General features: G+C 39.5%; 3 pseudogenes; all 3 read right to left on the reverse strand.

Annotated features, from left to right (window-relative positions):
• Positions 1-65,508: 65,508 nt before the first annotated feature.
• LOC144380911 (B-cell CLL/lymphoma 9 protein pseudogene) lies at positions 65,509-66,262 on the reverse strand (annotated as a pseudogene).
• Positions 66,263-66,273: 11 nt separating this feature from the next.
• Positions 66,274-67,379, reverse strand: LOC144378808 (B-cell CLL/lymphoma 9 protein-like; annotated as a pseudogene).
• A 50-nt stretch (positions 67,380-67,429) lies between these two features.
• LOC118544829 (B-cell CLL/lymphoma 9 protein pseudogene) lies at positions 67,430-99,877 on the reverse strand (annotated as a pseudogene).
• Between the last annotated feature and the right edge of the window lie 44,302 nt (positions 99,878-144,179).

Below are 144,179 nucleotides of genomic sequence, written 5' to 3' on the forward strand. Positions count from 1 at the left end.
AATGTACAATGGCATCCTGTTATCTTTGACATTAACTTATAAATTCTTCTGTTTGGACTTTCAGACTATTCATCGTCTGATAGCACCTTTATTTCCCAGGGCTCCCCAAAAGAATTCCTTAATAGCTCACTTACTTTCATGTATTCTATTTGTATTTCCAACTCTTTGTCTTTGCCTGTGCTGTTTTTCATCATTTGTAAGAACTTCTCTACTCACCTCTGTTTACCCAGCAAGTTTTGTCTTCTACATAAAGCTTTCTTCAACTACTCTAGACAATACAGATGTTTCTCCTAATTTCTCATTGCCAATATAATCCACACCATACAGTTTAACACTTAAAAGTTCTATATATTTGTCTTTTGTTTCCCTGGCTGGATTCTAAACTCCTTCAGGAATGTGGACTTATGTTTCCAAATTTATAATACCATATGCAAATGAAATATATCATGGTTATTATTAGAACCAGAAGAGTTTCTGTGGTTCATTGACCTATGTATTCAAGTCCCTGGAATTAATTCAGCACACAGAACTATCTCAAGTTATATGCAGCAGGCCACTGCTCTAAAAGATGAATCTTAGTGTTGATGGGAGCCATTGGGTCTACTCCAGTGAATTCCAAACTGAGTTATTTATCATCTCTGTACTTGAAAGTCTAACAGGTACATGCATTTCTTTTCTAGGAAATTATTTAAATGAATCCTTCTGATCAATGCATCCAAGAGCAGCACAGTGTCTTTCAAAACAATGACAACATACAAAATAAAAGAACACACAATGAAGCCAAACCAAGAAGAAATTTCTCAGCTTGTCAATGAGATGAAACAGCTTTACAGGCAGATTCCCCAAACAGCAAGCCTCCAAAACTCTTGCAGATAAAAACTAAGATGTTTGAGAAGTCACATAGCAAGAAAGAAGACTAATTCAGTCATTTTCCAAACTGAGTTTCAATCCCTCCTCTAAGTAGTTCACAATACATATTCAATTATTTTCATATAAATAATGCTGCCTTTTAAAAAGAGGCAACATCTCCAGTAACCTCATAAATATGCTGACAGTGCATAGTTCTGTTAGTTCTATACCATATCTACCCCCCTATGTTCCCACTTGCACTTTTGCTAAGTCTTGCTTATTGCTCAAAGATACTAAAGCCTACTGAGCAGAATAATCAAAAGGAGAAAGGCCACTGGCTCACTCAATACCTTCTTTTAATTCAGCTATGTAATTAACAGGTAACTTATATAACATATCTATGAGAAAGACTCCTAATGGTGTTCAAACTTTTGAATAAACATGAGTTAAATACAATGTTAGGATTTTTAGGAAAAATATGAACTTCTATAGATTTCAGTAAGACAATAAAATCCTAGGGTTAGAAAGAAGAAGTGACTTCTTCTTGGCTGAAACTTCACTTTTGCCTTTGCTGGCAGAGGCTAAGGGGCCAAGATTATTTGCAACAAATATGCTTATGCACATGATTCTGAATGCCTGCATGGAAGCATTGTTTTCTCTGAAATCTGGAGGAAGAGCTGTGGTCTCCCAGTCACTGTAGAAAAAGGAGCCATGTGTTATGTTGCAGATGGTCAACTTCCTCTGGTCACATTCACTCTTTGTACATTGGGAAGGCAAAAAGAAGTGTGAAATGATATGACAGAACAATGCTCTTTATACAGGCATAGTGGATTATTTATTTTTAAAAGGTCAGTTAGGAAAGGGTGTCATGCATTGTAGAATAATACATTTGAAAATTAAAGTCATGAACCCCTGCAGGGGGGCTCAGTATTGAAAAGTCTCCCAAAGTCCGACAGTAAATGCTCTGTTAGCTGGTGTGGTTACAGAATGAGATTCTCTGGTTAAAAATATGTTGCAGTTAAGTCTTCATTATGATTTCTATATAATGCCTAGATTTTAAATATCCAAGCATTAGGGTAATGTAAAGCAGTGAAGAAACACAAAGCCTCCGAATTCAGACAAGCTGACTCTAAATCCTGGCTACAACTCTTACCAGATTTGTGATATTAAGTTATCTACTCTCTCTGAGCCTTAATTTTTATATCTGTAAAATGGTGCTAAACTTTGATTAAATACTATGCTAGGACTTCCATTTTTCCACTTCAAAATTTCCTTTAAACAAGGTTTTCCCTCTGGCCTCACACAAATAAAAAAGCAGACAACATATATGAAGAAGCATTGGTTTCCAAGACCGAGTATATTAGATAACCAAAGACAGGAATCCCAGGATATGAGAAACAAAGGAAGTGAGACTTCTGGTTGCTCCAGCTTACTACCTTGAGAAAGTTTCCTGATCACAGAGCAGAGAGGAAAAACCAGGGATGGTCCAGCAGAATCCCTGAGTTGAAGAGACAGAGTTGAATGTCTAGGGACACCAGCATAGCTGGAATTCGTAAGACAGACTAGGGAGAAGAAAGAGTCACATAGAAAGTGAACTCCAGAGAACAGCACAGTGTCCACCTTCAAGTTCAGCAGAGCACACATGTGATAAAAGTAATGGAGACTGGGGGAAGAATCACCCACGAGGATTAGAGGGAATGGTACCCATGGCTCACATAGAGTCAGGAAGTGCCTATTCTCAACAGCTAGAGGGGAAATCTTTGTAAGCCCCATGGAACTGGGAAAGTAGTAACAAGGGTCTTCCCTTAGTAGAGAGAATAATTAGCTCTAAACTAAACATGGCTTGCTACTATATGACAAATCTTAACAGACCTGAAAAGATCAAAAGGTTTTCAAATAGCTTACTGTATCCCAGAATAAAACACAAGAATATTTATAAAAATACAAAAATATCCAACACCTACACAGAGGTAAAGGTAAAACTCACAATCCTTAACATCCAATAAGAAATTACCAGGTATGAAAAAAGGAAGGAAAATATGAGAAGAAAGCTCAATCAAAACTGACCCATAGCTGACACAAATGTTAGAATTAGCAGACAAGGACTTTCAAACACTTATTGGAACTGTATTCCACATGTTCAAAAAATTAGGTTGGGAATGGAAATATAAAAAAGACCCAGGTCAAATTTTTGAAGATGAAAACTAAAATGTCCAAAATGAAAAAATAAACTGGATGGTATAAACTTCAGATTAGACATGGCAGAAGAAAAGAAGAGTGGACTCGAAAACATAGCAATGGATACTGTTCAAAATTAAATACAAAGATAAAATAATCCAAAAAAGTGAAAAGAATACCAGTGACCTGTGGAACAACTCCAAATGGCCTAATTCATGTATAACTAAAATTCCAAAAGAGGGGATGACAGAAAAATATTTAAAGATATAATGGTAGAATTCCCCCCCAAATTTGATAAAAACTATAAACCCATAGATCCAAGAAGCTACATAAACCCCAGCACACACACACACAAAACGGAAGAACAACAACAACAAAAAACTACACTAGGGCACACCGTAATAAAATTGCTCAAAGACAGTGATAAAGAAAAAAATCTTAAAAGTAATCAGAGAAAACGGATGTGCTACATATAGAGGAATAAAGACAAGGACCATGGCAGATTTTTTTTTTTTTTAAATAAGAAACAATGCAAAAAGATAGTGGCCAACGTGTCAAAGAAAAAAGCGTTAAGCTAAAACTTTATGCTCCAGGAAAATATCTTTCAAACAAACATAAAGGCAGAAAAAAGTTTTTTCAACCATAAAGAGCTGAAAGACTTCATCCCCAGCAAAAATACACGACAAGAAATATGAAAGGAAGTTCTGTAGGCAGAAGGAAAATGGCAACACCTGGAAATATGGATCTACACAAAGGAATGAAGAGTGCCAGAGTGGGAGCAACATGTGTAAGTATATAAAATTATTTATTTGTGATTTAAATAACTTTAATAGTTAACTGACTGTTGAGACAAAAAATAGTACTGTAGTATTGGGTTTATAACAGATAAATGATACTCAAACACACCAATACTACCCAGGCTAAGTAGGGGGAATTTGAAGTATAGTATTGTAGCCTTCTTAAAATATGTACGAAGTGGCATAATATCATTTAAAGGTAGACCATGATAAGTTAACAATATACGCTATAAACCCAAAATCCACCACTAAATTAACAAAATGAAGAGGTAGAGCTAATAAACCAACAAAGCAGATAAAATGGAATCATAAAAAATACTCAGTTGAACCAAAAAAAGGCAGGGATGAGAAAAGAGGAAAAGGAAAACAAAGAATGAATGGAATAAATACAAAACAAATAACATGGTGACAGAATTATACCTAATTACATCAGTAATCGCATTTAATGGAGATGCGCTTAACATCCTAATTATAAGGCAGTTATTGTCAGATTGGACAAAAAAGTAAGACCCAAATATTTTCAGGCTTTCTTTTTTTCCTAGAAATTGGCTAGCTGGTTTTAAAATTCAAATGGAAGTATAAAGGACCTAATAAAATAGTCAAAACAATTCTAAAAAAGAAGAATGAAGTTGGAGAATAACACTACCCGATTCTCAGATTTATCATAAAACTTCATTAATCAAGTGGCACCTGGGTGGCTTAGTCCGTTGAGGGACTGACTCTCGGTTTTGGCTTAGGTCATGACCTCAGGATCATGGGATCGAGACTCATATCAGGCTCTGTGCTCAGCAGGGAGTCTGCTGGAGATTCTCTCTCCCTTTCCCACTCCCTCTACCCCTCTCCCCTCTCATGCTCTCTCTCTCTCTCTCTCTCAAATAAATCTTCTTTTAAAAGAGACAAACTTCATTAATCAAGACATGGTGGCACAGACAAAGAAAGACAAATATATCAATGTAACAGCATAGAATCCAGAAATAGACCCACACATACATGGATAACTACTTGTCTTTTTACTTAGAGAGAGAGTGCACAAGGTTTGGGGAGCTCAGAGAGAGGGAGAGAATCCCAAGCAGGCTCCATGCCCAGCACAGAGCTGGGTGCAGGGCTCAATCCCAGAACCCTGAGATCATGACCTGAACCCAAATCAAGAGTCTATCCAACTGAGCCACCCAGGTGCCCCATGGATAACTACTTTTCATCAAAGGTACAAAGGTAATTCAATGGAGAAAGGATATTTTTTCAACAAGCGGTGATGGAAAAATTGCATATCCATATGCAATGAATAAAATTTGAATCATATCTTGTTTCATATAAAAAAATTAACTCAAAATCAATCATAGGCTAAATGTAAAACCAAATAATAAAAAAGACCTCATATAGAAGAAAACACAGGAGGAAATCTTTGTGACCTTCAGTTGGTCAAAGATTGCTTAGCTGTGACACAAAAAGTGTGATCCATCATATTGATAAATTAGACTTTAGGAAATGCACAAATTTGAGCCTTTTGATAGATACTCTCATGAAAATAAAAATAAGAGATAGATTGAAAGAAAATATTTCAAATAATGTATTTGATAAGGGATCTATATCTAGGTTATATAAAGAATTCTCACAACTCAATAATAAGAGAACAAATTATCTAGTTTTGTAAAAATTGACCAAAAAGGGGCATCTGGGTGGCTCAGTCATTAAGCGTCTGCCTTCGGCTCAGGTCATGGTCCCAGGGTCCTGGGATCGAGCCCCACATCGGGCTCCCTGCTCAGCGGGAAGCCTGCTTCTCCCTCTCCCACTCCCCCTGCTTCTCCCTCTCCCCCTGCTTCTCCCTCTCCCACTCCCCCTGCTTGTGTTCCCTCTCTCGCTGTCTCTCTGTCAAATAAACAAATAAAATCTTTTAAAAAAAATTAACTAAAAATTTGAACAGATACTTCTATTTCTAGAGAAGATATATACATGGCAAATAAGCACACAAGAACATGTTCAGCATCATTAGTCGTAAGAAAAATGCAAATTTGAACCACACTGAGATACTACTACACACCCATTAGGATGGCTAAAACACCAGACCAAGTGTTGGTGAGAAATAGGAGAAGCTGGGAGCTCTCATGCAGTGCTGTTGGGAATGTAAAATGTGCAACCAGTTGGGAATATAGTTTGAACATTTCTTAAAAAGTTAAATATGTATCATTCCACTCCTAAGTAGTTAGAAGATAAATGAAAGCATATGTCATACAAAGACTTACACAGAAGTATTCATAGCCCCAAACTGGAAACAAATCAAATATGCATCAAAATAAATGGTGACATATTGATAGGGTGGGACGCGACATCCAAGTCCTGGAAAGAGGTAGTGTTGGTTGGGAGGAGGAGCTAGGTCTGAGAATCAGGAGTCTTGAGCTGTAACTCAGATAAACAACTTCACTTCTCTGGACCTCAATTTCTTTATTTATTCAATAAAGCAAAAGCATTTATTTTTACTCTAAAGAGTTTCTTATTCCCTCACTCAAAAAAAAAAAAAAAAGATGAAAGAAAATGAGGCAGAGATGTTATAAAAAGGATAATGGAGTCTGTTCAATTTCTGTTACTATTCCATTGGCTATTCTGGAGAATCTGCGCGCTACGAAATAAAAGTGATCAGATATGACTGGAAAAGGACTTTTACTCCACAAGGAATAAGGACCCAACAGCCTATTCCTGACGTCTGAACTACAGAACTCAAGGTGTAAGCCCAGAGTATAATTCTCTAGGTTTTTTTGTTTTTGTTTTTTTGGGTTTTTTTTGGCAACTCCAGTAGAGATCTGTAGCCAAAAGTTTTGTGGATATTTTTTCTCCTCCACGCTACCCCTCCCCCAAGTTTCAAGATTATTTCTATATCTTACAGCGTTAAGAAACAAAATTATATAAGTAAACAAAAGTTCTGTGGTCTGTCTAATCCCAAAACACTTGTATGGGCAAAATCTACAGAAGAATACAAATACGCAAGGTCATAGGAAGCCAGCTGTACAGTCAAGATTTCTTAATTCCACAACTTGGCTAGAATCAAATCAACCTTGACATGGTTTTGTGAGCAGAAATGGCCATCCAGAAAGTTAGAATAGAATAATTTAGAGGGTAGCTAAAATTTGGAGCAGTGTCCAAGTCTTTAGAATACACAAAGAAGTATCTTAATCCAGGAGAATTTGTTTTCTAATGCAAGGGTTAGCATGAGTAATTTCAGCTACATCTAAGAGAGTGGGTTACATTTGGAAACTTCATTTAAGTGAGTGTATATATACTTATCTATGTATCAACACACATGTGGTAGTGGGAATAAGCACGATTCTGATTTAGTTCATGCCTTTTCCCTCTGAAATCTTCTGTGGTCTTACGAGAAATGTCTTCACACTGAAGAAATTCCCTGTGTTCCTTTTGCTATCAAAAATAAAGTCCTTTAACATGGACATAATCCCCTGCAAACATTCAGATTTACAATCACACCCACGCACACCCGGGTCATTTCTGACAGCTTGCAAATATCCTTGTTCTCCTTTGCATGCAGTCTTCCCAATTACAAAGCTGAAATTTCTTTGGCCTTTCCTCTCCTGTTTATATAGCTCAGCTTTTCAAAGGGTTTTTAAAAATTCTTTAGGCACACCTAAGAAAAATATGCATTTCTTTTCATTACCTGGCCAAAGGCCAAGGTTTTTTAATCCCCATTTACCAAGAAAACAGTGCTCTCAAGTGTGCTTTGTATCAGCAAATTGAAGGTGCTCTTGATAGAGATTCATTTTTCTACCTCAAAAAGGCCCCTATCATCTTCCCATTTTCTTCTGCCTGTGTTGCACACAGTCATTTATTAACCACAGAAAGAGCTATTCCCATATCCTTATTCTACTGGTGTATCTCTGGCTCCTATCTGGTGTCTCATAGAACACAAACAATGTATACCTTACCCCCATACCTTTAGTCTTTATAAGCCGTGGAGGGGCATATTAAATGAATAAAGATTACCTACTTTGCAGGGACAGTTTGTTCCTAAAAACACTTTAGGTAATATCTTAGGTTGGATTCCCCAGAGGCAGACCCTGAGTGGAGGATTTATGTGCAGGTGATTTATTAAAGATATGCAAGAGAAACTTGTAAGGAAATGCAGGAAGCAGAGTAGGGAAGGGGAAGGAGCCCAGCAGGGGTGTGACTCCAGGCAAAGTCTCCTGGTTGCTTCAAGTTCATCCTGTAAAGGTGCACTTGAGAGTATGACTTAAACCTCCAAGTTTTTCTCTTACGGGGTCAGGGGGCTGAGCCATTGGTTAAAGATGGTTTAGGCAGATATAAAACTCCAGGCACTTCCAGATCTCTGAAAATCCCAACGAAGAGACTCCAGATGTCCCAGGGGAGTCCCTCAAAAAAAGTCAAGAAGCTGGTATTAGAAACAAAAACACACAGAAGCCAGGGGAGGGACACACGAAACTCTGAAAGGCTCCTAGTGATCCAGCCCCTGCTCTGTCCTGGGTACTGTCCTCAGGTAGGAACAACATGGAAAGTGGACCTGTCGCCCATTCCAGCTAAGCTTAAAATGGCGTTGAAAAAGAAAAGATGATTCTTTAGCCAATAATCAAACAAATGAATATAACATAATAAACTGTGAAGTGCTTTGAGAAAAGTTAGAACATTTATTGGAGGCTCTTGACTTAGTCTTGGGTTTAACAGATGCTTTTTTAAGGAAACAACTCAAAATGTAGCAATATGGATTCCTGGCTATATGAAGAATGTCTATAGACACTGTCGTTATTAGTGCTTTAGTGGTTTTGCTAGGCAAAGACAATTTGTACACTTTCAGGTGCCCTGAAGTAATTCATTCTCAAAGTCCAGATAAACCCTCTGAAAAGCCTTTAAATAGTGAATTGGCGGAAAAAAGATAATATGAGGGTGTTTAGGTTGAGTGATCTGGAGAATATTCTACAGTCCAAGTTTATAAAGGCATCACAAAATAACACAAAGAGCCTGAATAAGAAAGTCACACACACACACATACACACACACACACACAATCACTGGATCACTGGGCCGCTTTTGACAGCAAGGATGATTTTCTGACTAGGAATAATGATAGAAATTTCCACATGGTGAAACAATATGACCTGCCAGGCACCAGGCGAGGTGCTCTATATTCATTATCTGGTTCTGTCCTAACAAATGGCCCATGAGTTAGGTAGTATCTTTATCCCCACTTTGCAGAAAGGAAATGAAGATGAGAGAGGTTAAGATATGTGCCCAGGACGCACAGATGCAAAGCAGTTAAATGTGAGGGATTGCAGGGTAAGTCTGTCTGACTTCAGAGCTGAGCCATAAGCAATTTGTTAACTAGCTGGAAAAGCAGCACCTGCTTGTATGGAAACACACTGGAAAGAGAAGTAGAAACCATGGCAGCTTAAATGCAGCAGGGTACTAGCTAATTATCCACTTGAACCAGAAGACTCCCAAGCTAGCTAATAAGCCCCTTTTCCCAAACAATGTGGTGTGCACACAGCAGTTAGCTGGAGCCCCCCGTTATATCGACATGCTCCCTGTTGCCTTGTAGTCAAGCATAATGTGAAACTCTCTGTAGCCTCAATCACATCATAACTTAGACTTGATTAGTATCAACATTTGCATCAGGGAATGTACAGAATCAAAGCCTACAAATAGGCTTCAGAGGGTCACCAGACCTTGGCAACTAGAGTCACCACCAGCAAGAGAATGTCTTTTCCCATAGTACAAGGCATGGCTTATGAGATTTTACATCAAATGTCTATCACCCATACATTACACTGGGATGATAAATTGATTCTATCCTTTCTCATATGGTGACTCTGAGAGATTGATAGTGACTGCCTGGAACACTGTTGCAAAGAAACCAGGGGTTGTATGCAGGCTCAGCAGGAAGGAGCTCCAAGATTAACTGGTACATTTCCTGCTGATGGCTGATGCTAGATGGGAGGCTGGAGCGGGGGGTGGGGGGGTGGGGGGTGGGGGTGGGCGGGTACAACATTGTGGCCACACTGGAGGAAGCAGTGTTTCCCAACCCTACCCAATACAAGAATCATAGAGGACTCGTTAAAAACCCAGAACCCAGATTACCAGGTCTGGGGCAAAACCTCAGCATCTGCAGGATAGGCACCTTGGAAATGGCATTTTTAACAATTGCCCCAGATGAGTCTTATGATTAGGTAAGTTTGGGAAACACTGGGATCACCCTTCTCTATTCCATCTATACTTCCAGGATTTGTGAATTCAATTTTAAAAATTCTCAAAGTTAAACTTCATCTGAATTGGCCAGCCCTTTCTACAGCCATATGTACTTGCCCACGTGGGTGCAGGTGCACGTGTACGTGACAAAGATGGGTTTTTCCACTATTCAGTTAACTCAAAAAGTAGTGATGGGATCTTACCTTCTGTATTACCACCCCTCCTCCAGGGTTCCAGAACTCACTCCTTCTTTTGAGTGTGGCAGGAAATTAAAAGCATCCTGAGCAGTTCACAGAGGCTCCACAAATTCTCAAGTAAGAGGCAGACATCCTTCAGTTGAATGAAGGACGCACACTAGAACCTGCCAATGGAATGCCCTTTGGTCACCATGATGAGAACAGCCACCTCCCCTGCAGAACCAACAGGCGTTCCCAGCCCAAAGGCCAGAGGTGTATAAACAACTGGCTCAGCTTCCATGTGGTCCCTGCTTCTGACCACTGCTAGTTACTGGCATTCTTTCTTGTTAAGTTTCCTGTCTACTTGACTCCCCCCCGCCCCCCACCAATTCCCTGACTAACCTCTTCCAAGGTACAACCTCATGACCTCTCCTTGTCTTTTCAGCACAGATACATCACACCCCTCATCTATATTCTGTTTTTCTCCTTCTCTCTGACTCTGTGTGTGTGTGTGTGTGTGTGTGTGTGTTGTACATGTCATAAGCTCCTATATCCACTCTCCTCAAGGCCTTTCTTCTGATTTTCCTGGCTTGCAAGGAATGAAAAAGAAAACAACAATAAATATTTACCGTTTATTTTCTTCTTCTCTTCCTGCACTAATAATTATAGCTTTTCTGTAGACAACACGAATGTACCTGGCTCTACCTGACGTTGTCATCAGGAGATGCAGGAAAAGCAGAAATAGACAATTTATTTGGTCAATTAAATATTTCACAGTCTTATCTTGCTATATCTTCACCAGAGTGTAAGCTCCTTGAGAACAGAAACTGCTTGTTTTCTTGTGGTGATAATTTCAATGCTTGGTGTATGGGAGACATGTGTTAATACATCTTTGTGGAATTACTGAATCTGACTTCTCAGGTGCCATTTTGATATTCAGAACTTCCCTAATTTTTCAAGGGACAGCTCAAGTCTCCCCCTCCTCCAAGAAGACTTTCCTGAGTACCCCTGCTTTGCTCTCTCCCCTGTGGCATTTTCATCTGTATCTCACAACATCTCCTTGTTTGTTATTTCGATGATTGGTAGCTCATTTGTTTAAAACAAATGATGTTTTCAACAACTTTACAACTAATACTGTAGTGAACGTCTTTCGAGTTGTTTCTTAGAAATCCTTCAAAGCAGACTGATGGTAACACTCCAGAGTCTAATTCAAGAAAAGTAAGGTGGGTCAAAACAATGCTCTCGGGGTACACAATTCTTTGACTCTTTGACTTGTCATTATTCTCTTATTTTTAATGTGTGTCATTATTTCCTCCTCGCTTCCTTCATGAACAAAGGATTTTGTGTTTTCCTCTACAGAGATGAGCGTGGCTCAAGGCATGTAGTAAATTCCCACTGATTACTTGATTGATTTTAAAGACACTAGGGTTATTTCAGAGACTCTAATTTTCTTTCCATGGACAACTCTGTGGCAAATGTGTCCTTCCTAATTCACAGGAGGGCCCTCCTGGTCTTGGGTTGTGTTTTCAATATTCTGTGGACAATAAAAGAAAATGTATAGGACTGTAAATACATGCGCTCTCCCATCCTCCATCAGGATAGAAATGATAATTGAAGTCCATGAAAATGATTAATTAAACCTTAAGGGGGTGTGTTTACTTCTTCTGAAATGTTACTTTTGACTAAGAGAGAATTAATGTTCTTTTCCTTTTCCAAGCTTTGTCTCCATTCAGAGCTGCCCTTGTAAATTTTTGCCAGCAAGGGAAGGAAAGAGGGTATTTTTTTGCCACAGCATTTGTCTCCATTTCAGCAACGAAGACATGAACGTTCTAAAGGCCCTGGCAGCACAGCTCCAACCTGAGGAGGTGATTTTTCTCACATAACCAGTCTTTCATCCTGGAAAGAGGAAGCACTGTTGGGATCTTATACTAAACTCCAGTAAGCTGTAGCACCTTTGAGTGAGAAGAAGCAAAAGATAATGTGAGAAAAATACAAGAGAGCATCCTTAAACAGTGAAGCCTGTACTCATGACAGAACAAGGCCTCGATTCTTTACTCTGAGGTCCAGTGATGCTGGCCAGGAATGAAACGATGAGAATTAGTACGGCACGAAGCCCGAGCGCGCTTCCCTTCACCACAATTCCCTCACCTCAGCATTTTATATTCTCGAACGCTCATGTTCTTCCTTGGAAAAGCAAACACATGTACGTTTGTAAGTGGTTTCTCTACAATTATAAAGCAATTTGAGTCGCGGAGCAGTATTCTAACTGAGGATGTTTAGATGTCCTTCGGCAAAGATTAAAAAAGGACTCATGGACATTTTAAAGGCAGTAGCTTTTAAAGTATGAGTATTTTCACAATTTTCTGAGAGTTTCTTTTAAAATTTTTTACAAGAATAATATAGTTCTTGGCTTAAAAATAGTTTACAGGGAAGGATCATTTTGTAAGAATGTTCTAGGCTGGAAAACTTCATACATTTGGTGAATGTGTTACCTCAAGCGAGATGAATTTTACAAGTATTTTAATTCTCCTGAGATTTGTACAATTTCTGGATCACTACACACTGGAGGAGAGTGCATGAGACTAGAAAGAAAGCACCGTTCATGACAATATGCTCTTCACATTGGGGCTGACCTTTTGATTCTTTTGCCTATTGGAGACTTCAGCCAGATTTTAATTGGAGAGTATTTTTCATACCCTCCACTCATCAGCCAACTAATAGAAATAACCCAGGGCCACTAGAAACAAAACAAAACAAAACAAAAACAAAAACAAAACATCATTATCTTTTGGTCAATCTGGATAAAGTGAAAAATGAGAGACAGGAGCCAATGACAGACTAGAGGCTTTGCACACTGTAGTTAAAGAAACCCTTATTCAGACTCAGGATCACACAGAAAATTACAGATAACATGCTGCAGAAAGGATTCCTTGTTTCCCCCCCACACCCCCCACTCTCCCGCCAAGGGAAAGAAATCACTGTAATGATTTTTCTGATTAATAGTAAAAAATACATCTGAAGGGAAGAAAGAGAAAAATTACCATTATACTGATTTAAAACAAAGTCATAATATCCAGTTTCTTGGGAAAAAAAAGAGATTCTAATTCCTTCATTTTACCATAGACTGAGAAAAAAAAAGGTAAGGTAGACTGGAAAAAAGAAAAACACTTAAAAGGTTTCCAATGTCCTTGATCGTTAAGACAGAAGTAATTATACTAGCAATGAAAATAATCACTGAACAGGGACAGGCTACAGGGTCAAGATGCTGAGACCATCAGTGTGAAATGACAATAAATAAGAAATAGGTCTAGGGGCACCTTGGTGGCTCAGTTGGTTAAGCATCCAACTCTTGATTTCAGCTCAGGTCGTGATCTTAATTAGGGTTGTGAGGAGCCCTGCGTCTGGCTCCAGCTGGGCATGGATCTTGCTTAAGATTCTCTCTCCCTCTGCCCCTTCCCCACCTTCTTTAAAAAAAAAAAAGGTCTAATGGGTACTGACTCTAGAAGATATTTTGGAATGGTGTCTTGTTCCTTATCTCTGTTTTTGTTTGATACTCACCTTCATATATTTCTTTCACCAGCAGATGTGATGTCATAGCAGAGAAGTGTGGGCAGTTTGGATGGTGTATGAGTTAGCTAACCAGCTTAGCTTCTGTAACAGGATCCAAAAATACCAATGGCTTACACAGGACAGAGTGAATTTCCCTTTCATAAAACAGTCTCTATAGCGGTGATGGTGTCCGGACCGTACTCCCGATTTTTTGCTCTGCCAATCTCAACCTCCAGCTTCCATTGTGTCCTAAGAAAAGCTACTCCACTTCCTGCCTTCATCCAAGAAAGGTCCTGTTCTTTTGTTTAAGGGCAGGTTTCAAAATCTTTACATATCATTTTGGTTCACAGTCATGTAGCTGGAGCTCAGTCACGTGACCACAGCCAGCTAATCCAGGCTGAAAGTGAGGTTTTTGAACTGGAAGCAATGTTTGCCTGGTAGAACTTCATGGGTCTCTCATTTTTCATGACCAATTCACTTATGGTCCTTCAGCATTTCACCGGCTTCCAGGACTCTTACTATTTTAGGGACAAAATGTACTTCCAGGCATTACTTTATATACCTTCATAAGAGTTGAGGGTGCTTCCCATCTATTTATCAATCATCACCAGAAAGCACTTTCTACTTATGGTATTATTTGCTCATGCCTGTCAGTTGCTCCCTGATGGATGGATACCTGGGACATTAAGCTAAAATTTTATTTCATTTTTCCTTGCTATCACAATTATAATAATATTCAAGTTCTATTAAATTTGGAGTCTAAATTGCCCTTTAGAGTCTTCAGTTGTTGGATTTGCTATTTGAGCATATGTGTGTGAAAGAAGTTTTATTTTATTCAGGGATGGGGGAATGGGCTTGACAGGGGTGGGGTACGCTTGGTAATTTGAAGGAAGAACTAGAAAAGTTGGACAAAAGTTTTTAAATATTTGAAGACATCATAGAGAAAACAACCAGTGAAAATGCTGGGGCTGTGTTTTAAGAGATGAAGAAAGCTGAGAGGTAAAGCATTTTGGTTTCTGAAGGCATCTGTATATTCTGAAAAGAACCTGAGCTGAGCATTCTTCAGACTCGCAAGTGTGTTTCCTTTGCGATAATTCATCAAGCTATGAGGTTAGAATTATTGTAGTTTTAGTACGTGTGTTATACTTGAATTTTTAAAAAATTACATATATTTGAAATAAAACAAATGAAAGAAATTATGTATAAAATAATATAACCAACACCTATGAACCCACGATTAAAAGGATTCTATCACTTAAAAATTATTATGTATTTCTCTTTCCATGTTTATAAGAAATAAAATGTTTTAGATATAGCCAGAGCTCTATCCCCTCTGTGTTCCTCCCATCCTTAGAGAAAACACCATACTGAAGTTGGTGCACCATTCTTACCCATGGATTTGTACTTTCACAAATTTCACAAAGAATCTGGTCTAAGATTTTGGGTTTTAAATTCATATAGAATTCCACTATGTATCTTTTGCAATTTCCATTTATCACTCCATATTGTTTTTGAGACTTATCCATGTTGAAATGTATAGATCAAATTTATTCATTTAGATTCCTATATATAACTTCAGTGGGCAAATAAGCCACTTATAATCCATTCCTTTATTGAAGGGCAGGTAGATGGACTCCACACATTTGCTATTAAAAACAGTGCTGCAGTAAACATCACTGTACATATATCTTTGTTCTCATGTTTAAGAGCACTCCTATAGTAGACATCTAGAAAGGAAAAGACAGGGCACTGGGACATACACATCTTTGACCTGACTCAAACTACTCTCCAGATGGTTGTCATAATTGGACTCCCAGAAGCAATACGGAAGAGTCCTTGTTTTCCCACCTTCTTGCCAGTACTTGATACTATCAGGGTAGTGATTATTTTATATTTTGGGAGAGTTTGAAATGGTACCTTGATGTTGTTTTAATTTATATTTTCCTGACTACTGGTGAGGTTGAACACATTTTCCATATCTTTGCTGGCCATTATTTTTTTCTCTGTGAATTTGCCATGATAAAACTGACCATTTTTTTTCTTTTTGGTTGATTGCATTTTTCTTACCGATCTTTAGGCGATTTAAAAATATTGAGCATCTGACTCTTGGTTTTGGCTTGGGTCATGATCTCGGGGTCGTGAGACTGAGCCCTGCGTCTGGCTCTGCGCTCAGTGGGGAGTCTGCTTGGGGATTCTCTCTCTCCCTCTCCTTTTGCCTCTCCCCCCACTCTAGGGCTGTCTGTCTCTAAAATAAATAAATAAATCTTTTTAAAAAAATGTATTCTAGAACTTTACTCTTTGATACATGAGTTGTAGGTATCTTCCCCCAATGTGAGAAGTTTTTTGTCATGAAAAGATTTTATTATCATTAAAATAAGTTTTTATTTATTATTGAGGACAATGTAGTCACATTTGTTATTGTTTACATTATTGTTTGTGTTTTTCTCTATCTTAATTAAAAAATAACTCCTGGGGTGCCTGGGTGGCTCAGTCCTTAAGCATCTGCCTTCGGCTCAGGTCATGATCCCACGCTCGTGGGATCGAGCCCCACATCGGGCTCCCTGCTCAGCGGGAAGCCTGCTTCTCTCTCTCCCATTCCTCCTGCTTGTGTTCCCTCTCTTGCTGTGTCTCTCTCTGTCAAATAAATAAATAAAATCTTTAAAAAATAAATAAATAAATAAAAAATAACTCCTTATTCCAATGACATTACTTTTTCTTCCCAAACTTTTAAAGTTTTGCTCTTCAAATTTGAGTCTTCAGTTCATCTGGAGTTATGTTTGTATATGACAGGAAGTATTTCTGCAATATACATAACACCACACCAACAGTACATTTCATCCTTCCCCCAGGTAACTAAAATGTCATCTCTGCTTCATGCCTAGCTCAAGCATACACATTTGTCTTTTTAGAATGTACACTGTGTTAATTCCTAGATGAAGGTCGACTTTCTAGCTGGCATCATTTCTCACCAGCTTTAAGCTTTCTTTAATGTTTCAGGTGGTGAAGCTGTGTTGTTCTCTCAGCTGTTGCTTATAAGAAAATGTCTTTGTTTTTATTTTCGAAAGATATTTCCACTAGATATAGAATTCTAGGTTGACAGGGGATTTGCTTTGTTTGTTTTTTTTCCCTTTTAGCACTTTGAAGTGTTCTTCTGTCACCTTCTGGCTACATGGTTTCTAATAAGATACTAGCGGGTTTTTAAAGGGCATTTTCCCCTTAATGTTTTTCTCTGGCTGCCTTTCAGGTTTTTCTATCTATCTTCAGCCATTTGATTATGACGTGCCTGGGTGTGGCTGTCTCTGTGTTTATTCTGCTAGCAGTTTTTGAAACTTTTTTTTTTTTAAAGATTTTATTTATTTATTTGACAGAGAGAGACACAGCGAGAAAGGGAACACAAGCAGGAGAGGGAGAAGCAGGCTTTCCGCTGAGCAGAGAGCAACACGCGGGGCTCGATCCCAGAACCCTGGGATCACGACCTGAGCCAAAGCCAGACGCTTAATGACTGAGCCACCCAGGCGCCCCGAACCCTTTTTTTTTTAAGAGTTTTTTTTTTTTCAATTTTATTTTTTTGAAAGACAGAGAGAGTAGGGGGGAGGGGAAAAGGAGAGGGAAAAGCAGGCTCCCCGCTGAGCAGGGAGCCCCATGCGGGGCTTGATCCCAGAACCCTGGAATCATGACCTGAGCCGATGGAAGATGCTTAATCGACTGAGTCACCCAGATGCCCTGGGTTTTGAAAACCTTTTAAAAATACAGGTTATGATTACCATCAAATTTGGAAAATTTTTAGTCATTATTTCTTCAAATGTTTTTTTTCTGCCCCAGTCTCTCTCTCCTTTCCTTCTGGGTTTCCAATGATACATATATATGCTTCCTGTACCACAGGTCACTAAGACTCTATTTGTTACTTTCACTTTTTTTTCTCTATGTACTTAAATTTGTATAGTTTCTATTGACCTATTATCAGATTCACTAATATTTTCTTCTACAGTTCCTAACCTACTTTTTAAAATTTAAATTAAATTAGCTAACATATAGAACATCATTAGTTTCAGATGTAGAGTTCAGTAATTCATCAGTTGCATATAACACCCAGTGCTCATCACATCACATGCCCTCCTGAGTAATATTCCATTGTGTACATGAATGAATATATATATATGAATGAATATGAATATATATATATATGTATATACAGATGAATGGATAAAGAAGATGTTATATATTCTACATCTTTATCCACCTGTCAATGGACATCTGGGCTCTTTCCATAGTTTGGCTATTATGGACATTGCTGCTATAAATATTGGGGTGCAGGTGCCCCTTCAGATCACTACATTTGTATCTTTGGGGTAAATACCCAGTAGTGCAATTGTTTGGGTCATAGGGTAGCTCTATTTTTAGCTTCTTGAGGATCCTCCATACTGTTTTCCAGAGTGGTTGTACCAGCTTGCATTCCCTTGATCCCAAAACCAAACAAAGACCCCACCAAAAAGGAGAATTACAGACTAATATCCCTGATGAACATGGATGCAAAAATTCTCACCAAGATACTAGCCAATAGGATCCAACAGTACATTAAAAGGATTATTCACCGCGACCTGGTGGGATTTATTCCTGGGCTGCAAGGTTGGTTCAACATCCGCAAATCAATCAACATGAGACATCACATTAACAAAAGAAAGGACAAGAACCACAGGATCTCAATTGATGCCAAAAAAGCATTTGACAAAATATGCATCCTTTCTTGATTAAAACTCTCCACAATGTAGGGACAGAGGGAACATACCATAATATCATAAAAGCCATATACGAAAAACCCACAGTGAATATCATTCTCAATGAGGAAAAACTGAGAGTTTCTCCCATAAGGTCAGAAACATGACAGGGACCACTGTTGTACAACATAGTACTAGAAGTCCTAGCCTCAGCAATCAAACAACAAAAAGAAATAAAAGGCCTCCGAATTGGCAAAGAAGTCAAACTCTCACTCTTCACAGATGACACAATACTTTATGAGGAAAACCCAAAAGACTCCACCCCAAAATTGCTAGAACTCATACAGGAATTCAGCAGTGTAGCAGGATATAAAATCAACTCACAGAAATCAGTTGCATTTCTATACACTAACAATGAGACAGAAGAAAGAGAAATTAAGGAATTGATCCACTTACAATTGCACCCAAAACCATAAGATACCTAGGAATAAATCTAACCAAAGAGGTACAGGATTTGTACTCTAAAAACCCAATCTACTTTTAAGCCCATGTAGAGATTTTTAAAATTTTTCGATATTGTATTATTTTAGTTTTAGAACTAGTGTGTGGCTCTTTTTATGTAGTTTCTGTTTTTCTGCTGAGTTTGCTCACCCATGTTCTCATTCTGGCCAGCTTTTCCTTTAAGCCCTTGAATATACTTTTGTTTTTCACTGTTTCAACATCTTTCCATGCTAATTCCAACATCTGTCTCATCTCTGTTTTTATTGACTGTTTCCTCTCCTATTTTGGGTCATGCTTTCCTGCTTCTTTATATCTCTAGTAGTTTTTATTGTATGCACAACTTTATGGATACTACATTGTTGAGAGTTTGGCTTATATTGTCTTCATTTAAGGAGGGTGGAATACTATGGTAGATCAGCTTTATCCTGTAGAAGCTTGATTTTAGACATATCTGGATGAGTCTAGAATAATCCTCACTATAGAGGCAGAGTAGCTCTGTTCCTCAGACATGGTATTTCTGGGGTTTCTTTCATTTGAGTGGCTGAGTTGTTCCTGAGGTCTCTCCACTTCTCCTTGCCAAAACTCCGTTGTTTCCCAGTACCATGTCATTCTTGGAGTCCCTGTTTTGTTGACTGTCATCCAAGAGTCTTGCTTTGTGCATGCACAGCTGAATGATTGCTGAACAGTCCAGCTAACACTTCTGAAGATTTCTGGGGTTCTTTCTCTGCACAACTCTCTCCTCCTGGGACCATGTTTACACAAATCCCAACTGCCTCTATATGCCCAAATTCCAACATCTGAATTCTCCTTGCAGGCCTACCTACCATTGCTCTCTGTTAGGTCTCTGCTCCCGGATACCACAGTTTGGAAAGGGTCCCCAGGCAGAGAACTGGGCAAATGTGAAGCTCACCTTGTCTCCTCATGTTCTTCCCTTCATCTGAGGATCAGAGCCCTGTGTTGCCTGTTGCCCAAGAGAAGAGCTTCTTTATATACTTTGTTTGATAGCTATTTACAGTGGGAAGGTGAGTGTGATGCTCATTGCTCCATTATATCCAGAATTAAGGGTGTCTACCTATGAATTTTTTAGTTTCTCTTATATTTGAATTCCTGCCCCTTCTTTTATTTCCATCATTGAAATTTGTGCCATCTTACCTTTTTCGTTGGGCAGTATAATCAGGACTGACACTCACTTCAGCTGCCATCAGTTAGGGGTATGCTGGGGATGCAGATTGTTTTTAAACAAAAAAATTTTTTTTTAAGATTTTATTTATTTGAGAGAGAGAGAGATAGTGAGAGAGAGCATGAATGGGGCGGGGGGGGGGGGGTTGCAGAGGGAGAGGGAGAAGCAGACTCCCTGCTAAGCCGGGAGCCCGATGCAGGACTTGATTCCAGGACTCCGGGATCATGACCTGAACTGAAGTCAGATGCTTTTATTTTATTTTATTTATTTATTTATTTATTTATTTTTTTAAAGATTTTATTTATTTATTTGAGAGAGAGAGAGCACATGAGAGGGGGGAGGGTCAGAGGGAGAAGCAGACTCCCTGCTGAGCAGGGAGCCCGATGCGGGACTCGATCCTGGGTCTCCAGGATCATGACCTGAGCCGAAGGCAGTCGCTTAACCAACTGAGCCACCCAGGCGCCCTGAAGTCAGATGCTTTTAACCAACAAAGCCACCCAGGTGCCCCTTCCTTAGACACTATTATTTCATTGTGCTCCAAGTAACTTTCGATTGCCATTAGCTGCTTTGAGCCAGAGAGCTATTCTGAAACCACAGAAGGCTGTTCTGTCCACATACAGGCAGGTTGGCAGTGCTGGGAAATTACAGGAACAACCACTGGCCGATGACTGATAGAGTTTGTACCTAAACATCCCAGTGCCCTCACCTTTTGGATAGAATAATTTTGAGACATGCTTACATCATTCACCACAGTTGCTCTATGGGATTAATCTCCAACTGTCCACTCTGGTCCTTCCTCACCCCCTTGCTAGTGTTCATGGCCTAAAGAAAAATAAACCATCTCCAATCATTTCTGGTCTTAAAGTATGCTACTGGGGAACTTGAACTAAACCCATTGTATTGTGGTTAGAATAGGTATGCTATATAATACCAATTTTTCAATAGTTGTGGACAATTGTTTTATGTCCTAGCACACAAGAAAATTTTATAAATGTTGTGAGCATAAAATATTTATTCTCTAATTATGGTCCAGATATCTCTAAGTTTTTATTGGATAAAGATTTATCTTGTGGTTGAGATACAGAATTTTATTTGAATGTGAGATCAATTCTTCAGTGAGATACATTTTAATCCAAATATAATGGAGATTTGCAAGTTTTTTCTTATAATTCTGTAAGTTTTATCTTTACATATCTGAAGGCTGTGTTATTATGTACATATAGATTTGGAATAGTCATATATTCCTTAGCAATTGACAAATTCTCTCTATTTTTCTCTCCCATTAACTACTCAAAGGTACAAGTTGTCCCTTACACCATTCTAGAGGAAACCCATGTTCTAAGTGAACAAGGCAACTTAATTTGCTATCTCCCTGACTTTGCTATAAAGAGGTGGCCAGTGCAGTAACACACTGCTTTGCTTTCCTTTCTATTATTTTTTGCCACGCTCTTTAAAAAAAAAAAAAATAAACATTTTGTGTTAGAATGATTTAGATTTATGGAAAATTTATATAGTACAGAAAGTTCCCATATACCCCATGCCAGTTGCCTTTATTGTTAATACTTTACATTACACCATGGTAAATTTGTTACAATTAATGAACCAATACCAAGACACTATTACTGACTGAAGTTCATATTTCATTCCGATTTCTAATACCATTTTCTGTTCCAGGATCAGCATCATTGATCATTTTACTTTTTGCTTTTGCCTATTTCAGAATGTGATATAATTGGAATTATATAGTAGTAGCCTTTTCACACTGGTTTCTTTCCCTTGGCAATATGCTTTTAAGGCTCCTCTTTGCATGTCTTTTCATGGCTTCATTTCTTTTTATTGCTGAATAATATCCCATTATATGGATATACCACAGTTATCTATTCACCAATTAAAGGACATCTTTGTTACTTCTAGTTTTGGGGGTTTTGAATAAAGTTACTATAAACTTTTATGTGAAGGTTTTGTGTGGACTTAAGTTTCAAATCAGTTGGATAAACACCAAGGAGCACAAGAGCTGGAATGTACGGTAAAACTATTTTTAGCTTCGTAAGAATCTGCCAGCCTGTCTTCCAAAGTGGCTGTCCATTTTGCATTTCTACTAGCAATGAATGAGAGTTCTTGTTGTTCTGTATCCTCTCTAGCAATTAGTATTGCCAGTGTTTTTTTTTTTTAAAGTATTATTTTAGTTATTCTTATAGGTGTGCTTTAGATCTATTATCGTTTTAATTTGCAATTCCTTACTGACAGGTAATAACGAGTCTCTTTACGTATGCATATCTGTGTACCTCTTTTAATGAGGTATCTGTTCAGATCTTTAATTGGAGATTTAGATTTTTAATTTGGACAATTTTCTTATTGTTGAGCTTTAAGAATTCCTTGTAATACAGTTTTGGACACAAGTCTCTAATAGTTAATTTTATGTCACTTTGATTGGGCTATGGGATGTCAAGATATTTGGCCAAACATTTATCTGAGTGCATCTGTGAGAGCGTTTTTGGATGAGGTTAACATTTGAACTGGTAGATCTAGTAAAGCAGATTGCTCACCCTAATGTGGGTGGGCCCCATCCGTTCAACTGAAAGCTGGTCTAAAACAAAAGGCCATCCCACCAGGAGAGGGAGATTCTTTACCTGACTGTCTTCCAGGTAGGACATCAGTCTTCTACCTTCAGATTCAAACTTGGACTAGAACTTACATCACTGGCTCTCCTGTTCCTCCGGCCTTCAGACTCAGACTGGAAGCAAACCATCAGCGATCCTGGGTCTCCAGCTTGCTGACTGAAGATCCTGGGACTTCTCTCAACTTCTCAGGCTTTATCATCCTATCATCCTATATCTCCATATATACCTCCTATTGGTTCTATTTTATAATTGGTTCTATTTTACATTGTTCCTAATATATATTATTATTAAAAGATTTAATATTATATATAATAGAATAAAAATAAATATCTTATATATATATTAATAGCATCTATAAATATAAACATATGTATATCCTATTGGTTCTGTTTTTCTGGAGAACCCAGACTAATACAAATCCTTCATCAGATATGTGTCTTGCAAATACTTCCAGTCTATGATTTGTCTTTGCATTCTTTCAACAGTGTCTTTCACATAGCAGCTTTTAAATTACAGTAAAGTTCTACTTAATCAATTTTTGTTTTCTTTCCTGGGTCATGTTTCTAGTATTGTACCTAAAAGCTCATCTCCAAACCCAAGTTCACAGATTATTCTCTCATGTTGTCTTCTACAGTCTTTATAGTTTTTCACGTTACATTGAGCTCCATGACCCATTTTGAATTAACTTTTGGGGAAGGTGTAAAGTCTGTATCTAGGTTCTTTCTCATGCAAATGGACATCCAGTTGTTGACATCCAGCATCATTGCTGAGAAGACCATCCTTTCTCCACTAGATTGCCTTTTCTCCTGGGTCAAAGATCAGTTGGTTGTATTTGTGTGTGCCTTTAGTCTGTGTTACCCATCTGTTTCTCCGTTCTTTCACCAATACCACGTTGCCTTTATTACTGTAACTTTATAGCAAATTTTGAAATCAAGTATCATGAGTTCTCTAACTTTGTTGTTTTTCATCAATATTTTACTTCCTTTTTTCCCTCTCATTCTCCTGCTCCTTGTTGGTACTCACCAAATAAAAGGTTAGCACTGGAGTTTTTGCCTTGTGTTTTGCTTTCTGAAAGACCAGTGTTATAAAAATGAATGTTTATGCTCCATGCCCCTAAATTCATATGTTGAAGCCCTAACCCCCAGTACAGCTATATTTGGAGACAAGGCCTCTAAGGAAGTAACTAAGGTTAAGTGAAGTCACAGGAGTGGGACCCTGATCTGGTAGGATTAGTGTTCTTACAAGAAGAGACAACAAAGAGCTCTGTCTCTCTGTTTCTAACTCTTCCTCTTTCTCTCTCTCTATCTGTGTGTGCATGCTCTGAGGAAAAGCCATGTGAGGACACAGTAGGAAGGCAAACATCTACAAGCCAGGATAGGAGGTCTCACCAAAACCCGACCCTAACAGCTTCTTAATCTTGGACTTCTAGCCTCCAGAACTATGAGAAAATAAATTTCTGTTGTTTAAGCCACCCAGCCTGGTATCTTGTTATGGCAGCCCAAATAGACTAAGGTACACAGAGTAAGACAATGAGGAAATTTTGTAAAGATCAAATAGCTAGATTCTGTTTTCTTAATCCAAACTGGTAATCCTTGTCTTTCAATGATGAGATAGTTCATTTAGTCTATTCCTGACCATTTTCATTTTTATCACTTTATGATTTCTCTCTCACATATTTTTCTTTGTTTTTTTTTTTCTCCTCCCAAAACAAGCATTGGAATGATTAGTTTCCATAATTCTTTCTTTCTTTTCATTAGTTAGGAAATTATACATTTAATCTTTATGGTTTTATGGTTTATCCATTTATTTAAAAAATGCATGCCAGTCTGAACAAAGTCCAAAGTGAATAAAAATTTTACATTTCCAAATGTTACCAGTTTAGAAACTGGTAAAGTTTAGAAACTTAACTATGATTAGTAGTTCCTTTCTTAAATGTCATTTTTCTCAAAATTTTAGTCCAACTTGATTTTTATGAACACATTCTTCATAGTTATTTTCATTTTTTGTACTGTTAACATGTGTTTAGGTTTACCCTATGTTTGCCAATTGTTTTGCCCACTATTGCTTTTGGAAACCCTCTTCTTCCTTCTGGGTTCGATTTCCTTCTTTCTGAGGTAAATCCTTGAATAACTGCTTTAGTGAGAATATGTAGGCCGTAGTGCCTCTGTGTCTTCTTGTGTCTCTAAAATTGTCCTTATACTTCCACCCTTGATTGATAGTTTGTTTAGTTTATAATTCTTGGTTGACAGTTAGTTTTTTCTTGGCAACATGAAGATATTATTCAACTGCACCCTGGCCTCTACTGTTGCCATGACAAGTCTATTGTCAGTAGTTTTTTTATTTATCTTACTTGAAACATTTTATTGTTGGACCTAAAGATCCATGTTTTTCATCATTTATAAAATTCTCAGCCATCATCTTGTTACTATTTGACTCTTCATCATTCTTTTTCTTTTTCTTCTTAAACTTTCCACAGACATATATTAGACCTTCTCATTAACTCCCTCATGACACTGAATCTTTCTTTTGTGTTTTTAATTTTTTTACCTTTCTCACTTACATTTTACTTAATTTCCTCAGATCTATGTTCTGGTTTAATAACTTCAGCAGTTTCTAATATGGTCCACAAGCTGTTTGTTTACTGCTTAACTTTAAAAGTTCTATTTCATTTGTTTTAATCTTTTTTGTTGTTGTTTATTGTGTATTTTTATAGTTGATTCTTTTTATTAACTTAATTATTTGAACACAATGACTTTATATTCTCTGTTAAAATATGCTATCATATGAAACGATTGGTCTTCTAATGTAACCTGTTTTGTCTTTAGTTCTTCCCCCATTCTTGATTATTTACCTGTGAAAGCTCAGTGTGAGAGGCACTTCATCCACGGGAGCATGGACACATATGCCATGGGGTGGTGGTGTCTTCAGTGTAATAAGCTCCCTAGAATTATCATTGGCACAGGAGCACAATGATGTTAGTTTCTCAGTTTGGGGACTCCTAAACCTTGAAGACTTCAAGGTAGTATAAATTTAAACCCCACCATTGTGCATGGAAGACCCAAAGTATAACTCTCCAGGGATTTAGGTAGAAATAGATAAACTTGCCTATTGCCTTCCTGTGTCACTGGTCACAGCTTTTTCAGTCCTGTATTTTACGGAGGCATAGACCTTCAAGGTTTCCAGCTCTGCCCTCATGGGCTTGCAGGCTTTATTCTGTTCCTCTGAGCATCTTAAAATTAAAGCTCTTAGGTACTTAACCAGAAACACACTAATCCTGATCTCGCACACACACTCCCACCCAGGATTAACCAACAAGTGGAACCTCACTTGGGTCTCCTGGGATTATGCCCTGCTTTCCAGATTACCTGACATGTGGGTGCATTTTTCTTACTATTCCTGGTATCTCAACCATGTAGTTTGAACAATGTTATATTTTATGTGCTTGGGGAAGGGCTTCAGGTAATTGAAGTCACATTATTTATGGAACAGGAAGCACTGAAACTCAAGTTTTCATGAATATAGAGAAACCACACCCCAATCTGGGGGCTCAAATTAAGATGTGGAATACATTAATTATATTTCATGTTCACTAGCTATATCATAGACTAATTGGAACTCCTTGCTTTTTGCCCTGAGAATGTGGGATGGGATGGAGTTTCACAGTTGTTCAAGCCTCCTTTAAAGCAGCAGAAGTGTATTAATGAGACATGAAGGAAGATACCAGCAAGAAAAGACTCATCTTGAGTTGATAACACATGGGTGAAATATCTGTCTCTTCATTAGTTTATAAGTATCTTTAAGGGAGGCAAAGTGATGTATTTGTCTCATAATCTGTGCAGTAGAGCATTAAACTTGCTGCATGGCAGGTGCTGAATAACTGTGGAAAGAATAAAGGAAGGAGAGGGTGAGGATGGGAGAAAGAAAGGAAAAAAAAGAGAAAGAAGGAAGGGAGGCAGGGAGGGAAGGAGGAGGCAGCTCCTACCCATCACTATAACACCTATAGCAAAAAAGAAAAGCTAACCCACTTCCAGAAATTGGGTATTTGGAGCATAAATATCGGTGTCCTTAAGAATGACTCCACATTCTTAAAGGCCAAGTCTTGCAGAGACCATCAATAATGATTAAAGATTTTAGCTGCTTACAGCAGCAATGACATAAGACTCTCCGAAGCTACATGTCTGAACTAGAGGAATTTGTGTTTTCAGTAGAGTACGATGCTTCAAAGTTTCCATGGTGTTGAGGAGCAAGCCGCCATGTCAGCAAATCTGAATACGTGGATGAGTCAAAGATTTCTGAGCTGCACCCATGTTTGGAGAGTTCTGTGTCTTCCTTTCTTAATGACCTAAACTTCCTTTTCATCCCGATACATTTCTTACAAATGCCCATGTCCTTTCTTTTGGCAAAAACTAAATTTCAGAAACAGGTAAGATGGTAGAAAGCTCTCATTTTTTTCCTGTTGTTGCAGAGACCATCAACTGCATAAATGTTTCTCTTCAAAGGGGAGGAGGTTTTATGACTGAATTTTACATTCAATAAACCTCTTTCCAGCTGAGGGGGAAAATGTTCTTCACTTGGACGGGGCAATTTAGCCACATCCACATACAATAATGAGCGTGAAAGCACTCTGAGAGACAAATAGCCTGTCAAGTCATTACTGTATTAATGTGGTGAGCATTATACTCTGTGCTAGGAAATGGGATGATGATGGCCAGACACGGAGAGGAGCACAGGCAGAAATTTGTGTAGTATATAAAGGTAGTAACCTACTCCACTCAAACTGCTCGCTCTTTGTCTTAGCCCAGGCTGGGATAACAAAATACCATAGACTGCATGGTTTATCAACAACAGAAATTTATTTCTCACAGTTTTGGATGCTGGGAAGTCTAAACTCAAGGCTCCAGCAGATTTGATATTGGTGAGAGTCCATTTCCTGGTTCCACACCATTTTCATGCCCTGTCCTCTAATGGCAAAAGGAGGCAGGAAGCTTTCTGGAACCTCTTTTTTTTTTAAGATTTTATTTATTTGACAGAGAGAGACACAGCGAGAGAGGGAATACAAGTAGGGGGAGTGGGAGAGAGAGAAGCAGGCTTCCCGCAGAGCAGGGAGCCCGATGCAGGGCTCGATCCCAGGACCCTGAGATCATGACCTGAGCCGAAGGCAGACGCTTAACAACTGAGCCACTCAGGGGCCCCCTGGAACCTCTTTTATAAGGGCACTATGCCCCTTCATGAGAACTTCACTATCATGACCTAATCACTTCTCAAAGGCTCCACCTACAAACACCATCATACTGAGGATTGGGTTTCAACATATACATTTTGGGAGGAGGCAGACATTCAGGCTCTAACACTGCCAAACATGCAAACCACTGCCCCAGAGTTTCAATGTGGGCAACTAGCAACAGTAGAAAGAACAAAGAATGCTCTGTGCTCTGAGAGGACCGGCAACAAGGAAAGATTGGCGCCACTAACCTGAGAGCACTTGATTCTCAATCACTTCCATTCCTTTGCGGGATGAGGGTGGGAAGAGTAGGGCCACCTGGTCCTAGGATTTTGGTTGCTCTTGATGTCACTTCCTGCCTTGGCGTATTTGACTGGAAGAATGAGTTTGCATAAAAGAACATGCTCTCTATTTCCCTCGTCCCACTATTCCTTCATTTCCTCATCTGCCCTACTCATCTGTCCTTGAAATGTTTTTAACATAATTTTTAAAACAGCTTTATTGGCTCCGCATCAAGGTAGCACTGTTTCTTGAAGTATGATCCATAAACCTCTAGTGATTCCACGGAATACAGAGTCAGTTCCATAGTTTAGAAGCTAAACCATTGATAATAATATACTAGTAATGCCATACCACAGAATGTGTGGTATGCTTCTATAGTTGCTAGCATACATTTTGCTTCACATTTGGCTAAGATCACTGATGCATAGAATTGAATCATTTCTCAGCATATATGGAAAATATATGAAGGAAAAGTGATCAACATACTATTATGCCAATATTGAAAAGGCATGCTATCAGAAGAGGACATTTTAAAAGAGTTAACAAATAGTTGAAAATGATTCATGAGGGGCTATAGCAACATTTTTCTATACATGTCTCCAGAGGCAAGGGAAACAAAGTCAAAAATAAACTGTTGTGACCATAACAAAATAAAAGTCTTCTGCACAGCGAAGGAAACAATCAACAAAACTAAATGGCAACCTACAGAATGGGAGAAGATACATGCAAATGACATATCTGATAAAGGGTTAGTATCCAAAATACATAAAGAACTGATACAACTCAACACCTAAAAAATGAAAAATACAATTTAAAAATGGGCAGAAGACATGAACAGATATTTCCCCAGAGAAGACATACAGATGGCCAAGAGACACATGAAAAGATGCTCAACATCACCGATCATCAGAGAAATGCAAATCAAAACTCAAGACATCACCTCACACCTGTCAGAATGGCTAAAATCAACAACACAAGAAACAACAGGTGTTGGCGAGCTTGTAGGGAAAAAGCAACCCTTGTGCCCTGTTGGTGGGAATGCAAACTGGTGCAGCCACTGTGGAAAACAGTATGGAGGTTCCTCCAAAGAGTTAAAAACAGAGCTACCCTATGATCCAGCAATTGCACTACTGGGTATTCACCCAAAAATTACAGAAACACTAATTCAAAGATATACATGCATCCTGATGTTTACAGCAGCATTATCTACAACTGCCAAATTATGGAAACAGCCCAAATGTCCATCAACTAATGAATGGGTAAGAAAGATGTGGTACATATATACGGTGGGATATTATTCGGCAATAAAAAAGAATGAAATCTCACCATATGCAACAATGTGGATGGAGCTAGAGAGTATAATGTTACGAGAAATACATGAGAGAAAGACAAATACCATATGATTTCACTCATATGTAGGATTTAAGAAAAAATAAATGAGCAAAGAAAAAAGAGAGAGAGAGACAAATCAAGAAACAGACTCTTAATTATAGAGAACTTACAGGTACAAGAGGGGAGGCGGGTGGGGGGTGATGAGTGAAATAGGGCTGAGAATTAAGGTGGCACTTGTCATTATGAGCACTGAGTGATGTATGGAATTGTTGAATCACTGTATTGTATACCTGAAACTAATATAACACTGTATGTTAGCTAACTGGAATTAGAATAAACACTTAATTAAAAAATAAAATACAATATAAAAAAATAAAAATAAATAAACATGTACGTCTTAAAAAAAATGATTCACAAGGTAGGTGTATTGGGATCAGGGTCAGAAGGGACCACTTACCCATGCTGCTGTGGACTCTAAAGGAGATTGCTAGAACTCCACTGTCTGTAAAGTGAATGGGTGGCAGAATATTTTCTCTTCTTTTCTTTTTTTAAAGGTTTTACTTATTTGAGAGAGAGAGAGAGAAGGAGCATGAGCAGGGGGGATGGCCAGAGGGAGGGAGAGAAGCAGACTCTCGGCTGAGCAGGGATGCCGATGTGGGACTCGATCCCAGGACCCTGGTATCATGACCTGAGCCGAAGGCAGACGCTTAACGACTGAGCCACCAGGTGCCCCGAGAAGAGTCTCTCATCATGATCTAATATCGAAGGAAATGAGGAAACCTGATTTTATTACATTCTGGCCTATGAGCATACATCTTTTTTGTCCAATGAACAGAAAAAAATAGGCAGCAAGTATTAAAACCTTTCTTTTTTCCATTAAAATATGGGACACTTACTACGACATTTATTACAACTATTCCAACTCAGTCTCCTTGACGGTATTCTTCAGGGTCGAGAAGATAGCTTATGAGCACTGAGTTTTAAACCTTTAACTTACTGTACTACATGAATCCACACACCGTGAAAGGTCTCTCGGCTCAATTTAACAGATCCCTTGTGACGGAACCGGGTCAGACCCCAGTGAAGGCTGTGCTCCTCTAATGAAGCACAGAGCCTCATATGTCTCCCCAAATGAACAGAAGCAGGGAAGGAAGCAGTGATTGGAATGAAGAGAACATGGTAATAAAGTCTTTTTTGTATCTTATACTAGAAAAGGCTACACCAAACTTCTGTGGACAGCAACCCCTCTGCCGCTGGTTGTAACTCTCCTTCCTAATGCTTGGTGAAGGAAGCCACCCAAAGGTCCTTTTGGGGGAGTTACTAGGAGATGAAAAGCAAATGTCATGCTAACCTTAAAACACCAACTTCTCTGCTTTATTATTTTGAATTTACAATTCAATATATATTCATGGAATTAAATGGTCTGTTATTTACCTGAAGCTTGTTATGGGTTGAATGGTGCTCTCCCCTCAAATGCATATGCGGAAATCCTCGTCCCCGGTATCTGAGAATAACACCTTATTTGGAAATAGGGTCATGACAGATATAATTAGTTAAATTAAGATGAGATCATACCGGAGGAGGGTGGCTCCTAATCCAGTATGACTGATGTCCCAATGAAAAGGGGAAGTTTGGCCACAGGCACACACACGGGGAGAATGTCATGTGAAGATGAAGGCAGTGCTTCTGCAAGCCAAGGAAGGCCAGAGTGCCAGCAAAGCACCAGAAGCTAGGAGAGCGGAATGGGACAGATTCTCCTTCCCAGCCCTCAGCGAGAACCAGCCCTGCCAACAGGCTGATCTCAGACTTTGAAGCCTCCAGAACTGTGAGACAAACTTCTGTTGTTGAAGCCACCCAGTTTGTGGTACCTTCTTACAGCATCCCTAGCAAACCAATACAAAGCTTGAGCAGGCAGAAATTGTATTTTCCATCCTGCATTAATAAAAGTGCAGCACAGTCAGTCCACACTTCAGAATTTTGCCAGCACACAGCCTCACCTCATCAGAATCACCACAGGGGGGAAGAGAAAGCAAGCCAAGGTGTGTGTGTGCAAACACATGCTCACTCTTCAGAAGAAACGGACGGCGCGCTGCTTAATTGAAGCATGTTTCCAAAGAGGTGGAAGAAGGGAAATCGCATTTAAAACAAACATTTACCCCCGTTGCTAAGTAAATGCCTCACAACATTACTATAGGATCAGACATGAAAATGAAGCCAGAATTAGGCAGTAGAGTCGGATGCTGTCTATTCAGGATCTAATGATAGACAAAGAGAAATAGTTGCATTTTGTAGGATAATTGGTTGGGGATGTGCAGCAGGCATTTGAAAACCATGTCAGGACATTTTTGCATATCAGAAAACAATCTCATTAACACACTTCATGAGACACTTGTGTAGTCAAAGAATTTTAATTATCCCTGAGGCCCGGGACAAGGAGTACGATACAAACCACTTTGGTGATAGGAAAAAAAAAAAAAAATCTTTGTATTGCCATCAGCAGTGCCAACTCCTAATTTCATCTTCATTAATATTTCATCACTGTTTTACTGGAATAATTACTACTTTGTACTACGAGTAAAAAAGATGTGCTTATGGAAATATGAGATAGGAACAGCATACTTCTTCCATTCGACTGACAGAGTGGAATCTACCGAAACCGGGAACGGAGAGAGACAGGGTATGAAAGAAAAAAATACTGATTTCTTGTTTGTGGTTTTCAAATTTGTACAAAACCCAAAGGACAAAAAACAGCCCAAACAACAGTTAACCTCCCTAAACTTGGTCTGGCAGTTTGGCTTCATGCCACGTGCAATGAATGAGACATTATGTTCCACACAGCTGACCGAGGATTTTTTGAAATTGCTGCTCCTAGTCTGACCCCAGATTCTTGATCTGCCCCACCTGCACCCCCACGGGGACTCAGGCGGCTCCAGACTCCCTCGGAGCCATTCGGACGGGACAGAGCTGCACAAGGTGTCCACCCAACCAGACCCTGACCAGCCTCATTTTCAAAAGCTGTCTGTTAGAACGAACAGAAGGCTGACTCATGGGGCCCCTGCTCCTTCACCCAACCTGTTTAGGAGCACTGTTCTGTCATTTTAATAGGTAGACCTGCAAGCAGCAAGTCTTCTGTTATGACAAGGTGAGGAGCATACAGCTCATCTGGGATCTGATTGGCAGAACAGCCTTAGTCCTTTATAATAGTTCTTAGAAATGCTTACAGAACACTGTGTTTTGCACCCCAGTATAAAACACACTGAGTGAGGCTATGACCCAATCCACCCCAGAGCTGGGAGGCACTGAGATACTCCAGTTTTCCCAAGAAAGGCAGTCTTTCTATTTCAAACGCTATAGAAGAGGCATTACAGCTAAATGGAAACAAGAGAGATGTCGATGAAATGTGAAGAGCTTAGGGCTCTCTTGAAAATAAGAATGGCTTGTCTTTCTAAGAGAATTCAGAGTCTCCTAAGGGAGTTTTAAACAATGACAATATAGATTTATCTTTCACCCTTTTTGGAATATCTAAATTCAGTGCACCTTGAAAGATCTCAAAGAAACCTATAAGACTATATGGTGCCTCATGGTTTTAGGTGTTCCTGTTTTTATGAAATCCTTGTGGAGTTATGGAGAAAAAATTAGTTTTTCCAAATCAATCTATGAATATCTCCTATCCCACCGCTCTTCCTTTGGGTGGGTGCTCTTCCTTTAGGTGTTTTTGCTGCTAATCCTCTTTAATTTCCTCTTTCTTCTCTGTGGTCTTGCAAAATTGCCTCTGCACTACACAAACAGCTTAATACTTTCTGCCTTCAAGCTTGCTATGTTCACATGCAAAGAGAGATCCAAGAACTCACCCCATCACTATACTGTATCTTGGTTTGTTGGACTTGTAAACGGAAGGAAGCATTTTCATGTTTATACATACACAGAAATAGTGAGGGAGAAAGAAATAGTGTAATTAAATAAGGACTTACTAAGAAGGATACATTCACAGATAGATGGAAAAATCAGCTTAATAAAGAAACAGAGCTATGTTAATTGCAACTCCAAATTTAGGTGGGGGTACAATGCCCTGATGAGTGGAAGTTAAGCTTATAAATTTCTGAAATCTCCTTCCCAATTAAAGTACAGATTTTTTTGTGTGTGATTCTGTGATTGGTTCAGCTCGACTAGAAGTGGAGAGATAGGGAAACGTCATCTCTGCTCTCATGTTTCTCCTCTTTATGAGTCTCAGTGATGCCTAGTGCATGAATGAGAGCAACGGTTTTGGCCAAGTGCAGACAATCTGGAAACTGTCTTGTTGCCACCTACGTCTAGTTTTTAAATCATTTCACTCAATGGGCAAGATTTGATGAGTGTTCACAAAGGCAGCCCTTTTCCGTTCCAGCTGTGCCAGTAGCTCTCATAATCACCATCTCCTTGATTCAAACGCCATTATTAAATCATTCTTCTTGCTGCATCAGCAAACATTTATTGAACACATATTACATGCCAGATATCATTCTAGATCTTGGGTTACAGCCATGAGACATTTGACAAATGTCCCTACCTTCATAGACTTAACTTGTAGTGAGACGAGATGGACATTAGACAAGTAAGTGGATGCTATAGGCTGTCTAATGGCTGAAGGTGCTAAGGAGAAAAATAAAGCAGGAAGGGGAATGGGCTAATGGGGGGGTGAGTATTAAAGTTCGAGTGGGATGGACAGGCAAGAATGGCTGAGAAGAAAATATCTGAGCAAAGGTCTAAAGGAGTGGGGAGGACTAGATGTGGATATTTGCAGGAAGAGGATTCCAGGCAGAGGGAATAATAAACACACAGGCTTGAACATGCACCAGACAGAATTCTTGTCAAAGCATAACATCTTCCTTGTTCTACCAAAATAAGTATCACATAGGATAAAACTCTGCTCTAATAAGAGTAGCCAGCAACATATGTGTCCGGCACTGATACCTCAGTTAATTCCGCTCAGCCACAATTTGATGGTATAAAATGCCTTGGGATTTGGTTCATGTGTCCCATCCATTTTATGCAGCTTTTTAACTGTTTTTATGTTATACTGGTAATACAGAAACACTTCGTTGTTGGAAAGATGCAAACAAGACAAAAATTTATCCAGTAAAATGTGCAAGTTCCCCCATCCAACTTCCCCTGTTCTATTTCCCATCCACCTACTTATCTCCTCACCCCTGAAGAAAACACTGTTAATTGTTTGACATACACTCGTAAGTCCTTTATCCATGTATTTACATACATATAGGTACATATGAAAACAGTTGCTTTTCAGGAATGGGACTTAACAATGTGTGTAAGATACAGCTAAGTTAATACAGAAAAATATCTATCTCATTCTTTAATGTCAGTGTGGTATTCCATGGTATAAATGTATTATAAATTATTTAAACTTCCCATTGATGGACTTTAAAAATTATTTTGATTAATATTCTGTACTCAAATCATGGAGAACATACGTGTTTTTCCAGGATAGACATCCAGAATTTGGAGAAGAATATAGGAGGGTTTAAACAAAATTTTTTCGTAACATGTTTATTGAGATTTAATTCATATACTATACAATTCATCCATTTAAAGTACACAGTTCAGTGGTTTTAGTATATAGTGTAGTCATTACCACAATCAATTTTAAAACACTTTCAACACCCTAAAAACGAATCTCCTATCTTTAGCTATCACTCCTCAATCCTCCCATCCTTTTCAGATGTAGGGACCCATTCATCTACTTCTGTTTCTATGAAATTGCCTATTCTGGATACTTCAGATAAATGGAATTATTCAATTTGTGGTCATTTGTATCTGGAATCTTTCACTTGGCCTAACGTTTTCAAGGTCCATCCACATTGCTGCATGCATCACTACTTCATTCCTTTTTATGGGTGAGTACTATTTCCTTGTATGGATATACTAGAGTGTATTTATCTGTTCATCACTTGATGGATATTTGGGTTGTAATTTGAGTTCTATCTCTAAGTATTCTGTTTTTCTTGGTCAGTCTAGCTATGTCAACTTCATCAATCTTTTCAAAGAACCACGTTTTTATTTTGTTGATTTTCTCCATTGTTTATATATTCTCTATGTCATTGATTTCCATTCTAATTCATTATTTCCTTCCATCCACTTGTTTTAAATGTAGCTTGCTCTTCTTTTTCCAGTGTCTTAAGGTGGATGTTTAGGTTATTGATTAGAGATATTTCTTCTTTTTTAATATAGGTATTTACAGCTAAAAATTTTTCTCTAAGTACTTCTTAAGCTGCATCCCATAAATTTTTGTGTTATATGTCTTTATTTTCATTCACCTGAATGCATTTTCTACTAATCTTTGTGATTCTTCATTAACTGATTAGTTATTTAGGAGTATGCTGTTTAACTTCCACATCCTTATGACCTTCCCAAGTTCCTCTCTGTGTTTTGATTTCTAATTTCATTCTATTATAGTTGGGGTGCATACTTTGTATGACTGCAATCCTTTTAAATTTTTTGAGGCTTCATATGTGGTTTTTAGAAACATTTTTCATTGATATTGTCCAACAGCCCTCCCAAACAAGTACATAACTTCTCATTATATGATTGTTCAAAATACCCGAAGGTTTTATAGAAAACCAAAGTAAAAATAAAATATCTTTTATAATTCCCTTTCTGAATTTAGTTGGTTTATCATTAAAATTAACTGAAATTATGGTAGTCTTATAGACATCACAGAATAATAATTAGAGCTCTGATTTATGTAACACTATGGTCCGTGCATGTGTTACATATTTAAAACACAGTAACTATAATCTTCACTATAAAATAGGTATTAACATTTCCATCTTGCAAAGGAGAAAACTAAGATTATCTAAGTAAGTTGTCCAAAATCACTTAAAAAATTAGGGAGAATTGCGATTAAGGCCCAAAATTATTTCTACCATGATACTCTTTTCCTAAGGGCAAGGAAAAATAGTCACTTGGAATGATGCTTTTTCCTCACCTTTCCTTACTTCTATGAAAGCCAAGGACTCATCCAGACTCATGTTCTGGCTATTCTTGGCAGCCATAAACTTCCATTTTCCATTTCTGCTTTTACCTTTCTCCTCTTCCAGAAGCCAACTGAATCTTTTAATTGGACAAGATGTTTACTGCCTCCTTTCAGAGTGAATTTACTAATAGGGAAAAGGGATTCAGAGCCTATTTCACTTAATGCAAATACACTAATATTTTCATATTAGTCCTTTCTTTTCTTTTGATTTGTCAAGTACTGCATAAGCATGGTTCTGATTGTGTTGCTTTTATTTTCTCCATGAATCCAATAGATTGGGCAAGAGTTTTACTAATGACAAACACCATCATAAGGACCGTTAGTGTGCGTAAAGTTGATAAGCAGAGTCAGAGTAAACTAGGTGCTACATTTTACAAAGTCTTTGGCAAGCATTTTTCTTTCTTTTAAAAACGGTGCTTTGATTATCTTATTCAGCAATACTGAAATATGAAAAATCAACTATAAATATTATTGAATAAAAAAAAAAAATCATTGAATAATTGGGCTGTGAGTCGCCAGGAGGGCAGTGTAATTTCTGTCATCAACATCCAGTACATGACTGAAAACCCAGTAGTTGTTCCATATGACCTGCCAGATAAATTAATAAGCAGTGACATTATTTCTGAGAAGAATGTTTTTACTACCCACTACTGAACTTGTAGTCCGTACTATCCATCCAAAAGAGTTTATTTATGTATCCTACAAATACTCATTATGTGCCTATTCTGTGCCAGCCACCATGTGAGGAACTGAGGCCTCAGAAGTGACCTGAGCAGACACAGGCCCTGATTTTACAAATAGTCAAACATCAAACAAATAGTCACTCTGACCTTGTGATATGTGATACAATGGGAAGTAGATGGTGTTAGAATATCACATAACAGAGGAACCTCGTCGAATTTGTGAAAGGTTTCCCTGAGGAAGTGGCATCTAAGCAGACCCTTGAAATATGGGCTTTCTATGCTAATGTGTTCTCTTAGGCCTGCACAGTGGATTTTCTGTTTTAAAATACTGACTTGTTCATGCCTTTACATAGGGCATGCATCTCCAGTTATGTACCATATCCTCGGTGTTGTTCTGACTGGTACCTGGCCTGAGTAAAATTTATGTTATCTGCCTGGCCCCTGTAGTTCTCTGAATATGTGTTTTGATATAGAACCATGAATCTTTAAAAAAAAAGAAAGAAAGAAAGAAAGAGTTCAATCTATGGTAGATGGTAGATAGATAAATACATTCCAGGGCTTTGTCCAGTACATACTTATTTCCTAAATGTGTATGTGAAAGAATGTATCCTTACTCCTGAGATACTTTATTATTTTGAAAATATTGGGGGTATCTGGGTAGCTCAGTTAAACATCCAACTCTTGATCTTTTGTTCAGGTCATGATCTCAGGGTCATGGGATTGAGTCCCATGTCAGGCTCCACACTGATGGTGGAGCCTGCTTAAGATTCTCTCTCTTGCCCTCTGCCCCCGCCCCCCCCACCACCACTCATGCTCTCTTTCTCTCTGGAAGAAAGAAAGAAAAGAAAAGAAAAGAAAAGAAAAGAAAAGAAAAGAAAAGAAAAGAAAAGAAAAGAAAAGAAAAGAAAAGAAAAAGAAAAGAAAAGAAAAGAAAAGAAAAGAAAAAGAAAAGAAAAGAAAAAAGAAAAGAAAAGAAAAAAGAAAAAGAAAAGAAAAAAGAAAAGAAAAGAAAAAAGAAAAAGAAAAGAAAAAAGAAAGAAAGAAAAGAAAGGAAGGAAGGAAGGAAGGAAGGAAAGAAGGAAGGAAAGAGAAAGAAAGAAAGAAAGAAAGAAGTTAAGAAAGAAGTTAAAGAAAGAAAGAAAGAAAGAAAGAAAGAAAGAAAGAAAGAAAGAAAGAAAGAAAGAAAAAGAAAATACTGGATACAGCCCAACAAGTTCATTTTGTCTCATGAGGCAATAATGGTCTATAATGTACAGTTTTTTTAAGAAAAACAAATAGTTGGAGAACTCAGAGGAAAGAAGAAACTAAATACTCAGTTTTTCATTGTGCACTAAATATTAATTACTCATCACAAAGAAAAGAGACATCTTTCTTCCCATCCCACCTCCCAAACTCTGAAGTCAAATTTCCTGTAATTCTTGTTCTTATAGCTGACTCCCCATATGGCTGATTACTTTGACCTTCAGCAAGCCACAATGTAGGAATTGACAAGCAATGACTAAACAAATTACCCTACTCAACTGCATATGACCTTCCAGAGGCTCTTCTGATTGGATTTCCAGTATTCCCACCTTCATATTGCAAGGCCAAGTGTAGAAGAAGGTAAAATAAGGAAAATGGAAGACCAGGCAGGAGGGGAAGAATCACAGAATGAAAAACTTGGTCGGGGCTTTGGGAGTTCATTCTATGGCAGCTAAAAGGTTAAGTATTGAAGCTCTAAAATGGGACTTGGATCACCCCAAGCATCCCCCATGGATGGAGAAGAGAAAAGGACATGTATGGTGATACAGGTAAGGGGGATCTAAAGTCCAGAGACACAGAGTTTGTGACAGGATATGGGGCCCAAATGTCTATCAAGGGTCACTTAGGCAATGCCATTGCAAACATCAGCATGTGATCCTGCCTCTCTGGGAAAGGCCATAATGATCCACTTCCACTATGAGTATTTGGAAATCTTTTTCATACATCTGCCTCCTCACATCTTCACATCCCATACTTCCTACCCACCCCCTGTTACTGCATTATTTAATAGGATTCATAAATTTGATCTAACAATGAGGCATCATTCAACATATTCTACCCCTAATAAAAATTCAAAAGAATAGTTCTGGAAGGGACACTTTGTGGGCAGCTTTAGACAAACAGAAATACTTGCTAACCCTGTGGAAAAAATTATAGCAGGTTACAAGAGCAAGGAAGCCAGGGTAATCTGGAAACAATGTATGTTCCTCAGGAACAGACTTAACTAATAGAAGATCCTTGATTTTGTTGGTAATCATTGCAAGAGATTTCCATAATGAAGTAGGTGAAATGCTCCCATGCTTGGAATTTTATCCAGAATTGTTTTAACATGTTGCCTTTCCTTTACTGTATTCTAGACTCACAACACAGAGTTTCTCTACAATACTAGGAACATTTATATGGAATTCAGGATTGTTGAGGCTAATTTAGGACACCTTCCAAAGGGGTCAGTTACTGCAAGTATCAGAAGGATCTTAGTATCCACCTCACCCATACCACAGTAACATAGCCTCTAACAAAAAAGGGTTTCTATCACTTTCTGCTTAGTTGTTCGTCTACACACACACACACACACACACACACACACACACACACACACACATTACTTTCAGAGCTTTCCCTGAAAGCATGCATGAGGTCCTACTTGACCTATTTATCTGGCTAGAGCAATCTGTTAGGTTGGGTTCTCTGGCAGCCTTCCTTGGTTTTTTGGAGTTAAGTCCATCTGTTTTTGCTACCGTTTAGTATTTAACATTAGTATGACTTGGAAATAGAAGTTCAAAACCTAGTCTAGGCGTCATACTTATATCCAGAGACACATACCCTTTCTTTGGCTTTGTTGTGATCCTTCTATAGGTGATAGGCTTTGCTGGGTACAGCTTGAGACTAATCTATCATTGTTTTCGGGCAGTTTCTGTGTCTCATTAGTCAGGGAAATTGAGAACCAGCTAGATTTGTAAAACAAAGTCTGTTGGCTTCAAATTTGTCTTGCATTTGTCCCACACTGGAGGATGTTAGCAAGATGGCATTGGTAACAGATCAACTATTGTACCCAAGAGCCTAATGGCTTAGCTGCATGCCATGATAACTGGCATGTTCTGCAGTACACTGACTGGGGCAAGGCAAAATGCTGTCTGGCTGGGACAGACAGGGCTCCCACCCCTGGAGAATAAACACACTTGCTGGGTTTTTGTTGGAAGAGAAATCTTCAAGCAGGGGGAGAGGGTCATGATGAGTTGCAGGCATAATGCCACATAGGGTCCCACACCTCAGCTCATAATTCCCACAGCTGGTTACAGATGGATGTTTTGAGGATAGAAGCCATGAGACAAAGTGTGGCTGCTTGGATCATTCCTTCTTATGAGCTCATTCTGTGCAGAAAGTAAGAGAAAACCTTATGCAAACCTCCAACTTCAGACCCAACAACCACACAGGTATTCAGAAGCAAGGGCAGCCTGCACCTGGGACCACAGCCATACTGCATGAGCTTCTCGTCCATCCCTCCCACTTTCTCAGCCCTTGGAGCAGAACATCCTATAGAGAGCAGCACCTGGAGATAACCTGTATATTACCATGCCTTGCGACAGAGGTTTAGCATCCAGGGTCTGAGACTGAGCCCTAAGCCAAGTCCAGCACGTCCACCTTACTGAGCTTCCATCTGTCCAAGCCACTCCCTCTCTGGTCACTTCCAGGAGTCTAGCCATCATTTAGATCCTCCTTGTTGACCTCCTTCAGCGACTCTTGCTCCTTCCACTGCCGTACTACTCTTTGAGCGCTTCCTGGTGCCCTATAACTTTACACTTTCTTCAGCCCTATGCACAGACCATCAGAATGTGAAATTCATAGGATCTGGGATGAGGCAGACTGGGATTTGACTTTTTGCCTATTTGCCATGGCAGCTCGAACAAGATGCTTAACTTCTCATCTTTGCAATCCTTGCAGGATGGCTGGAAGAATTAGCTTACCCTTCATTCACCAAATGTCCCTTAAACAGCCTAAAGTAGGAGAACAAGAAAGCACAGTCCCTGGCATGGAGGAAGTACGTGATAAATAGGAAGTACGCTTATGACGGTGAATATGATAATACAGAAAAAAGTAATATTACACACAGTCTGACCTGGGTCCCACACTCTCAGCCACTTCTTTCTGAGCTCGATAAATACGGACCCATTGACTGTTGCTTCTGTGACTTTTGCTGGGCCTCTCATTGCTAGTCCATTCTTGGCGGGGCTCTTGCAAAGTTCTCAGGCTGTAGTCGTGTCTTTTTCCCTGGCTAATGTAATCATCTGCCAGAATGTGAATGCCTCCACAAGCTTCACGTTATCAAGTGACTCTCACTAGATCAGTTCCTGTCCTGAGGTGATGCTGGACGACACCCTGAGCAGTCTCCACCTGCCATATGGTGTGGCGAATGTCATGAGGTCCTTGCTTCCTTCATTTCAGGCCAGCTTGCCAGGAACCTGATGCCACCTCTTGACACACAACACCAATGGCTTAACTGTACTCAGGCCTTCAAAAGCAGCTACTGTGAATGTGCTAACCTCACGGATTCTCTGAACTCTCCACAATCTCAAAGAGCTTGGGTTTCCCAAGTTCATCCTCGTAAGTACAGCTCTCTAGTCTTGTGTTCATTGTGCTGGTTTTGACTTCTAGTTCCTGGAATTGGTTCTAAGTTAATAAGAGTGTTCCTAGTAAAACTGCCAAGTGATGATCCCCTCAGTATTTGTGGTTAATAAGCCCCAGCTAATAATCTTACAACTTGAAGAAGGCTGTTTATAATTATTTATGAGTGTTTTGTCTATCTTAACCACTTTACAGAAAACTAAATACTAATTGTGTGTGTGTATGTGTTTTGCTTGTTGTACAGCTTATTCATGTCATTAAGCAACAGCTCCCACAAAATGGGTGTCTAGAAGGCATTGTCTTTCTTTAGCTTAATATATTGTCTAATTTATTAACCACATGTATGGCTGATTGGTCAAATTAGTTGCTTTACATAAGAGTCCTTGTATAATGAGATTTTCATTTAATTTCTTTTTCTTGGTCACATCTTTAAGGTTAGGTAAGCAACAATACAATTTATCCATAACTTCTTGCAACTTTCATTTACTATAGATTGCCTCATTAGCCACTGTGATATTTTTTCCTAGGGTTGCACCTACAAGTCCCTAAACAGAGTGGCAAGAGCACATAGTAGAAGGCTGAGAAGAAATAATGAGTTCTTGTGCCACATGGGGTAAGCCTGGTGTTGCCAGGGCTTCTGATTTTTCAGAAATTAATAAAACAGACACTAGAGACCAAAAAAAAAAAAATTAATGGACCAGACTCATTTTATGGAATGACAGTCTACAACCCCTGATTTATTGTCTGAGATGAGTGTTCTAATGTTCTTTACATAATGAAGGCCAAGGTACTTTGATACTGAGATCTATGCTGTCAGAGACCGAGAACATTTCATTATGCAGAGAATAGTAATTATTTTCATTTTATAACTTCAAATATAGTTTAGAGTTTTTAGAGTGTCACTGGTTGATCTGTCAACCTTTCTGTCACGCCTGGAGTATACGAGTGTATGTGTGTGTGTGTGTGTGTGTGTGTAAATGATCATCTTCGGTTCTCTAGGCATTTTATTATTAGCATAATGTATATGTATCTGTAGGACTTTATTTCTACATTCAATTAATATATCAGGGGCTTTTCTTATTAAAGCCATGGAGATCACAGAATTCTGAATCTTCTCTCAAAATCTTCCAAACTTTGGTTAAAGAAATATCTGACTAACATTCTGGTTGACAGATGCACAGGTCTGTTGCTGAATACTTGATAAGGATCTCTCCCTATGGTTGGCATACCATGTTCCCCTGACTTCCATAGTGTTAAATGTTACAAGAATCTAAATTCTCCATTTCCATAATCATTTGTTTCCTTATAGTTTCTTGATGTGCTCTTAATTTTTTGTGTCCCCCCTAGGAAAAAAGAAACCATGGCCACTATGAGCTAGCCCCAGTCTTTAGTGGTTTATAACATGCGCAAGGGATACTGAGAGCATCTTAATAGACTCACACTGAAATAAATGTGCACAGAGTGGGGAGAATGGAAAGGGAAAGCAAAAGGGAAGGAAAAAGAAGGCTTCAATCTTTATAGAAACTTTATGTTATCTTTGGCAAATACAACTGGAACTTCTGCCTGGAGAACAACTGGAGGAATGTCCACTTACCCAAAAAAACCTCTAGCCCTCCCTGGTAGCCTTTACCCTCACAGGCTGTAGATAGTTTACTTAATGTTTCAAAAACATACTTCCTTTTTCAAAAGTCCGGGTTAATTCTTAGATAAACCAGAAGAAATCTGATCTATCTCTGAGCAAAGATTTTGCTTATATTGTCCCAGCAGGATATTTTCCTGTTCCATTAAATTTCAGGTTCTTTATCTTTGGCTGATTTTTTTCAATAGATTTGCCAGTTTCAAAATTCAACAGAGGACTAAAATGGCTGTAGCATTCATTGGGATCTTTATACTTGGATCACGAGATGATGGATACTGGCATACACCACTCAGATGCCCCTTTCAGGACCAAGGTACTCATTTCCTCAGCTGTCATGATTGTTGACTGCTAATGGTTCACAGCTGGGTCTCAGGTCAGTATTTGTGGACAAAGGAAGCTGACATCCAGTGACTGGTTCCGGTGGCCTCCTCACCTCAATCTGGGAAATCTCTGAAGCACCATTACAGTACCAAAGATGCCAGTGAGACCAGCTAAGACCTCTGTTGCAACCACATGGTGGTTCATTTCTCCTTTGCACAGCCCTGCTTCTCTCATTTCCTCTGCAAACTTCCTGCATACAAATCTCTACCTCAGAGGCTATTTTCTGGGGAATTGATAAAAAAAATATATAAAAGAGAGTTGATGCCAACAGTGGTTCTAGGAAGCAGACTCTAAATTGGAATTTTTGAACTAGATTATCTGCCAGCAAGCTAGGCATGGAGAACCCCATCACTAGTGGTAGGCAGAGTACTAATAGCCCCTGGTGTGTTGTACCATTACACCAGTAGAGAGATGGAATGGGACACGAGCTAAAAAGAATGCACTTGTTGGTGGAATACCTGAGGATAGTCTGAGAAGTATGGGAAAAGAAGTAACCAGGAAGAATATGAAACTCGATGGCTGTTCTGGTCTTATTGGTATATTGGATAGAGACAGCAAAATCCTGAGGAGATTAATCTCCAACATAAGACCAAATATAAATGTTAGAAGGTCTTATTGGCAGCATAGAAAGACACTCAACTCTAGCAGCTGAAGGGCAGAACAATCTGAGAACCAGGCCCAGTACTCAGTTATAAGAGCAAGAGAGCTCAAGAGAAGGTTGAATTCTCAACCCCCATCAGTCCGCTTCATAAAGATCAATTTCTAAACTTGAGCCTGTAACTTAGATTCAAACTCAGTGACAGGAAGAGAAGCCATGTTCTAATAAGAAAGGACCTGACACACCATAGCAAGAATGTACAGGAATGAGTCTCCCAATCAGGAGGGAACACTATCCTCTTCTTGGGTAACCATATACTGGGGAAGGGGCATGATCAAATGTTTTGAGGACACTTTGACAAAGGTTCTATGTAAACTCTGATAGCCAAGGACTAAAAGCATCATCATAGCCCTTGTTAGAGTTGTGATGTCTCAGTGCCAGGTAATAAATGGTGTCATGTCCCATATCTGGTTCACAAAGGGTCCAGTTAGTGGCCATGTCTCCATTCAGTAAATGTATATTCTGGAGGATCATGTTTAGCAGTTAGCAGAAACCCTACATTGGTTCCTTGGCTTATGGTGAAATAGCTATTATAATGGGGAAGGCAAAGTAGAAACTGATGAATGCCCCTTACTCTATTCAAGAGAGTAAATAAAAAAGACTTTTGCATCATTGAGTAGAATGCCAGCAATTAGTGTTACCCTTAAATACTTAGTGTGGAGGTCACCTTCTTATCCCTGTTTAATTCACCAGTCTGGCCACTAGAAAAAGCAGGTGGATCCTAGCAGATGAGAATGGACTTCCCCTAACTCAACCAAGCATTAGCCCCAATTGTACAGGCTACCCTAGATTTGGTATTTCTGCTCAAATAGATCAACATGGCCTCAGGAACATAATCGGGCAGATGCATTCTTTCTCATCCCTATCAAGAAGGAGGATCAGAAGCAATTCCCTTTCAAGCAGGAAGGACAATATTTAAGGTCTTGCCTCAGGGTTCTGTCAATTCTGCAACCCTCTGTCATAATATGGTGTGAAGGTACATTCCACAGAATATCACGATGGCACTGGATTTGAGGGCCATTGTAAAACATTTGCTCCTGAGTGTGGGAGATAAACTCTCTGAAGATTTGCATTTCCTCCACATCAGAGAAGTTTTTAAGAGTCCAGAGGTCCAGGGCATGCTTAGACATTCCTCTGAAGTAAAGGACAGATTGTTGCATCTTACCCCTCCTGCCACTAAGAAGGAAGCACAGGTTCTAGAGGCAGCGTATCTCACACCTGAGAACACTGCTCTAATCCATTTACTGAGCAACACAAGGCTGAGAGCCTCAGGTGGAAGCCAAAGCAGCAAGTACAAGCCATGGTAGAATCAGCCCTGTAAAATAAAATCCACAGACATGATGGTACTAGAGGCATCTGTGGCAAAAGGATACATTCTGTGGCAGTTACAGTCATCCCCCACAGGAAAATCACAATGTAGACTGCTACGAGTCTGGAGTACGGTCATGCCATCTGAAGTGTGGAACTGTACACACCATTCAAAATACAGCTCTTACTATGCTACGAGACCCTGGAAGAGACTGAGCTTCAGACCTGGGCCATGAGCGACCATGAAGCCACAGCCGTCCATTCTAGTTGGGTTCTGTCTACCGAGCCATGGGTCATAAAGTCACAATAGTGCCCATCTTAAGTTGCAAATGGCGCATCCACAATCAGAAATGAGCAAGGCCAGAGACCCAAGTAAGCTGCACAATCAAGTAGCCCAGATTACCATGTCATCAAACACTATTTCACTAGCTTCTCTCCTTTAGCTCACATCTATGCTGTATGGGAGACCTTCAGACCATATGAAGCAGGGAAAGACAGGTTATTCATAGATGAGTCAGTTTGGGATGCTGGTACCCACTGAAAATGGACTCTTACTGTACCACAGTCTTACTCAAGAATGGACCAGAGAAAGGGCAGTGAAGAAAAATCCTGCTAATGGGTGGAGTTTGGGGCAATGCATCTAGCCATCAACTCTGCGTAGAAAGAGAAATAGTTGAGGAAAAAATAGAGGTGGATTAGTGGGCAGTGGTGAGTGGTTTCGCTGGTTGTTCAGGAGTCTGGAAGGAATAATACTGAAAGATCAAGAAGAAGCTGTGGGAAAACAGCATGGGGGTGGGCCTATGGGAACAGGCACAAAGGGTGGAGATCTTTATCTTGCCTGCTAACACTTTCCCGGGAGCACCCACCCAGAAGAGTGCCTGTCACAGTTCTAGGCAGAGAATACGTGCCCAGCGAAGATATATTAATTGGGAAATAACAGATAATGGTCCTTGTCCCCAGCAGACTACAAAGAATAAAAATAACTGTGTGAGCCATAGAGATATAAAACCACTCCAAAATTCTCATTTGAGGTATTTTTTTTTAAATATGCACAACCAGAAAAAAGAAAAATACACAACCAGAGGCAAAAATGAGATAGGAAAGCCATATCATATGACAGCCCAATCTTATATTGTTCTGTACCATGTAACTATCATTAGGGCATGATGAGGAGAATATCTTGACCTGAGGTCAGTAAATGAGCCTCAGCACTGCAAGAAAAATTTTGTGACACTGTGTGGATTCCTTTCTTTCCAGATATTTTCTGGCTTTTTCTTCCAAAATTTTTTTAAAGACAACTGATACATTTTACCTTCTGTAAGATTTAAACTTATTCTCATGTAAGAAACATGCAGCTGAAAAAAAATAAAATAACCCCAATATCTTAATGATTTTTATCTTTTTTAGCTTGGGATGAATTTTTAGAATCCAACAGCTCGAGGTTTGCTCTATCTAGTTTTAAAGAATTTTGGCTAAAGTTTAATAGTTTTATAAATTTCAACTCTGTTTCTTCCCACTCTATGTAATTCAAATATAACTGTCAGATTATTCCTATTTAAAAAGTTAAAATACTTTCTTCTAGTTTATGTAATTCATAATAATTACACTTTTCTTTACATTTTACCATATTTTTAAGTCATTCTGACATGACCATACGATACTGTTAAAATAAGAAAAGTGCTATTTAAAAATATAATCTCCTCAAAACTAATAGACTTAATAAATTGGTTGATGAGTATCATCAGTTCATAATATTTAGGATTTGTTACAGCATAAGAAAACTTGAAATGTAATAAAATCTTATAGTAACATAGTAACTTAATAGATGGGTTCTAAAATTTGACTATAATCCTAAAAATTTATGTAGCATTATCATAATGCTCTGTGAATTAAAAAAAATTTTGTGTGTGATCAACCATGCCACAATTATCTTTTTTTCTATCTAGGATAGCATTAAAAATTTACTGTCAAGTGAAGAGACAGCTCAAAAGTATGGAGCCAAGAAACAAAGGAATAAAAAGTATTACAGAACTATGTAAGGGAAATAAGTAATAAAATATGTAATGTTCTAGAAAAAAATATCTTTGAAAATATTAACATGTAATGTTAGGTTATTCCATAAAGAGTACCAGGTTGACTGGCTAATCAAAAAATAATCATTTTTCTCTCCATCATACTGTACCTCAAAATATATTTAACATAGATTAAGAGTGTTGTAAAAAAAAAAATAACACCCAAGAATATAGCATATACTTGTTTTGTTATATATTAGTAAATACTGAATGATGAAAGTTTTAAAAGCTTCAAATCAAAGGCAGAGTCATAAAAGGAAAAATAATAGATTGGTCAACATAAAATTATATTTTTATACATGAAATAACAATGTTACCATCAATGACACACAAAAAGAAAACAAAAAGGATATACTCATAACATGTAACATACAATACAGTCATTTAACTTAAAAAGAGAGATGCCTAGGGGCACCTGGCTGACTCATTTGGAGGAGCATGTGACTCTTGATTTTGGGCTCCTAAATTTGAATCCCACTTTGGGTATAGAGATTCCTTAAATAAATAAAGCAAAAAGAGAAAGAAAGAGAGAGAGAGAGATGCCTATATACATAAAAAAGCAGAAACCATAAATAAGAAATTCACAAAAGAAGAATTACAAAGGGACAATAAAATTTTCACTCTCACTAGTAATCAAAAAACGCAATTAAAACACAAATGAGATACTGCATTTCCTTAGCAAAGGAATGAAGATATGACATTAGAAGTTTTACATAAATAATGTAAGAACACATTATATAATATAAACTTTTGTATATTGGCAGACTATGAATTTGCTGAAAGAATATTTCATATTTGCATATGAAAATAAAGAATGGAAAATAATTTTGGAGAGTTCTCATCTTCTTTTCTAAATTAAAAGTTCTTTTCAGATTAAGTTCTGGGGAACTAATGTACAGCGTGAAGATTACAGTTAATAAGACTATATTATACACTTTAAAGTTGCTAAGACAGTAGATATATGTTCTCACCTCAAAAAAGAAATGGTAATTATGTGACATGATGGGGGTGTTAGCTAACACTATTTTGGTAAACATTTTCCAATATGTAAGTGTATAACATTAACAAGCTGTACACCTTAACTTACACAGTATTATATGTCAATTATTATGTCAAAAGAATTGGAAAATAAATAAATAGACCTTTTTTTTAGTTAGGGACTTCCTCTCATGCATTGTTGAAAAGCTATTCATCACTCACTGCCCATCATTGAACTTAAAATCTATCACAGTGGCCAGCAACCAAATATCTAATATTTATCTGAATGAATTCATCATGATATATCAGTTTCATGAAACACGAGTTTTCAGTCCCCAGACTTCTATTTTCTGATTGTCCAGGTCTTCACCCACAGAGCCTCTCACCTCTCAGGCCACGCAGAAGGCTATAGATGTTGCTGAAGAAGAGGTAGGTGGGACTCTCTTGTCAGCCTACAGGGCCCCAAGGAAATAAGGCCCTATTGTGTCCAGCCCAGGAAGGAGCAGCAACTCTCAAGCAGGCAGGTCTCAGCAAGCCCAACCATACTAGGACCTTTCAGGTCAGCTATCCAGAGACTGCTCCCGACACATAAGTCACCCATGAATTATTCAATACTTAATGCTAAAAGATTTTCCATTTTTACATGCTGCCAAAAATAATGTTGGAAGCTAAATTTAAGATCCTATATTATAATCAACTTGTGTCAACCAGCTTTTATTTAAGGCCTACAGGTACCCACTCATTTAGGAAATGAGGTTGTATTAATTTGGGGGAACTGGTCCCTAAACAGGATTATACTAGAAACTGCTACCAAAACATCAAAGGAATTAATATTTAATAAGAGCTAACATTTATTAAGTACATACCAAATTCCAGATATTGTTCTAAGTACTTTGCCTGTATTAATTAATTTATCCAATGAGAAAATTTTATAATTGAGGAAAATAAGGCTCACCCAAAAGATAAGTGACTTACCCAAGGTCACACTGCTAAAAATGGCAAGGCCAGAATTTGAACCCAGCTGATAAGGTTCTGAGCTTATGTTCTTAACTACCAAGCTATTTGATAAAGATAAAAGGAAAAAAAAAAACTAAAATGGAAGAATTGGTGGCAATTTTTCTGATTAAAAATTGGTCTAGCAAATATAGAGTTGGAAATTTATGATGCATTTAAATAAATAAAATCACAATGTCAGTACTTAAAGGAGAACAAAAAGGTTTCTAAGTCAGGTGGGCTCTGCCTAGGATGGTGGGTTAGACACCAACTGGCTGAATTATGGTTGCCAGCGATTTGTATCTTCCAACGTGTACCAAGCCAACACATTAAGCCTCATTACCTCAGTTATATTGAATTACGTTTTGTAATTTAATGAAATGTGAAGTTAGACCATGAAGTGCAGTCATCAGCTCAAAGCACTGATGTGTTCTCTGGCAACAGGTCAACTGAAAAGATTCTATTCCCAACCATCCCTACTCATGGAGGTGATCCCATTGGTCACCATTTTGGTCCAAGTGCCAAATGCTTCTTTCTTTGTATCTTTTCTCAAAGTGGTTATGTTACAAGTCAAATAGACAAGTTATATTTTTATTGTTATCTTTTATCATTACTTCTCTTTTCCTTTTGATAAGAAGCCTGTAAGTTGAGAGATTGTTGGAAAAATGTAACCCAAGATATTGAATACTAATACAAGGCAGAGTCCTGCTTAGAAGGATGACCTTAGTGTCAACATGGTAGGGAAAGTTAAGTGTCCTTGTGTGTTTTTTGGGAAGATCCTGGTACTTTGGTAAGTAGATCCCATTAGATGAGCTGCAAGAACTTATTTTAGGCCTGTTCAGGTTTGATTGTTTTATTTCTTATTCTATTTTATTTTTTTTACAGATTTATTTATTTGGTGGGAGTGGGTAAGAAAAGCAGAGGGGATGGGAGAGAGAGAATCTCAAGCAGACTCCCCACTGAGTGCGGAGCCAACATGGGGCTCCATCTCATCACCCTGAGATCATGACCTGAGCCGAAATCAAGAATCAGAAGCATAGGGCACCTGGGTGGCTCAGATGGTTAAGCGTCTGCCTTCGGCTCAGGTCATGATCCCAGGGTCCTGGGATCGAGTCCCACATCTGGCTCCTTGCTCAGCAGGAAGCCTGCTTCTCCCTCTCCCACTCCCCTTGCTTGTGTTCCCTCTCTCGCTGTCTCTCTCTCTGTCAAATAAATAAATAAAATCTTAAAAAAAAAAAAAAAGAATCAGAAGCATAACCGACTGAGCCACCCAGGGGCCCCTACTCTTCTTTGCTTTTACTATAGCAAGAGGAGGTTATTTTAGTGAGGTTTCAGAGCACAAAAGCTGAATGGATGCTCTAATGTCCCTCTGAAAGTAAAATAAAGGCAGGATGTCAGAGGACAGGAGGAAATAGAAATGGCTTTTGTCCTAGAGTCTTCTTCTATTTTCTCTCTGGTCAATTACTCTGCAAATAAAGAGAAAGAATCAAGAGGCTTCCCTGACAGCAGTAGTTCACAAAATGTGGTCCTTCGGCTATCAACATCAGTGACACCTGGGAATTTGTCAGAAAAGTAAATTCGTGGGTCTACTAAATCTGAAACTTTGGTCAGGGGGCTGTCTCAGCAATCCGTGGTTTGACAAGACCTCCAAGTGATTCTGATGTACACTCAAGTTTGAGGACCACTGGCTCAGGCTACTCCTAAGATCCTCCCATCTGTTGATGGTTAATAGTCAATAATTAATATTTTGGGAGTAAACAACTGATACTAACCCAAACATACAGAAATAGGTGATACAGTCATTATGAGTTGTCTTCTGATCCATGGAGCTGTGTCAGGTCCTCACCTTACGTCCAATTTGGTATCCCAAGTTGAAAGTGACAGGAAATAAGAGCCAGCATCCCCTTGGTGGGTCAATGCCATTTAAGCAAGAAATATCCTTGTAGAGGATATTTGTACTCTTGCCCAATTATTTACTTAAAACATACTCTTGGGAGTGGATTTTCAGAGACTAAAAACCATGTATTTAAAAATGTAATCTATTTTTTTTTTAAGATTTTATTTATTTGACAGAGAGAGAGAGAGAGCAAGAGAGGGCACACAAGCAGGGGGAGTGGGAAAGGGAGAAGCAGGCTTCCCGCTGAGCAGGGAGCCTGATGCGGGGCTCGATCCCAGGACCCTGGGATCATGACCTGAGCCGAAGGCAGATGCTTAATGACTGAGCCACCCAGCCTCCCCACAATGTAATCTATTTTAAAGAGATCCCCCAGAATACTGTAACAATCTGCATTCTTAACCCATGCAGGCAACATCAACAAATAACAGTCTTTCCCATTTCTCCCAACTGGCTAAAAAATGCGACATTTTAAATGTGTTTTCCTCTGGTTAAATACGATGAAATAATCTGTCAGATGGATTTACTTGTATTTCTTCTTTGAAGAGCTTTTCTTCATTCTTTTTTATTTTCTCATTAGCCTCTTAGAAAATGCTAAATGGTACTGATAGATTCCCTGTTGCATGCCAGGGATAAATTCCAGGTTGGCATGATCCATGTGCAAGTAAACACACACAGTAGCACACTCACAGGCACACACTGCCTTCCATTAACCAAAGTTTCTAGTATTTTTTACCTACCTTCATAAAAGCAATGGGGCTAGATATTTTTTCTTAAACTTTTCTCATCTGATTTGGGTATCAAGGTTATACTCCCCTGACAAAATGAGTTAGATATTCTTTCCTCTATTTTTTAATTGTCTTAACAATTTTTTTTTATAATATATGGATTATCTGTTTCTTATAGTTTTGGTAAAATTTCCCTAAAAACCTGTTTGGGCAGGTGGGGTTTTTTTTTTTTTTTTTTTGGTGGGAAAATTATTTTTGGTGTAATTTCACACTCTTTGATAGTTATCAAGCTACTAAGCTATTTATTATTGAGTCAGTTGATAATTCATATTTTCTAGAAGAATATTTTACAAGCAGTGACTCAAAAATATGGAAGAAACCTGATTAGTCAATTATAATAGAGAAATTCAAAAGCTATTGAGGTCTCTACAACTTAATCAAGTCTGACTTTTAAAAAAAAATCTTTTTGAGATAATTTTAGACTTACACAATAGTTATAGAAATACTACAGAGTACCCATAGACCCTTTATTCATCTCCTCCTAACGTTGACATTTTATATAACGATAGAAACATTATAAAAACAAAAAAATAATATTGTTGCAATGCTATTAACTAAACTATAGATTTCATCAGTTTTTTCACTAAACCTGCTCTAGGATCCAGTTCATGTCTGGATGAACGTGACAACCTAGTTGTCATGTTTCTTCCAATTTGTGACAATTCCTTGACCTCTCCTTATCTTTTATGAACTTCATACTTTTGCAGAGTACTGATCAGGTGCCTAGTAGAATGTCCCTCCATTTGGGTTTGTCTGGTATTTTCTCAGGATCGGATTAAGTTTATGCTTCTTGGGAAGAACACCAGAGAGATTTGCCCTTCACAGTGTATCCTATCAGGGTTTACAGGATATTGATATGTCTTACCATTGATGATGTTAACTAGAATCATTTGATTAAGGTATTATCTGCCAGGTTTCTTCACTGTATTTTGGGAACGGATGATACTTTGAAGTTATACAACATCCTGTTTCTCTTAAACTTTTACCCACTAATTTTAGCAATTATTTGTGGATCTTGCCTGAAGCAATTATTATGGTGTTCTATAGTATTTTCTATCTTCCTCATTCCTTCTACATTTATTAATCGGAATTCTTCTGTAAGGAAGACTAATCCTTCCTTCATCCTTATTTATTCATTCAGTTATTTATTTATATCATCATGAACTCATAGGTATTTATTTACCTTCCCCTAACTCGGAAATCAAGCATGGCTCCAAGTAGCCAAGGTTACTTTTATTAGAGAATGGTATTTTGGAACCAAGATCTGGACTGCGGATGTTTTAATCTTATTTTATAATCTGTGTATTTTAAAAAGTGAATTTAATCCATTCATATTTTATTGTGGAGAATGATACATCTGGGGTAATTTCTATCACCTTTTTATGTTTCTGTTTACTATGCATTTTATTTCATTCTTCACATCCTTCCTACCTTCTATTAACTTGAGGAAATTTTCTTTATTGTTTTTTTTTTCTTCTGCTGACTTTGAAGCTGTGGAGTGTTTTACATATTTAGTTATTACTATTAAATTTTTAATATAAACACTTACCTAAAATATTTTCTAGCAAAGTCCAGCATTAGTATTTCTAGCCCCTTCTTTTTTTTTTTTTAAAGATTTTGTTTATTTATTTATTTGACAGAGAGAGAGAAACAGCATGAGAGGGGATAGGGTCAGAGGGAGAAGCAGGCTCCCTGCTGAGCCGGGAGCCCGATGTGGGACTCGATCCCAGGACCCCAGGATCATGACCTGAGCCGAAGGCAGTCGCCTAGCCAACTGAGCCACCCAGGCGCCCTCTAGCCCCTTCTAAACAAGGCATCCCTTCTGCAGCATCTACACATTGAATCACCTGCATGACTGCTACCCTTAATTTTACTTCAGCCTTTAAAAAACTATTTGAGTGTGTGTATCGTAAGGGTACAGTTTGGCGGGCGCCTGGGTGGCTCAGTTGGTTAAGCAACTGCCTTCAGCTCAGGTCATGATCCTGGAGTCCGGGGATTGAGTCCCGCATCGGGCTCCCTGCTCAGCAGGGAGTCTGCTTCTCCCTCTCCCGCTCCCCCCTCTTGTGCTCTCTCTCTCAAATAAATAAATAAAATCTTTAAAAAAAAAAAAAGGGTACAGTTTGGCTGATTTTCATAAAATGAAAAATTAAGCACACCTTATGACACCATGCAGGTCAAGAAACGAAATATTACCCACCCCCACAGAAGTTCCCACTAACTCTCCCACCCGGGAATCACCTCCCTCCCCTGAGCCCCACCGTGGCTTAACCATTACTTAACTTCTGACGGCACAGACTGGCTATGACTTCATTCAGACTTTTATGTCAACAGAATCATACAGCTTTTACTTTTCTTTTCAGCTTCCTTCACTTAATATTTTTGTGAGAGGAATCTCTATTTTTGCACCGTCAACAGTTCGGTCTCCTCGCTATATACTGTTGAGTTGTGAGCATAGTACTTATTTATACATGCTGCCAGGAAGTGGCACTGGAGACCCGGCACCCATTGCTTTTTAGAAGGATGAGCACTGTTTCAGGGTTTGTCTGAAGCGGAACGATGCCATCACCTGGGCTGAGGGACAGCAACCGGATGTTTAAATCAGTGTTGTGATAAATGAGCACTGATGTGGAGAAGAATGAAGACATGTCTGCATTTTACTAAGATTTCTGGTGCTTTTCAGCCTTCCTGGCCCACCTGCAGGAAGGATGGGACTTTAGGAATTGCGTTTGTTTCCATTAAGCAACGGTTGTAACTCCTCAGCTTAGGAGCGTTTGGGAAATTCTCCTTCCCTTTGGAATGTTGGCCAGGCCTGCATTTTTCCCCTGCACTCAGGAAGAAATGCGAACTGCCCACTAACTCATGTTTTTATAATCCGTGCGTTTTCTGGGGAGGGGCAATGTACTCCCTACCTGCCGGGGATCAGAAACCATGCGACTGGTATTCAAAGAGAACCCGCAGGAGATTCCCCTTTTTTAGGAAAACTAATCTCTGAAGAAGCAGAGTGAGCAAACTTCCTCGGTGGAGAGGAAGAGCACATACCCAGGACAGACGTCCAACGTGAACGGGTGGAAGACTCCAGCAAGACGCTCCTTCTCCTCTTACTAAAAGCCCAGTGACAAGCAAGATGAGAGGACAGCTGTGGCAATGTTTCCACAAAAGCATGTGAAGCGCTGACACACCAGACCCAAGCAGAACTGCCAAACCCTTGAGAAAACCACAACCACAGGGCCTCCTAAAGCTTTCAGCAGGGCCAAAAAAGGGGGTGTGGGGGGGAACTATTAAATCCACCCACCTGGTTACATGAACTCTTCATCTTACGACCTTGTGGTCCATAACTGTCATCTTACTACTTGAGCATCAAAGATGGATCCAGGTAGGGACCCAGTTAAAACCGAAGAGAAGAGAAATTCAATTGTATCCGGTTTCTCCTTTTTGAGTAAAAGCAGTGAAACAACTGCAAGGCATGGACCACATGCTTCACATCTTGGATCAACAAGGGAGCCAGGCCAAGTGTCAGATCAAATAGTCCACAGCTGAGGTGTTTGCATAATTTTTCAGCGTCTACCATTTAAAGAAAGAAAAACAGTGATGAGCCTTTAAAAAAAAAACAAAACAAGATTCCCTTAACTTGACATGCTCACGGTGTCCTGCCTGCTATGGCTCTCAGCTTGGAAGGCAGGGCCGTGCATATCTCGTCCCCAGAGTGTCGGCACCAGGCTGGCAAGCGCGGCCCTGGATCTCCATTTGCCCCAGAGCGTGAAGACCCACTGTGCGCCCTGAAGACCACAGCTGCACTGCTGTGTCGTCTAACCCTGTCTGCTGTGGCTAAGAAGCAAATCATTCTAGAAAGGAATTTCCTGATTCTTGAAGTGTCTGTTGTGTTTCAGTCATGGGTTCGTAAGCACTGAGTGTGTTTTCAGTTTGGGTTGGCTCTCTGGGTCTGCTGACGAAATGAAACAGGAGACAGGTCTCTTATTGAAACAAGATAACAAGTCTGAATAAATCGACCTTATTGTCATTGGCTCTGGCATGGTTTGGATTAATTTTAGCTTTATATTTCTAAAGGATTGCTCAAGAGGTGACGCTCTGCAATCAGGTTATGTGAGGGAAGGGAAAGAACAGGCAGGACATATCCTAAGCACCTACGAAGTGTCAGGTGCTTTCATCTAGTATCCCAGTGACTTTTCCTAACAATCCAAGGAAGTGGTTCCTCCTCCATTCACTTTACTGAGGAGGAAATGGAGCTGCTGAGAGGGTCATTCCCTTGCCTGAGGTCATGTAGTCAAGAGCATGAACTGTGAAGTCCAACTGCTTGGTCTCATCCCAGATCTGCCATTTACTTTCAAGACATAACGCAAGTCCCTTTACCTTTCTGCTCTAACTTCCCCATCTGGAATACAGGAATAATCATCAGAATACTCCATCAAGGATTAAATAATGTGTCAAAGTGATCAGTACGGTAAGTGGTCGGTAAATTCAGCCATTGTTATGTGATAGTGCAGATATTTCAACCTAGTACAGCTCCTTTCCAGGCTGGTGTTAAAGCCACTCACCACCCTGCCAGTCAGTGTCTCTTTCCTCCATGGGGAAGGCTGAAATCAACACTGATATTTAAGAGACTCAAAGTAGAAGGAGATTTAATGTCCTGATTCTAAAATTATTTTCCCTATTGAGGCAAACTAGGCCTGTAGCTCTGGCTCAGACTTCTACAAAAGCAGCTTTTTCTGGTAAGAGACCAGAAAGAGAGGAGACTGGATGGGAGATATAGAGGTTGGAGGGCTCTTTCATCTCATTGTCCAGGCCAGTGGCTTGGATTCAGAATTTTATTTTATTTTTTTAATTTTATTTATTTATTTGTGAGAGAGAGAGAGAGCACAAGCAGGGGGAGCGGCAGAGGGAGAGGGAGAAGCAGGCTCCCCGCTGAGCAGGGAGCCCGATGCGGGGCTCGATCCCAGGACCCTGGGATCATGACCTGAGCCGAAGATGCTTAACTGACGGAGCCACCTAGGTGTCCCTCGGATTCAGAATTTTAAAACGAAAAACTAACATGTGACATGTTTTCTCAAGACAGCTGATGTCTGCTCCATTCACACAGCAAAAACGGAGTTTAATTCATGATTCCAGGATCAATCATAGTGCCTGTCAGCCTGATGCTCCGTCCGACCCCACCTCTGAGTGCTTCATGTGCACCAGGCTCTGTACTGGCACCTGGGGTGCAAAGAGGAGTAAGATATGGTCACTGTCTCCGCAGAGCTCCAGACAGGTGATCAAATGAGCCCACTCAACACACAGACCTTCCTTTCCATTGAGGCTGTTAACTTCCAGCTCCTCTGGAATTCATTCTAAAGGAAGCCTTGCGTACTTCGAGGTTGTCACATACCCAGGAATTATGGATGCTTTGCGAAGAAGCTTAGGTAACTTTCTTTAATAATCCTCAAAATCAACAATTAGGAGGGAGGCCCATCGTGCAACCAGCTTGGTTAATCATGTGGAATTTACCCCAGTCTTGCAAGGATTTCTTGGGCACCAGGAACCACCCCCCTAGGGACGTGGAATCAGAAGACCTGAACATGAGCTCTGCCCTTGTCACTTAACAAGCTGTACAGTTTTAGCCAAAATCACTCAAACTATCCGAGTCATGTTTTTGTGCCTGTAAAATGGGGAGATGAACAATGATGAGGCTACAGGTTCATTACCAATGAGTAAACAGATTAATGTCTTTGAAAGCATTTTTATGCAGTAATGACTTGTAAATATTTATTCTTGTTACTTCCCCTCATACTTTCACTTCCATTTATTTTGGATAAATTTTGCATAGTGTAACTTTTAGGCTGTGTTTCTTGCTTTATATTCTGATGTTTGTGAATGTTTTAATAAAGAGAGGGCAGAAACGAATAGCATCAGTGAGCAATCTTTCAAAACCATATCCATGAGGGACAATGGGTAGAGAGGACACCTCTACTGTTTTCTTTTTTATTCTTGTTTATTCTTATTTTATAATTTTTTTAGAGAGAAAGAGAGAGTGACAGTGAGTGGTGGGGAAGGGCAGAGGGAGATGGAGAGAGAAAATTGTAAGCTGACTCTCCACTGAGCATGGAGCCCGACGCGGGGCTGGATCTCACGACCCTGAGATCATGACCTGAGCTAAAACCAAGAGTTGGACGCTTAACTGACTGAGCCACGCAGGTGCCCCTATTTCTTTTTTAAATGATTATTGTGATTATTTACTTTATGTCGGGTATTGTCCTAAATACTGTATGTATGTTTGTAAAATCTCAGAACATTCTCATTCTCATGACTAACTTATTAGATATGATTGCTTCCATTTTACAAATAGAGAAACTAGGGTTCTGAAAGCCTAGGCAATATTCTCAAGGTCAGAAATCTAGTAAGCAGTTTAACTGGGATGTGAACTTCTGTCTGTCTGACTCCAAAGTACAGGTTTTTAACTACAATTGATTCTGTGTCTGAGGATGATAATAATTATAATAATCTGAAATGGGAAAGGGAAGACTAATAACAATGTCCATTTATTATGTTTATAGGAGCGTGAAATGAGATACAGCTTTGAGGGTTGGATAATTGCTATAAATATGTACCTATGGATAGGAAGTTATGAGATACGATCTAAATAAGCAACAAATAGAATAAAATACAGTTGACCCTTGAACAACACAGGGATTAGGGATGGCAACACCCTGTGCAGTTGAAAATCTGTGTAAAATTTCTGACTCTCCCAGAACGTGACAACTAACAGCGTCAGTTAGATTTGCTGCCTCAAAACTAGAATGGCACTTGGCACACAGTAGATGCTTAATACATCGCTAACAATGAATAAATGAAGAATGAACAAATACGGCTCTTTTTCTTTTTTCTTTTCTTTTTTTAAGATCTATTTATTTATTTGAGAGATAAAAAGTGTGCGCATGAGCAGGGGGAGGGGCGGAGGGAGAGGCAGTCTCCCCACTGAGCGTGGAGCCCGACATGGGGCTCGACCCCAGGACCCTGAGATCATGACCTGAGCTGAACCCAGGAGTCAGCCGCCTAACCGACTGAGCCACCCAGGTGCCCCTGGCCCTTTTTCTTTTATATCATATATATGGCAGTCTTACCTCACCTAGGAAACTGTGACCTTGTGAGGACAAGATCTATGCCTAGGTTCACCTTTACATCTCTCTAGTTCTTAACATAATACTTGCAATTTGCTTATTGATTGAAATTTTACAGAGATTTTATATACAATGTCTCATTTGTGACCTAACAACTCTTTAAAATAGGTTGGTATTCTTATTCCCAGCTGTCTCAGTCAACTTGGGCTGCTATAACAAAATACCACAGATTAGGTACCTTAAACAAGAGACATTTATTTCTCATGGTCCTGGGGGCTGGCAAATCCAAGAGCAAGGTGCCAGCCAGTTTGGTCCATGGTGAGAGCTTTCTCTCCTGACTTGAAGACAGCCATCTTTTCATTGGGCCTCACATGGTAGAGAGAGGGAGAGAACTCTGGTCCCTTTCTCTTCCTACAAGGATATTAACCTCATCCATGAGGGCTCCACCCTCATGACCTCATCTCACTTAATTACCACGCAAAGGCCCCCATTCCCAATACCATTACATTAGGGTTGGGACTTCGACATGTGAATTTAGGCAGGGGAGACATCAACATTTGGTCCATAACACAATTCACACAAAAGAAATCATAATGCAAGGAAATGTAATGATTTTGCCAAGGTGGGAAAGAATGGATAAATCAGATTTGAAGCCCAATTCTTTGTCCGTAAGTCCAGGACTCTCTTTGAAGGACAACTCTCTCTCCCAGTATAACTACTGAATCAGGAATGAGTAAATAGAATACTGAAGCAGGCCTCCCTCCTCTGTGAGTCCAGAGTAGGCAGGACTCTTCAGGAACATAAAAAGCCAGCTCACATGAAGGTATATTTCTACTTTGGGGTTTTGGGTTTTTTTTTTTAATTTTTATTTTTTAAATTAAATACAGTTTCTTAAGTTTGTTTTGTGATAGCCAATCTGTCCTCACACTGCTATCTCCGCGCCACCCCCCCTTTCAGTGGAAGGAATGCAGACTCTGTGAGGTAGAATAATTCCAATAGGCCACATAACATTAAGATGGGGAGACAGGATTTGAACCCAGGACAGGTCGCCTCCCTGTTTTACCTGCAGGGTTGAGAAAGCACAGTGTGCTCTTCTGTGTGGTCTGCTTGCTCCAACGAGCAGGGTAAGTATAGCGTTCTCTTCTCCCATAGAAGTGAACAAGATACAAGTCTGAAAATTTAAATCCTTGGTCATTCATTGTTCTTAAGTATGTATGCATATAGATATCTCTATATATAGTCTATATACATATATACACGTGTGTGTGCGCTTGCATGTGTGCATGTGTTTGAAAAGTCCTTAAAGCCCATGTATTTTTTTCTGGTTTTGATGAGTTCTTTAACCTCCAAATAGTTCTGCAATCTGTCATTAAGCCTCAGAACTCCTGGAACCCTCATATGAAGTTAACCCATATTCCAAACTTAATTAGATTTATCCACCACTAATCTCTGTATCTATTTTTTTTAAAGATTTTATTTATTTATTTGAAAGAAAGAGACACAGTGAGAGAGGGAACACAAGCAGGGGGAGTGGGAGAAGGAGAAGCAGGCCTCCCGCTGAGCAGGGAGCCCGATGCAGGGCTCGATCCCAGGACCCTGGGATCATGACCTGAGCCGAAGGCAGACGCTTAACGACTGAGCCACCCAGGCGCCCTCTCTGTATCTATTTTTAACAGAAATATCTTATTTGTTATTTTCCCCAGACAGAACATGTCTCTATAACAAGCCACTGCAGCAAATTCTTCATCCTTGTAGATCAGAGTATAAGACCTAGATCTCAACCCAGAGACTGTTTTATCTTTCATTTTTTAGGGTGGACTATAGAAGGAAGGACTGTGTGACTTAGGCATTACAAAGACTAATTCACATTCAAGGCTACATTTAAATTTGTATGTCCGTCAGTGCATGATTATGCCACTTAATTGGTAATTCCATTCCAGTTCTACCCCACCCTGGGCCAAAGCAAAGTGAATCACAACAAACAAAAAATCAAAAACTTGCTTTATTTGATGACAGTCCTAAATGTGTAGCATTCTTACAATTCACATGATGAGCTGCTTTTCCCTGGTATCCACTAGACATGAAAAACTTGTGTGTCCCTAGGGTGACCTAAGTTAAGAAACTTCAGAGGGGCCACCTCAAAAGGCTTGTACTAATGATGCAAAGAATGCCAGAACCCTTTGGAACTCTTCACTGGAATTGGGCCCGTCTTTTAATGCTGACTTGAGAACAGAGAAGAAATGCAAGGCAAACAAAACTAAGATGCCCACCACACTTTCTGCATCTACAGTATGAAGGATTTTGGGCTGATGAAGAGAATGATATGGACCATTTAAGTTGCAACATTCTCTGATGATCCGATTTTCCCCTACATAATATGCTTCTCTGCCAGACCCAATGGTATTTTCACAGAAACTCCAACTACTTTACATGGAGTAGGCTGCTTAATATGATTTCCCTGTGAGCAAAATAAAATAGCTTTTTCGAGGCCTGAAAGGGATTCATAGCATATCAGTACTAGAGCAGTTACTTTTTTCCCTTGGGTTTCTTATTCTGGACTCATGAGCCACAGAGTACAAGACACAGACAGCTGTTTACGCTACTTCCAACTAGCTTCAGAAATTGTCAAGGTCTGTGTGAGAACAATGAAGAGACTAGAGGTATACCACATTTCCAGAAAACCCAGAGTTCCTGAGAAATAATTTTTTCAAACTTTAAGATGTTCTAAAGTAGCTTGTTATTTTAAGCACTGACATGGCAAAGAATCCCTTCCTTTAGCAGATAGCCTTCCGACAGCTTTTCTATTTGGCAAGTTGAAATTTTCCTAAGTTGTATTTATTTAAAGTGAGTACACCTGTGAATAAATAGAGAGCATTAAACTCGGGAGAGGGACAAAAATCTCTGGTGAACCGGCGGTGGCTTGCATTTGCTGCCCCACATCAATGCCATGGGGCTTCCTCATTATCAGTGCATTTAGAAGCTAAGAATCTTTGACATGACATTTCTTAAAAACACGTATTTATTGTACCCATTTGTCTATGACTACTTACGGAGTGCTATCATCATAACACCTAAGCAAGTTTAATAAAAAACATTTTAAAAATGAAGAGTCTTCACAAGATTCTTGAATATAAGTAAAAACATAGTGTGGAAAATATCAGCTAAAAAAAAGGATGGCTACAAAAAATTGAGGTGTAGGCCTGTACTCAGAATACAGCTGACTCTTGAACAACATGGGGGTTGGGCGCCAATCCTCAGCACAGCTAAAAATCTGCATATAACTTTTGACTGTCCAAAAGCTTAAGGACTACCAGTAGCCTTACTGAGAACGTAAATAGTCGATTAGCAGGTAATCGAAGGGTCTGGTCGAAACAAGCTGCTTTAAGAAAATAATTTGGGGGGCGCCTGGGTGGCTCAGTCATTAAGCGTCTGCCTTCGGCTCAGGTCATGATCCCAGGGTCCTGGGATCGAGTCCCACATCGGGCTCCCTGTTTGGCGGGAAGCCTGCTTCTCCCTCTCCCATTCCCCCTGCTTGTGTTCCTGCTCTCGCTATCTCTCTGTCAAATAAATAAATAAAATCTTTAAAAAAAAAAAAGAAAATAATTTGGGGATGCCACAAAAGAGTCATTTTAGAATGCCAATGAACCTGATAAAATTTTAACCTCCAGCTTTTCCCGAGGGACACTGTGCAAAAGATTCGTATCCAAGTCCCCAGTTTCCACAGCTGCAAGAGGATCTGCCGGCAGCGTAGGGCTATATCATCAGCATGGCCTTTCACATGTCACTTGATCTGATGTGGCCACTATTTTCTGAGCCAGGGCAGAACCACGCTGTTACAGACTGCGTGTGTCCCCTCCAAATTCATGGGTAGAAACCTACTCCCCGGTGTGCTGGTAGTAGGAGGTGGGGTCTATGAGAGGTGAGCTGGTCACGAGGGTGGAGCCCTCATGAGTGGGATTAGTGCTTTCATAAAAGAGACCCTGGCCCCTTCCTCCACGTGAGGACGGAATGAGGGGACAGCCATCTGTGACCCAGGAAGCAGATGACATCAGACACCGAATCTGCTGGAGCCTTGATGTTCGACCTCCAGCCTCCAGAAGAGTGAGAAACAAATGTTTCTCGAAGCCAGAGTCTATTGTAATTTGTGACAGCAGGCTGAACAGATGATGTCCCACAGTAGGCCCTGATCCTGCCTAACTGTGCTGATAAGAAGCAATCGGATAAACTTCCCTTACCTTTTAAGGAATGCTAGCTTTTCCCCCTCAGCACCTTGTAAGCTCATGGAAATGCCTCTGTCATCTGCTGCTTGGTTTCTCTGAAGCTATTTATAGCTCAGGTTAGGTCCTCCTCCAGGCTACTTTTTTTTTCTAATTTCATAAACTGAATATCAAGTCTCAACCTGTTTGAATTGCTCCCTCCACCATTCCCCACGTGACGGATACTTTAAAGTGGTTAAAGAAAACATTTTACGCACCTGCCTAACATTCAATGAACATGTATATGCAGAACATCTATATGCAAAAAACTTTGGACGTGGAGCATCCAAAAGTTGAATCAGACTCAGACCCAGCTCTCATGTGGTTTCAGCTTACAGGAAAGATGTTTTCAAAAAAGGAAAAAAAAAAAAAGGACAGAAGAAAGTGTTCAATGTCACTAGCATAGCAAGTTCAAGGGAAAATGACATTTGGTCTTTCCAGGGAGATCAGGAAGAGTCTCCTGAAAGTTATTTTTTGATTGAGACTTAAAGTATTCTTTTTAAAACAGTCTTATAAGAAACAATATATTTCCTTTTTCTGATGTCACAGCCCCAGCAAGTGGTTTTATACCAAATTTAATGGCAGTTACACACAATGTTTTGTGTGTGGGAGGAGGAAGAAAGAGAAGTAACCACACAATTCAAAAATACAAAAACAAAAACAAAATCTTGGATAACTTTTAGCATCTGTTCCACTCCTACATTAATAAAATTCACCTGGGAATTCTGAGGAAAAGGAGAACAGAGAACAAGGGTGGGGGGTAAAGAAGGGCATACTGGTGAATAAAAAGCCACAGGGGGAGAAAAAAGCCACAGAGAGCCCCCCCAGGACAGACCTCACTCCCCCTCCCCAAACCAGGAGGACACTGCGCTGGGAAGCTGAAGCTCTTCTGCTGGATTATGTCCCCAAAAGAAGGCTGCCTGCTGCAGCACCCAGTGGAAGAGGGGGGGGAAGGCAGCAGGGAGGGAGCGGCCGGGTGGGGGGCGGGCATAAGGGAAGGAAACACTTAGCTGAGCAGATGGCGAAGGGTGAAGGAGGTGTATTTGTATATTTAGAGAGATGGACAGGACTGAGGAGCTTGTAAACTGAAAAGCAAATGTCCTAAACTTCATTATTTTTAAAAAAGAAAGATGTCCTTGCTATCCCTACCCTACACCCAACTTGTTAATAACTTAGTTCTTTTTCTTTTCTTCTTCTTCTTCTTCTTCTTCTTCTTCCTTTTTTTGGGGGGTGCGTTTTATTAATACTTTGCTCTTGCTTGAGAGAGGTCAGTGATCTCACCGGGCTGAGGCGTGGCATGGACGCACCTGTACCCAGAAGGATGGCCAGAACTTCTGCTGGCCCCAGAGCCACCCTGCCAGGTAATGCTAGTGCCATTCTGAAGTCTGGCTTGCCATTGTCCCCTGTGCAATAACCCAGGTCGAGGATCCCAGTGCTGTGTATAGCCTGGGACTTCACTTCTAACTCTATGACCTAGAGATCAGGGTCCATAGACATAGAAGGCATGCCATTCCTCAGCGTAATGAAGGAGTCAGGACCCCTAGGGCCTCCAGGCTTGCAAGGTGCTGCATCTGCTGAATTTTGAGGTAGGTTATTGGGATGGCCAAGTGTGCCTTCTTCTGCGACACCAACATCTTTTGGGAAGTTCCTCTGCCTCCACTGGGGCCATGGTAAGGAAATGGCACCTACTCCCATGACCCACTGTAGGTTTGTGTGACATCAAATCAGGCCCCACTGAAAGACATGCTGGTTCCCATGGTATTCAGGTCATATGGCTGGAGTGAGAAGTGGCTGGGTCATTCCCACTGGGCTGAGGGTTGGCATTAGAACATGAAATTTGAGGATTTCGTGTATTAATGCCCATTCCTGGCATGCTATTCACAGATGGCAAGTTGGGTGTAAGAGTTAGGGGGGAGCTGTCATGTGAATCAACAGCAGTCTTGACGGTATGATGGTCCAAGCAGGCATTGCCAACTTGGATATTCAACACATCATAATGGAGGGCAGGTTTGGGAAAGGACAGGCTCTGGAGGCAAGCTGTACCAGGGAAGACATCTGCATACTCACAGAAGCAGAACAAGCAGAGCAGCAGCAGACCCTAAGATGGGGCTATTTAATCAAAGTACCAATGTCTGAGCCCAGCATCAGGCCCACCACATACGGTGGAATCTGGAGAAGCCTGAGGTTCCCCAATGGCAAGTTCGGCACTGACGACTGGACTGCACATGGTGGGAGGTTTCAGAGAAGTATACAAGCAGAATGCACATGGTGGCTTGCCAGAGATTTATTTATGGGCTTCTTCCTTGGTTGTGTCAAACTGGGGGAGCTGTGTGTAGAAGCTAATGGGGTTTCTAGAAGAACTGACAAGTAGCAATGACTATGACAAAGCTGGCCATTAGCCCTTTGGTGGGTCTGACTGGCTCTCTGAGATTTTGCAAAACAATTATTGCCTCCTGGACCTTGAGACACAGGAGGGAATGGCCCGAGGCCCATGCCTTCCTCCTGCAGGGTACTCACCATATGGCAGGGAAACCATCCTCTGCTAAGCAGGCAGCATCTTGGAGCCACCTGAGTGTAATTCATCATCTCTCCAGGGCACACCAAGCCTCTCATCTTTTAAGGTATCACATCTGTTGGATCCTGTGTTGACATTTAAATTCACATCTCTCTTCATGGCATTAAGGACCATCCCAAACTCAAAGCCCAACCAGTGCCCATCTGTGGGGCATTGCTTTTAGAAAGTCATCGCTGGTGAAACTTAGAAATGGAAAATGGAAATGTTCACTGAGAGCCTGGGATCATCCTGGTTATCTCCATGCTGGGCCTGATGCCTGCCATGCTTATCCCAGGGAGAAGGCCTGGGCATTCTTTTGCCAAATGCTGTTGAAACCTCTCCACAGACAACTCTGGGGATTTTGGAAGTGCTCCCCTCAGTCTAGACCACCAAAGACGGCTTGGCCAGGAGAGAAGTTTCAGTCATCTAGGATTTTTGACCTATTGTCTGGCCCAATGACTCCAGAAAGACCAGGTCTAGGTGCACAACTGGGGATATCTGTCCCTTCCATTGTTGAGCTTATCATTCCTGCAAATCGAAGGAGGCCTATCTGCCCCCTGGCATGTTGGGGTTGAGGGTAATGGCCCTAGGGACAGAGAATGTGGCATACTGATACTATCAGGAGATGGCTCTTCTTGCCCAGGTACCTAGCTTTCATCAGGAGTCATCTGCTATCAGAGGAGAGCCCCCTAGATCAATTTGCAAGTCCATGTTAATAAACAGGCATACCTGGGGAGAGTACTGTGGTACTGATTCCTCTACTACTCTTTATAAAAATGCCTCCTGTCATTTCAGCCAAAACTCTTTGCTCAGGAACTATATGATCTGGGTGGTTGGATCCTAGGGGCCCACAAGGGAGTTTGTTGAAGGTAGAACCACTTCAACTGGAGAAAAGGACACATGTCTGTATCCTATAAGGACAAGCAGAGCCCCCACATCTGTCTGGGGCCCAAGTCCCTTACCTAGGCGTTGGTACTGAATCATCATGACCTGTATAAACCGTTATGGTTACTTGGGAGTTCCGTGTAACACCCCAGCATTCTGCATTGTTTGTGCTACTGTGAATACTTTCTCATTAGGTAAAAGCATATGCCGGATATTTCTGAGAGTCTGAAAGGAAAGCTACTGATGTTTCAGCTGCTCATGAAACAGTCTATCTGGATTCTCTCCCAGGGTGGGGGGATCTCCACCCAACATTAGTGGAAGGGCTGAAGGGAGAAGGGGGAGGAGATATAGGGATTTTCCAAAGAGCTATTGCCCTGGTAGGAGACAGAGGAAACTGCTTGGTTTGGGGGCATCAAATTTATTTGTCCCAATACCACGTAGGAGCAGTGAAATATAGCTGGCCAGGCTACATTCTACAGAAGGAATCAGTCTGTTTTCTCCCCCAGGCCTGTCCTAGGCCAGGGGACACATGGGAGCAGCTGGTCTGGGGGCTGATGCCAGAATGCAGAGTCATGGGCAGTTGGCATTCAGAGAGGAATTATGGCCCTGGTTGGCTGGAAGTGGGGGCTGTTGTAGGAGAGGTTTTAGATCATTCCAAAGGCAGTTATCTGTGTGTTCAGAGGGGCTTTGGTTCTCTCTCTGTCTTGCTCCTAGGGATGTCCTGGATTTGGAAAGGAGTGGCAGTTTCAACTTGACCCTCAGTGCAGCTTCTACAGTCTGTAAACATATGTACCATTTGGGCTAACATCCTCTGAGCAGGTGTGGGATTTGGACAAGTCTGACTGTGGGAAAGTCTGGAAGACCTGTGGGTCATGGAATTTGATAGGGTCATCAGTGTGCTAAGAATCCTGGGACTTCCTGTAGTCAGCATAATTACTTTCTTTAGTCCTGGGAGCTCTCTGACCAAAGGAGGGGATGAAAATATCTTGCTCCCTTGGCACCATTTCCAGTTCCATTCTTCAGGCCCATGATCTCATCTGACCCAAGGAGTGCTTGAGGGGTATGGCTCCCACTCTTGGAGTCACAAGGAGAAGGGGGAAGGAGACTGGGATTAACTGGCTAGTTTCCATGTTTACTCTGCATAGAGAATTTAGGAACCAGGTGGGGCTTTGCAGAAAGGGACATCACTGTAGGAGGAATGCCCATTACCTCCCACTCTACCTTGGGTTTTGACTCTCTTTTGTGATGGGGAATTTCCCTCTTTAGGGTTACTGGAATGGACCGAACCCCTGAGCTTGCTGTCACAAACAGGAACAGGCTCTCTGAGTTCTTCTCAGATGGCAGCAGAAACAGCTGTGTGATAGTAACCTGATGCTTTCTGCGTATGTCCCCTCATGCTGGCCACCTGAATGCCTTGTTCCTCTTTGTTCTTCTGTGCACTGAAGTTGGTCTTGCAGCTACACCATTCTCTAGGTGAGCCTCCTGCTGCCAGAGGAGAACCTCGTATCTCGAGGGCACAACAATACAGAGAGCTTGCTGATCCTGGAGCTCAGGGGTCCAGGAACCATTCTCAAAGGCAATCCACACCTTTCAGGACATTCGATTTGTTCTTTTTCTATAATGGGACACAGAAGAACTTTCCAAGATCATCTCCCACTCCCAAACAAAAGTGAAAATCAGGCTGACATCAGTTAGTTCCATGTTCAGTCTCTGGATGTGGAGTGAGGGCAGGGAAAGGGGAGCTGGCTTTGGTCCATGGCCTAGCCAGCTGCTAGGCTGGGCAGCCCCTCCTCTCCTAGCCCCTGCAGCTCTTAAAGTGTTTTAACCACTGGAAGGGATCATGTAAATGAAGCATATAAAAAATGAGGTTGGGGCATCTGGGTGACTCAGTCGGTTAAGCATCTGACTCTTGGTTTCAGCTCAGGTCATGATCTCAGTGTCATGAGATCGAGCCCTGCCTCAGTCTCCCCACTCAGCTAGGAGTCTGCTTGAGATTCTCTCCCTCTGTCCCTCCCCCAACTTGCACGAGCTCTGGCACGTGCATGCTCTCTCTCTCTCATTCTATAAAATAAATAAACAAATCTTAAAAAAAAAAAAAAAAAAAGAAATGAGCTTGGAGAGGCAAGTTGGGACAAAATTTACAGTGTTTTGGTAGGGAGTGAGGAACTACCAAAGATTACTACTGCACGTGAGAGTGACATGATCATGACTTGGCTTCAGAGTGATTCACTCTCCCATTATTGTTTAAAGGAAAAAGAGATTCTTTTGGATGCAAGCAAGAGAAAACCAAATCAAGATGGCTTCGCTGATAGAGATTATCTCATATAACAGGAAGTCCATATCTATAAAGAGATATTTGATTGTCTTTTACAAAGCAATGGTGATATTTGAAACCAAGGGATTGGCTGAGGGTGTCAAGAGAGGACACAGACAAAACAACAACAAAAAAGTGACAAATAACAGAAGTTCAGAGAACACCAAAGAGGAAAGCTAGGAGGCAGAAAAAAAATTGAGTCCTTATTATCCAATTTTTTGCCATCTCTATTTTAACACAAGAGTTCACCTCTACCCCCTCAATGATTATTTTTAAATGAAAGTAATTTATTTAAATGAAATGAAAAAGACACTCAGTCTCTCAGGAATATTACATTCTCATTTCAGAAAGCCAGTTTATCCAAGCCTAAGGATAACCACGGGTCCTTCCTCCATAGACAAGCCTTCCAACCCATTTCTAAATAATTTTATTTACTGTTACCAAAAGTAACTAGAATATTCATCCCTAGGGGCCATTTGTCACCTTATGAGAAGTTTCTGCATGTATATAGGGAGCACCTACTGAAATTCATAGAGAAACTGAGTAAGCCACAGCGCAGTGTCCCAATGAAAACAGGAAAGGTGCTGTTTCACAGATGTGCTGCAGTTGTCTGCAGCGAGGCTGGGCACTCAGCCCGAGGCTCAGATATGAATGCCCAAGTCAGGGACAACTCTTCATGTATCTTGGCAGATCATCCTCTAAGACGTGATTGTAATCACCATGAGATTCTATTTTGCACAGCAGGATAAAGGGATATGGACTTAATATTACAAAATGAAAAGACTATTTGCCCTCTTCCATTTTTTTTGAGAGAGAGAGAGAGATAGAGGTGGTGGGGTGAGGAGAGGGACAGGATGAGAGAGACTCTTAAGCAGGTTCCACACCCAGTGCAAAGCCTGATTTGGAGCTCGATCTCATGACCCTGAGATCATGACCCGAGCCGAAATCAAGAGTCAGACACTTAACCGACTGAGCCACCCAGGTGCCCCACGCCCTCTTTCACTTCCAAGCTAGCTCAGTTAGGACATCACTTCTATCATTCTTGTGACCACTTGAGGTATATGTGCCAACCCCCAGACAAGGCAGACATCACTCAGCACTCTGCCACCTGTTTCCTCATCAACAGACCAAAATGGCCCCTCACAGGAAACAGACACTAATGATTCCAGGGGAACCAAAGGGGATGATGAACCTCTGTGGATGATGAAGTCGATGTTAAGCAACCAGCTCTTGCCAAATGATTCCAAGGTCCACACCTAAGGACTCAACTCCTTGCCCTTGGGCAGATGTGCTTTTGCCACAGAAAATAACGAAAACTATCTAACTTGAATTCAACAGTGCTATATTCTGTAAAATTATATCAGAGCTTTTAATTTAGAAAGGCCAATTGTGTAATTTTTAAATTAATCCCTCAGATACTATACACTTCTTAAGCAGATCTGAATGAATGAAAGAATAAGTAAACATGCACAGACATGTAGCTATAGATAGTTAACATTTATTAGTTAACTAGTGACCTAGACAGGCTGAGCAGCAATCTTCAAGACTGTAAAGGAAAGCTGTTAATTAACAGAACCTAAAACACCCCATACTCTTCTGGAACAATGTGTCCACGGACATTTGCCTCACAGAGCTAGCTGGTGAGAGTTCCATGATGGCTCTTCCAACCATGTCTTTAAACTGTGCAGTTACAATATGCATACAATTCAATGCATTCAGTAATTAGTTCTCAGCATCTTGTGAACTGAGGACCTATTCCCAGAATGATTTAGTACAGTTTCCTCTAAAGTTCATGCTAAAATAAGAAATAATTAGGCTCAGAAGGGTTTTACTTAAAACCTTGTGCCTCTACTTATCTAAAATGACAGTGTTAATTAGGCTTCTCATAAATTTCCCTGCCACACTTCACTCTGAGGATCACACACCTCAGGTGTTCCCTCAGGGTCTGGCACGGTGCTGAAAACCCATTGAGGTGGGAGCTGCTCTGTCTGGAATTCCTTGAAATACGTTATTCACTTAGAGACACAAGGTTCTTGTATGGCAATGTAGTCAGTGGTGGTTTTTGCCCTAACCACATATCCAAGTCAATCTGTTGGGAGTTAAAAAAAAAAAAAAAAAAAAAAAATTGGTCTAAGCAGAGATACAGCAAATGCTCTCTATGGACCGGGTGATGGCCTGTGAAATGTCACTAGTGCACGGAGTGATATGTAGAGAAGTTGGGAGTAAACACTGAGAAACTGTTATAGCAATCCGATGGAGTAATGTTTTATCCAATAAATTTAATATTTTTAAAATGGGGATTATATTTTATGTGTCACGTTTTTCTGTTTCATTTTCATTATAGTTCATCTTCTGGTAGTTGATTTTTCTTTCTGCTTATAGATCATATTTCCTATTTCTTTGCATACCTGGTAATTTTTTAATTGGATTGTGGAGAGTGTGAATTTCCACTGCTGGGTGCTGGCATTAGCCATATTCCTTTACACAGCAGTCAACTTTGTTCTGAAATACAGGTATGTTACCACAGATCAGTTTGATCTTCTCAAGGTGTGCTTTTGGGCTGCCTCCAAGCAGGTCTCACCTTGTTTGTTTCTCTTCTGTGAAAGGATCATACTCCTAAAAGGACTTTCATCCAATATCTGAAAACCACTGTTTCATATATTTTGCTGGTTTCCTAATCATTTAAGGTGGAAGGGTAAATCAATCCCTATTACTTCATTATGGCTAGAAACAGATGTCCTAGGACTTAACATCCTTCATTTTGGTATCCAGTAATTCACAGATAGGTAATTTTACTGTATTTTATAAAAATATCAATTTATAATGGAAGTGAAGTTAAAAAACGAAACAAAGCAAAACAACCAAGAAACCCAAACAACTCAATTTAAAAATGAGCAAAGGACCCAAATAGACATTTCACAAAAGAAGATCCCCAAATGGCCAATGACCACATGAAAAGATGCTCAAAATCACTGATCATTAGAAAAAATGCAAATCAAAACCACAATAATATACCTACCTCATACTCTTTGGGATGGCTACTATCAAAAACAACACCAAACAGAAGCCCCCAGAAAATAACACATCTTGGCAAGGGAAAAATCGGAACCCCCATCCTCCATCCCTAATGGTGAAATAGTACAGACTCTATAGAAAACAGTATGGTGGTTCCTCAAACAATTAAAAACAGAATTAGCACATGATCCAACAATTTCACTGGATTGAAAGAACTGAAAGCCGTGACTCCAACAGATACTTGTACACCCATATTCAAAGCAGTATTATTCACAATAGCTAAAAGGTAGAAGCCACACAAGTGTCCACTGATGAATGAATGGATTGAAAGATGTGGTATCCATACAATGTAATGTTATTCAGCTTTCAAAGAGAGGGAATTCTGACATATGCCACAGCTTGAATGAACCTTGAAGACATCGTGCTAAGTGAAATAAGCCACTCAAGAAAGGACAAATACTGTATGATTCCACTTACATGAGGCACTTAGCATAGTCAAACTGGGGGAGTCAAAAAGTAGAAGTGGGGTTGCCAGGGGCTGGGGGAAGAGGAGAATGGAGAATTATTGTTTAACAGGTACAGAGTTTCAGTTTGGGCAAATGAAACATGTTCTAGAGATGGTAGTGATAGTTGCACAACAATGTCCTTGAACGTACAGTGAATGTACTTCATGACCCTGAACTGTATACTTACAGATGGCAAAAGGGTAAATTTCAGATGATGTGTATTTTATCCCCAAAAAAGTATATTTAAAAGCAAAACAAAATAAACAGCTACTGGATCTTTTCCCAGGTAGCCTGAGAATCACTCATCTATAGAGGCTGGCGGTAGGAAAAGGCCTAAGTGAGGGGGAGTCTGATGAGCTTTCTACCCACGATCAAAGATGACAAATAAGCCTTTCATGCCACGCAGGGACCACCCAGCCAGGGAACTGGGAAGGTCTAAGGACGTCAGACCTATAGAACCTACCATGGTGGCTATTTTTCTATCATCTGTTTTCCTACTTAATTAGCAGCGAAATCTTTAACAATGGTCTATGTGGTGGGCTTCACGCACAGTGAGGAAAGTAGGATCTGGGAGGCTTATTGTCTTCTGCAGTGAGTCTGGGGGACAGACCTCAAGAAGTTGGGGCGGTAGCAGCTGCTCTGAAGACAGACAAAAGCAATTAAGTCTCTGTGTTCTGAAGGGAGGAAGAAGAACAATACTGGCCCAAGACATATTGTTTATCCTAAAAAGAGAATGTTATTAATAATATGTATAACATGCTCCCATTCCTACATATTAGGAAAATAAATATATAGAGGAAATATATATATTAGGAAAGTATATATATATTCAATAGAAAATATGCTGGAAGGAAATAAACCAAAATATGAACATTGGTTATATCTGTGTAATCAGATCGTGGATTATTTTTACTTTCTCTCTGCAAGTTTTTTTCATTACCTGTTGTCTTCACAGTGGGTAGGTAAAACTCCTCTATAATCGGGGCAAGGAAGCAATTTTTATTTAGAAATTAGAGAAGGACTGAAGGGAGATGTTATGTGGCCCAGATCTGAGGTACATTTAATTTTCTTTTTGGAGATTTATGTATAAATTAGTCTATGTTTCATTATTTCTCATTCCACTTTTGTTTTTAACATTAGAGATCTAACCAGCAGTTTGTGCATTAAGGTAACAATGCTTATCGTTTTATGTGCTAGAAATGCATTTCATTCATCTAGGTCAGATAAGATTAGAGTAATTAAGGTCACTGGACTTTGTCATTTAACAAATCCTTAAATCCAACTCTAATCTCATTCATCAATGCCACAAACGAAGGGGTTAATTGCTAACATACAGTGTGTCATACCCACCCAGACACTAATGTTATAATATTAAATGTTATTAATGTATTGCTTTGTATCTTTAGACAAGGGCTGATGTATTCACTACTCTAAGAGTTAGAGATTTATTAGTTCTGAAGAGGTTATCCCTGGGGTAACTCATTATCGCTTGTGCAAGCACAGAATGTTCTGTGACAGGAGAATGTCTAAGATGAAACAACCCAATTAATCAAGATGGGGCATGCATGTGGTGGTTTTGCAACATGAATCCACGCTGTCAGCTCTCGAATTGTCACCGTGCCGCCCTGTGGCTGAGGCAATGCCCCCGCTAGCACAGGCTAGCCGCCGACGCGGAGAGGGGGATCCTGCTTGCCTGTTGCCACATCAGACTCCTGCTCAGTCGCCTCGCTGCAGCTCTATCATGAGGCTTTACGATTCTCCTGCACCAAACCTTTCACCACTTTAAAAAGGAGACAATCGAACTGATTTGAGTCTTAATCCATCTCTCCCTTCCTTGATCCCTCCCTGCCGCCCCCCACCCCCGCCCCGTCTCTCTCTTTTCCTTTCTCCAATTCTGACAAAGGTGCTAAGGAGGAGTTAAAGTTCCTAAAGGGCAGTCTCGAAGGATCAGCCTCCAAATAAATGTGTTATCTCAAAATTTGGAATCCTCTGAGGCCATTAAAAATGATGTCGTAAAAAGTTTTTGCACACACGGGAATGTGTTCACTTCACGCTGTTATTGTGAAAAGAGCGGCTTACGGATGTAACGCTATGAACATAGCAGATGACTCCAATTTTGTAAACTAAAATGATGCGGGGAGTCTCCGTCTATTATAAAAGATGAGAAGGAGTAAAAGACCTAATATCAACATTTGAGGGGGAGAGGAAAGCTTTGCTGGGTTGTGTTTCTTAGTTTGTTTGATGCCTATATATTTTTCTCCATTTTCCAAATATTATAAAGGAGAAATATATCACTTTCTAAAAAAAATAAAAAAAGACTCCCAATAAATTTTACTTTTAGGGTTATTCTCTAAACCAGGGATAGAGCAGAGTCTATTTCTCACTACCAATTCCAATGCAACAGCGATTTTCCTGTAAATCTTGATCTTGTCATGTTGGCATGAGGCTCAAACAGAAATTGCTCAAACGTGCCACCTTTTCCTCAAACTAAAATCTTATATATACCTTGACCCTCTTTATCACAAAATCAGAAAACCCATCCAGAAACGGGGGGGCGGAGGGGGAGGCATTGTCCAATCAGTTCTGCTTTTTCCTCAAAACTCTACAGGAAGATTTCATAAAGAGGCTGCCTTGGGCCCAGGGGACACTTCCTTTGGGAATGCTTTCCTCTCTCCTCACCCTGACACCAGGAAGGAAAAAAAAACAAACAAACAATAATTGGCATTGTTACTGTGCTCAGAGCTTTGAAAGTACTTTCACACATAGTAAGAAGGATGCAAAGAGAAACTCTTTCCTGAGCAGTCTGATGCCCTGCTGACAGACACGTCCCCTCAGTGAGTACATTGTAACTGGGGTCCCAGGTGGCAGCACGGGGACTCGCAGAGGCACGGGATAAGGGAGCTGACCCTTAGAGCTGACGTCAGCCAGCCCCCATTCTAATCATTTTACATATCATGCAGCCCTCGTGGCGACGCGGGAGGAAGGTAGCATTATCTGTATCGGGGGTCAGCAAACTACAGCGCATGGGCCAAATGTGGCCCACAGCTTGTGACTGTGAATAAAGTTGTATTGGAACACAGCCACGCCCATTTATTTACTGTCTATGGCTGCTTTCCTGCTACAACCACGGCACTGAGTAGTAGTTGCAACAGAGGCGATTTTCCTACAATGCCTAAACTCGTATTTGGCCCTTTATAGAACATATTTGTCGACCCCGATCTACTGATAGCTATGAAGAAGGCTCAGGGCCCGGAGCCACTGACTGGCAGGACCAAGACGTAAACATGCATCTATCTTACTTCAAGCCCACATGCTTTTCATTTCTCCAAACCAGAACTTCAAGAGTAAGACCCTAGCTTCCTCTGAAGTGTATCATACCAGTGGCACCTTACAAGCTGAGAAAGGGGACATATGGAAAACTGTGCTATTATTTTTAAGACACATTAAGAAACATAGTAACTGTTGGATTCCTTAAGTGAAAGAATACTTCACTGTAAGTTACCTCTTGTTTTTCAACTTTTAACTCTACAATAAAAATTATAAGCCAGAAAATTAAAAAAAAAAAAAACCTAGTGAAATTTTACAGGCAAAATTGGCATTAGATTTCATTGTATAGCTTTCACAGAAAAAAAAGACCCTAAAAATACATAATGTGTTCCTTTAGTGTGATATGGTACCATCTGCCTGAACTTGCTAGCTTCTTCCCAGCCTAGATAGGAAGGGGTAGGGAAACATGTGCCTCAAGTAAGAGTCTAATCTAGTCTTCGTTTTTAGCATGGCTTTTGTTTTAAATGTCAGTTTCCCTTTCAAAACTCCTTTTGCTAACTTCTTAACCACTCAGTCACCTGGGGCATAGCAGACACTTTCTGTAGGGGCTTGATGGAAGAAACTACTAACTCTTACTTGCTCACACTACCTTACCCACTGGTAACACAAAGGTACGAGGCATGAAAAACAGAGACCAGAGAAGGGTGGGATGCTGGCTCCATTCCCTCTGGCAGCAGCAAATGTAGGAAAGGGAGCATCTCCCCAAGACCTCATCTTTCTTAGAGTCCAGCAGCTGAGTGGAGGAAAAGTAAGGAAAATCCTAGAGGACTGTCCTTGGCATGTCCTCACATGCGGTGGGAAGGATCTGGTTCATCTTGCTTCTTCCTGAGGATCCCCAAGGAATATGTCATGACTCTGGGAAAAGGCAATTCCTCCAATGTTTACAAGAATGCATGGAGATTCAACCATCTTCTGGGAGCAGCTAGCAGGGGCAGAATGAATATAGAGGGTGTCAAGCGATATCCTTAGCATGGAAAAAGAAAGGAGGGAGATGAAAACAAGGGGGTGGAAGTAAGAAGAGTAAAATAATCTGAAGCCTATAAAATCTTAAATGAGAGTTCGCAGAGGAAGCTACTATCATACAAGGAAAATGGCCTCAGTTGCCATTCTAACTATACATTAAGGAAGAGTCAGCACAAGAACTAAGTGGAAAGAGGTTCCCTTCGATGTCCTTTTAAAAAGCTATACCAAAGTATAACTGATATACATTAAACTTTCCATATTTAAAACAGAGTTTGATAGCTCTGATGTATGTTTACATGGATGGAACCAGCACCACAACCAGGACGGTGAACAAAGCCATCACCAGCAGCAGCTGATTCATACCTGTCTGTAAACTCTCCTTCCCAATTCTTCACTCCCACCTCTAGGCGACCATCCACCTGGCAGACTGTTAGTCTGCATTTTCTAAATGTTAACGTAAAGGAACATACCATTTTTATCTGGCTTTTTACACCCAGCATATTTTGAGATTCATCCATATTATATTTTATAATGTAGCTTTATGCCTTTTTATTGCTGAGTAATTTCCAGCACACAGATAAGCCACAGTTCACTTATCTGTTTGCCTACTAATGGGCATTTCAGTCATTTCTAGTTTTGGCTATGATCACTTAACGCTTAAATCTCTGTAGGACGTGCTTTCATCTCTCTTGGGTAAACATGAGTTGAGAGGACGGAGCATACAGTACATGTTTGTTTAAATTTCAAAGAAACCATTAAACTTTTCCAAAGCAGTTGTACCATTTTACATTCCTACCAGTAGTGCATAGGATTCCAGTTGCTTCAAATCCTTACCAACCCTTTGTATGGTTACTCTTTTTAATTTTAGTCATTCTAATAGGTGTGTACTGGTATTGTCTTATGTTTTCAATTTACATTTCCCTAGTGACAAATGATGCTGAATATCTTTTTCATGTACTTATGTGCCCTCTGTATACCTTCTTCGGTGAAGGGTCTGTTCAGATCTTTTGCCCACTGTTTAGCTAGGTCTTTCGTTTTCTTATTATTGAGTTTGGTGAGTGCTTTAAGTATTCTGCATATAAGTCCTTTATCAGATACAGATTTGCACATATTTTCTCCCAGTGTGTGACTTGTTTTTCACTATTTTAACAGTGACTTCCAAGAGCATAAGTTTTTCATTTTAATGAAATCCAACTTACCAGTTTCTTTTAAGCACCGTGTTTTGGTGTCACAGCTAAGCAATCTCTGACTAACTCAAAGTCGCAAGGGTTTCCACTTGTGTTTTCTTCTAGAAGTTTTATAATTTTAGGTTTTGTGGTTAAGTCTGTGATCCATTTTGAGTTTCTGTTTGTATATGGTGTGAGTTGTGGATTGAATTTATTTATTTCTTTGTATATGAATATCCAATTTTTGAAAAGGCTACTCTTTACACTAAATTGCCATTAAACTTTGTCAAAAATCAGCTGTCCATATATATGGTGGATCTATTTCCATGCTCTCTGTCCTGTTCCATTGACCTGCATTTGTCAATCTATACCAATAACTCAGCACTTTGATTACCATAGCTTTATATTGTCTTAAAATGTGATTGTTAGTCTCCCAACTTTGTGCTTTTTGTCAAAGTTGTTTTGTCTATGTTACATCCTTTGCATTTACATGTGAGTTTTTTTAGTATAGCTGACACACAATGTTACATTAGCTTCACGTGTAACCTAGTGATTCGACAACTTTATGTTACGCTATGGTCGCCCCAAGTATAACTACCATCTGTCACCATATAACGCTATTACAATACTATCAACTATATTCTCTGTGCTGTACCTTTCATCCCCATGACTTATTCTATAACTGGAAGCCTGTATCTCTCACTCTCCTTCACTCATTTTGCCTATCCCCCCCATTTCCCTCCCCTCTGGCAATCATCAGATTGTTCTCTGTATTTATAGGTCTGATTCTGCTTTTTATTTGTTTGCTTATTCATTTGTTTTTTAGATTCCACATGTAAGTGAAATCATATGGTATTTGTTTTTCTCTGACTGACTTACTTCACTAAGCATAATACCCTCTAGGCTCATCCACATTGTCATAAATGGCAAGATCTCATCCTTTTTTATGGCCAAGTAATAGTGCATTGTATGTATGTGTGTGTGTGTGTGTATATATATCCCACATCTTCTTTATCCATTTATCTATCAATAGGACTTGGGCTACTTCCACATCTTGGCTATTGCAAATAATGCTGCCCTAAACATAGGGGTGCATATATCTTTTCTTCAAATTAGTGTTTTTGTTTCTTTTGGGTAAATTGCCCAATAGTGAAATTACTGGGTCATATGGCATTTCTATTTTTAACATTTTGAGAAACCTCCATATTGCTTTCCATAGTGGCTACACCAATTTACCCTCCCATCAACAGTGCACCAGGGTTCCCACTTCTCCACATCCTCACCAATGCTTGCTATTTCTTGTCTTTTTGATTCTAGCCATTCTGACAGGTGTAAGCTAGTATTTCACTGTGGTTTTGATTTCCCTAATGATTGGTGACGTTGAGCCTCTTTTCATGTGTCTATTGGCCATCTGTATGTCTTCCTTAGAAAAACGTCTATTCAGGTCCTCCGACAATTTTTAAATCAGATTATTTGGGTTTTTTTTTTTTTTTTTTTTTTTGGTGTTGTGTTGCATAAATTCCTCATACATTCTGCATATTAAACCCTTATCAGATACATCATTTGTAAATATCTTCTCCCATTCATTAGGTTGCCTTTTCACTTTGTTGATGGTTTCCTTCACAGTGCAGAAGCTTTTTATTTTGGTGTAATCCCAGTAGCTTATTTTTGCTTTTGTTTCCCTTGCCTGAGAAGACATCTATAAAAATGTTGCTATGGCCAATGTCAAAGAAATTACTGCCTGTGTTCTCTTCTAGGAGTTTTATGGCTTCAGGTCTCACGTTTAGGTCTTTAGTCCATTTTGAATTTATTTTTGTGTATGGTGTATGAAGTGGTCTAGTTTCATTCTTTTGCATGTGGCTATCTAGTTTTTCCAACACCATTAATTAGAGACTGTATTTTTCCCATTGTATATTCTTGCCTCCTATGTCATAAATTAATTGATCATAAAAGCATGGGTTTATTTCTAGGCTCTCTTTTTGGTATATGTGAGTTTTAGAATTAGCTTGCTAACTACTGAGATTTTGATGAGGATTGCATTGCATCTACAGATCAATTTAGGAACAACTGGTATCTTAACAATACTGAGTAGTTGACTCATGAATGTGATGTATCTCTCCATCTATTTAAGTGTTCTTTAATTTCTCTCAGCATAGTGTTACAGTTTTCAGTATGCAGCTCTTTCTCATCTTTTGTCAGATTTATCCCTAAATATTTCATTTTTTGGTGCTATTTATTGAAATGTTTTACTTAAATTTCTGATTGTTCCTTGCTAGTATATGGAAATAGAATAGAATGTTTTATATTGATCTTGTATCCTGCCAGCTTTCTTCCTTTTTTTTAAAGATTTTATTTCTTTATTTGAGAGAGTGAGCAAGCGAGAGAGCATGAGCAGGGAGAGGAGCAGAGGGAGGAGCAGAGGGAGAGGGAGAAGCAGACTCCCTGCTGAGCAGGGAGCCCAAAGTGGGGCTCAGATCCTGGGACTCCAAGATCATGACCTGAGCCGAAGGCAGACACCTAACCAACTGAGCCACCCAGGCACCCCAGATCCCACAACCTTTCTAAACTTGTTAGTCCTAACAGCTTTTATTTTTGTTTGGATTCTATCTGCTTTTCTAGATAGTTTCTCATGTTGTCTGTGAATATTGACAGTTTCCTTCTTCCTTTTTAACCTGGATGACTTATTCAATCATTCATTCATTCATTCATTCATGCATGCATTCATTCACTGATTTCTGGTCTTACTGCACTGTTTAGAACCTCCAGTAAAATGTGGAATGGAATGATGAACAGACATCCTTGATGTTTTCCTGATCTTATTCCTATAGATTATCTTTAAAAGCACTTTTTAAAGTAGAAAGAAGGAAAATGCAAGAAGCAGGCTAATACCATTCAAGTAAAAAGTGAAGAGGGAAAAAAAGACTAGGGCAAGGGAAGAACCAGCAGATGGGGGCTGGGTTTAAGCAGATTCTGTGGACAGGTCAGGCAGTGTTTCAGTCTTGGGAGAATCTGATTAGGTAAGCAGCATTTGTAATCTCCATAGCTAGACATCAGTGCAGGCAAGCTGGAAGACAGATGACCACAACCTGACACCCCTAGTGATCAGGGATTTGTCCCTCCCATGCACTCTGTACCATAATGGTGGAAACCACATTTTAATACTCACGGTAATAATTTATTTATCAGCCTGTAAGACTGAAAATATGCCTCAAGTGAAATATCCTTCATTACAATCTCTAGATTGCTAGGATCTGACCCAACTTGTGGACATTATTAAGTAAGAACACACCCAAAAGAAAGCAAACTTATCCAAGCCCCCAAAGCAGCATGAACTTATTTCTTAGTCAACAAAGCTTGATTATTGATTGGCTTTTCCCAGTGTTTTGTATGATAGCACCCCATGAAAAACAAGTTGAGTTTAAAATAATTCTGCTTGGAACTGAATAACAACTTCTCAAAACAGAGGCAAAGCCTCATGTTCTCTGCTGGGATTTTGCTGCATGCATCTCTTTGTATTATGATATGTGAATTCAATTATCGTTTACGTTCATATATTCAAGTAAGCCTGGTAAGAAAAAGAGCACTCAACCAGGAGTCAGGAGCTTTGTATTCTAAGTTCATCAGACTTTTTAAAAAATGTATATGGAACAAATACGGAGAGGCACACTTGCGCAGGGGGAAAGAACACGGGAGTCTCTTGAGTTAGGAGAGAGACAGTGACTCTAAGAAGGGGTCACAGCTACTTGGAAGAGTCACCGAAGTGAGATCTGAGAGGTAGAGCAGGGCCCAGGAACCTGGGCTCTATAGTAGGAGAGACCTAGGTCTCCATCCTGGCCCTAGCACTTCCTTGTTGGGTTCCATCAGTTCTTCAATTCTCTTGCATTTGCTTCTCATTCTTTAAATTGGGATTACGGCAGTGCCTGCCACAGAGGGTTTTTGTGTGGCTTAGATGATGCCATGAAAATGTGAAAACTCTTCATAAATATTCCTGGAATATAAAAGTATAGTCTGATAACATTATGACTGAGATGACTTCATTCATTTGACAAGTATTTCTTGAGCACCCACTATGTGCCAGCACTGTTCCGGGCAGTTAGGATACATTAGTGATCAAAACAGAGGGAAAAACCTCTGCCTTCATGGTGCTTCTAGTCTGGGGGTGATAGACAGTGAACATAACAAATAAGTAAATGAGATAGTACGATTAAAACTGTAATGTATTCAAAAGAAAAATAAAGCAAGTAAGGTGTTACGGGGGTAGGGAGTGCTGGAGAGGCTGTTATCATAATAAATGGGATGGTCAGGGCAAGCCTCATTGAGAAGGTAACATTTTAGAAAAGATCGAGTGGGAGAAGTGTAGGGAGTCAGCGTGTAGGGAGAGCATTTTAGGCAGAGGGAACAGCAGGGCAAGGCCCTAAGACGGTGGCATGTCTGGAGTGTTTAAAGAACAAGGATTTCGGGGGGTGGGGAGGCCTCTAAGGGATGAGGTTATGAGCCGGGTTATTAGCGCTCTGGGGGCCTGATGAGGACGTGGGTTTTTACTCTGAGTGAAATAGGAAGCCATTGGAAAGTCTGGCAGAGAGGAGTAACTTGATCTAATTTATGTCTGAAAGGCTCCCCTGGCCGTGAATCAAGGCTAGAATCACAAGGGTGCCAGTCGGAAGACCAGTGCAGTAAAACAGGGAGGTGATGTTCACGCAGATGCACAGTAGTAACAGGAGAAGTGATGGACAGTATTTTGAAGATAGAAGCATGAGGATATTTGGAAGAACTGGATGTAGAGTGAAAGAGAAAGTGAAGAATCAGGATGACATTGAGGTCTTCAGCCTGAGTAATGGGAAGGCTGGACCTGCCATCAGGGAGACAGAACACAGGCTTTAGGGTTGGATCAGGAGTTCAACTTGAGGCATGTTACATTTGAGACGTCTGTTAGCCATGAGTATCCATTTTTGGGATGCTCAAATGAAATAAAGTACGTAATTTGGACAAATTACCTAAGAATGTAGAAACAGATGGGGTAGGTTGTTCAGAGAGAATTGGCCTGTAGGGAATTCACCTTCAGGCCAAAAAACATGAGGTCACTACTTTAATCTTGTTGTCTATTAACCTGCTTTCTCTGTCTACTGTCCCTGTTTACACTTAAAAGCACTTAAATGTTATATGAAGTTACAGGACTCCCAACTTTTCTATTTTGCCTGTTACGTTTCATCTAAAATGTGTATTCCAACCTTATTTCCAAATATGAAAGATGCAAGAGTAAAGTTTGGCTGTCATCTGGCTGGTGACAATGGGAAACCTGGACCACTTGACAGCTTACCAGCCCCACCCCCCCAGCTTCAAGCCATCACTACAAATACCATCGCATAGTTGCCTTATACCTGGACTGAGCCAGGCACAATATAAAAACACCATTTCCTTTCTTCTACCCTCTCCCCATACCTTGTTGCTCTTTAAACACTCCCCATGCCTCCTCTTGCCATACTCCCTACATGTACTATGCTGGGTCTATCATGGGACAGGGTCCCACTGAGCCATCTTGTGGAGAGGCCTACCATGCGCCATGTTCTAGAGATGACCTGCAGATGCTCATGGAGAAGGAAGCACTGCACAGCATATTAGATGAGGCAAACCCATTCTCTCAGCCACACAAGTTATCTGAAAAGGTGACCAATAGCCTGGAGTTTCCTGACTACTACTGAGGACTTCCAATCTGGGCAAGGGGAAGTAGTGATGGTGATTTTTGTGGCACTTTCCCACAGCAGAGCTGATAACAAACTGCCGCTGAGCCTGGTTCTCTTGGAGGCGGCAGATGTTTGTGTTCGTGATTCCTATCATCAAGAATCAATTAGATGCCTTTCTGTCCCTCTGTTCTCATGTCCTTTTCCTATAAATCACTTCTCGGAAGGGTAGATGAAGGCTCTGGGGAGCTCCCCAGGGGAGCTATAATGCCACTGCTTCATTTCCCCTCCACCATGCACTTGTTTAATATACCAAGTCACCTCAAAAGCCAATTTCTGACTGACTTGTAGCTTACTAAAAAAAAAAAAAAAGTTTTTGATGTTGTTCATAAGATACATGGACTGAAGAGAGTGATAAAAGTCCTAACAAAGTTATCCCGAGATTCAGAAGAATGAGGAAATATAATTCCCCACTGAAAAGCCAAACTGTTCTTTTGAAATCTACTTAGGGGTGCAGGAAAACATCGATACTTTGCTTCAGTGCCTTAGTACTTAGAAGAGATATATTGGGCTCTATAATTTAACTGCCAAATCCGACATTCATATCCATCTGGACATTTTTAAAAGGATCCTTGAGCCAGTGAGAATTGGCAGTTGGCTGTGTTATCACACCTGCATATGGCGCAGGAGGATTTTAATGGGCAACAGTCAAAGCAAGAAAGTGCTGCACGATAAGCATTCACTGAGAACCCACGCTTAAACATGTTTGCACGTGTGAGTAATTATATTTTAGAGCTCTCTGGTAACAAGACTTTGTTCTTTCTTTCCTACAAATCAAATTAGTTGGGGACGTAGTTCATTTTGAAATTGTTTGGAAAATGTTTTGGTGTTCTGAATTTCCTTTGTACCAAACTTGTGCAAAGTTAAAAGGCAAGCCACAAAACCTCCACAACCAGTGAAAGCAAAATGCGTAAAACCAACAACAAATTAAACATGATAAACACCACACTAAATAGGAAGGACAGTGTAAATAAAGCTTGTGTCTCTAAGTATGTCAACCTCCATATGGGATTTGGGTTCAACTCACTGTAGATGAGGATAATTTTAATGATTACATAGCTGCAAAACCTGGCTTCACAAAGATCGTATTTGTCTTGGTCCATTTTAGGCTGCCAGGTCTCTCCTCCCATCTCCCTTGTAAATGCGAGTCTAACTGCACATATCTCAGCACCATCTGGGAGTGAAGCTGATGTATTCTGGGCCCTACTCTTTGAGATGATTTTCAAAGAAAGATCAAAGATAATGGGGAAGGAAGCCTCCTTATTTGGAGAGCCCAAGTAGGAAACTGTCATGACCCACCTACTCTGGTAAACAGAGCCCAGTTTGGGAAAGGCAATGAGATAATCTACAAAAAAGCACTTGAGATGGTCTTGTTAAGGATGGCCCATTGACCCTAGCTACTCTGCTTCTTTAGAATAAAAGTCACTATGTGAAAATCCCATAAAGAATGGCCATTCATCCCTAAATAGGAGATTCCATCTAAACAGCTTTTGGGGAATGGTTTAATAACTTCCAACCACCAACCTAGACACTCAGAACACTTGGAAAATTCTAAATTATATTTAAAACACAGGGTGGGGGCCTATAGACAACTTCTATCTTATATGTGCAGGGAATCTGTGGCTGCTTTGGTCATGCTGGGCATTTCCTCTTCTACACCCTCCTCTTTTCCGGCTTCCTATCTTCCCATCTGTCTCCTGGCTGGACCATCAGTTTCTGACACCAAAAGAAATTATAATCCTTTGTGTGTAGAAAATACTCTTGAAAAATCAGAGATGCCTAATATAAAAAAAAATGTGGTCATCACAAATATTATTTGAAAACAAAACTGTGTTGCTTACTAAACGTGGTTCTCTTTCTTTGGTAGAGATAAAGCAGATCTATGCATTTATAGGATAAGACTTATGTTTGCTTTTGACTCCTGAAATAAGTGGAAAAAATCATTTCTTATTTCTTAGCCAGGCAGTAAAGGACTCGCTCTTGCCTTTCCAAATGGGAAGGGCTTTTCAGACTTGGATGGGGCAAGTGTCAGTACACAAGATTTTATATTTATCACAAATATGACTTGAACACTCAAGCTTGGGAGGGATGCATACTGGTAGAAAGGGTGGGGATAACATTTAGAAAGAGAGCTGTTCTTAACAAGGATCATAAGTTTGGATTGCAGAGTAGTTTTCTTATGACTAATTTTTGTTTCTGATGGACAAAAATCCAATTTTTAAGTGGAAACAAAACATAGCTCAATTCAGGCACAATCAATGATGAATTCAGACCTTACATAGATGAATCAGCGAGAATTCACTAGCAGGTAATGAAACCACTCAAGCTGTTTTAAGGAGTAAAGGATTTAAAAGGAATTAAATGCTTACAAAATGGATAGAAGGGCTCTACGTTGACTTTTGCATAGATGATTTGTGGAGTAACACTGAAAAAGCTGCTCAGCACGACAACTATTCCCCATCTTCACCAGCTGCCTAAGGAAATCAGGGAGCTTCTGTTCCCACTGCAGGCTCTAGATCTACTGCACCTCTGCTAAGCTCCACCCCAGTAAAATGTATCCCCTATCTCTTGATGTCTGGGAAACTAGGGATGAACAGTGGGGTACCTTAACTGCTTCCACAGGAAAACCATAACTGCATAGTAACACAAAGTCAGACTACTTCATGCCCAGATATGAATTACTTGACAGAACTTAGGTCATCTGAAAACATAAAATAGTTGAGAAATAGAATATCTAGTTTCCCAGTCTCTAGCACGGCATAAGGCCATGGTGCTCACAACTTTGCTGCAGATGAGAACTATGTGTGGGAGCTTTAAGAATCCAAACACCCAGGCTACATCTCACATCAAGTCAATTTAAATCTCTGGGGGCTTCATGTATTTTTTTTTTTTTATTTTTACAAAAACACCACAGGTGATTCTAATACATAGCCTGTGTTGAACCAGACACAAGGCATGGCTTCTCAAACTTCCCCGTACATACGAATATCCTGGATATTTTGTAAAAATGCAGAACCTGCTTCAGTTGGTCTGAGTTGGGGTCCAAGATTTGGCATAGTCGCAAGTCGTCTGGTGAGGCTAGTGGTTCTGCCGATGACACTGTGAGAAGCAGAGAGGTACTGCAGTAGCCCTTAAGCATTAGCGCGCCTTGGAATTGCCAGAGAGTTTGTTACAACACATATGGCCAAGAGTTTACGATTCAGTAGGTCTGAAACAGGGCCGGAGATTCTGAATCCCTACCAAGTTCTCGGGTGACAATACCGAAGCTGCTGTTCAGGAGACGACAGTGCCACAGATGCCACCGAGGGAGCTGATCGTGCTCTCTGTTAACAGATGGCCACCACGTGGAGTTTCTAATGAATTCAAGGAGTTTATATTCCATTTGGATCCAACTGATGGAGAGGGACTCAGAGGAGAAAGTGAAATGCAATTACTTACACCAAATCTAGTTACTTTTATCTGCCTTCCTTCCATACATGGAATTATCAGTGAGTTAGCTGGGGAGACCTCACAGGAACATGTAGCTGGATAGCAGACATGAGGACAAGAAAAGAGAGAATATTTGTTTTATAGATCTCTGTAAACAGATGGGGCTGTATATCTCCACATTTTCCTCTTTGGGAAATCAGGGAAAAATATCTAAATGTTAGACGTGGGGCAGAGGTAAACGATCGACAGCTCAGGTGGTTCTCATGGAAGAAGTCTCAAGTGACATCCAGCTTACTGCTAGTTCACTAGACACGTATCAAATGGCGGGGCATTGTCTTTACTGCGATGCACTCTGGGGGTTAAATTTTATCTCTGGAGGGAATGCATCATCAGCCAACAGCTTTTAAAAACAGCCTTATCATAAGCTAAAGCAATAACAGTCTTCAAACAATGTGTTTGTAACTTACCAAATCAGAAGGAATTTCACTCAAAATCATGGTGTGGGGTCATTACTTACACTTTACCAGGATATCTCCTACCTCCCCACTTTCATTACTTCTAATCCACATTCACAGGGTACTTGTGAACTTGTAAAATGGAGGTTCAATATTTCATTCACGGTTACCGCATGAGCCAAATGAACCCGAAAATATCATGACCTCCATTTACTGAGGAATGAAGATAGCTAAGCATCTGGACTTAAATGAAATGCAAGAACTTCCATTAAAAGAGGAGGAAAGAACTCCATATGAGAATTTGACTAGTAGTTTCTGATTTTTTTCTTGAGTTTCAACTCAAAATGAATTACAATATGACCACTTGCCCCCACTGGTTCAAAGCATTTTCTCAGACACTAGTAGAGACTCTCTCAAAACTATTGAAACACATGGTATACTCCTAAGCCTTGGGAATGCAAAGATACATATGACAGTGAGCTGTTTTTACTCATTTTTACACTTCTGACATCGAACAAGAGGGTTTTCTTTTTCCCTCACAGCAACCCGATTCTCTGATTCTCCAGACACCAACTGGCTGTCCATCAATTCAATTAAATCCTGATACTAGCTACCCAGAGTTAGCACAGACCCCACATGTTAAGGGCTCAGTCCCAAAAGACTGTCCCCCCTACTTCAGATGCCAGCCATACATCCCAGGACTTCCCTATTTCAGACCAAATGGCTATAAATTGGGATTTCCCACAACCTCTTCCCTCAGGTTCAGTAATTTGCTACTATGGTTTACAGAACTCAGGAACATACTTTGCTTACATTTACCAGTTTTTTATAAAGGGTACAACTCAGGAGAACCAAGTGGAAGAGATTTATGGGACAAGGCATGGAGGAGGGTGCGCAGAGTTTCTACGCCCTCTTCAGGTGTGCCATCCTCCAGCACATCAATGTGCTCCCCAACCCTGAAGCTCCCCAAATCTCATCATTTAGGGGTTTTTGGAAAGCTTTCCTTACATAGGCATGATTGATTAAATCATTAGCAGCTAGTGACTAACTCAGTCTACAGCTCCTCAGAACAAAAGATGCTCCCATCACCCTCATCACTTAGGAAATTTCAAGGGCTTTAGGAGTTCTGTGCCAAAAACTGGCAACAAAGGTCAAACATCTTACTATGCTATCATAAGGGTGTAGAGACCTTGAAAGTCTTGCAACCAAGCTGTGGAGGTAGGACATGGGACATAATATAATTAACAATACAACAAAGCACCATCTTTAAGTGTTACAGACTCGAAGTGTTACAGGCATTCAGAAAAGAGAGGGTTCAGTTACCAAGGGCAAGGATAGCCTGGACCAGCCCAAACTCCAAGGTGGATGTGGAGGTTCTTACCCTATGTCAGGAAAGGAAACCTGACATGGGGTAAGACACACAAAAAGAAGACCCCGGAAGCTTAGTTTGGTTTGGTTTGGTTTGATCTGAGGAACAGTGGGAAAAAGGAGAGAGTGAACTTAGGAATGGAAGGTAGGGGGAGAAACTTAAGAAATAGTAGATGACTGATATTGGGAGGTACTGGCTTGCCTTCCGAGTCACAGTGAAGACTCACCTGTAACCCCCTAGAGGAACCCCAGCCTACAATTTGGCACCAATATAGAGATAACACAGAAGTGACAGTGTTGGGGAAGGCAGCAGGAGGAAAAATGATGCAAGAGCATTTCAGCACACCACACTCTGTGTGGGATGTGAGGGGGCCCAAGAAATCCTTCATTCTCCATGAGGAGAGGCAGACGTTCTGAGAGAACCCAGAGAATGGCAAGGGTCCAGGGAAGGATGGAAGATGCCTCTGTGGGCAGGAAATCCACGATGGCTCCAAGACCATGAGTGTTGAAAGAACACTTCAAAACGCCAAAGGGACCAGTCATACCTCGGTAGGAACCCATCCAATGGATAGACCAGTCTGGCCACTCCTGCTGCAGAGGCCAGGAGAAATCCAAAGGTCACAGCAAAAGTTTTGTTAGGTCAGATAATTTCAAGAAGGTCAGAGAAAAGTACAGCAGTCTTCTATTATTCCAAGAGAAAATACAGTTGGGTGTTTGGATATGGGATTCATCCAAATAAAAGTAAAAACTGAAGTCATATACTAACGAATGAAATCTCAGAGGGGTAGTATAAGAGGAGCCAATCATATGGGAAGAAGGACTGTGGCTGTACAAGATGGAGAGGTGACCACGGTAAGTTTTCACCTCTCCATTTTGCTCTAGAAAGGGAAGCTCAAAGGCAGGGAGAGCATTTTGTGATTTACAAAAGATGTTGCTGAAAGAGATTTCTAATGCTACCCAAAACCTGTTGCCAATTCACTATTCACACATCAGATGCTGAGAGTTGTGTTATCGACACCATGTGGCAAGAAAATTCCATTAAAAAAATTCTGAATTTTGTCAGTGTATCATCCATTAACAATTATTAAAGAGAGACGGCACAGCGGCTTCAGATGGAGATGAATGCACACACTGCAAACAAGGAAGAAGAGAGCTTTATGAAAAGGTGAGTCATCAACAATGCTGAATCCAGTGAAGCCTGAAGTCTAAGCTGAGGCCTGGTAATCGACAGAGGTAAAAGAATCCAGAATAAAAAATGGAGAGTGGGGAAGAAGAAAGGGAACAAGATGTTTCTACTCCAGGGAGAAATTTTGCAGTAAAAAAGAAAGATGGTGTGTTTCAAAGGGTTTAGAGAAGAGTTTTTGAATCATCCATCATCTGCTATCTTTTTTTTGTGGATTCCTACTAAGTTAGGAAAACCTCCGTATTTATAGACAAAGAGGAAAGGAGGAATTGTAGGAGAAACAATGAAGGGTGCAAGAGAAAGAGGGCTATGCACAGAGCAGTGGAGCTCTGGGAGAGAAGGAAGGGCTCATGAGGTGCGGAGGGAGGCAGGGGTCTCCTCCTCTAAAAGAGCAGAAGTGGGGGACAGCACAAGGAAGTCCAGACCACAAACTGTGAACAGGGTAAGGAGGCGGTCATTGCTCACAGCATGGTTTCTCAACCTCAGCACTGTGGGCATGTTGGGCTAGATGATTCTTTGTTGTGGGCAGCTGGCTTGTGCAGGGTGTTTAGCAGCATCCCTGACCCCATCTAGTAGATGCCAGTAGCAGGTGTGACAATCAAAAGGTCTCCAGACTTTACCAAATGTCTTCTGAGGAAGGTGGACAAAAGCACCCTCGGTGGACAACCACTGGGTTAGAGAGACTGGGTGGTGGCACCAAGGTGAGGAAGGTGCTCATGTGTCCCAGAGGCCTCAAACCTCCAAGAGGTGAGTCCACACGGGAGAAAGAGGAATGTGTGTGTGCAGGACACTGGCATAAACATGGGGGCCTGGGTTACAGAGATGGAGAAGGGGTTAAGTCCCATGAGAAAACCCTCGCTCCCTCTTCAACTGTCTCAAAGCAGCAAGGTCACATGGCCTGCTTAGAACAATTCACTGCCTTTCTGGAGAGGTGGCCATGAATCTTGCAAAATCCCAAGCACTGTTACATATGCTGTGGTGGGGGAGCTGCTCTTGTAAAATCTCACAGTCTATGTGTTAGGTTCAAAAGCCTTGTGGGAAGTTTGCAGTAAATTACTGCAGCTGCTGACTTTTAAAACTGCACAAGAAAGGGCTACAGGGGGCATGCCCTGCCACACGGTGGGTCCACACCACCTCTTTAAAACCCCAGGGCCACCCTGTCTCATGCCATGGGATGGGGAGTGAGGTCGCCAGGCACTGGGGCCAAGTGTGCTTAGTCTCCATGTTCTCAAGGAGGTTCTGTGGGATAGAGATGGGAAGACTTAAACAAACTGCAGATTCTAGAAATTCGGGCTTCTGAATTACACTGGTAGGAAAAATGAGTCTGCCATTTCCAAGTGTAAGCTCAGAGAAGCAGACTGCTTTGTGGCAAGGAGCTGTCCCCCTCAAATCCCTCCTTCTCTCTAGTCCCCATTGCCACAACATGATTGGTAGCAGTGAGTAATGGGCACAATTTTTCTTCACATAGTAGGTGCCTTCAGGAGCAAAGCTACAGATACTTTTCCCTGCCTCAGTGACACATAGAATAGGATTAGGACTCTTCCCCTTGGCCCTGGACACAGCCCTCATGCTGCTGTCTAGTTAGAAATACGCTTACACATTGCTCATCCAGCCAATGGCACAAGATGGGGAACATGTCCTGAGAAAGTGGAGGACAAGAGCAGAATCACCCCTCTCTTGGTGATTCTGGTCAAGGGAAGTTTGCTGTCTACTTTTATGGAGGAAAATATCTCCAAGAAATGAAACAGAGCTCCGGGGAAAAAACTGCCTCTTCCTTTTACCACGCTTATCTGAACTGCCGCTCAGAAAGAGAATTTGTATTTCTAGAATCCCCATCTCATTATCCCCCGCACAACATGAAAATAACCTCTTCTGATGATATGAGGACGAGTGGTACAGGGGAAGCACCACTGGATGAACTCATTCACTCATTCGTTCATTTGACCTCTACCGACGGAGCACCTGGCAGTGTGTCCAGCTCTGTGGATAAATAAGGAATGTTCCTACTGTCCTGGATGGTGATGGGAAGGTGTGGTGCTGACCATCACTCTACTTTGAAAAAGTGTTAGTCTCTAGGCTTCTCTTATCTATAAAACAAAGGGCAAGGACTTCCCATCTTCAAGCCTATTCTATCTTAAAACCCACAAATGGTGAGTCAGCCTATAGCAGTGCCAAACATTTGGCCTATGCTATGAGCTGAATTGTATCCCACCCTCCCAACTCCCCACCCCCCACCCTCCCACCTCCCCCCTGCCCCATCCCCATCACAGCACCCAAACATTTGTGCTTTAGTCCTAATTTTTAGTACATCAGAATGTGACTGTATTTGGAAATGGTATTTACAGAAGTGATTAAGTTAAAATGAAGTTGTTCGGGTGGACCCTAGTCCAACGTGACTGGTGTCCTTATAAAAAGAAGAGTTTGGGACAAAGACAAATACAGAGAGAAGACCATGTGAAGACAGCCATCTGTAAGCCAGGGAGAGGGGCCTCGGAAGGAACCAATCCTGCCTTTACCTTGATCTCGCATACTTCTAGCCTCTACAACTGTGGGAAAATACATTTCTATTGTTTAAGCCACCAGGTCTGTGGTATTTTGTTATGACAGCCACAGCAAACTAACACAGTCTATATTAAGATCACTCAGAAACACTTACTTAAAGATACACAGGCCTGGTCCTAAGCCCCCAGACTGAATGAGACTATCCAGGTATTAGGGTCCTAGCTAGATAAAAAATTTGAAAGTGGCCTAGCGATATATGTGATGTCACCAAAGTCACAGATCCACTGGTCTACAGAATTAGTGAAGCATCAGTCTGCTCACCCTATTGATATCCTTCATCTTTTCAGATGCATTATTTACTTTCACGGAGATGTTTATTGAATCATCACCTCCTATCAGATGTGTGTGAAACCCAGAGATGAAGAGGCCAGCCTTCTAGTGATGTCCCCTGTCACAGGTCTTTCGACCTCTTCCCATCTCAGTAGGCTTCCTTCTGAACAAGGCAGAAAAACAGTACACTGCCTGCTTCATGGGTTATTTTGAAATTTAATTACTAAATGCTTATTAGAGCTCTCCAGGAAGCCTTTTGATGAAACAAATTCTCTGACTACAAAGTATTGTTTAATATGGAGGTACAGCCCGGAGGCACTGCAGTCTCCAGCAAAGCCTAGCTCCTTTTTTAGGCAAATTAAGCACCACTTTAATCCACCTGGCAAATTACTGTGCTATCAGCAAGGTTTAGTCAGGGGCTCTGTGGGTATCCTTGCTACCTCCTACCAATTCCTCTCTACTTTCCACCTCAGTTGTTACAGGGTGTTCCTGTCAGAAAATCCCACAGGTATAATCTCACGTTAATGACCTTCTGATACCTGTGTGTTGCTATTCTGGTGGGGTAAGGTTGTGTCATCTTAAACATTAGTGTGACTGAACTAATTGACTTTATCACTGTTGTACCCACTGTCATCTTCTTGGCATAGAGCCCTGAGGGAATGTACCTGGTGGTTTAGCTGTGTGGAGTTGAAAGGTGGAGAGAAAGTTATCTAGAAGTTACAATTATCTGAAAGCACTGAGTCACCTAGAAGCTAAAAGGAGAGGACCAGACAGAGAGAGGTAGTAGGGAGTTGGAAAGCAACTGGTGGCAATTCAGCCAAAGGACCTCCTTATCCTTGAAGTAATTTGCGTTTCACATTGATGGTCTTAAAAGAGAGAAGGTAAGCATCAGAGATAGGATTAAAGCAGAGCTTTCCAACAGATGCGCAGACAATGGCTTACAGGTATGCAGAAATGCCTAGATACTGGATTCTCTTCAGCCAGTGGAAGAGTCTCCTGGCCTAGGAGCACCTATGCCCAGGCCTGTCCCTTCCAACAGCTGGAAGCCTAATCAGGAGCTACAAATTCCCTCCAGTTTAAACAATGTGTAGAAAAATATCATTTTTTTTTTTTTTATAAAGATTTTATTTATTTATTTGACAGAGAGACACAGCGAGAGAGGGAACACCAGCAGAGGGAGTGGGAGAGGGAGAAGCAGGCTTCCCGCAGAGCAGGGAGCCCGATGCGGGGCTCGATCCCAGGACTCTGGGATCATGACCTGAGCCGAAGGCAGACGCTTAACGACTGAGCCACCCAGGCGCCCCGAAAAATATCATTTTTTTACGTGTTCCATGAAGAAAACATTTAGGCACAAGTGGACTAATGACCTTCCATAGCTTCCTCTGTTTCCACTGCTTCCTCTCTCACCCTTAAGGTTAATCTCTAGCAGGACCCAACTGGATGTTGTGGAAAATGCCTTGCCTTGATTCAAATCCTTCTGAAATTTCCCATTATTCTCAGTGGGAATTCTCCCTAATATGGCCAAAAAACTTTCATGATCCTCCTCTACGTACATGTTAGCTCACATAGCTCACCATTTCCCACTTCATTCAAGCTGAACTGTTTTCAGTTCTTCCAACAAGTCATGAAGATTCTCGGTTCCAGGTTTTTACACATGATGCTCCCTCTCTCTGGAACACTACTGCCCATGCCCAACACACACACACACACACACACACACACACACACACACAGGCAATTCCTACTTGTTACAAGGGAAACAATCCTATCTCTTTTGCTCACCATTAGCATCCAATGCCTACTACACTGTTGCACATACAACAGTCCTGGTGGGATGAGTAGACAGACGAATGGATGTTTCTTTCATACTGGAGAGTCAACAGTTTTGTTCCTTTTAACTTTTTTTAGTTTGTTTGCTTTGTTTTTAATTCTACATCAACACTGAAAATAAAATAACTTTCTCCTCAATGAATCTCCTCAATCATCTCTGGCCAAATTATAGACAGTAACTTGAACAAAATGAAGTTTGTGTTAGCAAAGAAGAAGGCTGGGAAATGAATGTTGGGTAAGAAACCACTAGTGTGTTTTATAGTATTCAAGAGAAGGAATGGAGATAAAGGGAGGAAGTCATGAAGGAAGGACTACAATTCAACAAATACTGTGTTCCTATTATACAATGTGCACGGCACTAAGTACTAGGGATAAGGTGGTGTACAAGACAAATGGGTCTCTCTCTCCAGATACCTTGGACTTGAGTTGGGAATCCATATACTCAGAGAAGTAATTTATTTTGACAAGGATATTGAGAAGAGAAACAGAGTTGTCATAGACAAGTATAATGATCCATTTAACTTAATCCAGTGAATAAACCAACACTTCCTTGAGAAAGGGACCCCTAAGCTGAGATGTGAAGAACAGCTGGGTGTTGTACAAAGTGTGAAGAAAAAGAGTGTTCTAGGTTGTGTGCCAAAGGACCAGCTTCCAGAGAAAGAATTACAGGCTCAAAAGGCTGACAGGGTATCAGTGTGACGGGAAGGTAAACAGTGAGGGATGTGCTCTGAATGGAGTGTGGAGGAACAGGCAGTCCATGTCACCCAGAGCCTTGTAGACCATGTTATAGATTTGGGGCTTTATCCTAAGGGCAAGTGAAAACAAGTACTTTATACTGAGGAGTAACATGATCAGACTTGTATTTTATTAAAAATCACGTTGTCCACAGCATGAAGAATGTTGGAGAAGGACATGTCGGAATACAGGACTCTATGCAGAAGGCCTCTATGAACCATCAGATGCTGGTTCCTGAACTAAGGTGGCAGCAGTGGGACTAAAGGACAGTATATGGACTGAAGAGACACTGAATACACAGAAGCAACAGAGCTTCATGATTTAACCAGTTAGTGGTTGGGGAGTAAAAGAGAAGAGAAAAAGGAGACTTTGAGGCTTCTTGCCAGAAAAACCAGGTAAATATGCTGCCATTTACTACAAGAGGGAAAAACTGGGGAGTTTGGCAGGTGTAAGGAGTGAATAATGAGCTCAGTACTCCATACTTGGATGTGAGGTGACTGAGATACCTCCATATTGAAAGAGTCTAGGATTTGCCACAGCAGTGGTTCTCAAAGTGTGGTTACAGAGCCAGCAGTTTCAACATCACCTGGGAACTTGTTATAAATGCACATTTTCAGGCCCCACCCCAGACGTACTGAAGGGGAAACTGGGGGTGGGGCCCCTGCTCCAGAGCTCAATGTTCTTCTACTGAAAACTCACTATCACACACTGCTTTTCATACAGAGTAGGATGCAGTGAGATGTCATGGAAATAACACCTGGAATTCAGAAGATAAGGGTTCAAGTCTCAAGGCCCTCCTTTAACAAGGCTTCCAGGTGATTCTGAGGCCAATCTATGAAGACTAGAAATAAGAAAGGGTTGGAAGCAAGAAAGAAAGCAGGACAAAGAATATATCAGACCTACACTACTCTGGGTGGGAAATTATTCTACTTTCTCCTACTTTGCTCACCAAACTGGATTGATTGTTTTATTTTTTTAAAAGATTTTATTTATTTATTTGACAAAGAGAGAGACAGTGAGAGAGGGAACACAAGCAGGGGGAGTGGGAGAGGGAGAAGCAGCACTCTCGCCCAGCAGGGAGCCCGATGCGGGGCTCGATCCCAGGACCCTGGAATCACACGACCTGAGCCGAAGGCAGATGCTTAACCAACTGAGCCACCCAGGCACCCCGAAAAGCATATTTTAGAAGTCTTTTTATTTTTAATTTTTTTTAGATTTTTATTTATTTATTAGAGAGAGAGAGAGAGACAGAGATAGTGAGAAGACAGCATGAGCGGGGAGGAGAAGGAGAAGCAGGCTTCCCGTCGAGCAGGGAGCCCAATGCGGGGCTCGATCCCAGGACCCTGGGATCATGACTTGAGCCGAAGGCAGACACTTAACGACTGAGCCACCCAAGCACCCCAGGATTGATTGTTTTAATTTAACACTTCTATATGACCTGTTTTGCATCTTAATGATGGTTCTTTCTTTCAAGAGGCCTCCTTTCCTCCAATTTCTCTTCTGCTAATTTCATTTGGCTGCTAGAGACATCTTAATAAAATACAGCTCTGACCATAACTGTCCTCAGGTTAGCAAGCGTCAGAGGCCACAGGGCCCCACTCGACAAATCCCAAGCTCTTTGGTTGGTACTCAAGGCTGTCAGCACTCCACACGGAGTGGGACCACTCATCCACCTGCCTTTACCCATACTCATCCCCTGTGCTCCAGGCAACTGAAATGGCCATTATTCCCAGAACTTGCTTAGCACTTGCCTGCTCTTAAGATATTCCTTTTGCTCCTTCTCCTCCTTCTATACACTAACTTCACCTGTTGATATCCTACCTATAGCCCAGAAGTCTTCAGTGACACTCTCAGGCAGTGATGTGCTGGGACTGGCTTACACACATCTCTTTCCCAACTCAGCATTCAGTAACTCCATGCTGGTAGCTTGAAATCAGCCTTGACGGGGAATATTTACAACACAGAAACTGGCAAACATTACAAATCAGGTTTTCCTCACCCAGAGATCCACTTATTAAATATTTACTAGTCCACCACTGCCAAGAAGAGACGAGCCTGTCTTCCTATTACCCTCTATAGCAAAGACAGACAAACTATGGGATAAATTTGAACTGCTGCCTGTTTTTATACATAATGTATCAATGGCCCACAGCCACACCCATTCATTGATGTGTTGTCTACAACTTCTTTCACACCAAAATGGGAGTAGTTGCAACTGAGACTCTATGGCTTGCAAAGTCTTAAATACCATCTGGACCTTTACAAAAAGTTTCCCAAGCCCGCTCTCAAGGACAATATTGTATATTCACTACCTATCACACACTGTTTTTTATGAATACTGGAGAGCAGTGAGATGTCATGGAAATAAAACTTAGAATCGAAGATGTGGTTCAAGCCTCTCTACTTGCCAGCTACACATCTTCATCAGTGTACCTAACCTTGCTGAATTTGAGTTTCCTTATCTGAAAAAGGATGGCCTACCTGAGAGCGATGTTCTAAAATCAAACATACATGAAAACACCTTGTGAACTGTGAAGCATTATGAAAATGAGAGATAACACAATTGTAATTTATGTGTACGTCTTCTTCCGCTGCTAGACTCTCTCGGGACAGGTTTCACACCTCCTCCATGTCTGCCTCCCTCACAGCTAGCATCTTCCACGCAGGCGGTATTCACTGTGTTACTGTGGAATGAAGCCTGAATGGCAGGGATTTGCTTTTTCAAGCTCTAACAGCTAACCTGGTTTCTCAGCAATGATCCCAAGGATAGCCTAACAAAAAAACTCCTGTTTCCCGGACTGCCCCATTCCCTATGTTGTCCCTACTGTGGCTCTTCTTCCTATCTGAACCTCATTTCCTCTGGGATCCACCCTGTGCCCATTAAATGCAGATGTCAACTGTGTGTGCTGATAAAAAGAGGTCAACAGTGTTTTGAAGAGTCTCAACTTCTTGAGATATAAACATGAGATGGCCTTATTTTTTTCACACAGCAGTCCATCAAATTTGCTTTGTTGAGTCTCTGCCCACTAGTTTGTGGTTCCTTTTAGGCTATCATTTCCAGATTTTATCGTTTTCCTATCCTTTCCAGCATTAGCCTGTGTCAGTCTCCTCTGAATCTATTATTTTGTTTCCTAATCATTTTCCACACCCAGAGCAGTATTAGCAGATAGTAAGTGATTAATAAATATTCATGCAATGGAGGAATGGCTCCCAGTATTTAATATTCAGTCCTCTCTTAAAACTTAAGTGTCAAACTCATTGCAGAGCACATTCCTCCTCCCTGCTAGCCCTGGCCAGGCCTGTCTGGGGAAAGAGGAACGTGCTATGCTGTTCACACACTCCTCCCTCTTCCTGGCTCTTTCCCTTAGGTGTGGGGCCAGGAGAAGAAAATGGAGAGGCAGTTTCCTTACCGCTTTGGGAAGGCTGAAGTCTTCTCGAGGTGGGCTGCTGCAGGATCTCTTGCCAGCACTGACCAGCCCCAGCATCTTCTCATGGCCTCCGTCCATGGGCTGCTGCCTGCCTCCTGAGCTAAGCTCACGCATTCCTCAAGGAAACAGCTAGGGTCTCTTCAGTGCATAGTTCCCAGAGAGAAGAGTCAGCTATGACTTAACCTTTCTCATCAACCCCTCCTTCAGCTACCTCCTTGGCGGCCCACCAGCCCCTGGTGATCCACTCCTGCCTTTCAGGCTGCTCTCTTGGGGGGGCGGAGTGGGAGCACCAGTACACTGTCTTTTGTTGGTGCACTCTGTCTGAAAACAGTTCACACCTTCTCGCCGCACCGGGTGGCTGGAAGACAGCCTGCTTGGTCTTTTCTTCTTCTCCTCGCCCCACAGTCACTCTCTGGCTGTCGTCACTTCTGTTAGAAAGCTGCCTAACAGAGTAATAAAATGGTAGCAGTGCCGATGGAACTGGTGAGTCTCCGGCGACCGTCCTGCATTGGTTTCAGGGAAACTGAAGCTCCCACCTGACTGTCACAGTATGAACAGAAAAGAGAGCTTCTCTCCAAGAATACCAGGCTTCCTAAATGTGACCACCCAGGCCTCTTGTCATAATGACCAGGTGGGGGAAAGGAAGAGTGGCTGGATTAATAGAGCTGATTTTGGGGCCCCATGATAAGCCTTTTAAACTGGGAGGACAGGGGCACCTGGGTGGCTCAGCCGGTTAAGCATCTGCCTTTGGCTCAGGTCATGATCCCAGGATCCTGGGATCGAGCCCCGCATCGGGCTCCCTGCTCAGTGGGAAGCCTGCTTCTCCCTCTCCCTCTGCCCGCCACTTTCCCTGATTGTACTCTCTCTCTCTCTCTCTGTCAAGTAAATAAATAAAATTAAAAAAAATAAAATAAACTGGGAGGATAGCTGTCAAGACTGGCAGCCCTCTAGACTTTGGAAATTGCCTTCTTGGTAATCACCTTCTTGGTATCTACTTTTGGCCTTAGTCACAATTCTGGGAACATGAGAAAATGCATTCCCACAGCCTGTTACAATTAAACAGTGATACCTTTTAAATTCTTCAAAATGTAAAGGCTAAAGTAGTTACTGATGGTAGAGGGGAAGCGGCAGGGTCAAGGGCTAGGAGATGCCGTAAGAAGCTGCCAACCCACCTTCCTAAGAGTGCCTTCTGCAAAACCCTGAAATCAGATTCTGTTTCTAATGCCCGAAGGTTCCCTCAGGATTGTGCTTCAAACTTCATTTACTGTTGGACACCAAGGCCTACACTTTTGTAATAGGGAGTCAGAATCCAGGAAGACAGTGGGAAAGGCAATACATGGGCAGCATGTAAAAATGAGCCAAGGATAACTGAGATGAGATGAGGGTGGACGAGCAAAGCACTTGACTTCCTGTGTTGAAAACTGGTGTAGAATCTGAATCAGGAGTCGGAGTAACCCAGCATCTCCGTAAACTCAAGTAAAGTGACCATTTAAAACTTAATGGGAACTACTTGAAATTCTTTAAATTTGAGACACTGTCATTTTTTTTATTGTCTTTCTTATCTCCCTTCCAAATACCGACATCTTGAACAATGTTTAATTGCTGTTTTCTGACGGAATATTTCCTTCTCACAAAAAGCCTCTGCCACAGAAATCAGTGAATAATCTGTAAGTGCTCTCAAATGATAAAGAAGGATGGAAGCGGAAAAGTAATTGCATGTCTTGCACCTGCCTCCTGAAAATCATGAGCAGCTTACAATGCTCCAAAATCCTCTCTGAAGATATTAGAACAATCACACAATTGTTCCGTCTCATCCTGTGTCTTATGATTCCAGCACTTAAGTGGCACAGACAAGAAGAAAGGTTTTAGATTCCTAGCCTGTTTTCAGACACAAACTAGATCTTGGCCTGCCATTAACTCTGAATTCTCACCACTGCTCAGAAGCACCCGTTTTTGCTTTAAGGGGCCATACCGACTTGAAACTAGCGAGTTAAGGAATGCATGAAGCAAAGAGAAGTCTGAAAACTTACACTTTTAAAGTAATTTCACAAGCAGAAATCTTGAGTCAGTAGTTTCTTCATTGCTATGATTTATTTAGAGGAAACACTTCATTTCCTTACACAGAAATGCCAAACAAATTGAGAGGTTCCAGTGCACAGACAGGAGAATCTTCCTCCTTTCCATATCCCACTCTATTAGCGTTCCTCACACATCCTGTGATGGACACCAGCCCGGACACCATCAGTGGCTCTTCTTTCTTAGCGCTGGCCTGATAGGGCTTCTGCAGGGTGCTTCATCCAATTTATTCCCCCACAGTCATCCTGCAGAGTTTTCCTGGCCCAAATTTTCACAGAAGAGGAATCCTACTTTTCCTATGTCCTTTCCTCAAGCAATTTTAGTTAACAGCTATTTGCGAATGACTGTCTCTAAGAGAGGAAATGGCCAAGCACGGCTATCATTTATTGAGCCCATACTATGGGGTGCTGCTGTGCTACATTATCAATGCTTTTCTAAAACAATCTAGAAAGAAACTTTAGCCCAGTTTTTAGCAGGAACTGAGGCTCAGAAAGATTGTAGCTGGCCAAAGACCCCCTATCTCTAAGTGGTTCTGTCTCAACAACAATGGTAAAAATAACTTGCGCCCTGCCAAGAGTTCTGAGGCCAAATATCTGAGGGGTGAGACTAGATTATTTATGTTAAGAGTTCAAGTAAATCTGGTCAGTTCATCAGGAGTTAGTTTAAACCCCCACATCCCAGGTGCTAGCGGGGATAAAGAGCAGGTCCACGACAACATCCTCCTGCCCTCAGGAATATACATTTCACCGACCAGACAAAATTACCCTGGGAAAAAGGGAATCGGATACAAAAGGTCCAAGACAGTATATTCACAAAGTGCAAAACTGTGTGGCAGACAAAAGTGTTAGAGAGGGCCAGAGCCAGGGCTTTGATTTCAGGAAGCAAGACGGGACAGACAGGCCTGTGAAACCCATTGTGATTTCAACCAAGGGAGTAGAGAGCAAAAGGGTTTTCAGACCAAATTTCAACCAGTTGCTGCTTAAACAAATCCTGGCCTTCCCCCTTTCTGTGCAGAGGAGAAACCTTCCGCTGCTTTCACGTGATGCCTGGGAGCACAGAGTTCCCGCACTGTGAGCCTGAGGAGCTGACCCAGGCGGGTCTAGGCAGGCAGCTCACAAACCCAAAGACTCAGGGGAATTGCAGCCTCCCTCAGGCTGCTGCTAACGGTGCTCAGCTCACGTTAGGTAACTAGATAGTCAATGTCACATTGCTGTCACAGCCACTTGCATGACTTCTACCTGCCTGTCACGGCCAAAACAGGAAATAGGTGTCTATCGGGCTTCACGCCTATGCACGCCCTGTTGTGTCCGCCCCACACAACCCAGCACTGGTCATCTTTCCATCAGACAAATGGTTCTTTGGCAACCCCACTCTCGTCACTGTTCTCCATCTTCAGGCAGGCTCTGCTGAGTCAGCTATTTTTGTACGATGCTTTCAAATGTTCTGGTAGAGTACATTTATGAACTATTCTAGCATTCTCTAACCTTATACATTTTATGACCGTTTTAGAATTACAATATTATTTTGAAAGGTTCAGCTTAGTCCTGGTATGGCCTAGGTACCCAATCACCACTAATCTCTCTTCTTCTTATCTCTTTCTCTTGCAATTTACAGATAAAGAAACTGCAGCTCACAGATTAGGAATCTTGCCAAAGTCACAGATAATAAAAGTATCGGTCGTATGAGATGAGTTTAGGATTGAGAGAAGCCTAAGTTCCTGTGGTTTCTACTGGGTAAAACTGCTTCCGAAAATATGACCTGAAGTAAAGTGTATCTGTGATATATGATTCAGATAGTCTCTCATTCTTGTCCATTCTCTGTTTCTGTTTCTCTCTTTGTTTTGATAAGACTTGTTGAACTGTAAGCTGCATACACGAACTGTGAGTCATATTAAGGATACAGTCTTATGGGCTGGACAAATCTGTACAGTTGTGTAACTTACCACCACAATCAAAATGTAGAGTTTGCCGTCATCCTAGAGTCTCTCCCTACCCCTTTTTAGTTAATGCCCTCCTCCAACCCGTGGGCCTTGGGACTAGATTTCTAATACTATGGTTTTGTCTGTTCCAGAATGTCAGATAAATGGAATCATATAGTATACAGCCTTTTAAAAATTTGAGATATGATTCATATACCACAAAATTTACTCCCTTTAAGTATACAGTTCAGTGGTGGTTAGCACATTTGCAAGGCTGTATCACAACTAACTCCAGAACATTTCCATCAGTCAAAACAAAACAAAACAAAACAAAAAACCCTCATGCCCATTAGCATTCACTGTCCATTCCTCCCTTCCTCCCCGGCCCCAGAAACCACACACCTACTTTTTATCACTATGGATTGGTGTATTCTGGACATCTCTTATAAACTGAACTATAAAATATGTGGCCTTCTGTGTCTTGCTTCTTTCACTGAGCATGTTTTCAGGGTTCATCCATGTTGTAGCATGTTTCAATACTTTTATTCCTTCAATAACATTCCTTTGTATGGATACACCACATTTTTTTTATTCACCCATCAGCTGATGAACTTTTGGACTGTTTCTATTTTTTGCTATTATAAATAATGATGCTATGAACATTCAGGTAAAATTTTTTGCATAAACATATATTTTAAATTAGTTTGGGTATATACCTACAAGTGGACTTGCTGGCTCATTCGGTTAACTCTACGTTTACCTTCCTGAGCGACTGCCAAACTATTTGACACAGTGGCTGTATCATCACTTACAGTTCAATTGGGTTGTCTTCTTTACAGCCTTTTATCTGACTTCTTTCACATTGTGGAACGCTCTGGAAATTCCCTCATGTTGTCGCATCCCTGCTTCCTGTTGCGTAGTGTTCCACTGTATGGATATACTGTCATTTGTTTATCCATTCACTAGGTGATGAACATTTGGGTTGTTTCCAGTTCCAGGCAATTGTGAATAAAGCTACTTTAAACACTCTTGTACAAATCTTTGTTTATACAGATTATTGCATCATATGGTAGTATATGTTGATCTTTATAAGAAACAAGTTGGTTTTCGAAGTAGTTGTCCCATTTTGCACTCCCACCAGCAATGTATGACTATAAAATAATTCATGTCTTAATAGCTCCTTGTCAGCACTCAGTATTTTTAGTCTTTATAATTTTAGCCATTCTGGTACATATATAGTAGAATCTCCTTGGGGTTTTAAATTCCATATGTAATTGGCAATGTCTAATGATATCGACCCTTTTTCTTTTTAAAAAGAAATTTGTGGGGGGATTTTTTATTTGTTGTTTTAAATTAAGAGGCTTTTTAAAAAGAGCTCTTTCATGTTTACAGAAAAATTTAGTAGAAATAACAGAGTTTCCATATACCCCGTCACAATGCCCATCATCCTCATTTCCCCTTTTCTTGGTATCTTGCTCTACTGTGCCAATATTGATACATTACTTCTTTTTTTAAAGAAGGAGTACATTTTTAAAAAAATTTTATTTATTTATTTGACAGAGAGACACAGCGAGAGAGGGAACACAAGCAGGGACAGAGTGAGAGGGAGAAGCAGGCTCCCTGCGGAGCAGGGAGCCCAATGTGGGGCTCGATCCCAGGACCCTGGGACCATGACCTGAGCCGAAGGCATACGCTTAATGACTGAGCCACCCAGGTGCCCCTGATACATTATTATTAACCAAAGTCCATAGTTTACATTAAGGTTCAATCTTTGTGTTGCATAACCAGTGGGTTTTGACAAACGTATAATGATATATCCACCATACAGTATCACACAGAATAGTTTCCCTGTCCTAAAAATCCCCATGTTGTCCCTATTCATCCCTCTTCAACTCCTTCCCAAAACCCTGACAAAGACTTGTTTCTGTCTCCATAGTTTTGATTTATCCAAAATGTTATATTGTCGAAAATATAGAGTATGTAGACTTTTAAGATTGGCTTCTTTCATTTAGCTATATTCATTTAAGCTTCTTGCATGTGTTTTCATGGTTTGATAGCTCACGGCCTTTTATTGCTCAACACTATTCCATGTATAGATGTACCGCAGTTTATCCACTAACTTAAAGGACTTCTTGGTTACTACCAAAGTTCGACAATTATTAACAAAACTGCTATAAACACTTGTATGCAGGTTTTTGTGTGGACATAAGATTATAATTCATCTGGGTAAATACCAAGGAGCATAAATGGTAGACTGCATGATAAGAATATATTAGTTTTATAAGAAAATGACTATAATATCTTCCAAAATATGTCTCATTTTCCATTCCCACCAGCAGTGAATGAACATGCCTACTGCCCAACATCCTCACCAGCATTGGGTGTTTCCAGTGTTTTGGATTTTAGCCACTCTAATATGTTCACAGTGGTATCTCACTATTATTTTAATGTAAAATTCCCTATTAATATATGATGTTAAGCATCTTTTCATATGCTTACTTTCCATCTGTTTAACTTCTTCAGTGAGGTGTCTCTTCATATCTTTTCCTCATTTTTAATTGGGTTGTGTTACTGAGTTTTAAGTTTTCTTTGTATATTTTGGATACCAGTCCTTTATCAAAAAACAAATACATGTTTTGCAAAGATTTTCTCTTAGTCTGTGGCTTGTCTTTTTTTTCATTTTTAAAAAAATTCCAGTATAATTAAAATTAACACACAGTGTTCTATCAGTTTCATATACATTACTCAGTGCTCATCACAATAAGTGTGCTCTTAATCCCCTTCACCTATTTCACCCCCCCCCCACTTCCCCTCTGGCAACCATCAGTTTGTTCTCTATAGTTAAGAGTCTGGTTTTTAGTTTGTCTCTTTTTATCTTTGTCTGGTTATTCTGTTTCTTAAATTCTATAGATGAGTGAGATCATATAGTTTATGTCTCTCTGAGTGACTTACTTCACTTGGCTTTATACCTTCTATATCTATCCATCTTACTGCAAGTGGCAAAATTTCATTCTCTATTATGGCTGAGTAATATTTCATTGTGTATATTTAGATATCTATCTCACATCTTCTTTACACACTTATCTATTGATGGACACTCGGATTCCTTCCATAGTTCGGCTACTGTAAATAATGCTGCAATAAACATAGGGGTGCACATAGCTTTTCAAATTAGTGTTTTCATATTCTTTAGGTAAATACTCAGTAGTAAAATTACTGGATCATATGGAAATTCTATTTTAAATTTTTTGAGGAAACTCCATACTGTTTTCCAGAGTGGCTGCACCAGTTTGCATTCTCACCAATTATGCACATGGGTTCCTTTTTCTCAACATCCTCACCAACACTTCTTTCTTCTTTTTTTCCATTTTAAGTTTTTATTTTAATTCCAGTTGGTTAACATACAGTGTTAAATTAGTTTCAGGTGTACGACATAGTGATTCAACACTTCCATACAACATGCAGTGCTCCTCATGACAAGTGCCCTCCTTAATCTCCATCACTTATTTCACCCATCCCCCAACAACCCTGCCCTCTGGCAACCACCAGTTTGTTATCTATAGTGAAGAGTCTGTTTCTTGGTTTGTCTCTCTCGCCTTCTTTCCCTTTCCTCGTTTGTTTTGTTTAAATTCCACATGAGTGAAATTGTATGGTATTTGTCTTTCTCTGACTTATTTCGCTTAGCATTATACTCTCTAGCTCCAACCATGTCATTGAAAATGGCAACATTTCATCTTTTTATGGCTGAATAATATCCCACTGTATACATATACCACATCTTCTTTATTCATTCATCAATCGATGGACACTGGGGCTGCTTCCACATCTTGGCTACTGTAAATAATGCTGCTATAAACACAGGGGTGTATGTATCCCTTTGAATTTGTGTTTTTGTATTCTTTGGGTAAATACCCAGTAGTATGATTGCTGGGTCATAGAGTAGTTCTATTTTTAACTTTTTGAGAAACATCTATATTGTTTTCCACAGTAGCTACACCAGTCTGCATTCCCACCAACAGCACACGAATGTTTTTTCTCCACATCCTCACCAACACCTGTTGTTTCTTGTGTTTTTGATTTTAGCCATTCTGACAGGTGTGAGGTGATATCTCATTGTGGCTTTGATTTGCATTTCCTTGATAATTAGTGATAATAAGCATCGTTTAACATGTCCATTGGCCACCTGGATGCCTTTGGAGAAATGTCCATGTCTTCTGCCCACTTCTTAACTGGATTACTTGTTTTTTGGGTGTTGGGTTTTATAAGTTCTTTTTATATTTTGGATACTAATCTTTTATCAGATAAGTCATTTGCAAATATCTTCTCCCATTCCATAGGTTGCCTTTTAGTTTTGTTGATTGTTTCCTTTACTGCTCGGAAGCTTTTTATTTTAAGGTAGTCCCAATAGTTTATTTTTGCTTTTGCTTCCCCTGCCTCAGGAGACATATCTAGAAAAATGTTGCTATAGTCAATGTCAGAGAAATTACTGCTGATGCTCTCTTCTAGGATTTTTATGAAGTTCTCACATTTAGATCTTTAATCCATTTTGAGTTTATTTTGTGTTTGGTGTATGAAAGTGGTCTAGTTTCATTCTTTTGCATGTAGCTGTCCAGTTTTCCCAATACCATTTGTTGAAGAGACTGTCTTTTTCCCACTGCACATTCTTGCCTCCTTTGTTGAAGATTAATTGACCATATAATCATGGGTTTATTTCTGGGCTCTCTATTCTGTTCTAGTGATCTATGAATCCATTTTTTTGCCAGTACCATACTGTTGATTACTACAGCTTTGTAGTACATCTTGAAATCTGAGATTGTGCTACCTCCAGTTTTGTTCTTCTTTTTCAAGATTGCTTTGGCTATTTGAGGTCTTTTGTGGTTTATACAAATTTTAAGATTCTTTGTTCTAGTTCTGTGAAAATGCTGTTGGTATTTTGATAGGGATTACATTAAATCTGTGGAGTGCTTTGAGCAGTATGGACATTTCAACAATATTTGTTCTTCCAACCCATGAGAATGGAATGACTTTCCATTTCTTTGTGTCATCTTCAATTTCTTTCAACAGTGTTTTGTACTTTTCAGAGTGCAGGTCTTTCACCTCCTTGGTTAAGTTAATTCCTAGGTTTTTGTTTTTGGTGCAAATGTAAATGGGATTGGTTTCTTAATTTCTCTTTCTACTACTTCATTATTAGTATATATAAATGCAGTGGATTTCTGTATATTGATTTGGTATCCTGTGATTTTCCAAATTCTAGCAGTTTTTTGGTGGAGTCTTTAAGATTGCCTATATATATGTATATATATAGTATCATGTCATCTGCAAAGAGTGAAATGTTTACTTCTTTCTTACCAATGTGGATTTTATTTATTTTTCTTATCAGATTGCTGTGGCTAAGACTTCCAGTACTATGTTGAATAAAAGTGGCAAGAGGGGACATCCTTGTCTTGTTCCTGACCATAGGGGAAAAGCTCTCAGGTTCTCACCACTGAGTATGATGTTAGCTGTCGGTTTTTTCTATATGGCCTTTATTATGTTGAGGTATGCTCCCTCTAAATCTACTTTGTTGAGGGGTTTACATGAATGGATATTGTACTTTGTCAAATTTTTTTCTGAATCTATTGAAATGATCATATGGTTTTTATCCTTTCTTTTAGTGATATGATGTATCATGTGGATTGATTTGTAAAACTGAACCACCCTTGCATTCCAGAAATAAATCCCACTTGATCATGGTGAATGATTTTTTTAAATGTATTGTTGGATTTGGTTTATTAATATGTTGTTGAGGATTTCTGCATCTATGTTCATCAGAGATATTGACTTGTAGTTGCTTTTTTTTTTTTTTTTGTAGTGCCTTAATCTGGTTTTGGTGTCAGGATAATGCTGGCCTCATAGAATGAATTTAGAAGCTTTTCTTCTTCTTCTTTTTTTTTTCTTTTTTGAATAGTTTGAGAATAATAGGTATTAACTCTTTTATAAATGTTTGGTAGGATTCATCTGTGAAGCCGTCTGGTCCTGGACTTTTATTTGTTGGGAGTTTTTTTTTATGACTGATTCAATCTCATTGCTAGTAATCAGTCTGTTCAAATTTTCTATTTCTTCCAGATTCAAATTTGGGAGGTTATATGTTTCTAGGAATTTATCCATTTCTTCTAGGTTGTCCAGTTTGTTGGCATATAATTTTTCCTAATATCCTTCTTATAATCCTTTGTACTTCTGTGGTGTCAGCTGTTATTTCTCCTCTTTTAACTTCTGATTCTGTTTGAGTCCTCTCTCTCTCTTTTTATGATTCTGGCTAAAAGTTTATCAATTTTGTTGTTCTTTTCCAAGAACCAGCTCCTGGTTTCATGGATCTATTCTACTGGGGTTTTTTTAGTTTCTATTTTATTTCTTGTGACTTGTCTTTTCATTCTTTGATTAACAATATCTTCACAGAGCAAAAATTTTGAATTTTAAGGGAGTCCCATTTTCAATGTTTCTTTCATGGGTTGTGCATTTGGTGTTGTGACTAAAATGTCATCACCAAGCTGAAGGTCACCTGGATTTTCTATGTTATCTTCTAAGAGTTTTTTAGTTTCCCATTTTCCATTTATGTCTATGATCAATTTTTGTGAAAGGTGTACGGTATATGTTTAGATTCATTTTTTGCATGTGGATGTTCAGCTGTTCCCATACCATTTGTTGAAAACACTATCCTTTCTCCACTGAATTGCTTTTGTTCCTTTGTTAAAGATCAGCTGATTTTGCATAGGTGTATTTCTGGGCTCACCACTGATGTATTTGTCTATTCTTTTACCAAAACCATACTGTCTTGATTATTGTAGCTTTAAAGTAAGTCTTGAAGTCAAGTAATGTCAGTCTTCAAATTTTTTCCCCTTCAATATTCTGTTGGATCTTTTGCCTTTCCATATAAAGTTTAGAATCAGTTTGATGACATTCACAAAATAACTTGCTGAGATTTTGATGAGATTTGATTGAATTTACAGATAAACATGGAAAGAAATAACATCTTGATAATATTGAATCTTTCTATCCATGTACATGGAATATCTTTCCCTTTATTCAGATCTTCTTTGATTTCTTCATCAGTTTTATAGTTTCTCTCACATAGATCATGTATATATTTTGTTAAATTTATACCCAAGTATTTCATTTTTATTGTTGTTGTTGCTAATATAAATGGTATTATATTTTAATTTCAAACGCCCATTTTTTATTTCTAAGGAACTGGCTTTTAAACATTAACCTTACATCCTGCAACCTTGCTATTATTGTTAGTTCCAAAAGGGTTTTTTTTTCCCCCTGATTATTTGGGATCTTCTATAGAGATAATCATATCATCTGCAAAGATAATTTTATTTTTTCTTTATCTATCTGCATCTCTTTTATTCCTTTTCTTGTCTTATTGCCTTACGTAGAACTTCTAGTATGATGTTGAGTAGGAGTGACTAAAGCAAAATCTCTGCCTTGTTCCTGATCATAGCAGAAAGCATCTAGTTTTTGCACTTTAAGTATGTTTTAGTTTTTTTTGTAGATAGTCTTTATCAAGCTGAAGAAATTCCCCTCTATCTCAGTTTACGGAGAGTTGTGTGTGTGTGTGTGTGTGTGTGTGTGTGTGTGTGTGTGTGTGTGTTTTAATCATGAATGGGCAGTGAATTTTATCAAATGCTTTTTTGCATCTACTGATACAATCATATGATTTTTTTTCTTTAGCCTGTTGATGTGATGGACTACATTAACTGTTTTTTGGATATTGAACCAGTGTTGCAAATCTAGCATAAATGCCACTTGGTCATGGTTTATAATTATTTTTATACCATGTTGAATTTGGTTTGCTAATATGTTGTTGAGGATTATGGCATGTATGTTTATGAGAAATATCATGTTATTATTTTCCTTTCTTGTAATGTCTTTGGTTTGGATATCAGATTAATGCTGGCCTCATATAATAAGTTAGGAAGTGTCTTCTCTGCTCCCATTTTCTGGGAGGGATTGTAGAGAAATGGAGCAAGTTCTTTCTTAAAATGTTTGGTAAAATTCACTAGGGAACCCATCTGAACTAGCTACTTTTTATATTGGAAAGCTACTGATTACTGATTTAATTTCTTGGATATAGGCCTATTCAAATTATTTATTTCTTCCTGTTCCAGTTTTTTAAATGTTACCTTTCAAGGAGTTGATCCATTTCATCTAGATTATCAAATTTCTGAGCATAGAGTCATTCATTATATTCTTTTATTATCTTTTGATGTCTATGGGATCATCAGTAATTTTACTTACTAACCCCTTCCATTTATGATATTAGTAATGTGTCGTCTCTCTTTCTTTTCTTAGTTATCTTGGCTAGAGACTTAACAATTTTATTGACCTTTTCAAAGAACCAACTTCAGCTTTGTTGATTTTCTCTGTTAATTTCCTGTTTTCAACCTCATTGATTTCTCCTCTAATATTCTTTCTTCTGCTCATGCTAAATTTAATTTGCTCTTTTTTTCTAGTTTCCTATTATGGAAGCTTAGATTATTGATTTTAGATTTTTCTTCTTTTCTAATATATGCGTGCAATGCTATAAATTTTCCTCTAAGCACTGCTTTTACTGCCTCCCACAAATTTTGATAAGTTGTATTTTAAATTTCATTTAGATCAAAATATTTTTTAATTTCCCTTGAGACTTCTTTTTGATTCGTATGTTATTTAGAAGTCTGTTGTTTAATCTCCAAATATTTGGAGATTGGATTTTCCAGCTATCTTTCTACTAGCAAATGCTAATTCAATTCCATTGTGGTTTGAGGGAATACTTTGTATGATTTGTATTACTTTAAATTTCCTAGAGTATGTTTTGTGACCCAGAATGTGGTTTATTTTGGTGAATATTCCATGTGTGCTTGAGAAAGCAGAGTAAATTAGGATGGAAACATACACATTGCTGGATGTGATAGTAGCAAGTGTGTGAGAGTTCTCTAATTTTTAAACAATTTTACTGAACCATGATATACATGTAGTAAAGTTCCCCTCTATTAAATGTATAGCTCAATAAACATTTCCAGACTTTTACTCATGTAACCACTATCCAGATTATGAAATAGAACATTACTAAGAATTCACTGGCAATTATATTAAGTTCACTATGTACTATCATAGCTTCTTCAAAATGGTGGTTGAACACAATATATGGGGGGAAGGATTTTACAAGAGGAGAGTTGGTGGGACTAACTATAGCCCCATTGCTGCACTTGCTCACAATGGTGTAATGGAATTCATCATCTTCATCCTCTACAACAAAGTCTCAATACTCTTCCCTCACAGCTAGTCAATCTGTCAGCCTAATTGATTTGCCTGATGGAGTAACCTCAAACTTTATCTTCTCTTAATGATCAGGATCAATTACCCCTGTCAATATAGTAGCTCCTTTCTTTGTTTATGATCCATAAAAATGAGAAACTCCAAATTACCCAAGTTATAATGGGGGAGGGGGAATTTGCCAGTCAGTATCTGTAGTTTTGAGTGGGATTCTTTTGTGATACATGGCCCTTCTTGGAAGCAAGACCTCTAGACCTATGCTTTCTAATATGGAAGACACTAGGCACGTATGGATATTTAATTTTAAAGTAAGTTAAAATTGAATACCTCAGTCACATTAGCTATATTTCATCTATACTATAGTCACATATGGTTACTCTATCAGAAAACACAAAACGTTCTTATCATTGCAGGAAATTCTATCAGAGAGTACAACTCTATAGACTCATACATTTAACTAATTGGAGACACAGTAATATAAGGGCTATTGATATATATTTTATCCTATATTTTATGTATACAAATATATATCTTGACAGTACCTCAGTCTCACAGAGTGTCATCTCTAATTGGGCATTTTAGTTGTGCCTTCAAGAAGGCAATTATAATGCTCTCTCAGGCTGACCATTTGTGGGCTATGTAATATGTGGTAGGATAAGTGGATCATATGGTCATGTGCCCTTTGGTATATCTCCATCACCATAAAATGACTCTCTTGATTGGAGGCAATGTCAATAAATCAGACACTCTGTGTGCCTTTCTTTTTTTTAAAAAGATTTTATTTATTTATTTGACAGAGAGAGACACAGTGAGAGAGGGAACACAAGCAGGGGGAGTGGGAGAGGGAGAAGCAGGCTTCCTGCCTAACAGGGAGCCCGATGCGGGGCTCGATCCCAGGACCCTGGGATCATGACCTGAGCCAAAGGCAGACGCTTAACAACTGAGCCACCCAGGTGCCCCTCTGTGTGCCTTTCTGTAGTGGTGCTAGCTGAGGTACCACAGGCATTAAAGACAACCTCATAACTGGATATCAGGTATCCTGATTAGGACAATTCACGGCTTTTACCAGAGTAGAAGGAGTCTCATATAATCAACTTATTATCAAGTAGCTGGTTAGTCTCCTTGAGGTATGGAGGCATACCATAGGCTCAGAATTTCTCTCAGCCACCTACAGGTTGGACACACATCAACAATCACTAGATTACTCTTGGTGCAAGGGGGTCCTTGCTCTTAGGCACAGGTGTAGCTTCCATTTCTTTCTCATAGCTACTTCCTCCATAGCCTCACTGTGTATGCTCTAAGATGATGGAGTACAAGGGCTGGCTGCAATCCACTGGATTCAAAACACAGTTGGTCCCAAATACAAAGTATTGGCTCAGCCTGTCTGTCACCACACGCTGACTTTAATCTTTCTCACAAGACCCTACTTCTCTATAAAGGGCAGGAGACATGGTCATCAACAGCACCCAAGTTTATAATCATGACTACCTGGCAGGAGCTGACCTCTGATCACTCTCACATTGGAGAAATCCTGATGAAATCTCTGGTTTCTCAATTCCAGACAGGTGCCCTAGACAGGATCTGAGGGAGGAGGGATGGACTCATGTCAAAACATGGGGGCTCCTCTGAACCACCAGGTAGAGTATAAAGAAAAGGTATATCTGAAGTGACAATTCTGAGATTAATAAGAAACAGGTAGGTGTCCATCATTTCCAGTAACAAATGCAGAAAATAAAATAATTTTATTTCTTTCTCTTTAAAAAAATCAAATAGTTTGAACATAAAAAGTCAGCACCTTTTGCATTGTGTATTATTCTAACTTCACTTTATTCAGAATTTCATGTCTTCATAAACTACTTTTAATAAAGGAATTAAAATACTTTCTTTCCTTTTTTATATTTTTAGGCAGGAAAGTCACTGGCTCTTCATACACCCAGCAACTGCAGCAGTTACAGCTTTTTGACAGCAGGATCAGGGCGAGGTAGATCCACTTCAACATTTTTGTTAAGAATAAAAAGCCATACAAACCAGGCCCATCATTTCCAACAGGCAGGAATATAAATAGCTGATGCACTTTACTATGCATAAAACCAAACAAAAGCCAAAAAGATGTTGTCTTAAAGGTGATTAGAATTTGTGTGTTTATGGGATCAAGATGTGGCCACCCTCTGGCTTAGGGTCCATCTGATTTGGTCTGTTTATAAATAGAATTCCAAAGTGAATGAACCCACTTCCTGTTAGTCTTTTTCAATCTCCTTTTTTTTCCCTCTCAAGTATGAATTTGATGTCTTGCCCTGTTTGGAAGGAGAAAATGCTGTTTGTCATTTATCAAAATCTAAACAGCTGTAATGCAACAATGTCCGTTCAATTTTAATAGTAAGTAAATAAATGTGAGCAATGCCTATATTATGGAAACATGTGGACCTCAGGTTCAAATTCAATGAATTTCACTTCCAGTTCAGTTTCACAAGGTTTTAGATTTTCTTAGACTCCCATTAGATTTCCCAACTTTGCTAGATTAGTATGGATGTATATTCTGTAGAAATAGCCTCTTAACTTGCCCCCAATCCATAAAGCTAAGCCTGTTTGGACTTGAAGATTTTTTTTTCTCTTGAAAGTTCAAAATAATTTAGTTCAAAAATTGAGAGAAAGAGTGAGTGATTTGAAAATGTGCTGGCTTGAAAACTATAGAACAATTAAAGTTATCATTATGTTTTCCAGATCAGATATAAAATAGACAGAAAACATGTGCATTTCTTAATACTTCCACCCATGTCACTCATCCTTAACCCACAGTAATTGTTTACTGAAGACTAGCTTTACTCCTTAAACAGCCATTTCAATATACTTTGGATAAAACTCTGGGTCACTTAAGTGTTTCACAGAATCAGGCTGATTAAGGCCACTAGTCAACAATATTTTACCATGACCCCACCATGTGTCATTTCCAATTTACATCCTTCAAAAAGCAAAGGTAGTGTGCCTTTAGAAACTTGAAGGGTATTTGTAGTTAAGTTACATGGTGGGACAGCTTGAATTAAATAATGGTCTTTTAGAGTCAAGCTAACATTCAACTCTACTGAAAGACTAATTTGAAAATTGAAGTTCTATTTTTCTGTTGAAGCATATGTAAATATAGCATTAATCTGGAAAGACCCTTATGCTAACATAAAATATGCTCTGAATAAATACATTCTTTTCTCACAGTTAAGAATATTCTGATCAAAGGTTTTTCTAAGGTTGACGAGGACAGCTATATAATAACTACTAGGTCATTACTAATTTCTAATTATTTCCCTAGGACACTCCCCATGGCAGCTAGTATAAATCTTCTTTAGTTTTCTTAACTCCCAATTCTGTTACTAGGCCTCTATTCCCAGCAAGCCAGAAGGAAGTAAAATTTTTTATTTTAGCTTATTAGTTGTTAGACTATGAGAAGTTATACCCAGATAGGATATAGAGAACTGTCTACCACCCACAGATGGTGAACTTCAAGTTGGACGCATTAAATGCATGATCACCTCCCGTGAGTTTATGCATCCCATGCAATTCAAGGTATGGAATATTTCTGATTATAGCAATGGTAGACTAACAGGCTTACCTTTCTGCCTGAAATACCTAGAAAACTGGACCAGTTTTCAAACAGTGGACAATAGACCATAAAGGACTATGATGCCAAGGAAGAAGGAAACAGAAAGTGAGCTCTGTGAGTGTCCCCCATCACAGCCTTGAGAATGTTTACAGACTGCAGAACAGAGCCTAGTGGTCCCCTGTGTTGAGGAAACAGCATTTAGAATTTAGTAGGTGCTTAGAATTTGCAAGGCAAAGTACCAGAGAGTAAAGAGTTGCATAGAGAAAGAGTGACAGGGATCTTTAGAGGGCAAAATTCAAGTCTTTACTTGAACCGCGGGGAACACGCATGTAGGGAAACTAGAGGCTAAGGGAAAATCACCAGCAAGAGGTAGATGAAACAATCCCTGCAATTTACACAAAAATTGGAGTAGTTTGTTTCTCCAACATCCAGAGACTAAAAGCCTCCTAACATACAGGACAACAAGCAGTATCCTCATAAAGGTATTGCCTCAGTAGTGAGAGTTAAGTGAAGGCTGATCTGGACCACCCCGATGAAGCCCAAAACCAGGGATTAAAGTGATTCCAGGTAACTTAACTTCATATCAGAACAAATCCCCAAATTTTTAAACAAAATACAAAAATTTTAAAAAGAGAAAATTAAAATATAGTGTCTAACAATGTAAAATTACAACTATTTAAATACTTTACACTCAGGAAGGTAGAAGAGAGTATAAGCCTGATGGGAAGAGAAATGTTAGTTATAAAAAAAGCCAAATCAAACTCCTAGAGAGGAAAAATACATCATCTGAGATGAAAAACTCAGTGAATGGGATTAACGAGAGGTAAGATTTTCCAGAAGAAAGATTACTAAAGAAGATATAACAATAGAAACTACCCAAAATATAATACAAAGAGGGGAAATAGTTAACAGCATGTCAGTGAGCTGTGAGGACATCAAATGGATTCCCCAGAAGAAGGGATGGGCAGAAAAAGTATTTGAAAAAACAATGGCTGCTCATTTTCCAAATTTGATGTAATCTGTAGACCACAGATCCAAGAAGAGCAGCAAATTCCCAACAGAAGGAATATTAAGAAAAGCACACCTATGCACTTTATAATCAGTTGCTGAAAAACTGCTACAAAGGAAATCTTAAAAGCAGCCAGAGGAAAATAAGATCCGTTAGAGAATAACAAAAATAAAGGCAGACTTCTAGTCAGAAACAGGACAGACCAGAAGACAGTAGAGCAACATTTTTAAAAAGAAGTCTTACAAAGAAAATGCCTTTTGCCTTGAGTTTTCCTTTTTGTCTTTAACGCAGCAGGAGGATGTAATGTCTGCAACACAAATTGCCAACCTGTCACCATGAGGCAATAGCTTGGGGACCAAGGGGGGAAAAATCACTCTAAGGATGGCAGAAGAGAAAGATAAATACAACCTGGTCTGATCCATTTTTGAGCTGCCAAATCAGTCTTGAAACCCCTTCACTCTGGATTATGTATTAAGTAAGTAAGAAATATATTTTAAGCCACAGTTCATCAAGTTTCTGTTACATGTGTCCAGATAAAGACTATGGGCTTTGTGCTTCTCTACTAGAAGGATAAAGGTCATTTAGCATAAATTCCCTCACCCACCCCTCCTCTCTGTCTCTGTCACCACTCCCTAGTAGATAGCTGTACCTCTACCCTTAGAGGAAAATACCACTCTCACACCAATACAAAGATCACCATTTGGTCTCTGCGTCTCTTTCCTTCCCTGTTTCCTCCAGGAACTTGTATCTTCTAGCATTTTCAACTACTCTCTTCCCACTGCTCTTATGACTGTTTCCTCTTTGCTTAACTCATTTGGCTTCTCACTGGGTAGAATTTATCTTTTTCTCTTCAACACCTCAAATTGGTCAATGCTTGCTGTACTGTATCCCTCACCCATCAACTTGTTCCTCTCCCTGCAGTATTCTATTTCTTCCCTTTATTCTAATTCCTCATAAAAACCTCTCAAAACTGGCTTGCCATTTTCTTCCTGTATGTGCATTCTCTTTTGACTTTTACAAAACGTAACTTCTCATCCCAAAACTCTTCAACATTAATTTTCATGACATTACATTATTTTGAAGTCCCTAATTACTTTTCACTGTTGTCAAGAACAAAAACATTGTCCTATTCCCTAGCTAGAGCTACTCTCCAACTTTCAATTCCTGGCATTCTGCTCTTTCCCCTTTCCTCTAAAAAGCTCACCCCTCAAGGTTGTAATCATTATAGGAATTCAGGTCATTTCCAAATCTGTATCTTTAGCCCCCTAATCTCTCACAAATTCTCAGTGTCCTATCTCCAACTGCATTCTAGACAATCATTAGTTTAATCAATATATCTAAAAGCAACTCAACCTTATCTCCAACCCAGTTTGTCCCTCCATTATTTTGCTACCCCTGTTGCACATACCCTTGTGCCAGTCAGCACATTTGAAGGTTTACATCCCTCTTCAACTATCCTTTCTCTATTCTTTATTTTAAAACATTGGTTACATTATAATCACATGTGGTTGTGGAAAATGACATCCTACGTCAGATCTTTATCATCTTCCACTTATAAAAGTGGGATAGCTTCAGTTCTCCTACCTCCAAATTCCTCTCCCTCCAAAGAATTCACACCTATACTCCACCACAAGCATATTGCTAAAGTATTCTTTTCACCAGATCACAATTAAAATGGCCTCCCATTACCTGCTGGATTTCCAACTCCAAAAGCAGCTTTTATGGAGTTAAAACCTGACACAGGAGGAAGTCTTCAGAACCCTACTATGGCAGTGGTCTAAAATTATTAAGTATTTTGTGTACAACACCTGCAGACACCCAAAATTTAGTTACAATTAATTACAGGTTTGACTGGACTGTTTGCCATGAGTAATAAAAGTGGAACTTGATTTTCTCAAGTCTGTATTCAAGAAACAGGGTTTCCTAAGTACTCTCTAATTATGATTGTGGATCAGTTTCTTTTAGTTGTCAGTCTTGCATCATATATTTTAAGCTAGTACGTGAGTTTCATATACATTTAGATTTGTCACATTTTCCTGAAAAATTGATCCTTTAATCATTGTGATATATCCATTTGCTAATTAGATTTTTTGCTTGCTTTTACTGTTACATTTTGAGAGTTCGCTCTACAGTCTAGGTATTGATCCTTTATTGGATATGTGGTTTGCAAATATTTTCTCCTTGTCTGTAGCTTATCTTTTCATTCTCTTAACAGGGTCTTTTGCAGAGTAAAATTCTTTAATTTTAATGAGCTCCAATTTATCATTTTTTCCTTTTATAGATCTTGCTTTTAGTGTCAGTTGAAGGACTCCTCTTAATCTTAGACTCTAAAGACTTTTCTATAAGTTTTATAGTTTTATCTAATTTTTATACTTTTATTTTACTTTTAACTACATGAACCATTTTGAGTTAATTTTTGTATAAAGTATGAAGTTTAGGTCAAGATTCAATTATTGAAAAGGCTATTCTTCCTTTATTGAATTGCATTATCAAAGTCTAAAACAGGACATGTGAGTCAAAAAGGCTAAGAATAATTGTTTTATATAAAAAGAGCCTCCATGAAGATTCCTAGATCTTACTAAGGCAAAGCGAGCACGCTGTGGGTCTCTTTCATGTTCTGCCTTCAAACAATGTACATAAGCTCTCTTCTTCCTTCCTTAGCTAAAGATATAAAAGAGCAAATGAGCATTCTAAGATTTAAAGTTTTCTTCGGTGTTGTTTATAGAGGACAGTCTTATTCTACTCTGATTTATGGTCATGTTTGTGAGGGACTGATGCTTATTTGACTTGTATCCCAAGGTTAAACCCCCAGCCTACACGAACCCAAGGAACCAGCCCAATGATTTAAGACCTGCCAATTCCAAGCGCATCTTTGAAATTCAGTCCCTTGCCTGTTGTACTAGCAGACTCTCCTAATCTAGATTCCCAGCCACCCCTGGCCACTCCACATTTGCTTCATTCATGCCCTTCTGTGAAATTATGAGTACTTCCATCGTTGGTCTTCCTTTCCCTGGAAATGGTATTATTAGGTCACTTGGCAGAGGGAGGGGAAGTGAGAGGAATATTCGATAGTAGAATACAGAGGAGTCATTAGTTCTGAATATCAAATATTCCTTCTCTTTTTGGGCAAATGAATTTTGCTACCCCACCCCTTTGGAGTTTATAAAACCATGTGATTTGCCTTGGCTAATAACATATAAGCCAAAATAATGTGTTCTGTTTCCTGGTTGAAGTCTTTAAGAACTCTAGTGCTTCACCATTGCCTCCCTGTATAAATTAGTGATGCTCCAGATGGTAGAGCCTTCATCAGCCTACAAACCGAAGCGAAAACAATATAAAACAGAATCCTGGCAACCCAAATGGACATGCAGCATGAGTGAAAAATAAACACGGTTGTTTTAAACCACTAAATTTGTTTGTTCATTTATTTTTTACCATTACATACCTCCATCCATCCTTATCGATATAATCCCAATGGTACTATATGCATTTACTTAGTTGTAACAATACAATAAAGGGAAATTCCAATTTGAATTAATCATTATATCTTTGTAAGTCTATTTATAGAAAAAAATTTACCAATTGAAAAAAAAATTAGGGTCACATCACATTCCTAAATTAGTTCTGAAAACACAGTTTCTACATGCAGATCAGTGACAGCATTCCGTGGGCTAAGATACAAGCACACCAAAACTCATTCTGGGCACTGAGTCAATACTTGATATTTTCTGAATAAATGTAATCTCCAGGACTGAAGTGGAATGGAAGAAAATGTTGACCAGAAATAACAAAGTAGTATTTCAACTGTCTGACAGCAGCTTAACAACAAATAGTTTAACAAAATTTTATACCCATCGAGCAAGACGCTGGATGGATAAAAGTAAAACACAGCTCTTTGCACTTTAATCTGTGGATGAGGCAGATATTCAAGAGATTATGACAGTAGAAATGTGCTCTGGGTTCTGCGGGACCACAAAGGAAGGGTAAATGTCATGGTATCCAAGTTTATACATCATGGCAAAAAAAACATTTTTCAGCTCAAACTCTCATCAGAAAGTTATGCTCTTGATTAACCAGAGCAAAATTTAATCCAGAACACATACAGGCAGAACCCAGGAGAAGCAAGCCAGAGAACACAGTGTACTCAGATTAAAGGACCAAAGAAGTGCAGAGCCCCGCAGCAAAGACAAGAAGTCACATCTCACTAGGAAGTAATTAGAGACAGGAATTTCACAGAGCTCATGGAAAGCAGTAGGAGCTCCCTAGCAATGAAACTGATGATGCCTGAACCTACTTAAACTGAACTTTCAGCAACTGTGGAGGCAGAGACAGATTCTCCTTCACTTCAGGGACCTCAAGGGAGAAAACTGTGTTGGGTTCACAAAAGACAATCAGCAAACAGTGATCTGTGCAAAGCAGGAGGCACTCAGGCTGGGAATATAATCAAGACTACTTCAAACTGTAGCTTTCAGTAATTCTTTAGTGGGGATGGAATGTATATTAATAGCAGCATATGCTAGTAATTAATAGCTGTGTGACTGTGTCTATACATTTAAATTGTGAATTATTCTGAAAAGCTATGCTTAAATTTACAGTCACATCTACAGTTCTCATGAGACTGTGGGTTTATTCATTATCAACTAATCCTAATTCTGTCTTCATAAAATCCTGTCTTCATAAAATCCATTCTAGGATATAATAAAGGCAGTTTGGGTTGAACTGACATGAATATTATCCAGAGTGGTCAAAATGAGTTCCGAAGTATGCCATACAAAATGGCATCCTGGCAGGGCTGTTCCAGAATACTACACTGGCATCCTTTTATGGTGGATGATGAAGGAAAACTGACACAATTAGGAGATTAAGTTTAAAAAGGGAAAAGAAAGGATGGTTGGGGGGGGAGGGAGCAGATAAAAATCTATAAAAAATCAAGCCATAACATTCCCCTTCCACAGCATCACATGCCAAATCATAAATCTCTTTCCTTTTTCCAAAACATGCACTTCAAGCAGGTCTATGTGCTCTGACCCAGAAATTCTGCCCCTATGAGTCTAACCCTAGGAAATGACTGAAGATGTGCATGGAGATTTATAAGCAAAATGTACTCATTACAGAATTAATAACACTGAGGTGATAATAAATTTTTAAAAGCTTCTAAGTACTAATAAGAAATGCAACTAATTTTTTTCCAAATTGGGAAGAAGAAAAAATATATAAAATCTGAGTAGTGATCCCACACTAAGAAATGCAAAACTATTATCAACTCAGCCCAAATACCAAAAACAACCTCTAACCATTGGCTAGTTGTTCAGAGAACTCAAGGTGTTGAAACAATCCTAATCCTGGCCATCAGGGAGCAAGCCTGGAATATTTTACAGTTCACTTCTTACCTTTTTCTTTATTTTAAGAATAAACACTTTTTGAAGTTGAGAATTTCAGAAGTTGAGCCATTCTCATATTTTTTTCTCCTTTCCTGCCACTAAGGATGAGATACAAAATGTAGTCTGTAAATTCAGACTTGGAACCAGGACTTGATTATCAGAGTGGCAGTTAATCTTAGTGGGTGATTTCCCTGTTATCAACCACATCATCAGGTAAGTATTTTATTAAGTGAAGATTACATGTTTAGTAAAACACTGGGGCTCAAGGATACACAAGCTGTGGGTGTAAGAGAAGGGCCTTGACTTCACTGCGCTCGCCCTCCAGCTGACACCCACATCAATAAGCCAGGAACAAATGGTGCAGGATGAATGGAAAGAGAGCTCAGTTAGCATGTAGAGTCTAGATGTCATTAACACTGATATAAACTCAGTAAGGACCACAATGACCAGGGATAACCCAATAGAATAAGGAGTTTCAACTAGCCTTTGAAAGATACATAGGATTTGTATGAGGAAATCGTAGGGAATTCTAGGAATACAGCAAATATGAATGAAAGAAGGGTATCAGGAACAAATTGTTTTAGTTTAATGGACTTAAAATAGAGGGGAGCAATGAAAAATGAAGGTGGGAGAGTACTTAGGAAAAAACAGAAACAACACCTTAACAACAAATTAGGTGTACTTTAGTTTTGTGTGTATGCACGTGTGTACGTATATTTTTCCTGAAAATGGGAAGGTAAACTACTTTAAATGTTAACTAATTGTCTTGACAAATCTAAACTTAAAGATGTTCTTCAGGAATAATCTTATACGTGACTTATTATATAAAAAAAGTAACAACAACAGCAACAAGTGTGCCCAAGGAACAACTCCGAGAAACTTTGTAAATCCTCCTTAGTCATCCCCAAATAATCATGGTGACCAAGCTGGCTGCCCACATCCCCCACCAGCCTCAGCATTCCTAATGCCAAGCCCGGGTCCCATTGACAAAAGTTTTTTCACCTCTGCTTATGCAATACCCTTCCTATCCACTGCTCCAATCCTCCTGCCACCCCTTTCCTTGGCACTAATGAAGATCTCTTCCGTATGTATTTATTACCACATTTCAGTTACCAGCCATATTTTGAAATCACCTGAGGTACGCATGAAAAGATGAAGAGGAAGAACGGATAGACAGATGAGACATGAGACAGAGGAATATGAATAGGTGGAAGGCAGGCTGACTGCCAACAAACAAAAATTCAATTTCTCCCCTTAAGGAGTTTCCCATCCAGCAGGAACCAGATGTGCAAATCAGTACAATACACAACTGCTTCAATACAGTGAGTCACAATGTCTACCAACACAGGGGTGAAGTAGCACCCAGGTCTGCCAGGGGAAGATGGGGAAGGCTTCCCAGAAGCTATGAGATAAAACTGAGAGACGAGGTAGGAATTTTTGGAGCAGGCTGGGAGGAGGCATTCCAGACAGAGAAACTACATGTAGAAAGACAATGATGAGGATCTGTGAGGATCCGAAATTGCTGAGGGCAGGACTGAGGGAAGAGAGGTGGGAGATGAAGCCTGATAAGTAAGCAGTGGTCACTTCACGAGGGACCAAGAAGAAAAAGTCATAATGGCAGAACATGCTATGGAGAAAACAAACAAAAAAAACCAAAAAAACAAACTAAAAAATACTCAGTGTGGTCATAAAGGTAAGGCATGCTTCATTTTTTTTTCTTTTTAAAGAGGCTGTTTTATTATTCATATTTATATATTTTAAATTTAGTTTTAATGTGTCCTAAGGAGTGGCTAGATAAAAAGAGCCTGTAAAAATGAGTCATGTAGGGGCACCTGGGTGGCTCAGTTGGTTAAGCGTCTGCCTTCAGCTCAGGTCATGATACCAGGGTCCTGGGATCAAGCCCCACATAAGGCTCCCTAATCAGGGGGGAGTCTGCTTCTCCTTCTGCCCCTCCCCATGCTCCTTCTCTCTCTCTCTCTCTCTCTCTCACTCTCTCTCTCAAAAAAAAAAAAAAAATGAGTCATGTATAAGTAACAATGCAAATAATGCTCATTCATCTGGTTTCAGGAACGAAATGTTATTATCATCTGTAGAGCCCCTCCCGGGGCCAAGCCCTTGCCTTCTTGCTCAGAAAGAACCGTTCAAGAGCTGAGCCCACACTAAACCCGTGTTTCTTTCCACTCCCTGCTTCCCTGTGGATATCTCACTGACTCTTTCCTTCCCATCCTAATCTCATTCCCTGGGCATAAAAAATGTTTTCTGTTGTTGTTTTGTTTTTAACAGGAAGAGATGTCCCAGATTTTCTATCCTAACACCTTTATTTTACACCAGAAAGTTGAGGCACAAGAGTAACATCCTCTTGTTAATTAGTGGTAAATTCAGAACTAGCACATAGAGCGTCAAATTCTAGCTCCAGGTTGAGTCAGAAAACCAACCCTGAATTCATCTCTAGTTTTGTCACCTTCCCATGATGCAGATGAAGCAGTCTTCCTTGATGACACCCTCAATCCTTAGAATTTTTTAGTTTGAAGCATCGGGAGCCTCGGGTTAGAGAGCAGGGAGGAAATGATACAGAGAAAAGCACCGCAAATTGCTCTCCCTGTATTTGGGTAACTTTAGGAGAGCTATTAAAATAAATTACATCTTCTCTATCACTGCTGTAGTATTTATTTGGGGGGCTTGAGGGTATATACAGCCCTAATGTTTAATGGACTAATTATCAACAGTCTGAGCCAAGAGGTGTGTCCAATTAAGTCTGAGTCACTAGGAGCATCGATTTAAAATTCGAGAATCCTGTTGGCTCTAGATCAAGGATGCTACTTCAAGTAACTCTAAAATGAGAAAAATTAAAATTCATCTTTTGTCCTCACTAAAGAACCAAAAAATTACTAAAAAATTAAAACATCATGAACAAGTACCATGGGGTGCTGCTCCCGCATGCTGGGCACTAACTCGGAGGTGTTTGCATTTTATCTGCAGATGTCTATTTACAGACTCATTAGGGAAGGTGGCTTTTTAAAGGTTTTACATCCTAGGTATGAAAATCATTATTCAGCCACTAACTTCCAGGCTTCAAATCATTAGCTCTTCTTCCCTCATCTGGGTCTTATCTGTTTGTCCTTTAGAATAAAACAACTGTTAGGGCTGGAACAGACATCCAAAGGCCATTTAATTATTGAGTGCTAGAGTGGGAAGGGACTTCAAAGACCTCTTAACTAATTCCTTCTGTTTAGAAAAAGGACACAAAGACCCAGAAAAGTATCAATATCTCTTGAAGGTCATGGAAAGGTGGGACTTGGAACACGGTTCATTATTCTTTTTACTGCATCAGTCATTCCATCAGGCAACTGTAAAGACTGCACTTCTTACACAAAATATCTGCTCTTGCATGAATCTGTCAGTGAATGGAACAAAGCCTTTGACTTTTCTGACGCTTTGTCTCTGCTCAGAAAGAGCCAGCAATATGTGTTTTGTCCCAGGAAAGCCATCTAGAAGGGTTCCCTGACAGCCCACAGAGATACCCCAAGACTTCCACAGTGAGCCTTTTGGATCACCAGTCCTGTGGGGTCCTGGCGTGACGGGGCCATGAAATACATTTGGGAAAAAACCTGCACATTGGCCCATCAATGCCTTACAATAGGTTGCCTGGCCTTGTTGGACCTGGGTCTCTCCAACCAGCTAGACCACACTTTTCTCTCTCCTTTATTGTTCTTTTTATATACCCATTATTTATCCCACAGAGTCACATTCTGAGCAACACACCTAGTGCATCCAGCACTAAGGAACGTCTGCTGCCCACCTCATTGTCTCAGGTGAGCTTTCCCAGAAGGGCGGTGCTCTGCTTAGGCACACAGATAAGCAGACTTCACTGCTGATGAGTGCATTCATTTCATCACTAATCATTGCAGACGATCCAGAATATCAATCACTGTGACACAAGACAAGTCAATGATACTTGTGAGAAGACCTGCTGCTAAGCCTCTCCCACCAGCTGTAGCAGGATAAAAACATCAGTCTTATTGCCCTCCACCCCAAAAATATTGCCTCAAACTCTATGCCAATGATCGTGTTTTTTTCAGGCAACAAATGCACATTTTTTCGCTTTGTATCATACATTGTATCACTCATACTTAAACGGATCTTCACAAATATCAATGTTTATAGGTGAAGTGAAATCCCTTTTCACTAACTCCTTTCTGAAGGCCAGTTCCTTCATTCATTCCCATTCATTAAACAAATATTTATTTAGTACCTGATATATGCCAAACACTGTCCCAGGGGCTGTGGATATGGCTGTGAGCAAAAGAGGCCAAGATACCTCCACTCTAGGCTTATGCTTTAGTAGTGGACACAATTGATCAATTAATCAATAAAAAAGCAAACAGAGAAACAAATGTAAACTAATCATTACCATGTTCACATATATACTAAAATATAATGATGCTAAGCAGTGGTAAGTGCCATAGTATAAATACATACATACATAGATACATAGAGTAGGACAAGGTGATAGGGAATAAGGTGGGGGATGACATTATTTTAAATAAAGCAGTCAGGGAAGGTGTCAGACAAGTTGTAAAAGAACCAGAAGTTTTCTTTATCTCTACACCATCTCATTCTAAGCGTGCTTCCCTAAGCTCCTACGGGAGAGGAATGCTGGGAAAGTAAGAGAGATGGCAGCCTTGCATCAGCCGCTCCCTTGCCCATTCCACTGTGCAGGTCCCTGGTGCAGAGCTTATGGAGAGTCACCTATCTCGTGTTAGCAGGGACTCAGGTGAACATGTGAGTTGGCATCACAGTGATAAGCCCACTTCCTTTCCTCCAGAGTCACATAGAAATGGGAGGCCTGCTCTGAGGGGACAGGACAGGACAAGATCTGGGTGTCCTGCAAATGTTTACAGGAGATTCAGGATTTTCACTTTAAGTTACTTGTTATTGCGTTTTATTTTTCCCTAATCGTGAGTCCCTCCAGGAGGAAGTCAGTCCCACGACAGTGGCACACGACCCTCTAACTGCTAGTTTTCTTTTTTTAACAGGAAGAGAACAGAACCGAGGTCAGACCTTAGACAATAGTGGTATGTAACCAGAATTCAATGACATTAGTTATTTCAATTGTATTTAATTTTGCTTCAAATACATTGATTCAAGCAAAAGTGACTCAATTCAAAGCAAATATTTAGTAAATGGCAGTACGAGTGAGTTTAGATGCTGTAAAAACTGTGAAGTTGGAGTATGAGTGACTGAAGTTAGGAGATCACTGTCCTTGCCTCACAAGAGCTGAAAGCAAATTTGTGGAATTCCCTCTTCCTCTCAGATTCACATAGCATTAGAAAGTGCATTGCTCCAAAAGCCACAGTTACTGGTGATTTTTATCACTGTATAATATACAGAAATCTCTGCCTGTGTCTACATTCTTTCTTGACGATATGAGTATTCTATCAATAACCAGTATGTGATTTCAGTTTTCTTTGAATCTGCAAGCTGCCCTTAATCCCTTGAAAAGCTTCTTGATGTGGGTTTGGAGAAAAACAAGCAGCAATCATGAACACACCATCTCTCCCTGATGAACTAACCACAGTTTCAAGGATTTCTTATGACATCTATTACTGGAGTGCAAACAGCCTCCTTGGTGACACGAGGGTGTGACTGAAATTTTTTGTTTAACTAAATGACTAGAATTATTTTTAAAAATCCTGGTATCTGTCATTAAGTACCCTGGAAAGAGTTGAAAATCCAACCCAAAGCAAGGATATTTCAACTGGGTCAACTGTGCCAACTGAACCAATTTCTTTAAGTAACCATCCATCCTTCATGCCTCATGTCCACACATGGCATAAAAAGAAGTACTGATGTTGCAATGGTGTTAAAAATAAAATATCTCCCCCTAAGTTTAAGCATACTCAAAAGTAACACTCATGTAACACCTAGACCTTTCTATCCACCCCTTCTCCTTCCACAGCCACCCCACATGTTCTCCCCTGCCAACCTGTCTACAGATAGAGGGGCTGGACAGCCTGGAAAAAAATACTTTCAGCACAAATCATCATTATAAATCAGTTAACACATCAAGAGAACAAACATTTTATTCCACCTCTCTTACCCCCACCTCTCTCTCTCTGTCTCTCCTCCTCCTCTCTCTTTCAAACACACACACACACACACACACACACACACACACCACTTATCCAGAATGTGAATCCATATGTGGATTTTATCCTTCAAAGTTCTCATGTTTTGATATTATCTTAAAAGTTTGGATTATTTCTTTCCAAGAAACCAGTAAATCTAAACAATTCTTATACTATTTTTCAATTCTTACTTAATTCCTTGAAAAACAGAATTTAAAATTCATCTTTCTGTACTCTTCCCATCCTCTAAAAGTAACTGCTTATACTTTTTGGTTGTTATTGAGGTCTTTTCAACATAGCTCACTCCTAAGATTGGCTTTCTATATAATAGTCCTCAAAAAAACTAGGCAAAACTGGTTGAGTGTATGAATCTAATATATTCCCAGTGAAGCCACGGTGGGTTAAATTTCCTATGCAAGCACATTATACCACTGAAGGAGTGGGTGATACACTGAAATCTGAGAAGCAGAGAATGGGTTATTCCACTAATCTCTGTGTCCTCTGCCTTCTGCTCACAACAAGGCCAGACAGGGTACAGAACGATACACAAAGCCAGTGGTAGCACACTATACCAGAGCCACTGGGACTACACGAATTCATGCTGTCTTTTTGTTGCGGAGTGTACATGGGCTGGAGCTGGCTTACTTTTAATTTTTAAATTTTGTGTGTGTGTTCTGGCAACTTCAGTTCAGCCTCAAAACATAATCCAAACAGAAAAACTATAGAGTTTTCAGACTGGCTCCACATGGAGCCTCTACAAAGGCCTACAGTGCACCTTGGATGACTTGCAAGTTTTTTCAAAACCATCTGGAGTCTTTTAAAGTTGTCATTGTTTAAATCCTAAAGGAGAACACAGGCAGCAACCTCTTCGACCTCAGCCACTGCAACTTCTTCCTAGAAACATCGCCAAAGGCAAGGGAAGCAAGGGCAAAGATGAACTATTGGGACTTCATCAAGATAAAAAGCTTTTGCACAGCAAAAGAAAGAGTCAACAAAACCAAAAGACAACCGACAGAATGGGAGAAGATATTTGCAAATGACATATCAGATAAAGGGCTAGTATCCAAAATCTATAAAGAGCTTATCAAACTCAACACGCAAAGAACAAAGAATCCAATCAAGAGATGGGCAGAAGACATGAACAGACATTTTTCCAAAGAAGACATCCAAAAGGCCAACAGACACATGAAAAAGTGCTCAACATCGCTCGGCATCAGGGAAATCCAAATCAAAACCTCAATGAGATACCACCTCACACCAGTCAGAATGGCTAAAATTAACAAGTCAGGAAACGACAGATGTTGGCGGGGATGCGGAGAAAGGGGAACCCTCCTACACTGTTGATGGGAATGCAAGCTGGTGCAGCCACTCTAGAAAACAGTATGAAGGTTCCTCAAAAAGTTGAAAATAGAGCTACCATACAACCGAGCAATTGCACTACTGGGTATTTACCCCAAAGATACAAATGTAGGGATCCAAAGGAGTACATGCACTCCAATGTTTATAGCAGCAATGTCCACAATAGCCAAACTGTGGAAAGAGCCAAGATGTCCATCGACAGATGAATGGATAAAGAAGATGTGGTATATATATACAATGGAATATTATGCAGCCATCAAAAGGAATGAGATCTTGCCATTTACAACGACGTGGATGGAACTGGAGGGTGTTATGCTGAGCAAAATAAGTCAATCAGAGAAAGACATGTATCATATGACCTCACTGATATGAGGAATTCTTAATCTCAGGAAACAAACTGAGGGGTGCTGGAGTGGTGGGGGGGAGGCATGGGGTGGCTGGGTGATAGACATTGGGGAGGGTATGTGCTATGGTGAGTGTTGTGAATTGTGCAAGACTGCTGAATCACAGATCTGTACCTCTGAAACAAATAATGCAATATATGTTAAGAAAAAAAAAAGATAGCAGGAGGGGAAGAATGAAGGGGGGGAAATCGGAGGGGGAGACGAACCATGAGAGACGATGGACTCTGAAAAATAAACTGAGGGTTCTAGAGGGGAGGGGGGTGGGAGGATGGGTTAGCCTGTTGATGGGTATTAAAGAGGGCACGTTCTGCATGGAGCACTGGGTGTTATGCACAAACAATGAATCATGGAACACTACATCAAAAACTAATGATGTAATGTATGGTGATTAACATAACAATAAAAAAGTTGTCATTGTTTAAAGAACCTGCAGAGAGGGAAGAAAGCAATTTGGGTCTCAGGAGAAAAAGAAGAAATAAGATTTAAGGTAACCAACAGATGTGGAAAAATCCAGGTACTGTCTCCTCCAAGTGCTCTGGCCATTACTTGCCTTTCTCCTACTGACTCAGCTGCCCTCTCCCAGGTAATTCATCCTCCATGAATACCATCAGCCTTGATGTAGAGAGAAGTGGTCTGCTTTTGCCTTTTCTTTCAAAGACCTGGGGTCTTCTCATTCCCCATAATTCTATCTTGTCATTTAAGTCTACACAACAGCTGTTTTTCCTTTATTTTTCTCCTACTGTCCTGGGTATCCATTGCCAAACCTTGTTCTGAATTTGCAACCGGGTAATTTTTATTCATCCAAGTCTCTGTTACCAAATTCTGGCATATCCATATTTTACTAATGGTAACTTCTCTGCTTCTCATTTCTGATACTTTTGATCCCTTCCCTAAAAGAAGATCTCCCTCTGCTTCTGTGCCCTCTACTTCCCACTTTTCCAAAGCTCTTAACAGGAATCTAACCATTACTTTCCTGCTGTCACACTCTTCTGCACCCACCAACCACATTTATTCTTTCTCACTCTCTGCATCTCATCTGCTTTGGTCATGGTGCCAACTTCTTCATGATGAGCTTAGGTTATGATTTCCTGTTTTTCTCTTTAGCCTTAACCAACTTGCTTCCCTGTCCCAATCTTACTACTTGAACAAATTTCAAAGATCCACATTAGCAAAATGAAATTTTTTTAATACACAAGACTTTATTTTAACTGAATTCCCTTGAAAAGCACAAAATAGAAGCACAATTCAAAGTTGACCCAACTTGACCCAACAATGTTCTTCAGTGAACTCAAATAAGAGTGATGTATTGTTCATGCATCTATTCAAGAACATACCCTGTCAGTATCATAAAAACCCAATTATAAGTATTGTTCAGGAGTAAAAAGGTACATTCAGTTCACATTCTTCCTATTAGATAACGTGGTCTTAATCAGCAGAGGCTAAAAATAGAGATCCCTGGTTCCTGGAAATGATTGACTCCAATTTCTCTTTCCTATGAATTTGAAATGAGAAGTTGAAGGGTCTCTGCCTCCTGGGAACATCCAAAAAAAATTAAAAACACATTTCTTTTAACAGTATTTTACAAACATAAGGCTAAAGAGTACATTTAGGCTTTGAAAAACTTTTCCTATGCAATGTACAACCTAGAGAAATACATCATTCCTGCTCTGGAACTGAAAATATTTATGAGTCTTGAACTCTTACAGAAAAAGTCAGTCCTAAGTCTATGAAATGCAATCTTCTAAAATGTAAAGTTTTACTGTTGAAGACCAATTTTCTTATCTTTTTTGTGTTGAGAGTTACTGGAAGTATTTAAGCACGTATCTATTTATCTATCTACCTATCTATCTCTGCAATTTTTTTTCCAATTACTGGGGTAGTCAATCTGGCCACTAGATTGTAAATTGATGATCCAAACAGTCATCTGCATGAGTAGATCCATAGCAAACAATTTATAATGTTATGTTTCTTAGCCCTCAGTTGATTCAAATCATCATGTATCATCCCTCTCTGTTTGGACATTAAAGTTAAGAAAACTGAAGTTTTGAATACGCCTAAGATATGTAGAGACATGAGTTCAGGATAGTGTTAAAAGTCATTTCAGTTAATCTGGCACAGTGATACCTGAAGATGAAGAAAGCTCAGTAAACATTGATTATGCTCACTCCCTGTCACTCCAGGCCTGAATGAATCACCCAAAATGAACAACCACCAAGTCCTGTTTTTACTTAACGATTACCCCATGCTATTGTGACTATACAGAATTGGATTCCAGCATTTCAAAACACTAAAAGTTCTAACTGAGCATTTCAAACCCAAATATATGTTACAGTTTTCTATTTTGTACACAATTTCCTTGTGGAGAAAAATGCATCGTCACTGCTATCAAAGCTGAAAAACAATAAATACCTCTGATCACAAAGTTCAGGAAATCTCCCTGAGAATGGGGAGACACATTTCATATATTGTTATACTCATAAATAATTGACTCATTTTTTTCCTGATGGCTAATCTACTTCTTCGAAGGTAATTCAGATCAATGAAAAAATTGTTTTAAATCTTCTGGGCTACTTAGGGCTAGATTATTGTTCAATTTTAAGTCTCTTTTAGGAAATCAATTTGTACTCTTCTATCAATTAACAGCATTTGCTCATTGACTCAAAATACAAATTGAGTTTTAAATCTGTCTCTGAATATAATGGGGAGAGTAATAAATGAATTATGTTTACTTGGAGAAAAAAAAAGGAATAAAGAGATAAGTTATCCAATATACTATTGAGAAAAGAATCAAGAGTAAAGCAGAGCACTCTTGGTACAAAGAATTGAATCTCACATGTCTTCTCTGCTATACTGACAGAAGACCACATGATTTGAACAGTGAAAAGATGATGCCTTTGGCTGGTTTTTCAAAGACAAAAGAGGTAATAGTAGGTTGTTAAATATGCAGGCACCTTTCTCACAAATACTGCTGTGCAAATGTCAACATCTTCAAATAAGTGGCAGGTCACTAAAAAGCTAATAATTAAGTTCCAGTTTTTTGGCTAGAAATCAAAAAGGTGACACATATATAACACATAAAAATCATTGTGATTTAACTATCGGAATGAAAATGGCTACATGTAGAAATACTCCAGTTGCAAATTTCTGGGGAAATCAGAATTTTTTAAATTTGGAGTGGTCTTTAAGAGATGAAATATGAACTAAGAATATAAAATTTAGAAACCCCAAATTCAGGTAATGATTTTTTTTTTGGTAAATTAATCTGCTGTCAATGAGTCAGTAATATATATGTAAAAATTTGAAGGGCTGTCCAATTCAACCTTTGAAATAATGCATTCATTGGAACAACGCAATGGAAAACACCCTGACACGCTTATGTCCCAAAAGTATTTAGGGTAGAATATATATAATATGTTCTAAGTCAAGTGAGACAAAATATTTAGTAAGAAGCACCAGAAAAAATATGTTAAAAGTCAAAAAATGTGCGCCTTTCAGTGGAAGGATGACCAGTGAAATTTTTCTACATTTCTGTATTTTTAGTATCTCTTTATTTTGTAGATTGAGCATTTATAACACTTACAATCACAAAAGAAAAAGAGGAAGGGAGCCTATATTAATTTACTCATTTATATACCAAACATTTGGGGAGCACCATGCTTGACAACAGAAATACAGAGTACTTCTCAATTAAATCCCAGAACCACCTACATCAGAGTCTTCTGAAAAGACTGTATCTGGAAATCATGAAGTTCTAGACACCACTCTAGACCAAGCTGATGCTTATCCTCTGGAGTGGGGGTCAAGAAGCTGCATATCTGGTAATCTCCTCAAGGGATTCTTTTGCACACTTGTTTAAGAAACTCTGTTATTGAGACCCACTGGAGGAACCTCTACACTTGACTGATATGTATAGCTTCCCTAAATTGAGACTTAGAGGAAAAGGGATTCGTCAGGTGGAAAAGAGAGACAACAGAAGGTCAGAATGACCCTAACATCCAAGCATTCTAGATCAATGTTTCTTAATTCTGACAGTCCATTATAATCACTTGGGACTCTGCTCCTCAAGGAGGCCAAGCACTGCTATCAGTCGGGAGTTTGTTCAAAATGCAGATCTTCAACCCAAAGCATGGACCTATTGAATTTGAATCTGCATTTTAATCAGATTTTAGGATAATTTGCATCCCTGTTAAATTTAGAAAACCATGTTTGAGAAGCACCCTAGGTCAGGCCTTCTAAAATGGATACGTTTCATTAACTGACCTTCAAGTAGCATTTTCATCTGTCTTCACTCCTAAATTTGACTATGTGTTGAGTAGAGTTTGAATTTCTTTGCTTTGAATAATGCTTGAATTCACCACAATCCTACCACTTAAGTATACAGAAGAACAAATGAAAGTACCCTTTCCCCAAGGGAATTAGTACTAACAATTTGATATAAAGCATTCTTGACCTTTCCCTTACAATTATAAAAATACCTCTCAATTCCTTTCAGTACTGGGTCATGTGCATACACTATTCCCTGTTTCTGAAAGGGACTTCTCTCACTCTTCACTTGAACTCCAACTCATCTCCTTGAGGTCTCATATTAAACAGTCATTTCCTCAATAAAAATTTTGATTTTTTCCAGAATAGGTTGTTTTCCTGGTATTTGCTTTTTTTAAAAGTAATATTTTACTTTTGTGTCTCACCAATAATTTTATAATTTCCTACAGTAATTTTGACCAAAGGCGGGGCAGATTTTTTAAAGACCCTTAGATACACAACGCAGGAAAGCAGTCATCAAAACTTCATATAGTATTGAAACTTAGCCCAAGCACTGCTATACATAGAGCTTTGTTGCATAACTGAAAAATAAAGAATGAATTTCATCTCAGATCAAGGTATCAAATCATAAAATTATGAACTCACTGTCCAACAGATAAATCAATTTTTTTGGTAATTAAAAAAAGCGCCTTGTAAAATCCTCTTCCCTTCTGTGTAGTTATTCTTTAGAGTCATGAATCTTTTCTCTACATAATTTCAGAACTCCTTTTGTGAACAAAGTTTATTGTATTTATCATCCAACAAAAGTGCTGGTGCTTAACATTGCCAATGAATATGATTCTCTGTGGTTTAAAAATCTTTGGTTATTCTCATAGTACTGTTTACCTTGAATCCCAGGATCTATACTAAATGTCTACTGTTAACTTTCTGTTTGTCTTATCTCTTTATGTATTTTTTATTATGAAACTAAATCGTATTAATCAAATTAATTTTTCTGAAGTGAAAGAGTTTATTGAAGATATATAGAGAGCAAAAGAGAGAGATACTGAAAGGAAAAGAGCATGAGTCTCATCTTTGCTTGAAGCCTAGGGTTTTCATTGGTGACTGTAGTCTGGTACACATATCCTCTTAGGCATCCAAGAACTGGTCAGAGCAAGGACAGGGTCCAGGTGATTTATCATCTAATAGAAAGTGAACTCATAATTTTATGATTTGATGGCTGATTCCCAATGTGAGATGAAATTCATTTTTTTTTGTTTCATCTATGCAACAAAGCTCCATGTAATCAAATTAATTTTTAATCATCTTACACCCATTTAAAAAGAACATGCAAGTCAAGCATGCCAAACATTTCCTCCTGGGCAGAGTTTTAAGTATATGAGTGTAAATTATGTAAAATCTTAAAACTTCTATAAAAAAATCGGTTGTTACAAAATCAGCCAAGTGCTGAGATGATTACTGAAACCACTCCCTCATGAATACTTTATCATTTTTATTCTGGTTTCTCATTTTTCCACAACCTTTAAATGTTTGATTTTAAAATGTTCTTCTTTGGGGCACGTGGGTGGCTCATTCAATGAAGCATCTGCCTTCGGCTCAGGTCATGATCTCAGGGTCCTGGGACCAAGCCCCGCATTGGGCTCCATGCTCAGTGAGGAGTAGGCTTCTCCCTTTCCATCTGCCCCTCCCCCAGCTCATGCTCTCTGTCACACTCTCTCTCAAATAAATAAAATCTTTATAAAAAATAAAAAATAAAGTGTTCCTCTTCTCTCCCTTATTTTTAAATTTTTGTAGAGTCTCAGACCAGTTTTTCTTACATGCTTTTGGCATGCAGACACTAAGCTTTAAAGCTTATTCGTTTTTACCTTTTCTCAGACATGAAGCAAATAATCAGTTAATTTTATGGTCAGAACTCACTTCTGGCAGTGATTGATTATGACTAGATGCAGGGGACGCTTTCTCTCAGGTGCTCAATCTCCTCCTCACAAGCCTGTGCAGGAGGAGGCTGTTATGAGAAAAGGAAACGCTTCTACTGTATAGGATTATATTAGACAAACCACTGATTCTGATACAAGAACCATGGGAGCTAGCAGGTACTTAGTATTTGTTAAATAAGTCAGTTAATTCTCTGCTGCAAGAGTCACCCTTGTGATTTATACATGTGATACATGTGATAAACCTATCTTGTTATTCAGTCTATCACTTTTTATTTTGTTTGGTTTTTGGCTCCATAATCAAAGACTGAGTTAAGATCTTTCAGTAGAGTGGTGTTCTATCGCGTGTGGCAAGTTCTCATGAATTGCTCCCAATGTCCCCAACCCTTGTGAAGTTGCATTCTAATCAAGCAGTCTGTAAATATAATAAGCAAACAAATACACAAAAATATATTTGTTAGGGGTAAGTGTTGTATTTTCAGCATGTTTTATCCTCAATCAATATAAATATAATACCCCTCTGAGTTTTTTGTAGTAATTTCCATTTAAATTCTTTGTTTATGCTAGCATGTCAATTCCTAATTCTAATTGTTAGCATGTGCCTAATACAATTCTGCCCTTCCTTTTTTCCAAATGTTTTTGTTACATTATATTGTGAGCGTCTGTGTCATTTAACAGCAGAGTTAATTCCATTCACAGTTGTTATTACAAATGATATTTTTACTTAATTAAGTCATAAGTGTACAGAGTTTTTTTTATATATATTACTGATTTATAAAACTAGGACATTTAAGGAACACACAGATTAAAGTAGCCTGGAAAAGAGATTACAAATGAAGAAGTATGATATAGAAGAGCCAAGCAAAAAGCATTCGATCAAGAGATGGAAGATGATAAACTCAAAAAGCTACAGAAAAATCAAGTAAAGTAATGACTGACTTTGACAGTTGCAAGGTCAACAATGGCCTTATATTTTCAGCAAGTTCAGATTAAAAATAGGAGGTAGAATCAACTGCAAATAATGCATGTGATCTTCTTTAAGAGATCTTGCTCTCTTCTCTTTCACTTTATAGTTCCATTCTGTTTATTTCCTTTCTTTTTCCCTCTACCTGCCCTTCTGCCTACACACACACACACACACACACACACACACACACACACACAATTACCCACAATGGCATTAAGTGGAACCTGGACATACAACAGACATTGATTCTCACTAAACATCTACAGCTACACTGACATCTGAGCTGATCCTCTAGAAGAGAATTCATTGCCACACCACTCATTGAAACAGAAAAACCCATCTCCAAACTTAACACACCCATGTAGTTGTTCCATGGACTCTTAGGAGCTAATTTTCCAAACTCAGATGTGATAATTCCAGGTTTTACATACTGCACCCCAGGATTTTCTAATTTTTTAGAGCCATGGACTCCTCTTTGCTCTTGTTTGTTTTTGGCTAATTCACGGCTACAGAAATACAGCCTCTGGGGAAAAGACTTTTCTTAAACAGACACTGACCAGAGCCAAAAACTAAATTAGATTCCACTGACTACAAAGTGAAGAAACAGGTAGTAGTATTTATTTACTAAGTGGTTCCTTCTTTTTAACTGTTTTGACTGGTTTTGAAGGAATAGTGACTTTTACAACTTGGAAATTGCATTAATGTCTAATGCTGCCTGCCGATCTGCAGTTCTGTGCCAATCTAAGTTTGTATGGTGGAAGCAACGTGGATGAGGAGCCAGAGATTGAAGTTCAGTCCAAATTGTGCCTCTTTCTAGTTGAGTAGACTTCAGCACATCACTCCATTCTCTGAACTTTGGTTTCTTAACTCCTCAATTATAAAACAGAAACAGCATCTACAGAATAGATATTCAGTTAACTGAGATAGTGTGACACACCTGTTCACTATAAATACATAAAAAATATATCACTAGGAGAAGGAATACACCATCAGAGAATTAGAACCAATCAGATCGGTATTCAAATCCCCACCTTACCACTGAAGAACTATATGAACCTAAACAAAACAGTCAATCTCCGTGAACCTCAGTTCTTCAAATGTGTAAGACAGAGAAAATACTAGTATTTGTTATGAGGATCCGTAATCATGTATGTAAAACATTTAATAATACATAGTATAGAGAAGATGCTCAATAAATATTATATATTATTAACTTCATTATTATTGCTACAATTGAGAATATCCAAAATTTTTTAAGTGAGAAAAGCATTTGTATAAAGAAATATTTTTGTCTACAAGCTAGATGAAAAATGAGAGAAGTAAAAACAAAGATGAGATATTTTAGGGACAGAAGTATCCACATCCAGTCTAATGTCCTGGCTCATTTTCTAGAACATTTCATTTAATTCAGCCTTCCTGAATTTTTCACCAGACTCCTCATAGCTCTTTGGAAAGAGCAAGGTTATTATGTAACCAGGATGGGAACTGTCACAAATCTTATTAATTCCAAGGATCCTGAAGGCCCTTTCTCCTCTTGCTTTTGTTTTGGCTATATGCAAATCACAGGAGATATGGACTTAAAATTTATATTTAGGTCAGTTGTTATTTTGCTTTGGCATTTTTCTTATTATAAACCTAGATATAATAAAATCCCCAAATGAAGTTATTTTACAGTCATATTACATTCCCAGAAATCACTCTTCTTTACTGATAGATCATTTGGTATGTTCCAACCACCTAAATTGGTTTCGGAAGAGAAAAGTATAAAGAGTAGATGTTCAAAATACTTGGAGTGAATTGCACAAGTCAATACAACAGCTGTGGAAAATGCACTTTCATTCAGTGTGCTTAAAACCCACCCTTAATTTCAATCCATAGCATCTGCTCCTATCAAACCATCTCAAGTCAAGCCACCCTTCTAGGTCCTTTCAAACACCTTATCTCTAAAATCCATGAAACAGATCGAATCATCTCTCTTCATAATTCTAAAATTAGAGTCATATGTTTGCTTCTAAATATTGGCCTTGATCTCTCATTCCAAATTAAATTAACTTTCAAAAGCAAATCTAAATCAGAGATAACCATATGCTCTCATCTGAGTAACAGGCACATAAAGCTATTTCTAGATGTTATTTTATTATGTAATTATCAGTGATTCTATTTTTAGGGTTTGTCTTGTATTATACTGACCGCAGGAAAATCTAGGTTAGTATGCATGACATCATATACAACTCCTGGACAAATGATATCAGTAACACCGGCATATCATATATAAAAACACCAGGACAGAAGCCAGAAAGAGGCCCTGGAGCACAGCCAAACTCCAATCTCAGAGGCCACATCTAGCACAAGCAAAACAGCACTTAACTGACTTCACATGTGATGGATGGGCCCCCTAGGGCACTGCAGTATCGGTCATTATCACTGTTATTTAGAGGTGCCTCCTGGCATGGCTAGGGGGTTAGATGGAAGGAAACTCCCAAGTCACTGAAAAACTATTAGGAACTCTGTTTATTAAACTATTTACTTTCTTCATTCATAATATCAAACCATGCACCCCAAATATCACAGCTGCTTCTGTAAAGGCGTGAGAAAAGGTTTGATCAAGTATAGGGAATAAACATATAGGAGCCCTTTGTGAAAAGGCAAAATATGAATAGACAGTTAAGACTAAGAAGCCAAAAAAAAAAAAAAAAAAAAAAAGTGCAGCCAGGAGGACAAGCAGTCCTCAAAAAGAGATGTATCTATTTGAAGAAAAATATGACAGCCTTGGAGGTGATTACTTGGCTACATTCTAATAAGAAATACCATTCTCAGATAGCCCAAAGATTTATCCAGCTCAGTATTTTGTCTTATACAGTGGCCTTAAGCAATTTTTTTTCTGGAAGGATTTGACTTCTATGACTGCCAGCAAACTTAATTTTTTAAAAAAGAAAGAAAGAAAAAGCTTAGTGTGTACCTACACCTCCCTATTCCTTTACAAAGTGTGTAGAGTTATCCTACAATTTCTAATGGATCTCACAGGGAATTGTAGCTGGTGGGATGGTTCTTCACTGCATGTACCACATTCCAAGTCTGAAAGGAGAATCTGTCCTAGAAAGGAGGGATTCTCAATATTTTAGCTGATAGGTGGGTCAGAAAATGGACTATGGAACATCTAATTCACAGGAATAAAAACACAAAGTAGAACACAAAGTGTCTTCCATTTATCATTATCAGAGAATATCAGGAACCATGGACCTAATTCTTATTAAAATATTTGTAAGTTTTGTCATCTTCCCTGTGTCACTTTGTCTTCACTCTCTTTCTCAATACAAATCTAAAAAGACATAGGGGAACTTCTTGATCAATTTTTGTTTAAAAGTCTATAATCAGAAAGATAAGAATGTTGAAGTTTCAAAAGCTGCTTTTGTCTGAAAATCAAGCATTTAACTCTGCTTCCAGGTATGCCACAGAGATAGAAGAGTTCAGAGGTCCAGGTTCTGTCCGGAGTGGCTAGACTTGTAAGACAACGTCTCTCCCCTGATATGGAGACCCCAAGACCTACTGCTTCAGGGTTAGAGTAAAGACCTAGACTTGACCTACCTCTTCTCAACCCTGGTGGACTATGGAGAAGGCTGTCCTGGCAGCAGGTGCAACTGAAGAGGAAAAGGACAGGAAGAGGGAAAGAAGCTATCTCTGAAGGGGTGTGGCTTCAGAACAACCCTAGCATGACTCTGGACCTAGGGTATGTGAACAAAGATACTCAGAAACTCTGAAATTGGTTTGAGGCCACCCAAATAATAGAACCTCAGGAGCACAAATACAAAGGCAAATTCTAACTAAATTCACTCAAAAAAAAAAAAAATAGAAACTTAAAAAATGAATAATCAGTCATAAATATTTCCTCGAAGAAAATCCTATGCCTACATGATTTCATTAAAGAATGCTATCAATGCTATTCAAGGGGGATCAATTCCAGTTTTACCCAAACTCTTCCAAAGAGTGACATAATACTGATAACAAAACCAGATAAGCACAATGTGATACAGAAAGTTGGCAAGTCAATCTATTTCATGAAAATAAATGCACAAATTAAATAGATACAAAGACAGATAGATAAAGCAAATGAAATCCAGCAAAATCTAAAAGGAACAGTAATACCTCAATACTAATATGGTTCTTTTTTTAAATCCAGGAATGCAAAATCTGTTTAACATGCAAAAAAATCAAACAACATAAATTCCACATAAATAGAGTAGGAAGGGAAATTATATTATCATCTCAATAAATGAAGATAAAATATTTGATGAAGTTCAAAGTCCATTTATAATAAAAACTTCCAGTACACTAGGAACAGAGGAAACACCAGGGAGTTTTTTGTTTGTTTGTTTCTGGTTTTTTTTACTATAGTAATGCTGTATAATAACCAACTACAGAGTTTGGTGGCTTACAACAATGATTACAAGTCAATGGGTAGATTATAGCTCTGATGGGCTCAGCAATGATTGAGCCATCTTTAAGCAAACCTTAACCAAGGCTATGTCTTTATATTATATTCACTAAATATGAAAAGCAAATCTATAAAACTTTTAGAAGAAATTATAAGGGAATTATCTTTCAACTTTGGGGTACAGAAATATTTTTATATAACATCCTTAAGATATAAATAACATACCACAAAACCCATTCTTCTAAAGTGTACAAGTCAGTGACTTTTAGTATATACACAGAGTTGTGCAACCAACACCACGATCGAATTTTAAAATATTTTCAAACCTCACCCCAAAAGTCCCCTTTACCCACTAGCCATCACCCCACTCTCTCCTCCTGCCAGCCCCTGGCAGCCACTAATTTACTTTCTGTCTCTGTGATTTGATTATTCTGGACATCTCATTTAAAAGGATTCATAAAATATTTGGTCTTTTGTGACTGTTTTCTTTAAAGCAGCATGTTTTCAAGGTTCATCCACACTGTAAAAATCATGTGTCAGTAATTCATTCTTTGTTGTAACTGAAAAATATTTCACTGTATGGACATACGACTTTTGTTTATTCATTCATCAGCTGATGGAGATTTGGGTTGTTTCCACTTTGGCTATTAAGAATAATACTTCAGTGAACATTCATGTAGAACTTTTTGTGTGTACATGTTTTCATTTCTCTTATGTCTTCATTACCTATGAGCGGAATGGGTGTATTACTTGGTATCACCTTTAAACATTAGGAAGAACTACCAAATTGTTTTCCATAGTGGCTAAACCATTTTACAGTCCCACCAACAATATCTGAGAGTTTCACTTTTTCCATAAACTCCTCAACACTTGTTATTGTCCATCTTTTTTTTAACCACCTTAGTGATTGTGAAGTGGTAGGTCATTGTGGTGTTTTGTTTGTTTGTTTGTTTGTTTGAAGTAGGCTCCACACCCAGCATGGGGGCCCAAACTGGGGCTTGAATTCACAACCCTGAGATCAAGACCTGAATTGAGGTCAAGTGTCAGACGCTTAACAGACTGAACCACCCAGACGCCCCCACTGTGGTTTTGGTTTGCATTTTTTCTATTGACTAATAATGTGGAGCATTTTCATGTGCTTACTGGCTATTTGTATATCGTCTTTGGACAAATGTCTTATTCAAACCCTTTGCTCATATTTAAATTGGTCTTTTGTGTGTGTGTGTGTGTACTGTTGAGCTGTAAGAGTCCTTTATGTATTCTGGATATAAGTTTCTTATCAAATGTATAATTTGCAAATTTTTTTCTCCCATTCTGTGGGTTGTCTTTCCATTTTCATGATGGTGTCCTCTGAAACACAAGTTTTTAAAAAATTTTGATGAAATATAATATCCATCTTTTTTTGTCACTTGTGCTTTTGGTGTCATATCTAAGGAACCATTGTGTAATCCAAGGTAACAAAGATTTACCCTCATGCTTTCTTCTGAGAGTTTTAGAGTTTTAGTGCTTACACTCAGAACTGTGCTCTATTTTGAGCTCATTTTTATGTATAGTGTGAGGTAGGAATTCAAATACATTCTTTTGAATGTGAATATCCAGTTTCTCAGCACCACTTGTTGAAAAGTCCTTTCCTTATTAATTGGTCTTGGCATCCCT

The sequence above is a fragment of the Halichoerus grypus genome, chromosome 2 (genome assembly GCF_964656455.1).
Source record: "Halichoerus grypus chromosome 2, mHalGry1.hap1.1, whole genome shotgun sequence".
In the NCBI taxonomy this organism is placed as follows: domain Eukaryota; kingdom Metazoa; phylum Chordata; class Mammalia; order Carnivora; family Phocidae; genus Halichoerus; species Halichoerus grypus.